At 46.5% G+C, this 122,543-nt stretch overlaps 37 protein-coding genes across 37 annotated transcripts; 18 read left to right on the top strand and 19 right to left on the bottom strand.

Moving 5' to 3' along the window:
• Positions 1-3,661: 3,661 nt before the first annotated feature.
• Positions 3,662-4,286, top strand: KY384_000833 (uncharacterized protein; the record flags this gene model as incomplete). Its single annotated transcript, XM_044809367.1, has 3 exons — positions 3,662-3,744; positions 3,796-4,073; positions 4,108-4,286. The coding sequence occupies 3 exons, from the start codon at positions 3,662-3,664 to the stop codon at positions 4,284-4,286; spliced, it is 540 nt and encodes a 179-aa protein (XP_044665354.1).
• Positions 4,287-7,920: 3,634 nt separating this feature from the next.
• On the bottom strand, positions 7,921-8,895 carry KY384_000832 (uncharacterized protein; the record flags this gene model as incomplete). Its single annotated transcript, XM_044809366.1, has 1 exon — positions 7,921-8,895. The coding sequence occupies one exon, from the start codon at positions 8,893-8,895 to the stop codon at positions 7,921-7,923; it is 975 nt and encodes a 324-aa protein (XP_044665353.1).
• Positions 8,896-10,019: 1,124 nt separating this feature from the next.
• KY384_000831 (uncharacterized protein) lies at positions 10,020-10,447 on the bottom strand (the record flags this gene model as incomplete). Its single annotated transcript, XM_044809365.1, has 2 exons — positions 10,020-10,313; positions 10,370-10,447. The coding sequence occupies 2 exons, from the start codon at positions 10,445-10,447 to the stop codon at positions 10,020-10,022; spliced, it is 372 nt and encodes a 123-aa protein (XP_044665352.1).
• Positions 10,448-11,638: 1,191 nt separating this feature from the next.
• On the top strand, positions 11,639-14,803 carry KY384_000830 (uncharacterized protein; the record flags this gene model as incomplete). The annotated part of the gene is made up of 7 exons (XM_044809364.1): positions 11,639-12,111; positions 12,158-12,307; positions 12,358-12,379; positions 12,436-12,972; positions 13,024-13,379; positions 13,426-13,671; positions 13,858-14,803. The coding sequence occupies 7 exons, from the start codon at positions 11,639-11,641 to the stop codon at positions 14,801-14,803; spliced, it is 2,730 nt and encodes a 909-aa protein (XP_044665351.1).
• A 3,436-nt stretch (positions 14,804-18,239) lies between these two features.
• On the top strand, positions 18,240-19,112 carry KY384_000829 (uncharacterized protein; the record flags this gene model as incomplete). The annotated part of the gene is made up of 1 exon (XM_044809363.1): positions 18,240-19,112. One exon carries the CDS (start codon positions 18,240-18,242, stop codon positions 19,110-19,112), a length of 873 nt encoding a protein of 290 aa, XP_044665350.1.
• A 114-nt stretch (positions 19,113-19,226) lies between these two features.
• On the bottom strand, positions 19,227-19,766 carry KY384_000828 (uncharacterized protein; the record flags this gene model as incomplete). Its single annotated transcript, XM_044809362.1, has 1 exon — positions 19,227-19,766. One exon carries the CDS (start codon positions 19,764-19,766, stop codon positions 19,227-19,229), a length of 540 nt encoding a protein of 179 aa, XP_044665349.1.
• Positions 19,767-23,560: 3,794 nt separating this feature from the next.
• KY384_000827 (uncharacterized protein) lies at positions 23,561-24,439 on the bottom strand (the record flags this gene model as incomplete). The annotated part of the gene is made up of 3 exons (XM_044809361.1): positions 23,561-24,066; positions 24,146-24,242; positions 24,317-24,439. The coding sequence occupies 3 exons, from the start codon at positions 24,437-24,439 to the stop codon at positions 23,561-23,563; spliced, it is 726 nt and encodes a 241-aa protein (XP_044665348.1).
• Positions 24,440-27,839: 3,400 nt separating this feature from the next.
• On the top strand, positions 27,840-29,213 carry KY384_000826 (uncharacterized protein; the record flags this gene model as incomplete). Its single annotated transcript, XM_044809360.1, has 2 exons — positions 27,840-28,005; positions 28,057-29,213. The coding sequence occupies 2 exons, from the start codon at positions 27,840-27,842 to the stop codon at positions 29,211-29,213; spliced, it is 1,323 nt and encodes a 440-aa protein (XP_044665347.1).
• A 548-nt stretch (positions 29,214-29,761) lies between these two features.
• On the top strand, positions 29,762-30,272 carry KY384_000825 (uncharacterized protein; the record flags this gene model as incomplete). Its single annotated transcript, XM_044809359.1, has 2 exons — positions 29,762-29,849; positions 29,887-30,272. The coding sequence occupies 2 exons, from the start codon at positions 29,762-29,764 to the stop codon at positions 30,270-30,272; spliced, it is 474 nt and encodes a 157-aa protein (XP_044665346.1).
• An 8,639-nt stretch (positions 30,273-38,911) lies between these two features.
• Positions 38,912-41,344, bottom strand: KY384_000824 (uncharacterized protein; the record flags this gene model as incomplete). Its single annotated transcript, XM_044809358.1, has 3 exons — positions 38,912-39,264; positions 39,982-41,127; positions 41,179-41,344. The coding sequence occupies 3 exons, from the start codon at positions 41,342-41,344 to the stop codon at positions 38,912-38,914; spliced, it is 1,665 nt and encodes a 554-aa protein (XP_044665345.1).
• A 3,399-nt stretch (positions 41,345-44,743) lies between these two features.
• Positions 44,744-45,622, top strand: KY384_000823 (uncharacterized protein; the record flags this gene model as incomplete). Its single annotated transcript, XM_044809357.1, has 3 exons — positions 44,744-44,866; positions 44,941-45,037; positions 45,117-45,622. 3 exons carry the CDS (start codon positions 44,744-44,746, stop codon positions 45,620-45,622), a joined length of 726 nt encoding a protein of 241 aa, XP_044665344.1.
• Positions 45,623-49,417: 3,795 nt separating this feature from the next.
• On the top strand, positions 49,418-49,957 carry KY384_000822 (uncharacterized protein; the record flags this gene model as incomplete). Its single annotated transcript, XM_044809356.1, has 1 exon — positions 49,418-49,957. One exon carries the CDS (start codon positions 49,418-49,420, stop codon positions 49,955-49,957), a length of 540 nt encoding a protein of 179 aa, XP_044665343.1.
• A 114-nt stretch (positions 49,958-50,071) lies between these two features.
• On the bottom strand, positions 50,072-50,944 carry KY384_000821 (uncharacterized protein; the record flags this gene model as incomplete). Its single annotated transcript, XM_044809355.1, has 1 exon — positions 50,072-50,944. The coding sequence occupies one exon, from the start codon at positions 50,942-50,944 to the stop codon at positions 50,072-50,074; it is 873 nt and encodes a 290-aa protein (XP_044665342.1).
• A 3,400-nt stretch (positions 50,945-54,344) lies between these two features.
• On the bottom strand, positions 54,345-57,547 carry KY384_000820 (uncharacterized protein; the record flags this gene model as incomplete). Its single annotated transcript, XM_044809354.1, has 8 exons — positions 54,345-54,584; positions 54,632-55,328; positions 55,515-55,760; positions 55,807-56,162; positions 56,214-56,750; positions 56,807-56,828; positions 56,879-57,028; positions 57,075-57,547. 8 exons carry the CDS (start codon positions 57,545-57,547, stop codon positions 54,345-54,347), a joined length of 2,721 nt encoding a protein of 906 aa, XP_044665341.1.
• Positions 57,548-58,738: 1,191 nt separating this feature from the next.
• Positions 58,739-59,427, top strand: KY384_000819 (uncharacterized protein; the record flags this gene model as incomplete). Its single annotated transcript, XM_044809353.1, has 2 exons — positions 58,739-58,816; positions 58,873-59,427. The coding sequence occupies 2 exons, from the start codon at positions 58,739-58,741 to the stop codon at positions 59,425-59,427; spliced, it is 633 nt and encodes a 210-aa protein (XP_044665340.1).
• An 862-nt stretch (positions 59,428-60,289) lies between these two features.
• Positions 60,290-61,264, top strand: KY384_000818 (uncharacterized protein; the record flags this gene model as incomplete). The annotated part of the gene is made up of 1 exon (XM_044809352.1): positions 60,290-61,264. The coding sequence occupies one exon, from the start codon at positions 60,290-60,292 to the stop codon at positions 61,262-61,264; it is 975 nt and encodes a 324-aa protein (XP_044665339.1).
• A 3,636-nt stretch (positions 61,265-64,900) lies between these two features.
• On the bottom strand, positions 64,901-65,525 carry KY384_000817 (uncharacterized protein; the record flags this gene model as incomplete). Its single annotated transcript, XM_044809351.1, has 3 exons — positions 64,901-65,058; positions 65,114-65,391; positions 65,443-65,525. 3 exons carry the CDS (start codon positions 65,523-65,525, stop codon positions 64,901-64,903), a joined length of 519 nt encoding a protein of 172 aa, XP_044665338.1.
• Positions 65,526-71,112: 5,587 nt separating this feature from the next.
• On the bottom strand, positions 71,113-72,995 carry KY384_000816 (uncharacterized protein; the record flags this gene model as incomplete). The annotated part of the gene is made up of 3 exons (XM_044809350.1): positions 71,113-71,964; positions 72,017-72,642; positions 72,695-72,995. The coding sequence occupies 3 exons, from the start codon at positions 72,993-72,995 to the stop codon at positions 71,113-71,115; spliced, it is 1,779 nt and encodes a 592-aa protein (XP_044665337.1).
• A 2,350-nt stretch (positions 72,996-75,345) lies between these two features.
• Positions 75,346-77,463, top strand: KY384_000815 (uncharacterized protein; the record flags this gene model as incomplete). The annotated part of the gene is made up of 4 exons (XM_044809349.1): positions 75,346-75,803; positions 75,860-76,845; positions 76,894-77,021; positions 77,077-77,463. 4 exons carry the CDS (start codon positions 75,346-75,348, stop codon positions 77,461-77,463), a joined length of 1,959 nt encoding a protein of 652 aa, XP_044665336.1.
• A 1,583-nt stretch (positions 77,464-79,046) lies between these two features.
• Positions 79,047-81,151, top strand: KY384_000814 (uncharacterized protein; the record flags this gene model as incomplete). Its single annotated transcript, XM_044809348.1, has 6 exons — positions 79,047-79,260; positions 79,318-79,366; positions 79,419-79,911; positions 79,963-80,129; positions 80,161-80,421; positions 80,986-81,151. 6 exons carry the CDS (start codon positions 79,047-79,049, stop codon positions 81,149-81,151), a joined length of 1,350 nt encoding a protein of 449 aa, XP_044665335.1.
• A 728-nt stretch (positions 81,152-81,879) lies between these two features.
• On the top strand, positions 81,880-82,317 carry KY384_000813 (uncharacterized protein; the record flags this gene model as incomplete). The annotated part of the gene is made up of 2 exons (XM_044809347.1): positions 81,880-81,907; positions 82,067-82,317. The coding sequence occupies 2 exons, from the start codon at positions 81,880-81,882 to the stop codon at positions 82,315-82,317; spliced, it is 279 nt and encodes a 92-aa protein (XP_044665334.1).
• Positions 82,318-83,034: 717 nt separating this feature from the next.
• Positions 83,035-83,889, bottom strand: KY384_000812 (uncharacterized protein; the record flags this gene model as incomplete). Its single annotated transcript, XM_044809346.1, has 1 exon — positions 83,035-83,889. One exon carries the CDS (start codon positions 83,887-83,889, stop codon positions 83,035-83,037), a length of 855 nt encoding a protein of 284 aa, XP_044665333.1.
• A 2,792-nt stretch (positions 83,890-86,681) lies between these two features.
• On the top strand, positions 86,682-87,433 carry KY384_000811 (uncharacterized protein; the record flags this gene model as incomplete). The annotated part of the gene is made up of 3 exons (XM_044809345.1): positions 86,682-86,926; positions 86,972-86,997; positions 87,066-87,433. The coding sequence occupies 3 exons, from the start codon at positions 86,682-86,684 to the stop codon at positions 87,431-87,433; spliced, it is 639 nt and encodes a 212-aa protein (XP_044665332.1).
• Positions 87,434-88,290: 857 nt separating this feature from the next.
• KY384_000810 (uncharacterized protein) lies at positions 88,291-89,763 on the top strand (the record flags this gene model as incomplete). The annotated part of the gene is made up of 1 exon (XM_044809344.1): positions 88,291-89,763. One exon carries the CDS (start codon positions 88,291-88,293, stop codon positions 89,761-89,763), a length of 1,473 nt encoding a protein of 490 aa, XP_044665331.1.
• Positions 89,764-91,397: 1,634 nt separating this feature from the next.
• On the top strand, positions 91,398-93,611 carry KY384_000809 (uncharacterized protein; the record flags this gene model as incomplete). Its single annotated transcript, XM_044809343.1, has 8 exons — positions 91,398-91,588; positions 91,707-91,866; positions 92,019-92,037; positions 92,072-92,221; positions 92,278-92,430; positions 92,477-92,557; positions 92,615-92,846; positions 92,906-93,611. 8 exons carry the CDS (start codon positions 91,398-91,400, stop codon positions 93,609-93,611), a joined length of 1,692 nt encoding a protein of 563 aa, XP_044665330.1.
• Positions 93,612-93,896: 285 nt separating this feature from the next.
• KY384_000808 (uncharacterized protein) lies at positions 93,897-94,835 on the top strand (the record flags this gene model as incomplete). Its single annotated transcript, XM_044809342.1, has 1 exon — positions 93,897-94,835. One exon carries the CDS (start codon positions 93,897-93,899, stop codon positions 94,833-94,835), a length of 939 nt encoding a protein of 312 aa, XP_044665329.1.
• Positions 94,836-95,459: 624 nt separating this feature from the next.
• Positions 95,460-99,483, top strand: KY384_000807 (uncharacterized protein; the record flags this gene model as incomplete). Its single annotated transcript, XM_044809341.1, has 6 exons — positions 95,460-95,648; positions 95,710-96,117; positions 96,173-96,580; positions 96,638-96,989; positions 98,397-99,067; positions 99,169-99,483. The coding sequence occupies 6 exons, from the start codon at positions 95,460-95,462 to the stop codon at positions 99,481-99,483; spliced, it is 2,343 nt and encodes a 780-aa protein (XP_044665328.1).
• Positions 99,484-101,718: 2,235 nt separating this feature from the next.
• On the bottom strand, positions 101,719-102,445 carry KY384_000806 (uncharacterized protein; the record flags this gene model as incomplete). Its single annotated transcript, XM_044809340.1, has 2 exons — positions 101,719-102,022; positions 102,132-102,445. The coding sequence occupies 2 exons, from the start codon at positions 102,443-102,445 to the stop codon at positions 101,719-101,721; spliced, it is 618 nt and encodes a 205-aa protein (XP_044665327.1).
• An 885-nt stretch (positions 102,446-103,330) lies between these two features.
• On the bottom strand, positions 103,331-106,938 carry KY384_000805 (uncharacterized protein; the record flags this gene model as incomplete). Its single annotated transcript, XM_044809339.1, has 7 exons — positions 103,331-103,597; positions 104,381-104,703; positions 104,758-104,765; positions 106,002-106,079; positions 106,223-106,553; positions 106,620-106,850; positions 106,914-106,938. The coding sequence occupies 7 exons, from the start codon at positions 106,936-106,938 to the stop codon at positions 103,331-103,333; spliced, it is 1,263 nt and encodes a 420-aa protein (XP_044665326.1).
• Positions 106,939-107,578: 640 nt separating this feature from the next.
• On the bottom strand, positions 107,579-109,641 carry KY384_000804 (uncharacterized protein; the record flags this gene model as incomplete). Its single annotated transcript, XM_044809338.1, has 4 exons — positions 107,579-107,997; positions 108,070-108,444; positions 109,258-109,470; positions 109,536-109,641. 4 exons carry the CDS (start codon positions 109,639-109,641, stop codon positions 107,579-107,581), a joined length of 1,113 nt encoding a protein of 370 aa, XP_044665325.1.
• Positions 109,642-110,175: 534 nt separating this feature from the next.
• On the bottom strand, positions 110,176-110,616 carry KY384_000803 (uncharacterized protein; the record flags this gene model as incomplete). The annotated part of the gene is made up of 2 exons (XM_044809337.1): positions 110,176-110,456; positions 110,514-110,616. 2 exons carry the CDS (start codon positions 110,614-110,616, stop codon positions 110,176-110,178), a joined length of 384 nt encoding a protein of 127 aa, XP_044665324.1.
• A 562-nt stretch (positions 110,617-111,178) lies between these two features.
• On the bottom strand, positions 111,179-111,899 carry KY384_000802 (uncharacterized protein; the record flags this gene model as incomplete). The annotated part of the gene is made up of 3 exons (XM_044809336.1): positions 111,179-111,308; positions 111,457-111,739; positions 111,794-111,899. The coding sequence occupies 3 exons, from the start codon at positions 111,897-111,899 to the stop codon at positions 111,179-111,181; spliced, it is 519 nt and encodes a 172-aa protein (XP_044665323.1).
• Positions 111,900-113,005: 1,106 nt separating this feature from the next.
• On the top strand, positions 113,006-113,704 carry KY384_000801 (uncharacterized protein; the record flags this gene model as incomplete). Its single annotated transcript, XM_044809335.1, has 1 exon — positions 113,006-113,704. One exon carries the CDS (start codon positions 113,006-113,008, stop codon positions 113,702-113,704), a length of 699 nt encoding a protein of 232 aa, XP_044665322.1.
• A 132-nt stretch (positions 113,705-113,836) lies between these two features.
• On the bottom strand, positions 113,837-114,441 carry KY384_000800 (uncharacterized protein; the record flags this gene model as incomplete). The annotated part of the gene is made up of 2 exons (XM_044809334.1): positions 113,837-114,264; positions 114,324-114,441. 2 exons carry the CDS (start codon positions 114,439-114,441, stop codon positions 113,837-113,839), a joined length of 546 nt encoding a protein of 181 aa, XP_044665321.1.
• A 489-nt stretch (positions 114,442-114,930) lies between these two features.
• KY384_000799 (uncharacterized protein) lies at positions 114,931-115,515 on the bottom strand (the record flags this gene model as incomplete). Its single annotated transcript, XM_044809333.1, has 2 exons — positions 114,931-115,340; positions 115,398-115,515. 2 exons carry the CDS (start codon positions 115,513-115,515, stop codon positions 114,931-114,933), a joined length of 528 nt encoding a protein of 175 aa, XP_044665320.1.
• An 871-nt stretch (positions 115,516-116,386) lies between these two features.
• KY384_000798 (uncharacterized protein) lies at positions 116,387-116,694 on the bottom strand (the record flags this gene model as incomplete). The annotated part of the gene is made up of 2 exons (XM_044809332.1): positions 116,387-116,547; positions 116,610-116,694. The coding sequence occupies 2 exons, from the start codon at positions 116,692-116,694 to the stop codon at positions 116,387-116,389; spliced, it is 246 nt and encodes an 81-aa protein (XP_044665319.1).
• Positions 116,695-118,162: 1,468 nt separating this feature from the next.
• KY384_000797 (uncharacterized protein) lies at positions 118,163-118,684 on the bottom strand (the record flags this gene model as incomplete). The annotated part of the gene is made up of 1 exon (XM_044809331.1): positions 118,163-118,684. The coding sequence occupies one exon, from the start codon at positions 118,682-118,684 to the stop codon at positions 118,163-118,165; it is 522 nt and encodes a 173-aa protein (XP_044665318.1).
• Between the last annotated feature and the right edge of the window lie 3,859 nt (positions 118,685-122,543).

Below are 122,543 nucleotides of genomic sequence, written 5' to 3'. Positions count from 1 at the left end.
CTTCCACAGCGCGCAAACTCTTCTGCAGCCTAGTCCTAGCTGCGTCCCTCGTTGCCATTGCCAGGGTCTCGCGGTGCTGGTCCATCACTGTCTGTGCTTCTTGCTACAGGCGTAGGGTATGAGGGTGATTGTGGGTCCCTGGGGGGGGGTTTGGGTACCATCTCTAGGGATAAGAGGCGGTGAGGTGAGAGGATGCTTGATTAGGGGAGGAGGTAGAAGGGAAATGTCCTGCAGCGCCCGTCGAGTTGGCGATGAGGATTTCTGTTCGGACGTCGTTATTACAGTCGGAATAGTGGCACGAAAGATTGATGGACGGATTCAGACGTAGGACTAGTGGGGATGCCCATCACCACGACAGTCTTATGCTTCTCTTTTGAGCTTGTAGGTCTGTGGCTGCTTTTGTCATGGACCCAATATCCGAAGCGTTGGAGGGAGAGGCATTGAGGAGCCTGGTAGGCGCCTCGGGTGATTTTGCGCGTGATGGAGAGTTTCTGTTTCGTTAGTTGATTGCGCGCTATCGCAGTTCTAGAGATATAGGTATGATGGGATTCTATGAGAGGAAGGAGGAGGGGCTGCAAGATGCTTGCGAGATCACCAGGCCCCTTGGTGCTACTAGAATCCCATGTTTCTGGTTCTAGCAAAATCTAGTCTGCTCTATCTTCTCACTTTCAAGATGAAATGAAACTCGTTCGCAGCTGCAAGGGACTGAAAGAAGATAAGTAAATACTTTCAAGTAAAAATTTGCATTGGAGAGAGGCGTGTTAGCTATCTGCAGACTTTGAAACAGGCAAGTTTAGTAGCACGAGCCAAGCCAGGGAAGAGGCTTTGGATTAGTACCCTCATAACCGTAAGATGTGCGAATGACGATGGTAAGTATTGGACGTAGTCCGAAGAGGAATATCAGCGAAATCGCTACTACGACTGGCATGAGGATTGACATTTCTTACCAGGTGCTTCGAGTCCACCATTAAGGGATGACCTATCGAATGATCAGAGGGTCCTGAAACACCGGCAACTTCGCTATATGATATACCGGAACCACACTTAATGACTCGGTCCTCGGGAACTCAGTGAATCAACCAGTGGTCGGAGAGATAATTGGATGATCGTGTTATGCTGCCGATCATCTATCATGATTCGTCGCACAGACGAAGTGTTCCCGTGTCTTGGCCTAAGTTTGCATCACCGTGCAGGAAGGCTTGCTCAATAAGGGTATGACCGCCTGTCGAGTGGTGTCCAACAGTCACTAGCATCTTCAGCATCGACGCTGAGTATGAGATGGTAGGGCAGAAAGGTCGATGTGGGAACAGGGCTTGATCCTTTATGCCCGTCATGGTTGTGGGATCACCATGCATACGGCCCGTTGCCCCCGGACAACCCTTCCCCCTTCGTCATCTTTGCATACGTGGTAGGTATTTCAACTATCGTGCCGCCTCTTTTGAAACATTTTCCACTTTCCAATCAACTTTGAATTCTCGTGAATGAGGCTTTAGATCCTGTCCGTCTGTGGTAGGTCTCATCTCGAAATGGCGGCACAAACCTACGTAGTTGTTGCTCCCACCGATGCTGCTCTACCCCCGCCGCCTGGAATCGTGCCCGACTTTCAAGACCCCTTCAGCCTGAGGCCGTATAGCAATGTCGCGGTCTCCCTGGGAATGATCTTTTCAGGCACATTTCTGGCCGCGAGACTGTACACAAAAGCCTGTATCATCAAAAGTTTCAGATGGGAAGATTGTAAGTATGGAATTTCCATCTTCAGTTACATTGCTAACACGATCGTGAGACATGTGCATCCTTGGTTTCGTGCGCAGTCATGAAATCCACCAAAGGAAGTGTTCTGACAAAAACAGCTGTTCTATTGTGTATGGGCAGCCATTATAGTCAAGGTCGTGAACGCAGGAGGGGGCACTCACCAATGGAACATCACATCTCAAGACCTCTCTGAGCAACTAAGAGTACGTTGATTGATGGTCCAAACCTAGATGCTGATACCAACGATGAATAGTACACCAACTACGAAGACATCATTTACAGCCCATCAGCATTGTTCACTAAACTCTCCATCATTCTTCTCGTACAACGTGTCTTCTGCCCCCAGGCCCGCGATCCATGTTACTGGACGCTACAAACCCTAAACGCCGTCAACATAGTTTACTACACCATCTACCTGATCATACCGATAGTGTCATGTAGTCCGCGACGGAAAATATGGCACATGGAGCTGCCTGGGAAATGTATGAACATCTACGTTCTCTATACAAGCTCTGCGACTTTCAATGCGCTCTCGGACATGGCAATGCTCTTTGTGCCAATGTGGCGAATCTGGCACTTGAATATTTCGCGATCGCGCAAGTTGGGGATATCGGGTATCTTCTTCTGTGGAGCCATGTAGGTGTTGATCTCCTGCTGCTTGGAACGTGCCCACTTGACTGACCTACCGTAAAGTGCCATAGCCGCCAGCATCTTCCGGCTCTTCTACATCATCATGCTCTTCCATGCTGTAGACTACTCCTATGTCAAGGAACAATCAGTGATGTGGTCACATGCAGAACTTGGATTCGGAATCATTTGCTCCTGCTTGTTCGTCTTACCTCGACTGTACCGCCACCTAGCATCGATTCCACCCTACGGTAGCGACGACTACGATGAATACCAGCGCAAGAAATCTGGAACCTGGGTAGCACATCAGTCGCAAAGCAGGGGAAGGAAAGTTTCAGCCAAGTCTCCTCATCTAGGTGGACTCGACAGTGATATTGAGAGACCGCCTGTACCGCCCAAGACGTGGCTTGGAGAAGAGACAAGAAGTCCTACCCGGGAATATATGCGCATGCTTTAGATCGCGTTATTCACTCAGGGCAAAGAAGAATGATCCCAACGCTCCGTCCGGTCAGGTGACGCTTATAACAGTCAAATCTACGCTGCTCCAGGCCAGAGAAGGAACCGTACCATGTTCTGCTCGATCGGATCATGCCAGCATTAGTGGCATCAAAGAGTACTTTCGAACGTCCTTCAGCCAGCAACTAGCGACTAACTTCAAAGATCGCGCAAGGCACCCCTGCTGCGAGGTCAAGGAGAGGCGAGCGCTCTCAAAGTGCCGCTGCTCATGAATAGCCCTTCTATCTTGGGCATCTAATCAGATGCCCAATCCTATCTTAGCACGTCGATCGATTAAGAGACTCTTGCTACTCGGCAAGAGGTCAAATACTGGGAGAAATGGTGGTGCTTTATGTCCATCAATGCATAATTGACCGATTCCACAACCTCGATGAGAGCACTAGTCTTCCCACCCAAATATCCCCAACTGTGGACTTTGTTAAGGCAACAAATCAGGAGTCCGCATGCGCTAGTCATGTCTTGTGCTCACCACTTTTTCATATCTCAGTAGCATCACTCCGCCAAATACCTCATTCTATCACAATTCCATCGAGCGACACCGGCTGGTCAGCTGCTTTGTAGAAACGGCCCAGGAGCTCTACCTCGGGCGTTGGGGGGCACGGTCTCCGGGTATACTGATATCCGAGCGGGCTTGGCACGGATCGGTTCCGTCGCACGAGACTCCAGTATTGTCCTCCATCACCTCAGCAACTTTGTGCATCTTTTATCATCTCTAAGTAGGACTCCAGCAATGAGAATATGGAGAAGGGCCTATTCAAGTGTATCGATGCAGATGGGTAGTAGTGTTGAAGGGGCCTATGGTCAGTATGTCATTCGTGAGGAATTAAAAGAAAACATGTGGCGGGCTCAGTGAGATGCTCCACCTTCATTACGCTCTGCGTTGCTCATTGCCTCTTGCAGAAGTTGCCTTACTCAGCAGAACGTCGTTGTCAAAAGCGCAGAAGACCATCTCCTCAACAAGGAGCGCAGGACACTCAGGCGTTTTGGTCACGTGCCATCTCTCCGTCGCTTGATCGACGAAGTCGCAGAGCCTCCGATGCTGGTGCTGGAGTATCTCGAGACAAATCTGCTCACTGAGTCTGGAGAGAAGAAGCTTCAGCCATCAGATGTCAAAATCGTTGCAAAAACTGTTCTCCAAGCTTTAGCTGCACTGCATGAAGAGGGGATTGTTCACACCGGTAAGTGGCATGCTGATGTTGCAGAGTTCGTCAGTTCTGAGACGAACTATCCCAGATATCAAACCTGACAATATACTCGTCAATCGTGGCGATCACAATCATCGTTTCAGCGACATTAAGTTGGCAGACTGCGGCGATAGCACACACATCGATGACGTCGTTGAAGACCACATCATCTGGACTGGGGGACTCCTACTGCCATCTGATCATTAGGAGCTACGGTATGGTTCCCTTTGACAATGATACATTGTTCTGCTAAAGACAAGTAGCTTATCAGTTTTATCTGGGGGGAGCATTTCCATATTTTCAAGCCGCGAAATGTCAAGGCGACAGAGCCGACATATGCAGCAGAGGTGATGCGAAATCAACACAAATTCTTCGGACCATTTCCCTTGAGCTATCAGAGTCTTTTGGATAGCGAACGAATCGAGATACTTTTCATGATCATGGAATTAGTGGAAGAATTACCTCTCGAGGGATGACAGAGAGTCTATTTGCAAGCTCATGAAGCTAGATCTAAAAGACAGACCCTCCGCCAAAGTGCTACTTCAGGATCCTTGGATTGCTGAATCAAAGCGTGAGAAGAGCGCAAATATGCACCACGCAAGAGCATGGCAGCAAGATAGCATCTCCACCCGCGCCAAACTATGTTACAGAGGCTGCCTCCACTTTTATCGTATATTCAATAATATGCCAATCACACCCTTTCACTAAAAGCCAAGCTTCCACTGCGCGCGAACACAACTGTGCTACAGACTTGAATCTTAGGATGTGAACCAGCGATCAGCCAAACGAAGAACGAAGGTGACGATTCAGAGTCACTAATGCAGGGTTTTGTCACTGCAGAAGCCGATTTTGGGCGACCACCAAAACGCCTTACCCTGTAATCCTGCACTTGGACTGAAGACTATGGAGAAAGTCTAGACGTCTGTGATGTGGTGTAACCAGAAATGCTTCAAGTGAGTACCAAAGAATGACACTTGGGCGCAGTTTTGATCTTGTGCAGAGCCTTTCGCGGCCACCTGAACTGTGAACACAGGCACAAATTGTTGGATTGATGGATGCTATTACCTATTGATTAGCATTTATTGGTCACGGGAAGAACATGGAAAATCTCCGGCAATGTGATGCACAGAGTCAGCGGTGTCTCTAGGAATAAAACCGAAGTCCCATCGGTGTAGTGCATTTTCAACAACCTGTAGCGTCGCAATTCAACCCTTGAGACGGCTTTGCGTTAAGAGCTTCCCCTTAAAGCGAGACCGAAAAACCACGATTGATAAAATAAAGATGCCTATGCCGTCGCAAGTTTTGTTTTTTGCCTTAAGCGAAAGCACATGCTGGGCTGCATCGATTGCGCCGTCATCTTTGTCTTAAGGCGATCGGGGGCCCTGTCCACACCTAAGTCGTTTCAGCTGATGTGCGATGATTCAAACGCCGAGAATATTGGCACATGTGGGGAGGCACTAGGGCCTACATCATGGATTCTGAAGAACGCTGGAGCATTTCTCATGCAGGGCGAGCCACATCGGGTGATCGGTGGAATTGTCAATACATCCGGTAAGTGACTGACTCAGGCTCGAGATCTAGGCCTTGGACTGCAGGGTGCACTTACCTGAAGACGCTACTGCACGCTCAGCATCTAAGTCAAGGGTGGTCGCGAAGCGAGCCGTGGTTTTCGTAAGGAGCCAGGTTTGCGAAGCTTACCTGGCAATTTCCGTCTGCAATCAATCTATTAGCAGTTAACGTGATTAGATACTGCAAGAAACTGAGAATCAAGAAACGTGGAAGGAGGGGATCCGGAGTTAGAATAATCATTGCTTCTAGGGGTCTTTTTCATCTACCGCATGCACATTTTCGACTCTAGCCTTGAGATTCCCACCGGCTGGCTGACAGAAGATCTGAGAGCATTGCTCATACCCTTTTCGTGTCGTGCGAGGCACAAAGCCATCGGCCATTGCGGAGCTGAACCACGTGCATGAATGGGTCTGGGTCGAGCGCCGCCCTGCATATATGCGCCAAGCCATTGCTCATCTCGTACCTTGGGTCATCTTTGCTGGCTCGGAGTAGGATTTCAGCTGATATTTTTTGTTCTTTAGCGCTCGACGATGCAAGATGCAAGCCACAACGCCATACTTTACCGTGAGAAAGGCAGATCAAGGCATCCATGTCAGCTGAATATGCCCTGCAACTGACTTACTTCGCCTGAGCTCGGTCTCTTCAGTCGTTGTAGCCTGATTATTTTGTCCACCAGATGCATTTACATCGCCCTGCAGGTAGTATATCAAAGACTTGGTCTTTCTCTCGCAAGCCTAGCGACTCTGCAAGCTCAAGGATCAAGTGCATGATTCATAAGCAGACCAAGATTGTGATCTCTCTCAGCTGGTTGCACCTATTCACCGGGCCCAGACAAAGCACCAAACTTCGCAAGAAGACCTCAATTTAACTATGATTCTGCTCATCTCGTTAAGTTTGAAGGAACGTGGCTGCAGATCGACCACGTACGAGATCAATAGTCTCAGTCCACCCTAAGATCCGACCGTAGTGAGTTTGGGTCTGCCCACAATGCTCGCAGCGTGATAACTCCGAGTCAAGAAGCGGCGTCATGACAAATCAGCATCCCACCCATATTGTTCTCGACCAACATATAAACTCTCTCAACTCCCATATCGCCCCACAAAACACCAGCACCCAAAACCCCGACCCCCCAAATTCGCACCAGCAAACCACAGCTCCCTCTATCCCCTTCACCATCTCAATAGCACCCAGCAGGCTCACTCTTCCCATCCATACCCAGCTAAAATGCAACTCTCCCTCCTCAACCTCCTCGCCCTATCAACCGTCCTCACAGTGTCGACCGCCACCCCTATCATCGAAGGCACCCCCGCCCTCGCTTCCCCGCTCAAAAAACGCGCCTGTCCCGCCGACTGCAACAACCAATACCCTCTCGCGCGCAAACTGGGCCAGCCATGCGGTGGCTCCTGCGACACCACATACCGTGCCGGGCCGGAGACTTGCTCGTGCAATTTGGGCGCTATTGTGAGTCCCCTCCCCCTCCCCTCCCCCCCTGCCTCCGTCCAGGAGAGTTGTGAGAATTGCCACGGACAGGGAAGGATTGGGAAGGCAAGGCTGATGTATCGTGTGTGTGTGTGACGTAGTTGTTGTGTAAAGACGGGTCCTGGCAACTAGTCGCCGATTGCGGCAAGACGGGCCAGGTCTGCTTTAATAACCAGCCTGGTAATCCTGCTGGAGGGAGGACTTGTAATCCGAAGTGAGGGGAGTTGGGTGGATTGCAGTGTTAGATGATCGGAGGGGGGGGGAGGGGATGCTAGTGGTCTGGTCTGGCTTGAGCGGGGTGGATTAGGTGTGGGAGGTTGGGTCAGCGTTAGTGATTGTTGGGGGTGTAGGCGGAAAGTTTAGGTGAGTTGAGAAGATGGTAGACTCAGTTGTCGGGGTGACATCGAGGTGTAAAAGTGTTACGAATGCATCGAAAATCTTGCCAGTTCTGTTTACTCATACCCGTCCTTGAGCCGAGTTTCTGATCCTGCTTCTCGAACACTGGCAAGAGGACTGCGAGCTGTCTGCATTGCTTCGGAGGCGTGATCGCAGGACCCATGCAGTTTAGGTCAGGAAAATTGATTGGAGACGCTCCCTGCGCCTCAAATTTGCTGATTCGGAGGAATTAAGCAGACAGAAGTAATAAAATTATCTGTGGTGCTGCTGGGGACATCTGTATTTTTCAATCCCATTAGAGACGCAAGCGAGGAAGCTAGTACGTCCCAATCCGTTAAATTAAATCACTATAATCCCTCAATCTATGTACGAATCTCCTCCACATCTCACAAAACTCTCAAAACTGATACCCATGCGCAGCCATCGGATCCTGCACCTTCTTCACCGCACTCCCCCTATCCCACCAGAACACGCAAATCAACGGCTTACCCATCACAGCAGCCGTAACGTCCTTGCCCTTCGGATCCGCCTGAAAGTCCGTCAAGCGCAACGCCCCGCTCTCTATCTTGCCCGTAACACAATGATTCGGCGTCGCCGCGTACCCCAGCCCGAACACCACACCAGTGGGCACTTTCGCCTTCGTCGTCAACGTCTTCACATCCACCACCGCATCGTCGTCGCCAACGAAATCTGCGTAGTGCTGCCGATCCCACACTTTGACCAGCGTCTCGATTTCTTCGGGGTTTACGCCTTTGGCCAAAGATTCCCCTACGGCTTGTGTGTTGCTGAGGTTCCAGTGCAGTCCCATCGCTACCACGGGGTTCTCGGCGAGCTGCGAAATTATGGTGGTGCGCGGGGATGGAGTGCCGGAAACGACGTTGCGGACGCGCCAGATGCTGGTTATGACGCAGTCGGTTTTGACGACTGCCTTGACCTTGCTGGGTTTGGTGGTAGATGTGGGCTTTGATGCGGGAGGAGGTTGAGTGGCTTGTGTTGGCTTTTGGGCGGGGGCTGGCTGGGAAGAGCTCGTGCTGTTTTTGGTAGTAGACGCGGGGTTAGTTGGGGGAGGAGGATTAGCTTGCGTTGGCTTCTGTGCGGGGGCTGGTTGGGAAGAGCTAGCTTGTGGTAGGGGAGTAGGAGCTTTAGACGGGCTTGGTTTTTGCGCTGGTGCTGCTGCGCTGGAGGACCCGGCTTGTCCAGGGGGCGGAGGAGGGGGAAGGCCAGACGGTGCGGGTTTTATCGGAGGAATGGGCTTGGAGGAGCTGGGCTTGGCCGCTGCAACGGTGGATGAGATGACTCCGTGCGCTATTGTTGTCCCTACTTGTGCTATGAGGCCTGCCCCAGTGGCCGGCTTTGATGGCTTCTGTGACATGATGATTAGACTTGAAGAATTGTTGTAGTTTTAATTCAACGGGTACGGCAGATGTAACTGGCGAGATACTTCGAAAATTCTTGGCTCAGAGGTCAAGAGATGTATTTGAGGCCGCTATATATCCCCAACCACAACGCAGGGCGGCTTTAGTCAGCTCGACGCATGAATGGAATCGCCCCTCGGCAAAGCCTTAGTCATGAGATATTTCCGCTGACAGGACTTCGATTGAAGCTTAAAGTAAGGCTTTATTTGCCAATCCGACGTCAGCATGCTCTACATTGCCTCCATTGTCAAGGAGAGCGAGTTAATTTACTTCCCTAGTGCAACCAGGGAGGACAGGTGACTCGATTTGTGCAGCATTTCCAGAGCAATGTCTCTCTCCAGCTCTCACTTATTAATAAAAACCGTGTAAGAGTCTTAGTGTTGTGGATATGACCCTGTAATTCAGAAAGTGGAAGGATAGCAAGCCAATTCCGCTAAGGCTAGCATTGACTTGAAGCTGACGTGCTGCATCTATTGAAGTCGTCGAGCTAGGAAAAGGATAAGATTCGAACCTTTGGTTATGTATTGTAGACGATTGAACATTTGAAATGGCAGACTAATTGATGAGATCTTACGTTTGGGACATAAATTATGTCGACCGGATGATTTGGCCGTCTAGGAACAAGCGCTGATATAATCTCGGAACTTTCTAGGATAACATTCTTCTTTGACAAATACTTTCCGAATATCCACTATCAGTGCTGTCCGTATTCTCCAACAATTCATTGCCATCCGGGTTCCGACTATGCTCAAATGCCGTCAAGTCGACCCCTCAGCAACATTCGCACCCGACTAATAGTCCATTATATTTCCGCACAGCTTATGACGACGGATAGTAAGGTCTATTGTCAAGAATGGCCTGTGAATTTCCATCACAAGAAGAGCATTGGTACATCTTTGTATTTGTCAGGGTTTCCACTTGGCGTGCCAGATCTTTGACCAGGGAAGCTCCGAATTCTGGTATTTCGCCGAGCACGCGGTTGAAGTCGGGGCACTTGAGGAAGTCGCTGATGTGTCGAACTGCAAGTTCCGTCATCATGTTCCGTAAGTCCCGTACTGCTGGATCTGAAGGAGGAGTATTATTATAAAATAACTTCGACCGCCTCCGAGAAATAGGCGATCTTGGAGGTGAACCTAGTCTCGCCCGGTTCGTAGGTCTGTTGAGATGAAAACTTTTCTTGGGCACGTTGTTTCAGATCCGGCAAGCCATATTTCTCAGCTATGACATAAACTTGGGCGTCGAACAGGAACTCAAATTCATAATCGTACGACTCAATGGCTGGCCGCTCGTAGTCCGCATAGTACATAAATTGTATCATGGCTTCAACTACGAATGAAACGTCCTCTTTAAGCTCGACCTCGCCTTGAGCGTTCTCCTATCGTGGTGTCAGCGGTCAGTAGGTAAGATCTCCAGAACTGTCGACGGACTTACCTTCCAATCACGCTGAAACATGCTGTTGAAGTAATCAGATTGCGAGGAGAGCACCGCTTTGTGTACTGGAAAGCGCATGTCTTGACAGCATATCACGAAGTCGCCTGACGTCTTGCTGGAGGCATACCATCTGCGAAGATCAGTATCTGGATTGACCTTGACTGATGGTCTGACTTACATTTTCATTCGAGCGCAGTGCGCTTCCGCCGGTGATGACATGTTATGGCAATGAATTGAGGCAAGAGACATTTAGTTGAAGATCAGGGTGGGAGAAGTTCAGCAAGGCCAGTGAATTGAATTTAAAGGGAGTGCATTGTAGTGGGCCCTGAGAGTATCGGATAACAATGCCTTTGATGAACAATAAGCCCCTGCGTACCCGGGGTCCAGGAGAACAAAGCGTATTTGACTCAATGATTGAGCCCCCGGAAAGCATTGACGAAACAGTATTGAGGTAGGTTGTACTGAGATTTGAGGTTTCGCGTCTGATTGTGCGATGTTCACTCGACACCATAGGCTTGAATATCTAAGACTGGCTTTACGAGCTGACGAAATCCGCCATCAAGAGACATAGGAGAAAGTGAGAGAGGAGAAAAGACATCTCAAATCAATACAAGGCAATGAGACTCAGAGGAAAATGCGTCTCGAATAAACATCATCGCGCAAGGAGACTCAGACTTCTTCACTTGTCTGCCCTCGAGGCTAGGAAGGCTTGCTACTAACGCAATTGAGTCGAGGAGCTTCCCATCTCCTAGGTGATACGTTGGGTAGAAAGAGCCTTGACATAGAGAAAGCGCGGCTTCCTCAAAGCTTTTCGTAGTCGCAACCTAGAGATAATCGTTCTGCCACTTAATTCACCGCATTACACCTAGACACGAGAGTCTCCTCTGAAACCTACTCCATTGGTTCGTCAGATCTTTAGAGCAGGTTCTCAGCTGAAAGAGTGCGAGAATGGATGCTGGATGATTTTCGGTCGCGTCACATTTTGTACGCGACGTGACAGTGACGTCATCCGTCACCAATAAAAGAGATCTTATCGATAAGATCTTTGTTTTGTCAACACTCGAGTAGCACAACGCAATCATCTTAGTCGAAATCAGCAAGCTGGTGATCATGTTCTGATGATGAAAAGTATCTGTACGGATAGTAAGACCTTACCGTATCTTTATACCCAGAGTCAAGTGGCTCGAGTGAGAAACTTGCGCTGCGCAATAAGACGGCGTCAATTGCTGTGTCCCACGAATTGCTAGCTGGAGAACCTGCTCCCCAAGGATGGCCCACTTCTATGATTCGTCATCCGATGAGAAAAGCGATGATGAACGTACGCCGCGAGACATCGTGAAAGACAACTTGCGCTATTGCATCAATAACGTTCATTCGACAGGGTCATTCGCGACCTTCGGTGTTGTAGAACGCTTTGCTAACCCTGGTATTTCTATCGATCCACTTGGCCTCATCAGGCTCCCGCTTTCAGAAGAAGATGCAAAGGCTATTGTCAGGGCGAGCAACAAGGCCCCGTTCGGTAAAGGTAACAAGACGCTGGTGGATGAGTCAATCAGGAAAACATGGCAGATAGATGCTGACAAAATACAACTTCTCAACGATGGCTGGCAGGAATGTCTGAACCGCATCGTTGAGCACGTATTGGGCGAACTCGGCGTCGCTTGTGCATTGACCAATGTCCGTGCAGATTTGTACAAGATGCTGCTCTATGAGGAAGGCGCAATGTTCAAGGAGCATAAAGAGTGAGTGACTTTTAATGCATCAAGATCTTTAGCTGACTGTCAAAAGCACTGAGAAAATCCCTGGAATGTTTGCAACTCTCGTCATCTGTCTTCCGTCGCAGCACACGGGCGGGGCTGTTCGACTGCGTCATGGGCAGAAATCGCTTCAGTTTGCCACAAGCGAGCGTTCAGCGTTTGACGCCACCTTCATTGCTTGGTATGTCTCTTATTTGTATGTCTCTGATTCATCGCTGAGTTCATGCACAGGTACAATGATGTAACTCATGAGGTATGCCGGCTCACACAAATTTAGCGTTCAGATGTAACTGACAGGTACTCTGGAAGATCGAGCCAGTTCAAGGAGGTCGTCGCTGGGTCTTGACATACAATCTTATCAAAATTAACCACCAGATCGATCAATCCGCTTCCATGCTCGATGCGCAGATTCAGCAAACGGAGTCGGTCTTGAGGCAGTGGTCAAGCTTAGACGATGCCCCTCAAGCCCTTGTTTATGCCCTAGAACACAACTACACAAACAGAGGACTGACTTTGGCTGGACTCAAAGGTGCCGACTATCACCGTGCCCGCCATATGACACAAAGCTGCGCTTTGCATGGCGACTTCTTCACCCTACTCGCTAACCTGGAGATGCATGTCACGGACATGAACGGAGAAGACTGCGAAGAGACCCAGTCTGAATATCTGCTTCCTCACATCGTGGACGTCAATGGAAATAATCTCTCAGTCCATAGATCTTTCAGGATACCAGACTCGCTCTTTCTAGATTTGCCGGCTTATAAAGACAGAGACCCAGACGTCCAACATGGTGGAAATTACACCGGGAACCAGTACGCGGAGATAGAGCAGTATTTCAAAGACAGTGTAAGTCTGTCCTCATAGACTATGCAACAGTATGACTAACGTTGCCCATAGGTGATGATTATTGTGCCAGCGCGTTTCATTGCCAGATTCTTGCTGACAAGCAAATATGGTCCTGGACCATTAGCCAACCTTGTAAAATCGCTTGTGTATAAGCTGAAACAGAACGATGACCAAGACCTGCGCAAAATGCTGCATCAAGTTTGTGAATGGCAATTATCCCGCAAATACAAAGGCAAAGGAGCCAACGATCAGTACCTTGGTACCATCGCTGTCGCTGCCGTCTCTCTTGAAGATCCAACACTTTTCACCAAAGTCGTGAACGAACTTACCGACAGCTTCTCTGAAAGCCTCTATGATCAATTGGGTGGTCTTCTTTGGCTTGATGACATGGTTGTGCCAGAAAAGGAGTGAGCTTCCCCAATTCGAACGTCTTACTGCCACTGATCCAGACAGCGTCATTGAATGTCTCACAAAATCTGGCAAGCTCTCTCAGATCAGCAAAAATATCGAAAGATTTCGTTTAGGGTATCTCCGAACAGATCCTGCCCCCTTAGACGAGCTTGAAAAGTCACGTCTACGGAGATGGGTGGACACAGTAGTGTTTGGTTGCTTGCACAAGATTGAGGATGTTCACGATGAAGATGCTACCACTTTGGTCGATATGATCGTAGGGCGCGAGGAGGAGCCCTTCAGTCAATTGTAAGAGCCCTTCCCTTTTATGGTAGCCCTGGCGGAACGTCCGCCCTTCGATTGCAGAGAACGTTGTATGAAGTATGAAGGAAACGGCAGCAACAACCCGTGGCTAAACCTCGAGGCTACAACGCCCTTCCGTGTTGCCAAATCATTTTCATTAGAAATTTGAGACATCGCTGACTCTAAACATAGTGTTCTCTATCAAGGCGCCAGAGTCTTCGCGGCATACTTTGCAAAGGACCTAACTTTCATGAACGCTTTGCTAGTAGAACTCTTGTATCGCCTAGCACAACCGTCCCAGTCCAACATCTATCTCGAAAGCCTTCTCCAGCGAATCTTGAGTCCAGCCTTTTCAACCTTCAATCTCAGCTACTATGCCTTATCAGTGAAAGCTCGCGATTCCCGTCTCAAAACACTTCAAATGGAAATCGCTGGTCCAGCCCAACAGCTCTACCAGCGCGCGACCGCCCATGAAGGGAAGTTGCCGTCACGATTCCTCAACAAAATCGAGGATCAAGTCCCCAAGCTCACCAACGAGCAAGTGAAAGAATTCCTCACCCCATTTCTGCACAAGATGATCAACGTCATAGACTCGTCTGCTCCACAGGCGCAAAAGACCGCCCAAATACTCGCCGCCACCTACATCCAGCGCTTTGTAGGAATAGAGCCCGCTAAGCCAACGGACTGGGCTCGACCCGAAGAGATCATGGACCCCACCAAATGCGACACCAAGAAACAGTGCAAAGAGTGCGCAGAAATGAACGCCTTCTTGAAGGACCCCGAGCAGCAAACTTTTCAGATCCCCACCAAGCCGTCCGGCGAAATCAGCAGCCACTTGCGATACCGATACGACTACTTCAAGAACTTCGAGCAAGAGAAGGGGGGTGGGGGTGGCTGGGAGGTTCGCTCTATTACGAAAACTCTGAAATGGTGGGAGAAGCGGCATACACAGTGGGAGGAGCGCGCGGCACAGGCTGTGAGTGCGCTGCAGAAGCTTCCGCAGCCGGGGCTTAAGGAGTGTTTGGGGAAACGGTATGATGAGATTGTGGAGTTGAGGGCGGTGAAAGTGGGCGCGATGGAGGATGTTGGTGAAGGGGGGGGGAAGGGGAAGGGGAAGGGGAGGGGGAAGGGGGCGTAAGCTTCGCTCGGGAGGGAATGTGGAGAGTGGTCAATAGAGGGTCTGCGTGGGGGCTGTGATTGGAGGCAAGGTGCTGCTGCTCTGTTCACGGTTTAGCGAGGGAGTTCTTGGTGGAGGAGCACAGTCTCTGGAGGTCCCGTCTTGAGTTTCTTGCTCATAAGATTAGAGCGTGCGGGTGCTTGTCGATGAGTGCCTGCATGGCATGCAGAATCAACTCCTTGATGCGAGTATTAGTAATAGAACTCGTAATATTGATGTTAGATATACATGGTGACTGCATCCCGTGTGCGACCCTTGGCCGTGGAATTCGTGTAATCTATTCATTCACGTGACCGGCTCTGAACGGCGTCGTGGTGGCTGCTGCGACTGAGGGCTCCGCCCGCTTGATATGGGGGTGGTAGGAGGAGTGGAGAAGAATCGTAAATTTCATGTGATTTGATAGTGCTACAGAAGGTGCGCTTTGGGCTCTTGAGCCTGTGTGGTATCTTCACTAACTTTCATCCATAGGTGATGTGGTGGCGATTCTGATATTTCCAGACGACAACTCAGGCCTTGATCTAGTTCTTCTGTGGCTATGGAGCATGTGCAGACAATGATACCACGAGCCAATCTCTTTGTGTGAAAAGTGCACGATGGCACTGGATATGCGGGAAGGAGTGTGACTATTCCTGCTCTGCGATCGGCTGTCGTTGATGGTGCACTTGGTGCCGGTATCGAAATCAGTAGTGCTCGTTTTTTGCGGATTTCAACGAATCGATTGGTGCATATCCCAATCACGACGATCTTGCTGTAGGAAATGTCATGTATCATGAAATATGTCCGGCCGTGCGTTGAGTCTGGCTGTCATTTCTGCCTAGTTCGAGATGGTCAATGGTGCCACGTTTGTTGCAAATCCTCGTGGTCTGGATCGATAGTGATTCAAAACGATTTCATGATCCCGGTGTTTAGGAAGACATTGTTGGAAGAGGTTGCAAAATGGTAAGATTACGTTTCGCGGCGTTCATACTCGGGGTCAAAAGAAGAAGGGAACGAGTGATTTTCGTTTCTCTATCATTGAATGAATCTTAAAATCACATGCCTTCCCTCCTAAGTGCATCAAGTTCCCGCCGACAGTGATTGGATTAATGTGAATGTCTGGATTATCGTCTCATCCTATGCTTCTCGATCCATGATGCCGAGGACGCACGCTGCGCAGACGTTTCTGTAGTGATCAAGATTCAGCTGGGTCTGATGATAAATGGCGTTCGGCCGCCAGCGAAGACGCATATCACATCGCCAGATTGAACTCGCTCGTCTGCTATTCCTATTTGCATTGTAATCGAAATAAAAAGCGCTCGGAGTCGCAAAAAGGCCGGTTTCAAGAAAATTTCGTCTTGATGTTCCTCCGAATATGACTCCCTTTTTTCTCCCAAGAAGGCGCCTGTGGTTCAACATTTGAAATCTTTTGCGTCGACTTTCGGCGGTTGCGTCTGCATAAATAAATCACCAAAAAGTCTCGAGATCGAGGTGCTTGCCCAAGCAAGCATATATACTCGCGAGTAGTCTGTTTATGAAGTCCGTTCTGCTGTCTGACATAGAATATTTGACGGGCTGTACGTGTTTCAATCTGGCAATTTCAATTCCAGACAGTATTAATGTATTTTCGTGTTCAAGCGAGGTCAAAGAAGTTTTACAGAGATTTCCAACGTCTTGAAGTTGTTCACTATGTGATCTATTTTTTAACGAAGGTAGAAAAACTTTCGAAGAACTGCTGGCATCGTAGAGCTGATCTTCAAACAAGACTCGTTTCTCAGGCTGCTTGCGCCAATCAATGCACCAGCTCGGGAAACTATTGTCAGCTTCGCGAGCTTCCTTGGTTTGTAACAGAGAGAGATTCTTATCAAGTTTGATGGTTAGTCTCATTGCGTCTAAAAACACTTCCTCTAAGCTTTTACTGTAGTCGATTGGGTTTTCAGATTCCTTGATTTGACTACAGAGCCCTGTCATTGCATATACCAAGTCTCGGGGATTACGTGCCTGTGTAGATTGATTAAGAATATGGAGACAGTGGCACATATTGGGATCCATTCTCATGAACGCCATGTCATGTAATCGTGTCGCAATTCTTGAGCCATGCAGGAGTTCCCCATGGTATTGAACGAGATATTCTACCCTACTACCCTCATAGTGTTCCATCTCAATGATCTTTGCAGCGCTTCATTGAAGTATTTGAGCGGAAAAGTAAGGCCACCACATCTCAAGGTGCAAGCGCCTCTAGAAGCAAACACTTCTTGCCAAACCCACACGCGGTAAAACCAAGACCGCTGGAAGAAAGCTCCGACTGCCGTTATAGCATGTTCAGGCTTAATATCTGTATGACATACCCAGGATAATCCGGACGATCTGGAGGCGGTATGATATGGATTAGATCTCCAATCAGTGAGCCTCTGGATGATCTTTATAGCCATTTCGGAGTCATCATATGCTGGACCCAGCCACGCAAGAACATAACATGCTGCATCGTAAATGTCTCTCATAATACGAACTTGACTGTTTCTCTCCGCAACGTTCGTTCTGGTCAATACAAATTGCATCAATCCACAGAAGGGTCGACTCGTGCACCTTGCGAATGTGATCAATTGCGCAGTGTAGGTTTTTTGTAACTGGAAGTGACCGATATATGACATTTCCATCGCTTTCATCTTTCGCAAAGACATCCTTGGGATCTTCTTCCGAGCCCCAGACGTAGGAGAGAGCAATATATGTTCCCTGGGCTTCGTCAAGGGGAAGCTGAGAAATGTTGTAGTTTACTGGGGTGCCTCTAGTACCCGATTGGATCTCCACCAAACGTATTTCATCGCGGCTTGCGTCAAGTGCGGCATAGGTGTATTGTGGCATCTTGTCGTCATGATATGGATGCTATTCAGACACTCATCGCCCCGCTTCACCGTCACCAAACACCCGGACATAAAGTGGTGTTAAGAATATAGTCTAGTACAGAAGAGGCAAGATCATTTTTACTAGCGTCCGTAACCTAAAATAAAAAACGCCTTTCGATTGTTGTCATGCTCCCTACACTCGCTCAGCTACAGCATTCATGATCTCCACATCGACTAGCACGAAAGAACCGAAGAACGAATCATACGACGCGCTCAGTCTAAAAGCCATTGAATTCTCAAGGATCAAAGTCAGCGCTTTGCCTTTGGCCACAACACTAAGCAGAAGTGCCAGAGTAATCAGAGCGACCTATGAAGAAGAAGCCATGGATGAAGTGGGTGCCGAGCATTCTACGGCCTGATTACACATGGCCTAGACCTACCGCCTTTGTAATCGCGACGTCAGTACCGCGGGATGCCTGGGTCGAAGGGCCGAGGGTACGAAGATTCTGGGGGTAAGTGCTGTTCCGTTCAGCCATCAGCACACTTTCATGACCACAATATATGCGTTTTCTCTCATTATGGCCGCTCAAAACAACAAGTATTCTTTGCTGACGATTCGCAATGCTCACAGTTATGTGCATCGATTCCTAGCCTGGTTCTCGAAGCACTATCAATCTTGGTTCGGCCTTGTCCCTGACACTGGCATCAGTCCACTACCATTTGGCCTCCTGCTGAAATGGCACGAGCACGTACGAGTCGAAGAGGCGTTCACAATGCGCTTGACTCGCGCCGCTGGTATGCCTGTACCTTACGTGCTTTGCTGTGGGGAACAACCACCACCACATTGGTATCCAGTCTCGATACTCATGACACGCCTGCCTGGCTTTGATCTAGCGAACTGCGGCGATCCTTTTATACCGGAAGATGAGGAGCCATGGATCAGCGAAGTTCAGCGCTGCGTCGACGCGATGCGCGCCTGGAGCAACCCATTTGGTCAGCGCATTTGCTCTGCGATGGGAAGCGCGATCGCGAGCCATCGTGTTCCATTTCACAAGATGGGTCCTTTGGAAAACGAAGCTGAGCTCAACAAAGTTCTTCTCGGCCCAGCTTCGAAGGAGACTTACATGTCAAAGGGAAACTACGAGGACGAGCTTGCTTTGGCACAGGAGATGGAGGATATCCCGCACGACATCGTTTTCACCCACGGGGATTTCAAAGCGCACAACCTTTTGCTTGATGAAATCCACGGGAAATGGCACCTCACCGGCTTCTTGGACTGGGAATGCGCTGGATGGTGTCCGGCGTATTGGGAATTCACAACGGTCCTGACGATGCATCGACGAACATGGTGGGGCGAAGCTGTACGTTATCTCGGTGGCGACCGCTATCAAAGAGAATACAGATGTGAGGAGGCACTACGGAGTCTGACAGTCGACTCTTATGTCGGTTGAATGCTATTGCTACGTTTGATCTGCCTTGCAAATTTACTCCGCTTTCAACTAAGAGATACATCCTTTCACCTCTCCTGCATGTAATCCCTTGCACTCGATGATAGTGTGAAGATTTCAGGTAATCTCGCAGGTGGTAGAGACTACCACCGGTCGTGGCTGCTCATTTTTCAGCGCGCTTGAGAAGTGATGGGCTCCAATAGTGCGACATTCTTCCTCCAGAGCATCGATACTCTTGCACCGGACCAACCCTGCTTCGACAAGTCGCTTCAGCACTGCCAGTAACCATATCCGACAACTCATGTTTGGTATTGTCGTGTGGGACTCGTCATACGATCGCATCACTGCGTCGAGCTGTGCCTCTTTACTGACCGGCACATGCGCAATCTGTATCACGGCGGTGAGGGCGAATGATCTGAAGACACCGTGTGTGCTTGCATGACCAGGGAGCCAGCCTTGTCCACCCGGTCCAGGATTTTGAAAGTGATACTTGCTGCCCAGTGCGTTCTTTCTATGATAGTAATAACCCCAATGGAAGTTAGATGGATCGTCCTGCTTTCGAAAGTGCATGATTATGTAGAGTGCACGGTCCGGGAGACTTGCAAGAGCAGCATCTTGAGCGGCTTTGATTTCTGCGCCCCTGTTCTTGGGTGGCATTTTGGATTTCGCGCGAGGATTTGTTTGGGCTTTAGCAATGTCAGCAGCGATCAAATGGGTCAGAAAGCTCCTTACATGCTTCAAATTCGTGGGATGTTATCAAGCAAAGAGAATAAGGGCCGTCACGAAAGTCTTATAGCCAAGTGCTCGGCGGGCAACGCGTGAAGGAAGAAGGCAATTGTTGCCAGCGTGGAAGTGATGTTCAAGTGAATTATTCTGGTTCAAATTCACTGTCGTCTGGTTCACTACCATTAGCGCACTCGGAAGCCTCGTCCAAGAGCCACTGGATCAGTCTGGGTCTCACTTTAGCGCTGTTGCCTAGAGACCTGGTCGAATAAGGCGGGTGCCAACCATGAACTCAACTGACATGCAACGGCGCTTAGCAAAGGGTATCGATTGACAGTGGGGTTCTTCAACCACATCCATCCATAATATAAGCCTTTCCCGTCCTCAGTCGAAGACCAAATGGTCAGAGTTGCGAGCTCCGCAACGATCGTGAGGCAGACGCACGTGCTGGCTCGGGAGCCAGTGGTGAATGAACTACACCGGATAATTCACTTTTGGCGTGACTGATGACAAGATTCACGCTCACAGCCTTGAATTGCTGCCTCGTCTTCTGAGATCGACCGAAAGCCACGTCACCGACGATGCAAATGACATGGTGCATTGTCGATCAACCGAGTCAAGTTTGGAGAGTCGAGCAGAAGGCCGCAGTTTGATATGAGAGAGAGAGCTCGTGTGGGAGCATTGTATTTAGGGAAAGCCATTTGCGAGAAATGCGTCAGGCTTGGCCGGGATTGTCGTCAATGGGTACTAGGTAACATTGTGCTTGGAATTGACAACTAGGCTTCCTGAGAGGGACGCTGCTCTCCTATGTGTTTAAATCTGAACTAACCACGCAGCAGACATACCTGTGAAGAATACCATGGCTCTGAAAGACGAATTACGAGAAAAACAGCCATTTCATGGTGACCGCAAATGATGATGCGGTGGCTGAACTGGAAGGCTGCTAGGAAGTACTCTGGTAGCGAAAGTACACAATGTATCCATTACCGTCTGTCAACGGCTTGATCGTAATAACCAGGACTACTGTCAATCCTGAAAGGTTACGAAAAGAGAAAGAAAAGACTGCAGTACCCTGCATATATGCTTGGTCAGGACATTCAAACATATTTGTCATCATAGAAATGCACACTGAGGACATGTCTAAGGTTCTGACCATGATGTTGGTTTACAGAATCACTGGATGACAATGGCATTTCGGCCTTAGCCCGTCACGGTCATTTAGACAATTTTCGTTAAGGCCGAGCCTAAATTTGCTCCTCATTTTTATTGATGACTGTAGCCTAAACTTATTCTATGCGTGTAAACCATGGGAGCTAAGGTTGGTGGTACCTGACCGTAGTACAATCCGGGGCACGCCACCACCTCCTTTAGCAACCCAGAGCCCCAATGAGGCGTCCAATGAGATGTTTTCATCTATCTGAGGTTCAAAAAGAGCAGAGATTTTTTGACACTGAAAGCGAGGCACCAACTCTTCGACCAGCCCGTTGGTCGTTGCGGTTTCCAACCTGATCATAAAGACTCGCAGCACAAATTCGTCTTGAACAATATGAATGTGAGGATGCACATTTCGAAGACATCGACTGCGTACGATCGCTGCGCCACAATCCAATCCAGCGCGCCGCATCAGGCCTCCGACCTTAAGATACTAGTGCTGCCTTAGGCGCCCTGTGTAATTTGAGCTACTCTACGAAAAATCTCATTTGGACTCGAATAGAATGACGATGATGATCGTCTTTAGTCTAGCTTAGACCTAGGGCTCGAGGCTGCTTACTCCAGGCGGCGCCGTACTCAAATAAGGCAACCTTAATATCGATGAAACAACATCTATACCAGAACTTGACTAGATCATCATAGATCATGCATCCATTCCAATCCCTCGTGGCCTACACGCTTGGGACACTGATGCTGTTGTACCTGACTGAGGATGTATATATTCAGAGTCAGAGAACTTGCAATGTACCATCTCCAAGTCTTCCTTCGGTGATAACAGCCAAGCATTCACTCCTCGACTTGAATTAGGCAGCCTCAACCTACGCGAGAATACATCAGGATGTCTTCCATTAGGGTTACATGCACATTGCTCTTAGCTCTCTGTACCACTCTGGCGAGGGCTGGATTGATTCAGAACATCCAAGATCCTAATGCCGTAGGGCCAAAGAGCAATCCTAACCCGATAGCGCCACAAACCAACAGTGCCTGCTCTCCCGGTCTAGTCGTCAAAATGGACGAGTCCTACGGTGCAGATAAATGTCCGCCTGTGAACAAGTTCGATGATGCCACACAATCGTGTCCAGCTTATCAGCAGGCAGATGATTGCGAGGCTTATTGTGAGATCAGACAGAGATTTTTCTATGATCAGGAGAAGCCGATTGCAAACTCGATCTGTCATGGGTCAGTCTGTTTGATACACTTCCCCGGTAACGTAGACTAATAAATTGTAGGCCGCTCACATGTACGGTGACTGAGATGCAGTCTGAGACATACACATACGATGTAGGATTCAACGCAGGGTTTTCCAATGGTCTCAGCCTCGGCATCACGGGCGGTCTTCACGCTGCCTACGCTACGACCAATATGCGACAAACATCAATTCCACTCGCAGATGGTGTCTGCGGATACTTCACGTTCCTCCCCGTCCTCCACGAGTCATGGTAGGACCGTTCTCTACGTCTTTGAAGCGACGTGAAAGCTAACATTGATGGGACGCAGCGGTACAGTAACCTATTCTGCAGGGAGTACGGATCATAATTGCAGGCCCGACACAGCCAAAAACGTAGGGAATGTTTGCGTCACGCAGCCTCACCGCACGGTAGACCTTAAGCAGGTCATGGGCACCATCGTTTTCGTGAAGATAAACTGCGCCGATCATTCGCGTCTCCCTATGGACCAGCAAGACCCGGCTTACCAAAAACCAGGCGTCGCGGCGCCCCAATCCGTCTACATGAGCTTCATCAATACTATTTCTGCCGGTATCCAGGCTGCTGCGGCCGCGGCCGATAAGTGCACACCGAGCCCCGAGTGCCAGCAACCAAGTGGTCCTTTTGTGAACAAGGCTTGCACATGTACTTGCAATGGTCAGAACGCTGATCTAAAAGATGACAGATGCAAGGGTTTTCAGGGTGCGCTACCCCCTAGGCCGCCCCGCGTCTGAAGGGAGCAAGAAGACTAGGGTAATGAGGGAGTGCCGATGCGGAGTACATATATGGAGGTCAATACTTGTCGACACAAGGTTCTTTAGTCTTTTTAATACATCAATTTACGTGGATTCTGGCTTTCTTTCTTCGCTTCCATAGTAACACAGGTGCCTCTCGGAAGTGCTTTGTATTGATAGCTGGTAACAAATTGAAGAATTGACTTCAAAAGACGGCTGAATCGTGGCCGCTCTTTGAATACGACGCACTACTCAAAAATCTTTGGCTATCGCGACAATTTCATAAGACTCTCAATATAGACCTTGTCACCAGAGATGTGGCTGCCGTGAAACCCTGCTGCCAGACTTGATACAGGTACTTGAATATGTCAATTAATTGAATAGACAGATCAGGAAACTGAGACATGTGCTCGAGTTGCCTCGAAAGAGTTTTTTCTTCCGAAAATGATGTCGCGTACCGGTACAAAAACACATACAAAACCTTTCACATCTCCACATTCCAAAATATGTAGCATCTAAACCCTTCATCCCACCAGGACCCCTTAACTTCGACTTCCATCAAACATCAAGCATCACCCTAAAACATCATGTCACCCGAACCACTCATTCCACTAGCCTTATCCGACAACGGACTCATAACCCCCGCCAAATGTTTCGCAAACCTGCCATGCGTATAATCAATCGGCTGCCCAACCACATGCCAGCATCCCTTCGCATCATACAACACCGTACTAATACTCCCATCCGTGCCCATCGGCACAAAGAACGCCTTCCGCATCCACGCATCCATCATCGTCCCAATTTCCACATCCCGCTGAAACCACACCGCCACTCGCGGCAACGGCACTATCGGCTCCTTCGAGCTTTGTCCCATCACACCGTGCGGCGTGATGTATACGGGTCGGTTCTTGCCGTTCACGGATTGGATCAGCACGGCGGCGGCCGCGGGGGTGGTGTCGAAGAGGAACCCATCGCGCGGGGCGGAGTCGGAGTCGGATTTCGTGAGGCCCGCGTCCCAGGAGGGGAGAGTGGCGGATTGCCCCTTGTCTACGCGGCGGTGGGGTGTGGCGAGCGCTATTTTGGCTATGTTAAGGCAGAATTAGTGACGTTTCGTGGAGAAGGACGAGTGAGTGGGCTGTGAGAGAAGACTGTGGGGTCTTACTTCCACTCGAAAAGCCTTGCGATGAAGCAGCCATTGCAAAGTCGTCTTTCAGTGTCACTTGGATGGAAGGCATGACGATATCGGAATGGGCGATGACCTAAGAATTGAGTGAAACAATCAGCCATTACACTGTGAGTGAGTGACAAGTGAGGATGGAGACCAGGCGCCTACGTTTGAGATGTGTTCGCCCGAGGCGCCTCGGATGACTCTGGCAAAGCAGAAGTGGTACTCATGTTGGGTGAAGTAGTCGACCCAGGTGTCGTCGATCTCTACGTTCAACGTGTACTGACCCATTCTTCCAGGGAATGGGAAGAGATCGTGAAGTCTCACACGTCGCGGTGAGATTTGTCTTCCTTGCCCAGATTCGGGCAGCTGAGAGGTAGATATGCTTGGGGATTTGCAGGCAAGAATCGGGATGGGGGATCCTGACTCTTGTGTCTCGGATGCTGTGAGAATGAGGAGTCAAGCTCGTGCCGAGTGATTGATGTCGTAAGCCTTTGTACTCGAGAAGAATATGTCGTAGCGTAAGAGTAGGAAGAAATCACGGTGGATGAGATGCCTGGCGAGGAGCAAATAAGCGAGGAGGAATCACTCTGGGTCTTGTTATCGAGCAGAAACACGCCCGCGACGTGGCCTCGTGAGTGTTTGATATATGATTGTTTCGGCAAGCAGCGCGCTTCTATTGCTTCCTTGAAACAACATGTTTCATATGTGTGGAAGCAGCTAGGCGCCATCCGCAGAGCCACCATTGGAGAGACGCCCATAGGCTGTAAGCGAAGCCTCGTCATGCGATGATGCGCAAGATGCGATAGCATTTTACTCGAAATCCAGGGTTGGGGAAGATCGAAACGGAGCCTAGAACGTTTGGTCTTAGATCGTTCCCTGCTGCTAGATCGGTCCCAGAGACGAGGTGCTGGAATTGAGGATGATATGCAGCATTCTTGAGATAGTTGCCGCTTGCGAAGCGATGATAGTGCATTGTTGCCTTCCCAGACTGAAACACATATGGTGCTGCCTCAAAGTCTCATCGACATATCAGACCACCATTTGATCTTCACTTCCACCTCAAGATCAACTTGGATCCTGTTGCCGACTGTTTGTGCGTTTTTGTGGTCGTTGTGGTTCAAATAACCAAAGGATCACGTCTTCGCCCTCCAAACAAAGAAAACACGCGACCACGAGCGGCTAAGGTCGGCCAACGAGACGCACTGGATCCCATGTCCCGGAATCCCAGGATTATTGATTACCCCTAGCGTGCTAGAGGATGCTTGAGGAGAGATGCGAGATCGAGTTGCGTAAGAGACTGCCATACAATTTCATGATGTCGTGTCCATTGGGCTGCAAATGGCACGATCTTCATCGCGCGGTCCATGGAAAGTCCATCCCCAGAGGTTCAGCACTACTCATGACGAGGCAACGATGAAATAGAAACTCGCGAAATTCATGTTGATATAAGATCCTGCTGTGGAGATACTAATAGCTTTATAGTAGCGTTTAAAAGAGCGCTTACGGGGGAGCATGGCCTCAATGAACTGGTAGATTCCCGTTGCACCCATAAAAAAAAGCATAAAGGTGAAAGCATGGTTCTCGTATGTATTGAGATATTCAATGCTTCCTGGACACAATTGAGATTGAATATCGTACCACGAGCTCTTGAGTGCAAAGTAGAGGAATTTGGGTACCTGATATGCGAGGGAGTCAATTGGTCCGTGCATGATTACCTCACGATTGATACTAAGACCGGGCATTCCATGTGGCGCAAAATTTTTCATGCAGATGAGCGCACGCACTCCGTGAGTAAGGTATGTTTCTTTTGCTGTTTCTTCCACTTTTATGATGTCTTATTTCACGCCTTCAGTACGATTGTTCCCAGGACATGCGTCCAGAGCTGCTTCCTCAGCTGTTATGGAGTCTCTAGTTTTGAGGGTATCTCTCGCAATGTAGTCTTATATTTGAACAAAGACTTCTGTCGCTCTCCTCGTTAGAGGCTTAGTCGTGCAAAAGCATCACCAGACTCGATAGACACAGATAGAGCACATTGAATGGTTGTTGGCCCAACAATCCACGCAGTGAGCGATAAAAGCTGTGTACGCTGAAACCTCAAAAGATCAGTAGCGCATGCGCTAGGTACATTGCATGCTCTGCGACGATTCCTGCTTTGTTGCACTATTAAGAAGCCTTCGAATGGAGTAGCCTAAATATCGACTTGGAGAAAAACCTTCGTGTTCGTTTCAAAACCATCGAAGCTCAGTGCTGAAATTGCAGGACCCATTTTGTAATCCTAAGGGGCGCTAGCCGCAGCACGCATCTCTTCTCCACTCCTTTCTAATCTTGCAAAATCGGCCTTGAAATCACTCGTTTGAATGATCTTATCGTCAGAAATCTTTTCGGGCGTATGTAGCCCCAGGTACTAGTCTCACATGTTTGGAAGTCAAGGATGTCCTTCGCAGGGGCCAAGTGTTGCACAAGCGTGCTGGACAGATTTCAGCTAATCTGTAGGACAGCCACCGCTGAAGTGATGAACGAGAATGGATCTCCATTGGCTCGTGTATGAATTCTTTACTTCTGCAAGTCATCGAAATCGACGTCGGGCTCATTGGCGGAAAGAATTAAATAGCAATCTCCGCGGAGGCAGATCCTGCGAGCCATGACAAGCTGGTTGCCTCAAGAAGTCTTACCCCGCTGGTGAAAATATGATAGCCAGTTAGGTGATATTCGTATTTAGCCCTGGCCAAGAATACTTTGACAGGCGAAATGGGTGGCAGGAGCTCCCTGATGACCATCGCAGCGATAAGCGTGATTAGGGTCGTCTCTTTAATTGGATCATGCCTCGCGGAGGTACATGCCAAGCAATCAGCTCCGATGAGAATCTTTGGTCTGCCTTGTGGGGTCATATGCAATAGAGCTGATCATTGAAGGTGAAGGGAGCTTGTAGCTTGGTCTTCATCATATCCTAGGAGAGATATGAGTGCCAACATTTTCTAACATGCATAGAGGCTGGGTGACTCGTCTTCAGAGGGTTCCTAGCGGAGTACAGTCCCTATCAATTTCCCTTGTTTGCTTTGAACTAAGTTCATCATCCATGTCTTTCAGCATTTCTTGACACCATCTTCCACCACTATAGCCAGCAGAATGCTTAAAATGACCTCGCAGTAGCATTAAAGTGGCGGACTATACATACACACTCGCAGCGTGCTGGGACAGTAAGTACTTATAAGTAACGCGAGGCCCACATGGATCAATAGTGAGAACTCCCAAATCATAGAATGGTGAAATCAAGGGGCAGATCCTGATCCATGACACCACCCTTCTCGTATTGCTGCAGTCAGCACACCCTTCCTGTTGAGCCAGCCATCGGGCCTACCTGCCAAGATTTTGGCTATGCAAGGATCGCTTGTCCAATCAGTATCCACACAACGAACTTCAGATTCCCCCGCACGCTCATTGTCGTAATTTCGACTTGTATCCTATCGCACAAACCGGTTTTTGAGTCGATAAGGAGCGCAGCGGTATTCGTCTTGTCACTTCGACTCACATCTCTGAACTCAGCCTTGCACACGTTCTGGCAGATAAAAAGTCCACTCCTTTCCTCTTTTGCGGAAGTAGCTCCGACACTCTAATTGCAGTCAAGAAGATCTACTCTCTTTCATTGAAGTCCGGAGCTTGAAACTGGACACTGACAAGGCCCACAAGTATGAATAAAACTCGCAAACTTCAAAAAACCATTGGAGGAGGTCAAGACCATGAAAAGCTATATATCCTCGTCATGGGTCTGACTGGAGCCGGAAAAAGCACATTCATTTCTATACTCACCGGGAATACAGATATTCCAATTGGCACAGCCGCGGAAATGGATGGAGGTTTGTTATGGCAACCCTGCAACCCTACCCTAAGCCGCTGACATGTCACAGTAACTCAAGAGGTCCAGGATTACATACTCTTCTACCGCCATAGAGGGCTGCTATATGAAATCCACCTTATCGACTCACCAGGCTTTGATGATGGGACCCTGGTAGATGCAGAAGTCCTGTCTCGGATCGCAGAGTATGTGAATATGAATTACCTGTTGAAAGAACGACTCGCAGGAGTTCTTTACTTACACGACATCACCAAAGGAAAAGTTGGAGGTGTTGGCCAGCGCAATCTCCGAATGCTAGAGGAAATGATTGGAGTCAAGGAATTCAAAAACGTCACACTCGTTACCACCAAGTGGGGCTGCACAAAGAGTCCAGACGATGAGCGACAAAGGGAACTTACTCTGAGCACCAACAAAAAGCACTTCGGTACCATGTTAGACAACGATGTAAATCAGTCGAACGCCACAATGGTACAATTCGATCCAAAGTCTAGAACCAAGGCGCACGAGATTATCGAGCCATTCTTAGGAAAGAGATTCACGACCCAGATCTCGAAGGAAATGGTAGACCCCAGAGGACCTAAACTACCACTTGGCGAAACACATGCTGGCAAGGTGGTTGTTGACAACCTTAAGCAATTGGAAGAGACGAAGGAACAGCTTCAAATGGTCCAGAAGGCACAGCATCTTCTCTCACTGAGATACGACGAAACCTTGTTTGATGAGTTCAAACGGAAGCGCAAATATCTCCGCCGCAAACATGGGATGCAGCGCTCCGGCCGATGGGTCATGCGCACATCTATTATTGGAGGTACTATCGCGGCAACGGTACTGACTTTGGGACCAGGCGCTGCGGGTTTTGCATTAGAGCCGGTCTATGAGCAGTCGGTTCGTGGACAGAGAAGGATGGAGAAGAGAGAGAAGGAAGATCTAGAGAAAGAGTTCAAGGAAAAGAGCAAGGATGCCAATCATCTGAAGCCTGTGGACCCACAATGGCTCTGGGACTCAAAAGTTCAGAAGATCGGCGATCTTGAGAGTCACAGCGTTAGGAGTGTCAGCTCCGAGGACGTGCTGGAAGTGGCCAGAAAGGGTGAGATGGTAGGATTCGCGGCTGATGGGGAGGATGATGAAAAGGCGCAGGAGGTTATCTTGAGCGAGTTGGTCACGGAAGCAGAGTCTGAATCAGATTGGGATAATTTAAGTAATATATAGGTCCGAATGCTACACGATCTCTAGCCAGTTTTAGTAGATATGGAAGGCAAAAAGAATAAACACATTTTAAAATAAAACTCTAACCCCTGGATTCCCTGCAATTAGCTTCAAATACGGCTGACTCTACTCAGGAAAGCATAAAGACCTTGAACTAGGGGCTATTCTTTAGCCTTTTACTTCACCCGTGACTAAGCGATCTGGGTGATCGAAGTGTCCCGATGATCCTTCACAGAAGTGAGAGAATGTTGCCTTGTCCCTCTGATTGAATCATATTGAAAGAGCCGCGAACCCCACGTGACTGCGTCGATCATAAAGCGGGGAAAGACAAGGCTGAGCGCAGATCTCTTCTCTCGACTCAATCATCGCTATTTTTATTCAAACATAAACAATATCTGAACGGCCGGTCACAGTTTTCGTGTATCTCTCCCGTCGCGAAGCGCTTCGTCAATACTCATATCCTCGCCATAAAGCATGTCGTGCGTGGGGACGAACAAAGATATGCGATTCTCTCGCATAGATGGGGTAATGAAGAAGTGACACTCCGTGATATGCAGGATCTGTCAAGACCTTCGCAGAAAAAGGGCTACAGCAAACTTCGAGATGCCTGTACTCAGGCTGCAAACGATGGTTATGAACGTTTGTGGGTAGATACATGCTGCATTGATAGGAGCAGCTGCGCGGAGGAAACTCAAATTATCAGCTCAAGGTATCGTTAGTACGGCTCTTCTGCTATCTGCTATACTTATCTCGCAGATGTTCAGGCCAAAGAGAATGGGCAAAATGCTGCGGCTGGGGATTACACAACTGAGAAAACGGATCTTAGACAGCGAGTGGTTCACTCGTGGCCGGACGCTGCAGGAGCTAGTTGCTTCCAAGAAGGTCATCTTTTACGATCAGCAGTGGCACTACTTAGGTACCAAGCAGAGTCTTAGCTCTGCTTTGACTGCTGGAACTGGTGTGCCAGACTTCATACTTCAGGGGGCGTCGCTTGCGAACTGTTCAATTGCGCAACGAATGTCGTGGGCAGGCAATAGGGAAACGAGTGTCCCCGAGATATAGTATATTGCCTCATCGGCATTTTTGACGTCAACATGCCTCTCATGTATGGTGAAGGTGTTGGGTGTCACGTAAGTCACATAGATGAGTGACATATTGCAAACGTGATACTTGCTCCTTTAAAAGTATAAGGAATTATAAAACTATATAATAATTGTCCTCCTATATATAGAATAATTCTTTAATTTAATAATAATAAAAATATAATTATTAAATTATTTTAAATCTATTAAATTATAAAGCTTAATTAATATTAATATATAGGCTAATATTATATTTATTATTATTATAATTAATAATAACTATATTACTACTTTAACCTTATTATTACTTAACTTATATTAATTATAAAAAACTTTTATTTAATAAGTTTAAAAATTTTAGAATAGGAAACTATAATATATAGTCTATTAATATAAAAACCTTATTAATTAAAAAAAAGGTATAGGGTATTATTTATAATAGGTATTAAAGTAAGAAACTTAAACTTTTAATATTATAAAATAGCTTATTATTATTAGTTAAAGCTTTTAATAATTTAATAAATAATAAATAAATTAATAATATTAAATAAGAAAATATAAATAATCTAACTTAAACTTTACTTATATAAAAGATTTATAATACTATTTGCTATTTCTTTAACTATAAAATTAGCTTTTTAATAATATAGTAGAAAGCTTAAAAGAAATATAATATTAAAAATAAAATTATATTAGTTAATAATAAGCTTATTACTATATAAATTATTAATATCTTTAGATATAAAAATATCTAAGAATATTAATTAAAAATTAAAAAGTATATATTTAAATTATATAACCTAAGAAAGATAATATTAGAAACTTAAATATTTATAGCTTTTTAAAAAGAATTAATAGTAACTTAATATCTTTATTTAATCAATATAATTAAAGGGGCTAAGCTAGGCAAATATATTCTTATTATAAATAAAATAATAAATACTTTTATAAATTAAAAGTATTATAATAAAAAAGGTATTTCCTATATAAAGGCTTTACTAATAAAAGTTAAAGGATATAGTAAATAAAATAAGCTAATAAATAATTAAAAAAACTAGAAGAAATACTATAGGTATAATCTTCTAAGTTATTTTATAAAAGATTATCTTTATTTATATATTCTATGCGGCTCAGGGTTAGGATTAGGTAGTGGTCCCGCAGGCAAAAAGGGCAGGCTTGGCGTGTGCGCTTTTCTCCCCCGCTAATTAACTGCTAGCGGGGAGTATAAATTACGCTACATCTTAACTACTAGGGCTCTAATTAATATAATTAAAAGCTTGTTTTAAAGCCTTAATTAAGCGCATTTTAATAATACTTTAATTATATTAATTAGACTATTATTAAGCTTAGAAACTAATATACTATTTTGTTATAAAGTAAGGCCTTTGCAGCTTGGCATACAACCTCTGCGGCTTAGCGTATATGCTTTTAGCTATTTATTAATTAGCTACTATAGGGAGGTTAAAAAACTATTAATATTTTATTTAATAATACTTTATTTTTTATAAAAAGTAGCTTATTTTAAAGCCCTTTTTAAGAGTAACTTAATAAGCTAAAAATTAAAGTAATTAGACTAATATTAAGCTCTAGAATAGGGATACTAGTTTCTTACGATTATAAGCTCTACTTATAATAATATTATAAAACTAATAGAATAAATATTTTAATAAATATTAAAAATAAAAGAATAATTAAAGTTTTATTAAAAAGCCTTTTCTTAGAGTTATAAAATAAGCTCTTTTTTTTAAATTAAAGTAATATTAAGCTTAGAATTTAAAGTGCTAGATTCTTAGTATTATATACTTTAAAAGTTATATTATTTAGATATTATATATTAAATATCTTAACTAATAAAAGATAAAAAACTTTAATTAAAACTTTATTTAAAAGCTCTAAACTAGGGCTTTTAAAAGAAGTTTAAGAAAAGTTTATAACTTTAATATTAGTTAAAATATTTAAGTTAGAAACTTTTTTAAAATAGTAAATAAAAGCTTAGTATATTACTTTATTGCAAGTACTTAAAAATCTTAATAACTTATTTAATATTTAAGCTTTTTAAAAATTTAAAAAAATTTATAGAACCTTAGAGACTAAAGATTAAATAGAAAATTTAAAATTTTTAAATATTTAACTAAATAGTATTAAGTTTTAATATTTTAATATTTTATTATTTATATATATTATTATATATATTATTATATATATAATTATTTTTATTTATTAATATATTATTATTATTATTATTATTATTATTATTATTATTATTATTATTATTATTATTATTATTATTATTATTATTATTATTATTATTATTATTTTAATAATTTAATTATATTTATATATTATTATTATTATTATTAATAATTTAAAAATAATAATAATAAAATTTTTTAAAAATTTAAAATAAAACTAATAATATTTTATATATTAATTTAATAAAAAGATTTTATATATTATTTTTATAAATAAATTTAATTTTTTTTTAATAGTCTTTATTTTATTTTATAAATAATAAATTAATTTTTATATATTAATTTTTTTAAATAAATTTTTAAATATTAATTTTTAACTATTAATTTTTAATTATATATAAATTTTTTAATAATATTTATAATTTTAAATATAAAATTTTTAAAATAATAAAATTATATATATAAATATATTAAATAAAATTAAAATTTAAATTTAAATATTATTTTTATATTTTTATAATAAATTATTTAAAATTAAAAATAATAATTTATAAAATAATTAAAAAAAAAAAATAATATATTTAAATTATTAAATTTAATTATAATAAAAGATTTATTAAAATTTAATTAAAATATTTTTATAAATTTTAATTATATAAATTAAATTATTATTAAATTTATAAATTAATAATTAATTTTATATAAATAAAATCTTATATAACTTATACATATAAATATAAATATTATAAAATATTAATTATTTAAAATTAAATTATAAATTATTTATAAATATATTTTAAAATTATAATAATAAAAATATTTAAAATATAAAAAATTTATATAAAATAAAATAAAAGAAAAATAAATAAAATAATTAAAATAATAAATAAATAACTTAAGATTAAAAAAAAATAAATATTAATTTATAAAAAATAAATAAAATATAAATTTAAATTAATAAATTTTAATAATTAATATAATAACTTAATAAAGAAATTAAAAAATAATCTTATTAATATAACTAATATATTTATTAATAATAATTAATATATAATTTTATTAATATTAATTATATAAATAAAATTATATAATAAATTAATAAAAAACTAAATAAATAATATAATTATATAATAAAGATTTTATATAAAAAATATAATTAAAATATATAATTATTAATAATAAACTTATTAAATAATTATAAAAAATTTAAAAATTAAATTATATTTTAATATTAATTTAAATAATATAATATAAAAAAAATTAATAAAATTATATTAAATATATTTTAAATTTTAATTATATAAATTAAATTAATTAAAATATAAAATTTATAAAAATTTAAATATTTATAAATAAAATTAAAATAATAAATATATATATTAAATATTATAATATATATTTTATATTATATTAAATATTAATATTTAATAATTTTATTATTTAATTATAAATAATATATTATTATTAATATTTAAATAAAATATATAATTTTATAATATTAAATATTTAATTATAAAATTTATATTTACATTAAATATATTAATAATATATAATAAATAATTAAAATAATATTAATATATTTAATTAATAATAATTATTAAATTATAAATTATATTATTATTTTAATAATATTTAATTTTAATTATTTAATATTTAATTTAATTTAATAAAAATTATTTAAATTATATATAAAAATTTAATTTTATTTAGTATATTTTTATTATTTAAATATTTATATTATTTATTATTATTTAATTTATAATATTTATATAAAAATATATTTAAAAAAAATATTTAAAATTTTTTAATATTTATAATTTTTATATAATAAAAATTTTTAAATTATATTATATTATATTTTTTTTATTAATATTTAATTAAACTTAATATTATTAATTAATATATAATTTTTAATAAAGAAATAATTATTAAATTTAATAATAAAAAAGCTATAAATCTTTTTAAATTATTTATTAAAAATAATAAAATAATATTTATATATATAGTTTTTATTAATATAGTTAATAGTTTTATTTTTAAAAAGAATTAAACTATTATTATTAATAAAAAATTAAAAATATTATTTTAAAAAACTAATAATATATTATTAATTTTAAAATATATATTAATATATTTATATATTAATTATTATAGTTTTATTTTTTCTAATTATATATATTTTTTATTTTTAATAAGTTGTTTTTTAATTATTAATTTTATTCTTTTTAAAATTAATTTAAAAGTATAATAATAATAAATAAAATATATATAAATTAGCTAAATAATAAAAATTATATTAAAAAATAAAAAAACTTTAATTTTATTTTTATAAATAATTATAAATAATTTTTATTAAATTAAAATTAAATAATAGCTATAGCTATTAAAATTTATAAGTTATTATTATTTAATAAAAAATATAATTTCTATAATTTATATAATTATTATTAAGTTAACAAAATATTAATATTTAATTTTAATTTATTTTATTATATTATTATTAATAAAAATAATAAAAAAATAAAATAAAATCTTTTATAATTAAATAATAAATAATATAAAATTATATATTTATATTTAAACTATTAATAAATAATATAATAATTATTAATTAAATAATAAAATTATTAAATATTATTATATTTAATGTAATATTTTAAAACTATATATTTTATAAAATTATTTAATTATATATATTTATTATTTAAATAAAATATTTATTTATAAAATATTTAAAAATATTTTAATAAATATTTATAAGAAATAAAATTTTTAATTAATTTAATTTTATATAATTTTTAAAAAATGAAAAATAAAGTATATAAATAATTTTATTTAATTTTTTTTATATATATAATATTTAAATTAATATAAAAATATAATTAATTTTTAAAATTTTAATAATTATTAAAAAAAGTTTATTATTAATAAAGTTATTATTTTAATTATAATTTATAAAATAAAATATTTATATATAATAAAAAAAATTATTTATTTAGTTTTTTATTAACGTATTATATAATTTTATTAAAATAAACTTAATATTAATAAAATTAATATATTAATTATTATTAATAAAATAAAATACTTATATATAATAAAAAAGAAATTATTTTTTTAATTTCTTTATTAAGTTATTATATATAATTATTAAAAAAAATTTATTAATAATAAATTTAATATTTTAATTATTTTTTATAAAATAAAATATTTATATAAATATAATAGAAAAAAAGCTATTTATTTAATTATTTTAACTTTAATTAATTATTTATTTTTCTTTTTGTATTATTATTTTATTATAAAATTTATTTTATACTATAAATATTTTTATTATTATAATTTTAAAATTAAATATTTTTAAATTAATTTATTATTTTAATTTTAAATAATAATAATATTTTTTAATAATAATTCTTATATTTATATATAATAAAAGTTAATAAAAATATTTTTAATTTTTAAAAAAAAGAACTTTTAATTATTATAGTTTATATATTTAATAAAATTTAAATAATATAAACTTTTAATTTTATAAAAAAATATAATTTATACTTTTATATATAATCTGTTATTAAAATAAAATAAAAATTTAAATATTAAGAAAAATTTTTATTAAAAGAAAGAATAATTATATATAGTTTTATAATAAATTAGTTATTATTTTTATATTTTATTCTATATTAAAAAAAGCTTTTATTAAAATAAAAAAATATAAAAATAATATTTAAATTTAAAATTACTAATATTATTATTATTTTTATTATATAATTTAATATATAAATATTTTATTATTTTTAAGATTATTATAATAAAAATTATTAATATTATTAAAAAAGTTTATATATAATTAAAGATTAATAAATAAAAATTAATATTTAAAAACTTATTTAAGAAAAATTAATATATAGAAATTAATATATTATTAATAAAATTAAAATAAAAAGACTATTAATAAAAAAAATTAACTTAAAAATAAAAAGACTATTAAAACTATTTATAAAGAAACTTAATATATAAAATCTTTTATTATTAAATTAAAATATAAAAAATTTTATTATTTTTATTTTAAATTTTATTAAAAAAATTATTATATAAATATATTTAAATTATTAAATAATAATAATAATAATAATAATAATAATAATAATAATAATAATAATAATAATAATAATAATAATAATAATAATAATAATAATAGAAATTATAATAATAATAATAATATATATAAATAATAAAATATTAAAATAACCTTAACTTAATATTATTTAGCTAAAAATTTAAGAATTTTAAACTTTTGATTTAATCTTTAGTTTCTAAAGTTTTATAAATTTTTTTAAATTTTTAAAAAGCTTTAATATTAAATAAGTTATTAAGATTTTTAAGTATTTGCAATAAAGTAATATACTAAGCTTTTATTTACTATTTTAAATAAAGTTTCTATTTTAAATATTTTAACTAATATTAAAGCTATAAACTTTTTTTAAACTTCTTTTAAAAGCCCTAGTTTAGAGCTTTTAAATAAAGCTTTAATTAAAGTTAACTATCTTTTATTAGTTAAAATATTCAATATACAATATCTAAATAATAAAATTTTTATAGCTTATAATATTAAGAATCTAGCACTTTAAATTCTAAGCTTAATATTACTTTAATTTAAAAAATAAAAATCTTATTTTATAGCTCTAAGTAAGGGCTTTTTAATAAAACTTTAATTATTCTTTTAGTCTTAATATTTACTAAGATTTCTATTCTATTAGTTTTATAATATTATAGTAAGTAAAGCCTATAATAGTAAGAAACTAGTATCCTTATTTTAAAGCTTAATATTAGTTTAATTACTTTAATTTTTAGTTTATTGGGTTACTCTTAGTAAGGGCTTTAAAATAAGCTACTTTTTATAAAAAATAGAGTATTATTAAATAAAATATAAATAGTTGTTTAACCTCCCTACGGCAGCTAATCAGTAGATAGTTAAAAGCGCACGCGCCAAGCCGCAGAGGTTGTACGCCAAGCTGCAGAGGCCCTGCCAAACAACAAAATAGCACATTGATTTTTGAGCTTAATAATAGTCCAATCAATATGATCAAAGTATCGTTGGAATGCGCTTGATTAGGGCTTCAGAACGAGCCTTTGATCATATTGATTGGAGCCCTGGTGGTCAAGATGCAGCGTGATTCATACTCCCCCGCTGGCGGCCAATTAGCGGGGGAGAAAAGCGCACACGCCAAGCCTGCCCTTTTTGCCTGCGGGACCACTACCTAATCCTAACCCTGAGCCGCATAGAATATATAAATAAAGATAATCTTTTATAAAATAACTTAGAAGATTATACCTATAGTATTTCTTCTAGTTTTTTTAATTATTTATTAGCTTATTTTATTTACTATATCCTTTAACTTTTATTAGTAAAGCCTTTATATAGGAAATACCTTTTTTATTATAATACTTTTAATTTATAAAAGTATTTATTATTTTATTTATAATAAGAATATATTTGCCTAGCTTAGCCCCTTTAATTATATTGATTAAATAAAGATATTAAGTTACTATTAATTCTTTTTAAAAAGCTATAAATATTTAAGTTTCTAATATTATCTTTCTTAGGTTATATAATTTAAATATATACTTTTTAATTTTTAATTAATATTCTTAGATATTTTTATATCTAAAGATATTAATAATTTATATAGTAATAAGCTTATTATTAACTAATATAATTTTATTTTTAATATTATATTTCTTTTAAGCTTTCTACTATATTATTAAAAAGCTAATTTTATAGTTAAAGAAATAGCAAATAGTATTATAAATCTTTTATATAAGTAAAGTTTAAGTTAGATTATTTATATTTTCTTATTTAATATTATTAATTTATTTATTATTTATTAAATTATTAAAAGCTTTAACTAATAATAATAAGCTATTTTATAATATTAAAAGTTTAAGTTTCTTACTTTAATACCTATTATAAATAATACCCTATACCTTTTTTTTAATTAATAAGGTTTTTATATTAATAGACTATATATTATAGTTTCCTATTCTAAAATTTTTAAACTTATTAAATAAAAGTTTTTTATAATTAATATAAGTTAAGTAATAATAAGGTTAAAGTAGTAATATAGTTATTATTAATTATAATAATAATAAATATAATATTAGCCTATATATTAATATTAATTAAGCTTTATAATTTAATAGATTTAAAATAATTTAATAATTATATTTTTATTATTATTAAATTAAAGAATTATTCTATATATAGGAGGACAATTATTATATAGTTTTATAATTCCTTATACTTTTAAAGGAGCAAGTATCACGTTTGCAATATGTCACTCATCTATGTGACTTACGTGACACCCAACACCTTCACCATACATGAGAGGCATGTTGACGTCAAAAATGCCGATGAGGCAATATACTATATCTCGGGGACACTCGTTTCCCTATTGCCTGCCCACGACATTCGTTGCGCAATTGAACAGTTCGCAAGCGACGCCCCCTGAAGTATGAAGTCTGGCACACCAGTTCCAGCAGTCAAAGCAGAGCTAAGACTCTGCTTGGTACCTAAGTAGTGCCACTGCTGATCGTAAAAGATGACCTTCTTGGAAGCAACTAGCTCCTGCAGCGTCCGGCCACGAGTGAACCACTCGCTGTCTAAGATCCGTTTTCTCAGTTGTGTAATCCCCAGCCGCAGCATTTTGCCCATTCTCTTTGGCCTGAACATCTGCGAGATAAGTATAGCAGATAGCAGAAGAGCCGTACTAACGATACCTTGAGCTGATAATTTGAGTTTCCTCCGCGCAGCTGCTCCTATCAATGCAGCATGTATCTACCCACAAACGTTCATAACCATCGTTTGCAGCCTGAGTACAGGCATCTCGAAGTTTGCTGTAGCCCTTTTTCTGCGAAGGTCTTGACAGATCCTGCATATCACGGAGTGTCACTTCTTCATTACCCCATCTATGCGAGAGAATCGCATATCTTTGTTCGTCCCCACGCACGACATGCTTTATGGCGAGGATATGAGTATTGACGAAGCGCTTCGCGACGGGAGAGATACACGAAAACTGTGACCGGCCGTTCAGATATTGTTTATGTTTGAATAAAAATAGCGATGATTGAGTCGAGAGAAGAGATCTGCGCTCAGCCTTGTCTTTCCCCGCTTTATGATCGACGCAGTCACGTGGGGTTCGCGGCTCTTTCAATATGATTCAATCAGAGGGACAAGGCAACATTCTCTCACTTCTGTGAAGGATCATCGGGACACTTCGATCACCCAGATCGCTTAGTCACGGGTGAAGTAAAAGGCTAAAGAATAGCCCCTAGTTCAAGGTCTTTATGCTTTCCTGAGTAGAGTCAGCCGTATTTGAAGCTAATTGCAGGGAATCCAGGGGTTAGAGTTTTATTTTAAAATGTGTTTATTCTTTTTGCCTTCCATATCTACTAAAACTGGCTAGAGATCGTGTAGCATTCGGACCTATATATTACTTAAATTATCCCAATCTGATTCAGACTCTGCTTCCGTGACCAACTCGCTCAAGATAACCTCCTGCGCCTTTTCATCATCCTCCCCATCAGCCGCGAATCCTACCATCTCACCCTTTCTGGCCACTTCCAGCACGTCCTCGGAGCTGACACTCCTAACGCTGTGACTCTCAAGATCGCCGATCTTCTGAACTTTTGAGTCCCAGAGCCATTGTGGGTCCACAGGCTTCAGATGATTGGCATCCTTGCTCTTTTCCTTGAACTCTTTCTCTAGATCTTCCTTCTCTCTCTTCTCCATCCTTCTCTGTCCACGAACCGACTGCTCATAGACCGGCTCTAATGCAAAACCCGCAGCGCCTGGTCCCAAAGTCAGTACCGTTGCCGCGATAGTACCTCCAATAATAGATGTGCGCATGACCCATCGGCCGGAGCGCTGCATCCCATGTTTGCGGCGGAGATATTTGCGCTTCCGTTTGAACTCATCAAACAAGGTTTCGTCGTATCTCAGTGAGAGAAGATGCTGTGCCTTCTGGACCATTTGAAGCTGTTCCTTCGTCTCTTCCAATTGCTTAAGGTTGTCAACAACCACCTTGCCAGCATGTGTTTCGCCAAGTGGTAGTTTAGGTCCTCTGGGGTCTACCATTTCCTTCGAGATCTGGGTCGTGAATCTCTTTCCTAAGAATGGCTCGATAATCTCGTGCGCCTTGGTTCTAGACTTTGGATCGAATTGTACCATTGTGGCGTTCGACTGATTTACATCGTTGTCTAACATGGTACCGAAGTGCTTTTTGTTGGTGCTCAGAGTAAGTTCCCTTTGTCGCTCATCGTCTGGACTCTTTGTGCAGCCCCACTTGGTGGTAACGAGTGTGACGTTTTTGAATTCCTTGACTCCAATCATTTCCTCTAGCATTCGGAGATTGCGCTGGCCAACACCTCCAACTTTTCCTTTGGTGATGTCGTGTAAGTAAAGAACTCCTGCGAGTCGTTCTTTCAACAGGTAATTCATATTCACATACTCTGCGATCCGAGACAGGACTTCTGCATCTACCAGGGTCCCATCATCAAAGCCTGGTGAGTCGATAAGGTGGATTTCATATAGCAGCCCTCTATGGCGGTAGAAGAGTATGTAATCCTGGACCTCTTGAGTTACTGTGACATGTCAGCGGCTTAGGGTAGGGTTGCAGGGTTGCCATAACAAACCTCCATCCATTTCCGCGGCTGTGCCAATTGGAATATCTGTATTCCCGGTGAGTATAGAAATGAATGTGCTTTTTCCGGCTCCAGTCAGACCCATGACGAGGATATATAGCTTTTCATGGTCTTGACCTCCTCCAATGGTTTTTTGAAGTTTGCGAGTTTTATTCATACTTGTGGGCCTTGTCAGTGTCCAGTTTCAAGCTCCGGACTTCAATGAAAGAGAGTAGATCTTCTTGACTGCAATTAGAGTGTCGGAGCTACTTCCGCAAAAGAGGAAAGGAGTGGACTTTTTATCTGCCAGAACGTGTGCAAGGCTGAGTTCAGAGATGTGAGTCGAAGTGACAAGACGAATACCGCTGCGCTCCTTATCGACTCAAAAACCGGTTTGTGCGATAGGATACAAGTCGAAATTACGACAATGAGCGTGCGGGGGAATCTGAAGTTCGTTGTGTGGATACTGATTGGACAAGCGATCCTTGCATAGCCAAAATCTTGGCAGGTAGGCCCGATGGCTGGCTCAACAGGAAGGGTGTGCTGACTGCAGCAATACGAGAAGGGTGGTGTCATGGATCAGGATCTGCCCCTTGATTTCACCATTCTATGATTTGGGAGTTCTCACTATTGATCCATGTGGGCCTCGCGTTACTTATAAGTACTTACTGTCCCAGCACGCTGCGAGTGTGTATGTATAGTCCGCCACTTTAATGCTACTGCGAGGTCATTTTAAGCATTCTGCTGGCTATAGTGGTGGAAGATGGTGTCAAGAAATGCTGAAAGACATGGATGATGAACTTAGTTCAAAGCAAACAAGGGAAATTGATAGGGACTGTACTCCGCTAGGAACCCTCTGAAGACGAGTCACCCAGCCTCTATGCATGTTAGAAAATGTTGGCACTCATATCTCTCCTAGGATATGATGAAGACCAAGCTACAAGCTCCCTTCACCTTCAATGATCAGCTCTATTGCATATGACCCCACAAGGCAGACCAAAGATTCTCATCGGAGCTGATTGCTTGGCATGTACCTCCGCGAGGCATGATCCAATTAAAGAGACGACCCTAATCACGCTTATCGCTGCGATGGTCATCAGGGAGCTCCTGCCACCCATTTCGCCTGTCAAAGTATTCTTGGCCAGGGCTAAATACGAATATCACCTAACTGGCTATCATATTTTCACCAGCGGGGTAAGACTTCTTGAGGCAACCAGCTTGTCATGGCTCGCAGGATCTGCCTCCGCGGAGATTGCTATTTAATTCTTTCCGCCAATGAGCCCGACGTCGATTTCGATGACTTGCAGAAGTAAAGAATTCATACACGAGCCAATGGAGATCCATTCTCGTTCATCACTTCAGCGGTGGCTGTCCTACAGATTAGCTGAAATCTGTCCAGCACGCTTGTGCAACACTTGGCCCCTGCGAAGGACATCCTTGACTTCCAAACATGTGAGACTAGTACCTGGGGCTACATACGCCCGAAAAGATTTCTGACGATAAGATCATTCAAACGAGTGATTTCAAGGCCGATTTTGCAAGATTAGAAAGGAGTGGAGAAGAGATGCGTGCTGCGGCTAGCGCCCCTTAGGATTACAAAATGGGTCCTGCAATTTCAGCACTGAGCTTCGATGGTTTTGAAACGAACACGAAGGTTTTTCTCCAAGTCGATATTTAGGCTACTCCATTCGAAGGCTTCTTAATAGTGCAACAAAGCAGGAATCGTCGCAGAGCATGCAATGTACCTAGCGCATGCGCTACTGATCTTTTGAGGTTTCAGCGTACACAGCTTTTATCGCTCACTGCGTGGATTGTTGGGCCAACAACCATTCAATGTGCTCTATCTGTGTCTATCGAGTCTGGTGATGCTTTTGCACGACTAAGCCTCTAACGAGGAGAGCGACAGAAGTCTTTGTTCAAATATAAGACTACATTGCGAGAGATACCCTCAAAACTAGAGACTCCATAACAGCTGAGGAAGCAGCTCTGGACGCATGTCCTGGGAACAATCGTACTGAAGGCGTGAAATAAGACATCATAAAAGTGGAAGAAACAGCAAAAGAAACATACCTTACTCACGGAGTGCGTGCGCTCATCTGCATGAAAAATTTTGCGCCACATGGAATGCCCGGTCTTAGTATCAATCGTGAGGTAATCATGCACGGACCAATTGACTCCCTCGCATATCAGGTACCCAAATTCCTCTACTTTGCACTCAAGAGCTCGTGGTACGATATTCAATCTCAATTGTGTCCAGGAAGCATTGAATATCTCAATACATACGAGAACCATGCTTTCACCTTTATGCTTTTTTTATGGGTGCAACGGGAATCTACCAGTTCATTGAGGCCATGCTCCCCCGTAAGCGCTCTTTTAAACGCTACTATAAAGCTATTAGTATCTCCACAGCAGGATCTTATATCAACATGAATTTCGCGAGTTTCTATTTCATCGTTGCCTCGTCATGAGTAGTGCTGAACCTCTGGGGATGGACTTTCCATGGACCGCGCGATGAAGATCGTGCCATTTGCAGCCCAATGGACACGACATCATGAAATTGTATGGCAGTCTCTTACGCAACTCGATCTCGCATCTCTCCTCAAGCATCCTCTAGCACGCTAGGGGTAATCAATAATCCTGGGATTCCGGGACATGGGATCCAGTGCGTCTCGTTGGCCGACCTTAGCCGCTCGTGGTCGCGTGTTTTCTTTGTTTGGAGGGCGAAGACGTGATCCTTTGGTTATTTGAACCACAACGACCACAAAAACGCACAAACAGTCGGCAACAGGATCCAAGTTGATCTTGAGGTGGAAGTGAAGATCAAATGGTGGTCTGATATGTCGATGAGACTTTGAGGCAGCACCATATGTGTTTCAGTCTGGGAAGGCAACAATGCACTATCATCGCTTCGCAAGCGGCAACTATCTCAAGAATGCTGCATATCATCCTCAATTCCAGCACCTCGTCTCTGGGACCGATCTAGCAGCAGGGAACGATCTAAGACCAAACGTTCTAGGCTCCGTTTCGATCTTCCCCAACCCTGGATTTCGAGTAAAATGCTATCGCATCTTGCGCATCATCGCATGACGAGGCTTCGCTTACAGCCTATGGGCGTCTCTCCAATGGTGGCTCTGCGGATGGCGCCTAGCTGCTTCCACACATATGAAACATGTTGTTTCAAGGAAGCAATAGAAGCGCGCTGCTTGCCGAAACAATCATATATCAAACACTCACGAGGCCACGTCGCGGGCGTGTTTCTGCTCGATAACAAGACCCAGAGTGATTCCTCCTCGCTTATTTGCTCCTCGCCAGGCATCTCATCCACCGTGATTTCTTCCTACTCTTACGCTACGACATATTCTTCTCGAGTACAAAGGCTTACGACATCAATCACTCGGCACGAGCTTGACTCCTCATTCTCACAGCATCCGAGACACAAGAGTCAGGATCCCCCATCCCGATTCTTGCCTGCAAATCCCCAAGCATATCTACCTCTCAGCTGCCCGAATCTGGGCAAGGAAGACAAATCTCACCGCGACGTGTGAGACTTCACGATCTCTTCCCATTCCCTGGAAGAATGGGTCAGTACACGTTGAACGTAGAGATCGACGACACCTGGGTCGACTACTTCACCCAACATGAGTACCACTTCTGCTTTGCCAGAGTCATCCGAGGCGCCTCGGGCGAACACATCTCAAACGTAGGCGCCTGGTCTCCATCCTCACTTGTCACTCACTCACAGTGTAATGGCTGATTGTTTCACTCAATTCTTAGGTCATCGCCCATTCCGATATCGTCATGCCTTCCATCCAAGTGACACTGAAAGACGACTTTGCAATGGCTGCTTCATCGCAAGGCTTTTCGAGTGGAAGTAAGACCCCACAGTCTTCTCTCACAGCCCACTCACTCGTCCTTCTCCACGAAACGTCACTAATTCTGCCTTAACATAGCCAAAATAGCGCTCGCCACACCCCACCGCCGCGTAGACAAGGGGCAATCCGCCACTCTCCCCTCCTGGGACGCGGGCCTCACGAAATCCGACTCCGACTCCGCCCCGCGCGATGGGTTCCTCTTCGACACCACCCCCGCGGCCGCCGCCGTGCTGATCCAATCCGTGAACGGCAAGAACCGACCCGTATACATCACGCCGCACGGTGTGATGGGACAAAGCTCGAAGGAGCCGATAGTGCCGTTGCCGCGAGTGGCGGTGTGGTTTCAGCGGGATGTGGAAATTGGGACGATGATGGATGCGTGGATGCGGAAGGCGTTCTTTGTGCCGATGGGCACGGATGGGAGTATTAGTACGGTGTTGTATGATGCGAAGGGATGCTGGCATGTGGTTGGGCAGCCGATTGATTATACGCATGGCAGGTTTGCGAAACATTTGGCGGGGGTTATGAGTCCGTTGTCGGATAAGGCTAGTGGAATGAGTGGTTCGGGTGACATGATGTTTTAGGGTGATGCTTGATGTTTGATGGAAGTCGAAGTTAAGGGGTCCTGGTGGGATGAAGGGTTTAGATGCTACATATTTTGGAATGTGGAGATGTGAAAGGTTTTGTATGTGTTTTTGTACCGGTACGCGACATCATTTTCGGAAGAAAAAACTCTTTCGAGGCAACTCGAGCACATGTCTCAGTTTCCTGATCTGTCTATTCAATTAATTGACATATTCAAGTACCTGTATCAAGTCTGGCAGCAGGGTTTCACGGCAGCCACATCTCTGGTGACAAGGTCTATATTGAGAGTCTTATGAAATTGTCGCGATAGCCAAAGATTTTTGAGTAGTGCGTCGTATTCAAAGAGCGGCCACGATTCAGCCGTCTTTTGAAGTCAATTCTTCAATTTGTTACCAGCTATCAATACAAAGCACTTCCGAGAGGCACCTGTGTTACTATGGAAGCGAAGAAAGAAAGCCAGAATCCACGTAAATTGATGTATTAAAAAGACTAAAGAACCTTGTGTCGACAAGTATTGACCTCCATATATGTACTCCGCATCGGCACTCCCTCATTACCCTAGTCTTCTTGCTCCCTTCAGACGCGGGGCGGCCTAGGGGGTAGCGCACCCTGAAAACCCTTGCATCTGTCATCTTTTAGATCAGCGTTCTGACCATTGCAAGTACATGTGCAAGCCTTGTTCACAAAAGGACCACTTGGTTGCTGGCACTCGGGGCTCGGTGTGCACTTATCGGCCGCGGCCGCAGCAGCCTGGATACCGGCAGAAATAGTATTGATGAAGCTCATGTAGACGGATTGGGGCGCCGCGACGCCTGGTTTTTGGTAAGCCGGGTCTTGCTGGTCCATAGGGAGACGCGAATGATCGGCGCAGTTTATCTTCACGAAAACGATGGTGCCCATGACCTGCTTAAGGTCTACCGTGCGGTGAGGCTGCGTGACGCAAACATTCCCTACGTTTTTGGCTGTGTCGGGCCTGCAATTATGATCCGTACTCCCTGCAGAATAGGTTACTGTACCGCTGCGTCCCATCAATGTTAGCTTTCACGTCGCTTCAAAGACGTAGAGAACGGTCCTACCATGACTCGTGGAGGACGGGGAGGAACGTGAAGTATCCGCAGACACCATCTGCGAGTGGAATTGATGTTTGTCGCATATTGGTCGTAGCGTAGGCAGCGTGAAGACCGCCCGTGATGCCGAGGCTGAGACCATTGGAAAACCCTGCGTTGAATCCTACATCGTATGTGTATGTCTCAGACTGCATCTCAGTCACCGTACATGTGAGCGGCCTACAATTTATTAGTCTACGTTACCGGGGAAGTGTATCAAACAGACTGACCCATGACAGATCGAGTTTGCAATCGGCTTCTCCTGATCATAGAAAAATCTCTGTCTGATCTCACAATAAGCCTCGCAATCATCTGCCTGCTGATAAGCTGGACACGATTGTGTGGCATCATCGAACTTGTTCACAGGCGGACATTTATCTGCACCGTAGGACTCGTCCATTTTGACGACTAGACCGGGAGAGCAGGCACTGTTGGTTTGTGGCGCTATCGGGTTAGGATTGCTCTTTGGCCCTACGGCATTAGGATCTTGGATGTTCTGAATCAATCCAGCCCTCGCCAGAGTGGTACAGAGAGCTAAGAGCAATGTGCATGTAACCCTAATGGAAGACATCCTGATGTATTCTCGCGTAGGTTGAGGCTGCCTAATTCAAGTCGAGGAGTGAATGCTTGGCTGTTATCACCGAAGGAAGACTTGGAGATGGTACATTGCAAGTTCTCTGACTCTGAATATATACATCCTCAGTCAGGTACAACAGCATCAGTGTCCCAAGCGTGTAGGCCACGAGGGATTGGAATGGATGCATGATCTATGATGATCTAGTCAAGTTCTGGTATAGATGTTGTTTCATCGATATTAAGGTTGCCTTATTTGAGTACGGCGCCGCCTGGAGTAAGCAGCCTCGAGCCCTAGGTCTAAGCTAGACTAAAGACGATCATCATCGTCATTCTATTCGAGTCCAAATGAGATTTTTCGTAGAGTAGCTCAAATTACACAGGGCGCCTAAGGCAGCACTAGTATCTTAAGGTCGGAGGCCTGATGCGGCGCGCTGGATTGGATTGTGGCGCAGCGATCGTACGCAGTCGATGTCTTCGAAATGTGCATCCTCACATTCATATTGTTCAAGACGAATTTGTGCTGCGAGTCTTTATGATCAGGTTGGAAACCGCAACGACCAACGGGCTGGTCGAAGAGTTGGTGCCTCGCTTTCAGTGTCAAAAAATCTCTGCTCTTTTTGAACCTCAGATAGATGAAAACATCTCATTGGACGCCTCATTGGGGCTCTGGGTTGCTAAAGGAGGTGGTGGCGTGCCCCGGATTGTACTACGGTCAGGTACCACCAACCTTAGCTCCCATGGTTTACACGCATAGAATAAGTTTAGGCTACAGTCATCAATAAAAATGAGGAGCAAATTTAGGCTCGGCCTTAACGAAAATTGTCTAAATGACCGTGACGGGCTAAGGCCGAAATGCCATTGTCATCCAGTGATTCTGTAAACCAACATCATGGTCAGAACCTTAGACATGTCCTCAGTGTGCATTTCTATGATGACAAATATGTTTGAATGTCCTGACCAAGCATATATGCAGGGTACTGCAGTCTTTTCTTTCTCTTTTCGTAACCTTTCAGGATTGACAGTAGTCCTGGTTATTACGATCAAGCCGTTGACAGACGGTAATGGATACATTGTGTACTTTCGCTACCAGAGTACTTCCTAGCAGCCTTCCAGTTCAGCCACCGCATCATCATTTGCGGTCACCATGAAATGGCTGTTTTTCTCGTAATTCGTCTTTCAGAGCCATGGTATTCTTCACAGGTATGTCTGCTGCGTGGTTAGTTCAGATTTAAACACATAGGAGAGCAGCGTCCCTCTCAGGAAGCCTAGTTGTCAATTCCAAGCACAATGTTACCTAGTACCCATTGACGACAATCCCGGCCAAGCCTGACGCATTTCTCGCAAAATGGCTTTCCCTAAATACAATGCTCCCACACGAGCTCTCTCTCTCATATCAAACTGCGGCCTTCTGCTCGACTCTCCAAACTTGACTCGGTTGATCGACAATGCACCATGTCATTTGCATCGTCGGTGACGTGGCTTTCGGTCGATCTCAGAAGACGAGGCAGCAATTCAAGGCTGTGAGCGTGAATCTTGTCATCAGTCACGCCAAAAGTGAATTATCCGGTGTAGTTCATTCACCACTGGCTCCCGAGCCAGCACGTGCGTCTGCCTCACGATCGTTGCGGAGCTCGCAACTCTGACCATTTGGTCTTCGACTGAGGACGGGAAAGGCTTATATTATGGATGGATGTGGTTGAAGAACCCCACTGTCAATCGATACCCTTTGCTAAGCGCCGTTGCATGTCAGTTGAGTTCATGGTTGGCACCCGCCTTATTCGACCAGGTCTCTAGGCAACAGCGCTAAAGTGAGACCCAGACTGATCCAGTGGCTCTTGGACGAGGCTTCCGAGTGCGCTAATGGTAGTGAACCAGACGACAGTGAATTTGAACCAGAATAATTCACTTGAACATCACTTCCACGCTGGCAACAATTGCCTTCTTCCTTCACGCGTTGCCCGCCGAGCACTTGGCTATAAGACTTTCGTGACGGCCCTTATTCTCTTTGCTTGATAACATCCCACGAATTTGAAGCATGTAAGGAGCTTTCTGACCCATTTGATCGCTGCTGACATTGCTAAAGCCCAAACAAATCCTCGCGCGAAATCCAAAATGCCACCCAAGAACAGGGGCGCAGAAATCAAAGCCGCTCAAGATGCTGCTCTTGCAAGTCTCCCGGACCGTGCACTCTACATAATCATGCACTTTCGAAAGCAGGACGATCCATCTAACTTCCATTGGGGTTATTACTATCATAGAAAGAACGCACTGGGCAGCAAGTATCACTTTCAAAATCCTGGACCGGGTGGACAAGGCTGGCTCCCTGGTCATGCAAGCACACACGGTGTCTTCAGATCATTCGCCCTCACCGCCGTGATACAGATTGCGCATGTGCCGGTCAGTAAAGAGGCACAGCTCGACGCAGTGATGCGATCGTATGACGAGTCCCACACGACAATACCAAACATGAGTTGTCGGATATGGTTACTGGCAGTGCTGAAGCGACTTGTCGAAGCAGGGTTGGTCCGGTGCAAGAGTATCGATGCTCTGGAGGAAGAATGTCGCACTATTGGAGCCCATCACTTCTCAAGCGCGCTGAAAAATGAGCAGCCACGACCGGTGGTAGTCTCTACCACCTGCGAGATTGCCTGAAATCTTCACACTATCATCGAGTGCAAGGGATTACATGCAGGAGAGGTGAAAGGATGTATCTCTTAGTTGAAAGCGGAGTAAATTTGCAAGGCAGATCAAACGTAGCAATAGCATTCAACCGACATAAGAGTCGACTGTCAGACTCCGTAGTGCCTCCTCACATCTGTATTCTCTTTGATAGCGGTCGCCACCGAGATAACGTACAGCTTCGCCCCACCATGTTCGTCGATGCATCGTCAGGACCGTTGTGAATTCCCAATACGCCGGACACCATCCAGCGCATTCCCAGTCCAAGAAGCCGGTGAGGTGCCATTTCCCGTGGATTTCATCAAGCAAAAGGTTGTGCGCTTTGAAATCCCCGTGGGTGAAAACGATGTCGTGCGGGATATCCTCCATCTCCTGTGCCAAAGCAAGCTCGTCCTCGTAGTTTCCCTTTGACATGTAAGTCTCCTTCGAAGCTGGGCCGAGAAGAACTTTGTTGAGCTCAGCTTCGTTTTCCAAAGGACCCATCTTGTGAAATGGAACACGATGGCTCGCGATCGCGCTTCCCATCGCAGAGCAAATGCGCTGACCAAATGGGTTGCTCCAGGCGCGCATCGCGTCGACGCAGCGCTGAACTTCGCTGATCCATGGCTCCTCATCTTCCGGTATAAAAGGATCGCCGCAGTTCGCTAGATCAAAGCCAGGCAGGCGTGTCATGAGTATCGAGACTGGATACCAATGTGGTGGTGGTTGTTCCCCACAGCAAAGCACGTAAGGTACAGGCATACCAGCGGCGCGAGTCAAGCGCATTGTGAACGCCTCTTCGACTCGTACGTGCTCGTGCCATTTCAGCAGGAGGCCAAATGGTAGTGGACTGATGCCAGTGTCAGGGACAAGGCCGAACCAAGATTGATAGTGCTTCGAGAACCAGGCTAGGAATCGATGCACATAACTGTGAGCATTGCGAATCGTCAGCAAAGAATACTTGTTGTTTTGAGCGGCCATAATGAGAGAAAACGCATATATTGTGGTCATGAAAGTGTGCTGATGGCTGAACGGAACAGCACTTACCCCCAGAATCTTCGTACCCTCGGCCCTTCGACCCAGGCATCCCGCGGTACTGACGTCGCGATTACAAAGGCGGTAGGTCTAGGCCATGTGTAATCAGGCCGTAGAATGCTCGGCACCCACTTCATCCATGGCTTCTTCTTCATAGGTCGCTCTGATTACTCTGGCACTTCTGCTTAGTGTTGTGGCCAAAGGCAAAGCGCTGACTTTGATCCTTGAGAATTCAATGGCTTTTAGACTGAGCGCGTCGTATGATTCGTTCTTCGGTTCTTTCGTGCTAGTCGATGTGGAGATCATGAATGCTGTAGCTGAGCGAGTGTAGGGAGCATGACAACAATCGAAAGGCGTTTTTTATTTTAGGTTACGGACGCTAGTAAAAATGATCTTGCCTCTTCTGTACTAGACTATATTCTTAACACCACTTTATGTCCGGGTGTTTGGTGACGGTGAAGCGGGGCGATGAGTGTCTGAATAGCATCCATATCATGACGACAAGATGCCACAATACACCTATGCCGCACTTGACGCAAGCCGCGATGAAATACGTTTGGTGGAGATCCAATCGGGTACTAGAGGCACCCCAGTAAACTACAACATTTCTCAGCTTCCCTTGACGAAGCCCAGGGAACATATATTGCTCTCTCCTACGTCTGGGGCTCGGAAGAAGATCCCAAGGATGTCTTTGCGAAAGATGAAAGCGATGGAAATGTCATATATCGGTCACTTCCAGTTACAAAAAACCTACACTGCGCAATTGATCACATTCGCAAGGTGCACGAGTCGACCCTTCTGTGGATTGATGCAATTTGTATTGACCAGAACGAACGTTGCGGAGAGAAACAGTCAAGTTCGTATTATGAGAGACATTTACGATGCAGCATGTTATGTTCTTGCGTGGCTGGGTCCAGCATATGATGACTCCGAAATGGCTATAAAGATCATCCAGAGGCTCACTGATTGGAGATCTAATCCATATCATACCGCCTCCAGATCGTCCGGATTATCCTGGGTATGTCATACAGATATTAAGCCTGAACATGCTATAACGGCAGTCGGAGCTTTCTTCCAGCGGTCTTGGTTTTACCGCGTGTGGGTTTGGCAAGAAGTGTTTGCTTCTAGAGGCGCTTGCACCTTGAGATGTGGTGGCCTTACTTTTCCGCTCAAATACTTCAATGAAGCGCTGCAAAGATCATTGAGATGGAACACTATGAGGGTAGTAGGGTAGAATATCTCGTTCAATACCATGGGGAACTCCTGCATGGCTCAAGAATTGCGACACGATTACATGACATGGCGTTCATGAGAATGGATCCCAATATGTGCCACTGTCTCCATATTCTTAATCAATCTACACAGGCACGTAATCCCCGAGACTTGGTATATGCAATGACAGGGCTCTGTAGTCAAATCAAGGAATCTGAAAACCCAATCGACTACAGTAAAAGCTTAGAGGAAGTGTTTTTAGACGCAATGAGACTAACCATCAAACTTGATAAGAATCTCTCTCTGTTACAAACCAAGGAAGCTCGCGAAGCTGACAATAGTTTCCCGAGCTGGTGCATTGATTGGCGCAAGCAGCCTGAGAAACGAGTCTTGTTTGAAGATCAGCTCTACGATGCCAGCAGTTCTTCGAAAGTTTTTCTACCTTCGTTAAAAAATAGATCACATAGTGAACAACTTCAAGACGTTGGAAATCTCTGTAAAACTTCTTTGACCTCGCTTGAACACGAAAATACATTAATACTGTCTGGAATTGAAATTGCCAGATTGAAACACGTACAGCCCGTCAAATATTCTATGTCAGACAGCAGAACGGACTTCATAAACAGACTACTCGCGAGTATATATGCTTGCTTGGGCAAGCACCTCGATCTCGAGACTTTTTGGTGATTTATTTATGCAGACGCAACCGCCGAAAGTCGACGCAAAAGATTTCAAATGTTGAACCACAGGCGCCTTCTTGGGAGAAAAAAGGGGAGTCATATTCGGAGGAACATCAAGACGAAATTTTCTTGAAACCGGCCTTTTTGCGACTCCGAGCGCTTTTTATTTCGATTACAATGCAAATAGGAATAGCAGACGAGCGAGTTCAATCTGGCGATGTGATATGCGTCTTCGCTGGCGGCCGAACGCCATTTATCATCAGACCCCAGCTGAATCTTGATCACTACAGAAACGTCTGCGCAGCGTGCGTCCTCGGCATCATGGATCGAGAAGCATAGGATGAGACGATAATCCAGACATTCACATTAATCCAATCACTGTCGGCGGGAACTTGATGCACTTAGGAGGGAAGGCATGTGATTTTAAGATTCATTCAATGATAGAGAAACGAAAATCACTCGTTCCCTTCTTCTTTTGACCCCGAGTATGAACGCCGCGAAACGTAATCTTACCATTTTGCAACCTCTTCCAACAATGTCTTCCTAAACACCGGGATCATGAAATCGTTTTGAATCACTATCGATCCAGACCACGAGGATTTGCAACAAACGTGGCACCATTGACCATCTCGAACTAGGCAGAAATGACAGCCAGACTCAACGCACGGCCGGACATATTTCATGATACATGACATTTCCTACAGCAAGATCGTCGTGATTGGGATATGCACCAATCGATTCGTTGAAATCCGCAAAAAACGAGCACTACTGATTTCGATACCGGCACCAAGTGCACCATCAACGACAGCCGATCGCAGAGCAGGAATAGTCACACTCCTTCCCGCATATCCAGTGCCATCGTGCACTTTTCACACAAAGAGATTGGCTCGTGGTATCATTGTCTGCACATGCTCCATAGCCACAGAAGAACTAGATCAAGGCCTGAGTTGTCGTCTGGAAATATCAGAATCGCCACCACATCACCTATGGATGAAAGTTAGTGAAGATACCACACAGGCTCAAGAGCCCAAAGCGCACCTTCTGTAGCACTATCAAATCACATGAAATTTACGATTCTTCTCCACTCCTCCTACCACCCCCATATCAAGCGGGCGGAGCCCTCAGTCGCAGCAGCCACCACGACGCCGTTCAGAGCCGGTCACGTGAATGAATAGATTACACGAATTCCACGGCCAAGGGTCGCACACGGGATGCAGTCACCATGTATATCTAACATCAATATTACGAGTTCTATTACTAATACTCGCATCAAGGAGTTGATTCTGCATGCCATGCAGGCACTCATCGACAAGCACCCGCACGCTCTAATCTTATGAGCAAGAAACTCAAGACGGGACCTCCAGAGACTGTGCTCCTCCACCAAGAACTCCCTCGCTAAACCGTGAACAGAGCAGCAGCACCTTGCCTCCAATCACAGCCCCCACGCAGACCCTCTATTGACCACTCTCCACATTCCCTCCCGAGCGAAGCTTACGCCCCCCTTCCCCCTCCCCTTCCCCTTCCCCTTCCCCTCCCCCTTCACCAACATCCTCCATCGCGCCCACTTTCACCGCCCTCAACTCCACAATCTCATCATACCGTTTCCCCAAACACTCCTTAAGCCCCGGCTGCGGAAGCTTCTGCAGCGCACTCACAGCCTGTGCCGCGCGCTCCTCCCACTGTGTATGCCGCTTCTCCCACCATTTCAGAGTTTTCGTAATAGAGCGAACCTCCCAGCCACCCCCACCCCCTTCTCTTGCTCGAAGTTCTTGAAGTAGTCGTATCGGTATCGCAAGTGGCTGCTGATTTCGCCGGACGGCTTGGTGGGGATCTGAAAAGTTTGCTGCTCGGGGTCCTTCAAGAAGGCGTTCATTTCTGCGCACTCTTTGCACTGTTTCTTGGTGTCGCATTTGGTGGGGTCCATGATCTCTTCGGGTCGAGCCCAGTCCGTTGGCTTAGCGGGCTCTATTCCTACAAAGCGCTGGATGTAGGTGGCGGCGAGTATTTGGGCGGTCTTTTGCGCCTGTGGAGCAGACGAGTCTATGACGTTGATCATCTTGTGCAGAAATGGGGTGAGGAATTCTTTCACTTGCTCGTTGGTGAGCTTGGGGACTTGATCCTCGATTTTGTTGAGGAATCGTGACGGCAACTTCCCTTCATGGGCGGTCGCGCGCTGGTAGAGCTGTTGGGCTGGACCAGCGATTTCCATTTGAAGTGTTTTGAGACGGGAATCGCGAGCTTTCACTGATAAGGCATAGTAGCTGAGATTGAAGGTTGAAAAGGCTGGACTCAAGATTCGCTGGAGAAGGCTTTCGAGATAGATGTTGGACTGGGACGGTTGTGCTAGGCGATACAAGAGTTCTACTAGCAAAGCGTTCATGAAAGTTAGGTCCTTTGCAAAGTATGCCGCGAAGACTCTGGCGCCTTGATAGAGAACACTATGTTTAGAGTCAGCGATGTCTCAAATTTCTAATGAAAATGATTTGGCAACACGGAAGGGCGTTGTAGCCTCGAGGTTTAGCCACGGGTTGTTGCTGCCGTTTCCTTCATACTTCATACAACGTTCTCTGCAATCGAAGGGCGGACGTTCCGCCAGGGCTACCATAAAAGGGAAGGGCTCTTACAATTGACTGAAGGGCTCCTCCTCGCGCCCTACGATCATATCGACCAAAGTGGTAGCATCTTCATCGTGAACATCCTCAATCTTGTGCAAGCAACCAAACACTACTGTGTCCACCCATCTCCGTAGACGTGACTTTTCAAGCTCGTCTAAGGGGGCAGGATCTGTTCGGAGATACCCTAAACGAAATCTTTCGATATTTTTGCTGATCTGAGAGAGCTTGCCAGATTTTGTGAGACATTCAATGACGCTGTCTGGATCAGTGGCAGTAAGACGTTCGAATTGGGGAAGCTCACTCCTTTTCTGGCACAACCATGTCATCAAGCCAAAGAAGACCACCCAATTGATCATAGAGGCTTTCAGAGAAGCTGTCGGTAAGTTCGTTCACGACTTTGGTGAAAAGTGTTGGATCTTCAAGAGAGACGGCAGCGACAGCGATGGTACCAAGGTACTGATCGTTGGCTCCTTTGCCTTTGTATTTGCGGGATAATTGCCATTCACAAACTTGATGCAGCATTTTGCGCAGGTCTTGGTCATCGTTCTGTTTCAGCTTATACACAAGCGATTTTACAAGGTTGGCTAATGGTCCAGGACCATATTTGCTTGTCAGCAAGAATCTGGCAATGAAACGCGCTGGCACAATAATCATCACCTATGGGCAACGTTAGTCATACTGTTGCATAGTCTATGAGGACAGACTTACACTGTCTTTGAAATACTGCTCTATCTCCGCGTACTGGTTCCCGGTGTAATTTCCACCATGTTGGACGTCTGGGTCTCTGTCTTTATAAGCCGGCAAATCTAGAAAGAGCGAGTCTGGTATCCTGAAAGATCTATGGACTGAGAGATTATTTCCATTGACGTCCACGATGTGAGGAAGCAGATATTCAGACTGGGTCTCTTCGCAGTCTTCTCCGTTCATGTCCGTGACATGCATCTCCAGGTTAGCGAGTAGGGTGAAGAAGTCGCCATGCAAAGCGCAGCTTTGTGTCATATGGCGGGCACGGTGATAGTCGGCACCTTTGAGTCCAGCCAAAGTCAGTCCTCTGTTTGTGTAGTTGTGTTCTAGGGCATAAACAAGGGCTTGAGGGGCATCGTCTAAGCTTGACCACTGCCTCAAGACCGACTCCGTTTGCTGAATCTGCGCATCGAGCATGGAAGCGGATTGATCGATCTGGTGGTTAATTTTGATAAGATTGTATGTCAAGACCCAGCGACGACCTCCTTGAACTGGCTCGATCTTCCAGAGTACCTGTCAGTTACATCTGAACGCTAAATTTGTGTGAGCCGGCATACCTCATGAGTTACATCATTGTACCTGTGCATGAACTCAGCGATGAATCAGAGACATACAAATAAGAGACATACCAAGCAATGAAGGTGGCGTCAAACGCTGAACGCTCGCTTGTGGCAAACTGAAGCGATTTCTGCCCATGACGCAGTCGAACAGCCCCGCCCGTGTGCTGCGACGGAAGACAGATGACGAGAGTTGCAAACATTCCAGGGATTTTCTCAGTGCTTTTGACAGTCAGCTAAAGATCTTGATGCATTAAAAGTCACTCACTCTTTATGCTCCTTGAACATTGCGCCTTCCTCATAGAGCAGCATCTTGTACAAATCTGCACGGACATTGGTCAATGCACAAGCGACGCCGAGTTCGCCCAATACGTGCTCAACGATGCGGTTCAGACATTCCTGCCAGCCATCGTTGAGAAGTTGTATTTTGTCAGCATCTATCTGCCATGTTTTCCTGATTGACTCATCCACCAGCGTCTTGTTACCTTTACCGAACGGGGCCTTGTTGCTCGCCCTGACAATAGCCTTTGCATCTTCTTCTGAAAGCGGGAGCCTGATGAGGCCAAGTGGATCGATAGAAATACCAGGGTTAGCAAAGCGTTCTACAACACCGAAGGTCGCGAATGACCCTGTCGAATGAACGTTATTGATGCAATAGCGCAAGTTGTCTTTCACGATGTCTCGCGGCGTACGTTCATCATCGCTTTTCTCATCGGATGACGAATCATAGAAGTGGGCCATCCTTGGGGAGCAGGTTCTCCAGCTAGCAATTCGTGGGACACAGCAATTGACGCCGTCTTATTGCGCAGCGCAAGTTTCTCACTCGAGCCACTTGACTCTGGGTATAAAGATACGGTAAGGTCTTACTATCCGTACAGATACTTTTCATCATCAGAACATGATCACCAGCTTGCTGATTTCGACTAAGATGATTGCGTTGTGCTACTCGAGTGTTGACAAAACAAAGATCTTATCGATAAGATCTCTTTTATTGGTGACGGATGACGTCACTGTCACGTCGCGTACAAAATGTGACGCGACCGAAAATCATCCAGCATCCATTCTCGCACTCTTTCAGCTGAGAACCTGCTCTAAAGATCTGACGAACCAATGGAGTAGGTTTCAGAGGAGACTCTCGTGTCTAGGTGTAATGCGGTGAATTAAGTGGCAGAACGATTATCTCTAGGTTGCGACTACGAAAAGCTTTGAGGAAGCCGCGCTTTCTCTATGTCAAGGCTCTTTCTACCCAACGTATCACCTAGGAGATGGGAAGCTCCTCGACTCAATTGCGTTAGTAGCAAGCCTTCCTAGCCTCGAGGGCAGACAAGTGAAGAAGTCTGAGTCTCCTTGCGCGATGATGTTTATTCGAGACGCATTTTCCTCTGAGTCTCATTGCCTTGTATTGATTTGAGATGTCTTTTCTCCTCTCTCACTTTCTCCTATGTCTCTTGATGGCGGATTTCGTCAGCTCGTAAAGCCAGTCTTAGATATTCAAGCCTATGGTGTCGAGTGAACATCGCACAATCAGACGCGAAACCTCAAATCTCAGTACAACCTACCTCAATACTGTTTCGTCAATGCTTTCCGGGGGCTCAATCATTGAGTCAAATACGCTTTGTTCTCCTGGACCCCGGGTACGCAGGGGCTTATTGTTCATCAAAGGCATTGTTATCCGATACTCTCAGGGCCCACTACAATGCACTCCCTTTAAATTCAATTCACTGGCCTTGCTGAACTTCTCCCACCCTGATCTTCAACTAAATGTCTCTTGCCTCAATTCATTGCCATAACATGTCATCACCGGCGGAAGCGCACTGCGCTCGAATGAAAATGTAAGTCAGACCATCAGTCAAGGTCAATCCAGATACTGATCTTCGCAGATGGTATGCCTCCAGCAAGACGTCAGGCGACTTCGTGATATGCTGTCAAGACATGCGCTTTCCAGTACACAAAGCGGTGCTCTCCTCGCAATCTGATTACTTCAACAGCATGTTTCAGCGTGATTGGAAGGTAAGTCCGTCGACAGTTCTGGAGATCTTACCTACTGACCGCTGACACCACGATAGGAGAACGCTCAAGGCGAGGTCGAGCTTAAAGAGGACGTTTCATTCGTAGTTGAAGCCATGATACAATTTATGTACTATGCGGACTACGAGCGGCCAGCCATTGAGTCGTACGATTATGAATTTGAGTTCCTGTTCGACGCCCAAGTTTATGTCATAGCTGAGAAATATGGCTTGCCGGATCTGAAACAACGTGCCCAAGAAAAGTTTTCATCTCAACAGACCTACGAACCGGGCGAGACTAGGTTCACCTCCAAGATCGCCTATTTCTCGGAGGCGGTCGAAGTTATTTTTAATAATACTCCTCCTTCAGATCCAGCAGTACGGGACTTACGGAACATGATGACGGAACTTGCAGTTCGACACATCAGCGACTTCCTCAAGTGCCCCGACTTCAACCGCGTGCTCGGCGAAATACCAGAATTCGGAGCTTCCCTGGTCAAAGATCTGGCACGCCAAGTGGAAACCCTGACAAATACAAAGATGTACCAATGCTCTTCTTGTGATGGAAATTCACAGGCCATTCTTGACAATAGACCTTACTATCCGTCGTCATAAGCTGTGCGGAAATATAATGGACTATTAGTCGGGTGCGAATGTTGCTGAGGGGTCGACTTGACGGCATTTGAGCATAGTCGGAACCCGGATGGCAATGAATTGTTGGAGAATACGGACAGCACTGATAGTGGATATTCGGAAAGTATTTGTCAAAGAAGAATGTTATCCTAGAAAGTTCCGAGATTATATCAGCGCTTGTTCCTAGACGGCCAAATCATCCGGTCGACATAATTTATGTCCCAAACGTAAGATCTCATCAATTAGTCTGCCATTTCAAATGTTCAATCGTCTACAATACATAACCAAAGGTTCGAATCTTATCCTTTTCCTAGCTCGACGACTTCAATAGATGCAGCACGTCAGCTTCAAGTCAATGCTAGCCTTAGCGGAATTGGCTTGCTATCCTTCCACTTTCTGAATTACAGGGTCATATCCACAACACTAAGACTCTTACACGGTTTTTATTAATAAGTGAGAGCTGGAGAGAGACATTGCTCTGGAAATGCTGCACAAATCGAGTCACCTGTCCTCCCTGGTTGCACTAGGGAAGTAAATTAACTCGCTCTCCTTGACAATGGAGGCAATGTAGAGCATGCTGACGTCGGATTGGCAAATAAAGCCTTACTTTAAGCTTCAATCGAAGTCCTGTCAGCGGAAATATCTCATGACTAAGGCTTTGCCGAGGGGCGATTCCATTCATGCGTCGAGCTGACTAAAGCCGCCCTGCGTTGTGGTTGGGGATATATAGCGGCCTCAAATACATCTCTTGACCTCTGAGCCAAGAATTTTCGAAGTATCTCGCCAGTTACATCTGCCGTACCCGTTGAATTAAAACTACAACAATTCTTCAAGTCTAATCATCATGTCACAGAAGCCATCAAAGCCGGCCACTGGGGCAGGCCTCATAGCACAAGTAGGGACAACAATAGCGCACGGAGTCATCTCATCCACCGTTGCAGCGGCCAAGCCCAGCTCCTCCAAGCCCATTCCTCCGATAAAACCCGCACCGTCTGGCCTTCCCCCTCCTCCGCCCCCTGGACAAGCCGGGTCCTCCAGCGCAGCAGCACCAGCGCAAAAACCAAGCCCGTCTAAAGCTCCTACTCCCCTACCACAAGCTAGCTCTTCCCAACCAGCCCCCGCACAGAAGCCAACGCAAGCTAATCCTCCTCCCCCAACTAACCCCGCGTCTACTACCAAAAACAGCACGAGCTCTTCCCAGCCAGCCCCCGCCCAAAAGCCAACACAAGCCACTCAACCTCCTCCCGCATCAAAGCCCACATCTACCACCAAACCCAGCAAGGTCAAGGCAGTCGTCAAAACCGACTGCGTCATAACCAGCATCTGGCGCGTCCGCAACGTCGTTTCCGGCACTCCATCCCCGCGCACCACCATAATTTCGCAGCTCGCCGAGAACCCCGTGGTAGCGATGGGACTGCACTGGAACCTCAGCAACACACAAGCCGTAGGGGAATCTTTGGCCAAAGGCGTAAACCCCGAAGAAATCGAGACGCTGGTCAAAGTGTGGGATCGGCAGCACTACGCAGATTTCGTTGGCGACGACGATGCGGTGGTGGATGTGAAGACGTTGACGACGAAGGCGAAAGTGCCCACTGGTGTGGTGTTCGGGCTGGGGTACGCGGCGACGCCGAATCATTGTGTTACGGGCAAGATAGAGAGCGGGGCGTTGCGCTTGACGGACTTTCAGGCGGATCCGAAGGGCAAGGACGTTACGGCTGCTGTGATGGGTAAGCCGTTGATTTGCGTGTTCTGGTGGGATAGGGGGAGTGCGGTGAAGAAGGTGCAGGATCCGATGGCTGCGCATGGGTATCAGTTTTGAGAGTTTTGTGAGATGTGGAGGAGATTCGTACATAGATTGAGGGATTATAGTGATTTAATTTAACGGATTGGGACGTACTAGCTTCCTCGCTTGCGTCTCTAATGGGATTGAAAAATACAGATGTCCCCAGCAGCACCACAGATAATTTTATTACTTCTGTCTGCTTAATTCCTCCGAATCAGCAAATTTGAGGCGCAGGGAGCGTCTCCAATCAATTTTCCTGACCTAAACTGCATGGGTCCTGCGATCACGCCTCCGAAGCAATGCAGACAGCTCGCAGTCCTCTTGCCAGTGTTCGAGAAGCAGGATCAGAAACTCGGCTCAAGGACGGGTATGAGTAAACAGAACTGGCAAGATTTTCGATGCATTCGTAACACTTTTACACCTCGATGTCACCCCGACAACTGAGTCTACCATCTTCTCAACTCACCTAAACTTTCCGCCTACACCCCCAACAATCACTAACGCTGACCCAACCTCCCACACCTAATCCACCCCGCTCAAGCCAGACCAGACCACTAGCATCCCCCTCCCCCCCCCCCTCCGATCATCTAACACTGCAATCCACCCAACTCCCCTCACTTCGGATTACAAGTCCTCCCTCCAGCAGGATTACCAGGCTGGTTATTAAAGCAGACCTGGCCCGTCTTGCCGCAATCGGCGACTAGTTGCCAGGACCCGTCTTTACACAACAACTACGTCACACACACACACGATACATCAGCCTTGCCTTCCCAATCCTTCCCTGTCCGTGGCAATTCTCACAACTCTCCTGGACGGAGGCAGGGGGGGGGGGGAGGGGGAGGGGACTCACAATAGCGCCCAAATTGCACGAGCAAGTCTCCGGCCCGGCACGGTATGTGGTGTCGCAGGAGCCACCGCATGGCTGGCCCAGTTTGCGCGCGAGAGGGTATTGGTTGTTGCAGTCGGCGGGACAGGCGCGTTTTTTGAGCGGGGAAGCGAGGGCGGGGGTGCCTTCGATGATAGGGGTGGCGGTCGACACTGTGAGGACGGTTGATAGGGCGAGGAGGTTGAGGAGGGAGAGTTGCATTTTAGCTGGGTATGGATGGGAAGAGTGAGCCTGCTGGGTGCTATTGAGATGGTGAAGGGGATAGAGGGAGCTGTGGTTTGCTGGTGCGAATTTGGGGGGTCGGGGTTTTGGGTGCTGGTGTTTTGTGGGGCGATATGGGAGTTGAGAGAGTTTATATGTTGGTCGAGAACAATATGGGTGGGATGCTGATTTGTCATGACGCCGCTTCTTGACTCGGAGTTATCACGCTGCGAGCATTGTGGGCAGACCCAAACTCACTACGGTCGGATCTTAGGGTGGACTGAGACTATTGATCTCGTACGTGGTCGATCTGCAGCCACGTTCCTTCAAACTTAACGAGATGAGCAGAATCATAGTTAAATTGAGGTCTTCTTGCGAAGTTTGGTGCTTTGTCTGGGCCCGGTGAATAGGTGCAACCAGCTGAGAGAGATCACAATCTTGGTCTGCTTATGAATCATGCACTTGATCCTTGAGCTTGCAGAGTCGCTAGGCTTGCGAGAGAAAGACCAAGTCTTTGATATACTACCTGCAGGGCGATGTAAATGCATCTGGTGGACAAAATAATCAGGCTACAACGACTGAAGAGACCGAGCTCAGGCGAAGTAAGTCAGTTGCAGGGCATATTCAGCTGACATGGATGCCTTGATCTGCCTTTCTCACGGTAAAGTATGGCGTTGTGGCTTGCATCTTGCATCGTCGAGCGCTAAAGAACAAAAATATCAGCTGAAATCCTACTCCGAGCCAGCAAAGATGACCCAAGGTACGAGATGAGCAATGGCTTGGCGCATATATGCAGGGCGGCGCTCGACCCAGACCCATTCATGCACGTGGTTCAGCTCCGCAATGGCCGATGGCTTTGTGCCTCGCACGACACGAAAAGGGTATGAGCAATGCTCTCAGATCTTCTGTCAGCCAGCCGGTGGGAATCTCAAGGCTAGAGTCGAAAATGTGCATGCGGTAGATGAAAAAGACCCCTAGAAGCAATGATTATTCTAACTCCGGATCCCCTCCTTCCACGTTTCTTGATTCTCAGTTTCTTGCAGTATCTAATCACGTTAACTGCTAATAGATTGATTGCAGACGGAAATTGCCAGGTAAGCTTCGCAAACCTGGCTCCTTACGAAAACCACGGCTCGCTTCGCGACCACCCTTGACTTAGATGCTGAGCGTGCAGTAGCGTCTTCAGGTAAGTGCACCCTGCAGTCCAAGGCCTAGATCTCGAGCCTGAGTCAGTCACTTACCGGATGTATTGACAATTCCACCGATCACCCGATGTGGCTCGCCCTGCATGAGAAATGCTCCAGCGTTCTTCAGAATCCATGATGTAGGCCCTAGTGCCTCCCCACATGTGCCAATATTCTCGGCGTTTGAATCATCGCACATCAGCTGAAACGACTTAGGTGTGGACAGGGCCCCCGATCGCCTTAAGACAAAGATGACGGCGCAATCGATGCAGCCCAGCATGTGCTTTCGCTTAAGGCAAAAAACAAAACTTGCGACGGCATAGGCATCTTTATTTTATCAATCGTGGTTTTTCGGTCTCGCTTTAAGGGGAAGCTCTTAACGCAAAGCCGTCTCAAGGGTTGAATTGCGACGCTACAGGTTGTTGAAAATGCACTACACCGATGGGACTTCGGTTTTATTCCTAGAGACACCGCTGACTCTGTGCATCACATTGCCGGAGATTTTCCATGTTCTTCCCGTGACCAATAAATGCTAATCAATAGGTAATAGCATCCATCAATCCAACAATTTGTGCCTGTGTTCACAGTTCAGGTGGCCGCGAAAGGCTCTGCACAAGATCAAAACTGCGCCCAAGTGTCATTCTTTGGTACTCACTTGAAGCATTTCTGGTTACACCACATCACAGACGTCTAGACTTTCTCCATAGTCTTCAGTCCAAGTGCAGGATTACAGGGTAAGGCGTTTTGGTGGTCGCCCAAAATCGGCTTCTGCAGTGACAAAACCCTGCATTAGTGACTCTGAATCGTCACCTTCGTTCTTCGTTTGGCTGATCGCTGGTTCACATCCTAAGATTCAAGTCTGTAGCACAGTTGTGTTCGCGCGCAGTGGAAGCTTGGCTTTTAGTGAAAGGGTGTGATTGGCATATTATTGAATATACGATAAAAGTGGAGGCAGCCTCTGTAACATAGTTTGGCGCGGGTGGAGATGCTATCTTGCTGCCATGCTCTTGCGTGGTGCATATTTGCGCTCTTCTCACGCTTTGATTCAGCAATCCAAGGATCCTGAAGTAGCACTTTGGCGGAGGGTCTGTCTTTTAGATCTAGCTTCATGAGCTTGCAAATAGACTCTCTGTCATCCCTCGAGAGGTAATTCTTCCACTAATTCCATGATCATGAAAAGTATCTCGATTCGTTCGCTATCCAAAAGACTCTGATAGCTCAAGGGAAATGGTCCGAAGAATTTGTGTTGATTTCGCATCACCTCTGCTGCATATGTCGGCTCTGTCGCCTTGACATTTCGCGGCTTGAAAATATGGAAATGCTCCCCCCAGATAAAACTGATAAGCTACTTGTCTTTAGCAGAACAATGTATCATTGTCAAAGGGAACCATACCGTAGCTCCTAATGATCAGATGGCAGTAGGAGTCCCCCAGTCCAGATGATGTGGTCTTCAACGACGTCATCGATGTGTGTGCTATCGCCGCAGTCTGCCAACTTAATGTCGCTGAAACGATGATTGTGATCGCCACGATTGACGAGTATATTGTCAGGTTTGATATCTGGGATAGTTCGTCTCAGAACTGACGAACTCTGCAACATCAGCATGCCACTTACCGGTGTGAACAATCCCCTCTTCATGCAGTGCAGCTAAAGCTTGGAGAACAGTTTTTGCAACGATTTTGACATCTGATGGCTGAAGCTTCTTCTCTCCAGACTCAGTGAGCAGATTTGTCTCGAGATACTCCAGCACCAGCATCGGAGGCTCTGCGACTTCGTCGATCAAGCGACGGAGAGATGGCACGTGACCAAAACGCCTGAGTGTCCTGCGCTCCTTGTTGAGGAGATGGTCTTCTGCGCTTTTGACAACGACGTTCTGCTGAGTAAGGCAACTTCTGCAAGAGGCAATGAGCAACGCAGAGCGTAATGAAGGTGGAGCATCTCACTGAGCCCGCCACATGTTTTCTTTTAATTCCTCACGAATGACATACTGACCATAGGCCCCTTCAACACTACTACCCATCTGCATCGATACACTTGAATAGGCCCTTCTCCATATTCTCATTGCTGGAGTCCTACTTAGAGATGATAAAAGATGCACAAAGTTGCTGAGGTGATGGAGGACAATACTGGAGTCTCGTGCGACGGAACCGATCCGTGCCAAGCCCGCTCGGATATCAGTATACCCGGAGACCGTGCCCCCCAACGCCCGAGGTAGAGCTCCTGGGCCGTTTCTACAAAGCAGCTGACCAGCCGGTGTCGCTCGATGGAATTGTGATAGAATGAGGTATTTGGCGGAGTGATGCTACTGAGATATGAAAAAGTGGTGAGCACAAGACATGACTAGCGCATGCGGACTCCTGATTTGTTGCCTTAACAAAGTCCACAGTTGGGGATATTTGGGTGGGAAGACTAGTGCTCTCATCGAGGTTGTGGAATCGGTCAATTATGCATTGATGGACATAAAGCACCACCATTTCTCCCAGTATTTGACCTCTTGCCGAGTAGCAAGAGTCTCTTAATCGATCGACGTGCTAAGATAGGATTGGGCATCTGATTAGATGCCCAAGATAGAAGGGCTATTCATGAGCAGCGGCACTTTGAGAGCGCTCGCCTCTCCTTGACCTCGCAGCAGGGGTGCCTTGCGCGATCTTTGAAGTTAGTCGCTAGTTGCTGGCTGAAGGACGTTCGAAAGTACTCTTTGATGCCACTAATGCTGGCATGATCCGATCGAGCAGAACATGGTACGGTTCCTTCTCTGGCCTGGAGCAGCGTAGATTTGACTGTTATAAGCGTCACCTGACCGGACGGAGCGTTGGGATCATTCTTCTTTGCCCTGAGTGAATAACGCGATCTAAAGCATGCGCATATATTCCCGGGTAGGACTTCTTGTCTCTTCTCCAAGCCACGTCTTGGGCGGTACAGGCGGTCTCTCAATATCACTGTCGAGTCCACCTAGATGAGGAGACTTGGCTGAAACTTTCCTTCCCCTGCTTTGCGACTGATGTGCTACCCAGGTTCCAGATTTCTTGCGCTGGTATTCATCGTAGTCGTCGCTACCGTAGGGTGGAATCGATGCTAGGTGGCGGTACAGTCGAGGTAAGACGAACAAGCAGGAGCAAATGATTCCGAATCCAAGTTCTGCATGTGACCACATCACTGATTGTTCCTTGACATAGGAGTAGTCTACAGCATGGAAGAGCATGATGATGTAGAAGAGCCGGAAGATGCTGGCGGCTATGGCACTTTACGGTAGGTCAGTCAAGTGGGCACGTTCCAAGCAGCAGGAGATCAACACCTACATGGCTCCACAGAAGAAGATACCCGATATCCCCAACTTGCGCGATCGCGAAATATTCAAGTGCCAGATTCGCCACATTGGCACAAAGAGCATTGCCATGTCCGAGAGCGCATTGAAAGTCGCAGAGCTTGTATAGAGAACGTAGATGTTCATACATTTCCCAGGCAGCTCCATGTGCCATATTTTCCGTCGCGGACTACATGACACTATCGGTATGATCAGGTAGATGGTGTAGTAAACTATGTTGACGGCGTTTAGGGTTTGTAGCGTCCAGTAACATGGATCGCGGGCCTGGGGGCAGAAGACACGTTGTACGAGAAGAATGATGGAGAGTTTAGTGAACAATGCTGATGGGCTGTAAATGATGTCTTCGTAGTTGGTGTACTATTCATCGTTGGTATCAGCATCTAGGTTTGGACCATCAATCAACGTACTCTTAGTTGCTCAGAGAGGTCTTGAGATGTGATGTTCCATTGGTGAGTGCCCCCTCCTGCGTTCACGACCTTGACTATAATGGCTGCCCATACACAATAGAACAGCTGTTTTTGTCAGAACACTTCCTTTGGTGGATTTCATGACTGCGCACGAAACCAAGGATGCACATGTCTCACGATCGTGTTAGCAATGTAACTGAAGATGGAAATTCCATACTTACAATCTTCCCATCTGAAACTTTTGATGATACAGGCTTTTGTGTACAGTCTCGCGGCCAGAAATGTGCCTGAAAAGATCATTCCCAGGGAGACCGCGACATTGCTATACGGCCTCAGGCTGAAGGGGTCTTGAAAGTCGGGCACGATTCCAGGCGGCGGGGGTAGAGCAGCATCGGTGGGAGCAACAACTACGTAGGTTTGTGCCGCCATTTCGAGATGAGACCTACCACAGACGGACAGGATCTAAAGCCTCATTCACGAGAATTCAAAGTTGATTGGAAAGTGGAAAATGTTTCAAAAGAGGCGGCACGATAGTTGAAATACCTACCACGTATGCAAAGATGACGAAGGGGGAAGGGTTGTCCGGGGGCAACGGGCCGTATGCATGGTGATCCCACAACCATGACGGGCATAAAGGATCAAGCCCTGTTCCCACATCGACCTTTCTGCCCTACCATCTCATACTCAGCGTCGATGCTGAAGATGCTAGTGACTGTTGGACACCACTCGACAGGCGGTCATACCCTTATTGAGCAAGCCTTCCTGCACGGTGATGCAAACTTAGGCCAAGACACGGGAACACTTCGTCTGTGCGACGAATCATGATAGATGATCGGCAGCATAACACGATCATCCAATTATCTCTCCGACCACTGGTTGATTCACTGAGTTCCCGAGGACCGAGTCATTAAGTGTGGTTCCGGTATATCATATAGCGAAGTTGCCGGTGTTTCAGGACCCTCTGATCATTCGATAGGTCATCCCTTAATGGTGGACTCGAAGCACCTGGTAAGAAATGTCAATCCTCATGCCAGTCGTAGTAGCGATTTCGCTGATATTCCTCTTCGGACTACGTCCAATACTTACCATCGTCATTCGCACATCTTACGGTTATGAGGGTACTAATCCAAAGCCTCTTCCCTGGCTTGGCTCGTGCTACTAAACTTGCCTGTTTCAAAGTCTGCAGATAGCTAACACGCCTCTCTCCAATGCAAATTTTTACTTGAAAGTATTTACTTATCTTCTTTCAGTCCCTTGCAGCTGCGAACGAGTTTCATTTCATCTTGAAAGTGAGAAGATAGAGCAGACTAGATTTTGCTAGAACCAGAAACATGGGATTCTAGTAGCACCAAGGGGCCTGGTGATCTCGCAAGCATCTTGCAGCCCCTCCTCCTTCCTCTCATAGAATCCCATCATACCTATATCTCTAGAACTGCGATAGCGCGCAATCAACTAACGAAACAGAAACTCTCCATCACGCGCAAAATCACCCGAGGCGCCTACCAGGCTCCTCAATGCCTCTCCCTCCAACGCTTCGGATATTGGGTCCATGACAAAAGCAGCCACAGACCTACAAGCTCAAAAGAGAAGCATAAGACTGTCGTGGTGATGGGCATCCCCACTAGTCCTACGTCTGAATCCGTCCATCAATCTTTCGTGCCACTATTCCGACTGTAATAACGACGTCCGAACAGAAATCCTCATCGCCAACTCGACGGGCGCTGCAGGACATTTCCCTTCTACCTCCTCCCCTAATCAAGCATCCTCTCACCTCACCGCTCTTATCCCTAGAGATGGTACCCAAACCCCCCAGGGACCCACAATCACCCTCATACCCTACGCCTGTAGCAAGAAGCACAGACAGTGATGGACCAGCACCGCGAGACCCTGGCAATGGCAACGAGGGACGCAAAGAGCTATAGGACTATCGGGGAGCTGCAGAAGAGTTTGCGCGCTGTGGAAGATGTGGAAGACAAGGCGCGGTTGGAAGCGGTTTGAGGATATTCACTATGGAGATCGCCTGCGTCGTGAAAGAAGGCGCGACTTGCTTCGTGAGATGCGTGGCAGATGATGTGGGGCTGGGTTTGGGTTCTGCGATGCAGGTGAGTAGTGGTGGAAGGCGCTGGTAGGAGGAAGGGGCGAATGCCAGAGCGACTGCGAAGACGGCAATCTTTCGCTCTGTTAATCTTTTGCCCATCTGACTTACACTCGGAATTCTTGTTTGCTGATCGTGCTAAGATGTTGAGTTCACGATGATGACGCGGCAACTATCTGTGTGTAGCCTATATTTGGCGTAGTGTCTCAAGCCTTGAACCACGAGCCTGCGAGCGCTGCTGAGGATTCCGAAGAAGCCCCCGCAGGAATAAAATCTCGTCTTTAAGGGTGACCTAGGTTTGCTACAAGCACAGAAACACTACCTCTGCTACACCGTGGGATACTGGGAAGTTACACAGTCTCATACTGAGGATATACAACTTACATCGTGGACAACTCGGACCATATGACTGAGTTCAGCACCCTATATATTTATGTCGGTATATCGCTTCTCTCTCAACTGAGCTAAGGTCCCATCCTTCCCCTTTCCCATCCTTCCCTTTTTCCCTCCCTAAAATTCCCACAGACAGCAGCCCTCGCCAAACAAACGAACACACATCAACCCCCCTTTTTTCATCATATGCAAAAGCACCAAAGAACATCTTCCTCGCACCCGAACGTCTCGCGCTTCGCTGCGTGGGCTACCACACCCACGCTGTCTGCGCCCGTAACCAGATCCTCGGTAAACAGGCGTGAGAGTGCGCCCTCGTGATGGAAAGCCTAGCTAGGCATGAATCTCGCCCTCCCTTCCCTCCCTTCCCCGTCCCCACCCCCTTCTCCTGCTTCACTCTCCTTTAAATCAAAGCAACCCCACCACCCGGCATTAACAACTCCGACGAAAAAAAGCGTGCAGAGACCGCAGTAACCCTCCTCCACGCCCCTTCCTCCCCCCTATCCCGCTAATGAATTCGTCCACTAGGCGAACACGACCATGAACAAACGTCAAAAGCGTACCCCCAAAGCCACAAGGAAGCCGAAACGACCCCAACCGCCACGTCGACCATCTCTCGACCGCGAAGAGAGCCGGACGATGAAGAAAGCTTATGGCGGACTTGTGCATCCTGGGTGCGGTGGAGGACGAGAGGCATCTGAGGGCGTTTGGAAAGATTTTGTGAGGATGGGGACAGAGGAGGGGGGAAGGGGAGAGGGATTGTACAGACTGCTGGACAGGGCATTGTCGGCGCGGACGTCGAGACATGTGAGGCACGTCGGGCGAGGAGGGGGGAGCTTCATCAGCCACACCGAGTAGCAAGGAGGGGTGGGGAGGGTGCAGGCGGCTTCGCAAACACAGGCCTGGCAAACGCCTTATAGTGGGAGACACCACGGGAGTAGATGGGGATGGGGGTGGAGATGAGGAAAGGAGGGGGCTGCTAAGGAACAGACTGGTACGAGCACGTCGCTCAAGCCAGGCAGCTCAACTTGTGTCATACTTGAAAGTTCTTTTGTGCTTACTGGAGTGGTGTTGCTGTGCGACCTTGCTAGTCGATTGGGGATGGATGAGGGAAAGCGTTACAGACACGCCACCGTGTCAGCAGGCGTGCAGGCGAAGGTGGAAGATAAGACCACGCCAGCCGAAGTGGTGCAGATTTAGCAGAATGGACTCATGCATGAGAACAGCACAGAAGGAAGGGGAGAGCGGCTTCTTGCTCAAGTGAATAGATTAGAAGATATCATAAAGTCATCGATGAACCTTGCCAACGATCTCGACAAACCACTTTCGCTAATTCAAGACGAAACAAGTCAGTCCTGACGCCAGCCGTACCTTCTCGCACCCAAGTAATGGCTTTCTACACACTATGCTCATGCGCACCTCCATGTCCATGTCCATGGGCCTCCACAGCCTTCGGCGCCGGCAACAGGTACCCAAACACTGCATCCACGATAACCACGATGAGAATGGCAAACAGCACCGTCGGCAGCATCCACGGTGTATACAGGAAATTATCCCTAGCAGTGTAGTTCGTGCTCACGAGGGCCACCAACGCCAATCCCGCCCCAATAACTGCCCGGATGGAGATGACGGCGTAGTCGCCCGCCACTTTCCCCTTCTTGGAGAGCGCGACCATGATGGCCATCATGACGAGGGTGCAGCCGGCGGCGGCGAAGAAGTACTGGAATACGAGATCGTAGACGGAGAGGATGGTGGTGAGGTCGGAGAAGGGGTCTTTGTCTCCGGAAGCTTTTTTGGCCATGGATTTGGGCGCTTCGATCTTGAAGTACTTGAAGATGGCGGTTGTGATGGTGTTGAGGATCTGGTCGGCGTCATTGAAAGCTTCGTCGCTGGTTGCGTTGCCGGATGCCACGAGCGCGTCGACGTAGGGCGTGATGTTGTATTTTGTGAGATCGGCTTGGAGGTTGTCCTTGAGGTAGGTGTTGGCGATCTTGGTGAGATTGGCGCCTAGGTCGGGGAGAGAAACATTGTCTTGGTCTACGAACGACCCGTAGGCGTCGACGAAGTAGGTTTGGACGGTTAGCACGACTTCGATGGCGTTGCGGAAGGATATGAAGCGAGAGCAGCCTTCGAGGAGGAGGACGAGGGAGATGTGGAAGGGGAAATGGGCCAGGGCCCAAAACTGTTGACGGATTGTGCCGAAGCGTTTGGCGTCGACTTGGTCGAAGTAGAGCATGTAGATGAAGTACTGCGGGGTGTTAGTGAGGGTATAAAGAGGTGGAGGCTAGGGGCGAACGTACGATGATGAGGACGGCGGAAATGATTTGCCCAACCATGGCTGCGGTGTAGCCTTCGCCTTTCGTTACATTGGTCATGGCTTTTGTAAGCACAATCACGCCTTCGCCCAGAATGATCAGGGTGAGAAGACCGCAGCGCTCATTGAGGTTGGTGTGCTTGAAGCTGATGCTCCGCCATCTACTCGTGCTGGTGAAGACCACCAGCGCCTCCATGGCTGCAATGACGTACCAGCCCAGGTATGAAACGCTGGTTGTGGTACTGTTGAAGGAAAAGGTGAGACCGAGGCAGATAATCGCGCCAATTACGAAGGCAGCGATGTGGGCAAGGATGGGAAGCATGACATTCTTGTGTCCTCGGACCCAGAGGAGGATGTAGCTGTATTGAACGATGAGGACGAGCCTGCTGATCAAGAGAATCACACTGAATTGGCGGAATGTAGAGACGTTTGTGGCGGTGTCGGTAGGTGTGAAGTTCGTGCCGACAACGGCGAAGGCAATCATGACGCCGAGATGGAGGGCTTTACACGCACGTTCGAATATTGAGTCGACGCCGAAGCGTACGTCGTAAAGAGTGACTTGGAGCCAATTGAACCACAGGAGGGCGAAGAACCCGATGTACGATTTGATAGCTGGGAGGCGTCAGTTGGCCTTGCAGAGGTGCGCGAATTGGGTTAGACTCACATGTCTCATTGTCAATGGTATGAGCACCAGTGAAGGTGGACAAATTGGCAACGAAGAACAGGTCGTAGAATAGCTCGATGGAGCTGGCTTCCTCTCGCTCCCGAAATGCAATCGATTCATGCGGTGCCTGGAGTTCGCTGGCTTCTGCTCTCAACTGCTTGTCGGGTACAAACAACTCCGACTCGGAGTGCTTGAGCGGCCCTGGAGGTGGGGGGTGTCCATGGTGATGAGAGTGCTCCTCCTCCTCAAGGGGACTTGCAAAGAGAGGCAAGGCTCGGTAGCGGCTCTTCAGACCCTGCATGGCTTGTTGATGACTCGACGTGACGAGATGAAAAGACGGCGAAAGAACGACTTACAAACGAGAATGCTGGGCAACAGAAGAAATTCTGCGTGGAGGGCCATCTTGCTACATATACAAAAGACGCAGTGGTCCAGACGCAAACACTGACCTGAGGCTGACAAGATGAAACAAATCAATTTGGGGCCTTACGCGAGTCCGCCAATTGGCGACGACTCCTATTATGGCCCAGGCACGTTGTATCTGCACTACTCAGGGCGGGACTGGCTTGGCTGGTGGCCTTAAAGCCCAGGGAGGTTCGATCACCGCCGTTCATGCGGTGGAGCGGAAATACCCACCAGTCAAATGCTTGTTTAGGAAATGCAAATTTCGTGAGAGTGAGAGGCGTCCTGCCAAGAGTCCCCTAATTAGAATCCGCCACCCAGAAGCGTTGCAACAGTAGACAAGCTCGAGTTGTGATTGCTGGCGGTATCAGGCCTCCTGCAGAATGCAGTATGCAGGATGAGTAAGGCCACCATCAGTGCCACCACATAGGGCGGAGACCGAGAACCTATCTGTTGGTAGGCATGCTTGCCAACGCAGACAGGGCCAAAACGATTTCCACACCGCCCAAGAATACTACCTTAGGGTTCTCCACTAAGCTTTTACCCGGGGGCTCCACAGGAACATAAGGCTTAGGCTTTGAGCCTAGTGGTCCCTAGGCGAACTGCCCAGGCCTTAAGGCGTCACGGTTCCCTCGGATATTCAAATTTCGGGTTCGAGAGACTTCTGTAATTACCTGATGGGGATCGTATTATTGGGCTCGCTTGCCGCTGGTGTATCTGGACGTTGAGGACATATCAGGATGTTGGCGAAGGGTTCTCGACTCGCCTAGACAGTCTGTCATGGTCTCCCAACGTTTCGTGCCACAAAGCCAAGCCTGCAGTCAGCATTGCAAATCCAACATGCCTCAATCTTACGTGCTTGCTGATCGCTTTAATTAATTGAGGTGGCGCTGTTTTCCTTGAAGATATCGTGTAACCTAATCTTCCATGTGATAGTTTCGTTCGTCGATCAATATGCAATGATCTAAAATCTGGTGGTTGTGATACCTTGATCTCAGGAAATTTCCATGCCATCTGTTAGGCGGGTAGGGTGACTTGACTTGACTTGACAGGCTGACTGTGCCTGTCATGCATAAAAGTGTTACTCGAATTTGCGATCATTGTATGAGACCTTGATCGTGCTCTCATCGGGGCACTCATCCTCTTCCTCCCATCGAAAGGGCAAGCTTCGAGCTCAGTATTGCGACATCAACATCGCCTTGGCTAGCGAGTAGCCTACATGCATGTGGCCACACAGGACTCTCCGACCACACAGCAGAAGCTGTCGAGCGCACCACAAACGCAGTCTTACAGAGCATGTGTATGAAGAAAACTTGGGAAGATTTGAAGGAAATTCGGTCTTGGCAATCTCGGGGAAATGTTAGCCCGCTCCGAGAGCTCTCAATTTCCTCGGCGGCAGCGCGCGAGGCATCTTATGTTCCATCTTCAAACAGCCACATCTCCAATTCCACAAGCCGCGTTTCAATTTGCATACTCAGAAGCATAAGGCTGACCAACAGGCTGCTTGATCGACGGCACCATTTCTCTCTTTCGCGCCGTATCAGCATGAGATGACAACCCTGGAGAGAAATTACTAGGCGCCTTCGGTCCACCAATGGGGCCAACATCGCTACCGTACATGATCAGCCGGGAATGACAGCATGGAATAGTAACACAATCGCCACGAGATTCTATCTGATAATATGTGGACGCAGAGAATCAGCAGGGTCCGTTCCTGGACGAAGGAGCGTCACCCGAGAATGAGTAAGGACATTCCATGAACACAAAAGAATCGCAACGGTAGTTTTCCGATACGATACGGTCTTGATGCAAGAAAGAAGGGATTACTATTCTCCTGCAATTTGATCTACCCGGGATGAGCCTTACCTCGACTGCCGCAAGAGCGGTTAAACCACTAGTATCGCCAGGCTGATCGACTCATAGTCTACAGTCGAGGCGCTGATGATATCGATTTCTCTATCATGCACGTGGCAAACACGATCAGTATCTTCGCCCGACTAGGAAGTTCGTCTTCCAAATTAGCCTTCCCACCACTGACGGGACCAGAAAGCCTGCCAGGATAGCCGCACTCCTAGAAGCATCGAACACAACCCCATGAAACTATAGGGGGGCAGAAACATGGCAAAGTGTGATAAAAGCATTCGTGACATATTCTGATCTCTGATCAATTCATTTCTTGTTTTCTTGTCAATCCCTTCGTTGTGCTCTTTCACCAAATTTCGTTCATTCCTCATTCGCTTGCAATCGCTATGTTCTGTTTAAGGCCCATCAGTAGCTGGACTACCCTTTTCATTCTTTCCTTTACAGTATCAGTACTAGCGGACTGCAAGAACAAGCCTGGTTCAGCTGGCTGGCCCAGCCCCGAGCAATGGACATCCCTAAATTCCACTCTGCAGGGCAAGCTACTCAAGGCGCTACCTCCAGGAGGTGTTTGTCATCAGGACCAGCCAAACTACAATGAGGGTGCATGCAAAGCCACTCTTGGTGCTTGGCTCACGGAAGACTTCCACGCTCAAAATCCCTTCTCATTTGATTACAACGACGATACTTGCTTTCCAGACGCCAGAGCCAACTGCTCCTTGGAGGGCTATCCCAACTACGTCGTCGACGCTCGAACATCGTCAGATATCGAGGCGACCGTCAAGTTCGCGCAGGAATACAACATTCGGGTGGTCGTGAAAGCGACCGGACATGATTACAATTTCAGGTAGGGGTTCTCCTGCCTTGAGAGATGCAACATCAGCTAATCTATCACGCGCAAAGATCCAACGCTCCCAACTCCCTGCGCATCTGGACTCACAACATGAAAAGCACCGTCTTCCACCAATCATTCACACCCGCCGGTTCTACCGGCGCCTCAAACTCGTCCTCCGGCTCCTCCGCCATGACCCTCTCCGCCGGCACACAATGGGGCGAAGCCTACAAAGCCGCGTCAGAAAACAACGTGGAGGTAGTAGGCGGCTCCAACCCATCCGTGGGCATCGGCGGGCTCATCCTCGGCGGCGGCCACGGACCGCTCACGGCGCAGAAAGGGCTCGCTGCGGACCAAGCCCTCGAGTTCAATGTCGTGACCCCGGACGGCACGCCGCGAGTCTGCAACGAATTCCAGAACACGGATCTCTTCTGGGCGCTCCGCGGCGGCGGCGGATCCACCTTCGCAGTCGTCGTTGATGTGACGGTGCGCGCGTACCCAATGGAGCCCGTCACGACGTGGGGGTTCCAGACGAATAGCACGAATAACAGCGCGCTGTGGGACGCGAGCACTTACTTCCACACGCAGCTCGTGCAGCTGAATGAGGCGGGTTTGACATGCTACTATTACATCAAGCCCAGCGTTGGGGGGGACATCGGCTCGCTTTACGGCATCTTCGTCTCCTTTGGCGCTGTCAATGCCACTGAGCTGGTGCAGCCGTTGCAGGCTGGCATGCGGAATGGCTCGTGGAGCGCGCAGAATCTCACCACGCCTTTTGGTGGTATTCCCAACCAATACCCGAACCTCTACGCCTACACGGTTGGTGCCAATACCGCAGAAGCCGTCGGCAACGATGGCAGACTAGGTTCCCGACTACTCACGGAAGAAGCTCTGACCTCCGACCCAGCTAAGCTGCGCATAGCGCTAGAGCAGAGCACGCCGCCGGGGAATGTGCTGTTTGGGCATTTGACGGCTGGGAAGGGCGTGCGAGAGGCAAGGCCCGCTGGGGGCGGTAATGCCGTTCTGCCGGCGTGGAGATTCAGCTATGTGCATGCCGGTTCGTCTTCCCTCGTCGCCTGAATTGCATTTTGCTAAGTATCGCCAGCCATGTCCGCGCCGTGGAGCCTCCTCAACAGCACCGCCGCAACCGCAGCCATCCAATCGAATCTCCGCGACACGCGCGTGGCAGGGCTGCGCGAGCTCGCGCCAAACACCGGAGCATACATGAGCGAGGTATCTTTCCCCAATCACACATATTACCTGAGCCACATACTTATTCACTCCACAGGGCGATCCCACAGAAGCGAACTGGCAGCAAGTCTTCTGGGGCGACAACTACCCCACTCTCCTCAACCTGAAGAAAAAGTACGATCCCAACGCTCTGTTTTACTGCGTCCCGTGTGTGGGGTCGGAGCTGTACGTCGAACAGGACGGCGTGGTGTGTACGAAAGACGGGTCGAGATTTGCTGCTGGAAACGGGACGGTGAGCGTGGGGAATGGAACGATGAGTGCCGGTAACAATGAGACCGTGTCAGCTGCAGGAGATGGAGTTGGTGCAAGCGCGGCGAATGATACGGCGTTGTTGTCTGGAAGTGCAAGGGCTAGTTCTAGTCAGAGTGGAGTGCCTAAGTCTTCAACTCGGGGTTGGGAGCAGGCGCAGAGATTGTTTGAATGAGATGGGTTTTTAGCCGCAGATACGTCGAGTCTCGAGATTTATTAAAGAAGTCTCATAGCTTATAGAAGTGTTTACGCATTGAGAGTGAGAAAATACAATATGAAGGCTTCACAAGCATGCCCGAAAGATTTCTTCGCCGTACCTTCCTCCTTCGCCGGGCACCTCTCGTGCAAAACCCACCAGACACTTTCCCAGAGCGTGCACCCAAAAGAATTTCAATCTTCCCCACTCCCACCAGTCCCCACTTTGAGCACGCTTCAGGCAGCGTCGACGGCCATGTAGCGCTGCTCCATCCCTAACGCTACTTTCGCGGATTTTCTGCGTCATTGCTGCAGCCCTCGCCCCTCCCCACTCCCCCTCGGCTTTGTTGACCGCTTGCTCACAGCCTCCACCTTACCTTCTGGCCTCGATTTGGCTGCCTCTGACCTGAACCCCTTCCTTCCTTCCTTCTCTCGTGCCTCATTATGGATGCCCTGGTGCTAGTGGAGACGGGGGGGAGATGGCTGGGGCTAAGGAGGATCCGATGCGCATGGCGTTTTACAAGAGCTGGGCAGAGGCTGGATCAATAAGACGGTTGGAATCGCGAAAGAGGCTGCAGAGAGGATTATTTCTGCTGTGCGCCTTGATGGCTGCGCAGATGTGCACATGCTGAGCTGTGCTCTCCTGCCTGTTGGTAAAGGGGTTTGGGGAAGGGGGGTTGTGCGGTTGGTTAAGAGCTAGGACATATATGTGGGGAGAACATGTGCACTTGAAATGGTGATGAAGTCACTTGGCCTGCGATCTATGCGTTGGCTGTCCGCTGTGTGCTGTGGAAGCCTCGCCGATGACCGGTTGTTCCACATGCCATGTTCGTCCGAGTTCGTCGTGTACGATTATCTTGCGTGCCGCATGGATGTCGTTATTGTGTGAGGCTTGAGCTGTTGTCCTCATTTTTTGGAAGTACCGGCGTCGTACGCATTTACGGTCATCTTTGCAGCCTCCAAATATGCCCTGCACCAAATCGTGGTCATCACTGATTGAAGCTGACTGGGTAGAAAATTGAATGAACGATCCCATAGCGACGGCTGGTAGTGAACATTTGGAAAATAGCTCTAGGTTGGCGAAGCAGAGGGTTGCCAATATGGATTACAAGAGCAAAGGATCTACACTCCTTCTGGAATGAGGCCTGGTCTCAGCATACACCATACCTGAAGGCATATTAAGCCAAGTCAAGTCTATGTTGAAAGAATGATCCTAACAGCTCAGCCAACAGTCTTAGGGATGTCTTACCGTTGAAGCAATCGGACGGTCAAAAGAAGCTTCTTGGCAACTCCGTTGCGATTCGGGTCTCGTCGCCTCTTGTGTCTGGACTACTCCCTAACGGTTGTTAGTGTGGCGATCACAGTGCCTTAACCGAGCCGTTTATAGGCCGCAGATATGACGTTCAGCCCCAATGAATGATCCTCCTGCCCAAATGAGGGTAGCTCGATGTAGGTAAGATGCAACTGCCCCGCGTTTGGCTGCTTGTTTTCCTCGTACATAGACAGCACCCATGCCTCAAGAGGCTCGATAATCTCATACTTCCTGACTGACGATCCAAGACCATGGCAATCACAACTCTGGATCAATTGGGCATCCTGCTTGTTACTGGAGCCGCCTACCTACTCGGATTGGTCGTCTACCGTCTCTATTTCAGCCCGCTTGCCAAATTTCCAGGTCCCAAGATAGCTGCTGCAACTTTGTGGTACGAATTCATCTATGATGTCCGCAAGCAGGGAAGGTATCTTTGGAAGATTGCTGAGATGCACGAGAAGTACGGTGCGTAGAGAAGAAGCAGCATTGTACCACACGACGGCAATTGACACCAGCATGTAGGCCCAATTGTGCGGATCAATCCTTACGAGCTGCACATCAATGATCCTGAGTCCAACACCTGTTGCTCCTGCACCTCTTCATTTCACTCATCTTATCCCTAGCTACTACGACGAGCTCTACATTCACGGCCCTCGGCGGACAGACAAGTACGAATGGCAAATGAAGGCCTTCGGACCCCAAACCTCCACATTCCAAACCCTCAACCACGACCTCCACCGCGCCCGCCGCAACGCCGTAGCCCCCTTCTTCTCCACCGCCTCTGTCGCCCGCATTGAACCCCTGATCCAGACCGATATCGAAAAACTCAACGCACGCTTCCGCGACGCGCGAAAGACCGGCGTTGTGATTGACCTCTTCCACGCATTCCTTGCACTGACAAACGACATCATCTGCGAATACGCATTTGGTTCGCCGCAGGGCTGGCTGGAGCAGCCGGAGCTGGGGCGCGATTGGGCGGAGGCGATGTTCAATGCGCTGAAGATGTCGCCTGTGTTCAAGCAGTTCGGGTGGCTGTCGAAGCTGATGAGGAGTATGCCGCGGTCGGTAGCTAACAAGATGAATCCGAGACTCGCTACCTTTATGAGTATTTCGACGGTGCGTATGACACCTTGAGATTGAATTAGATCGAGGGACTAACAGAGACAGATCTGCCAGAAGAGAGTCGAAGACTTGCGCGCTGAGACAAAGGACGGCAAAGAGAGCCCGAATCAGCGCACTATCTTCTCTGAGCTGATGACGAATAAGCAGCTCTCAGAGATGGACAAGTCAGACATGCGACTAGTGGGAGAAGGCAGGTCTGTTATGACGGCGGGGTGAGCAGAAAACATCCTACGGCAGATGCAGTGCTCATTTCAGTTACCAGGTCGAATACAACAGGCCACACCCTAGCCATCATAGCCTACCACCTGATCAAAGACCAAAAGTTGCGCGAGAACCTGCAAGCAGAGCTGGGAGCTACCCTCGAGATGTCGAAACCACCGCTCAGGTGGTCAGAGCTAGAGAAACTGCCGTATCTGGTGCGCTGACGATCCAACATATCTCCCTACCGTACATCCTGCAAATCACTGACGATGTCCAGAACGCGATCATCACCGAAGGCCTCAGGTAAATCGAGATATGTACTCGTCACGTTCCCTAGATCTGACATCAGCAAGGTGGTCCTGCGGCGTAACATCCCACCTCGCGCGCATCTCGCCCGACGCGGATTTGCAGTTCAAAGAGTGGAGCATACCCGCTGGTGTAAGCCCTCCCTCCCTCCTTCCCCCCTTCCCCTTCCTCCCTACCTCCCCTTTCTCTTTCCCCATCACCATCACCATTACTCTACTAACAAAAACAAACAAACAAAGACACCAGTATCAATGTCCGCGCCCCTGATCCACTGGAACCCGACCCTCTTCCCGGACCCGCGCGCCTTCAAGCCCGAGCGCTGGCTCAAGCCCGACGCCGGCCGTCTCCGGAAGTATCTCGTCGCGTTTAGTAAGGGGAGTCGGTCGTGTTTGGGTATGAAGTACGTTTCCCCTTCTTCCTTTATCCCGTCTGTGACTCTCCCTACCACCTCTTTTCCCGACCTTCCCGTTATTCCCGCCCAGAGTGAAGGGGCCCTTCTCATGGAGAAAAGGTAAATGAAGACGCGGAGAAAAACGCATTGCTGACGCATGTTTGATATAGTCTCGCATACTGCGAACTCTACCTAACCATCGCGTCCGTGTTCGCGCCGGGGAAGTTCAACTTCGAGCTGTACGAGACGGACGATAGCGATGTCGAGATCGTGCATGACCTTTTCGCGCCGTTCGCGAGGCTGGATTCGAAGGGGATAAGGGTCAAGGTCCTCTAGATGGTGGAATTGTTGATGCACTCGGAGGCGGAGTGACGAAGGATGATGGAAGAGGAGCGGTTTATCTGTTCGTTTGGCACTGTGCATTGGTAAATTGGCTGACTGGTACGTGGCGTTGTTGGAGTTGGGTTGACTGTAGGTCAGCTGTATTCTTTTATTGGTGGCCTTAGAGGACTGATGCGAGAGCTGCATTGGCATGAAACACGTCGGGGTGAGACGTTTTCGATCAATCTACGAACCAAGTCCGTCAAGCCTTAGCTCGATTTGCTTTGCAATACAAGTCTCACTTCTTCTCATCGGACTCCATTGTCAGGTTCGAGCCAAGATGCCTCTGTGCTTGGTCCCAATAGCGGGCAAGAGTTGCACACTGACATCTTCAGGATGCTACACAGAGTTGCAAGATGCCTCTGTATCTGGTCCAATGACAGGTAAGAGCTGCACACTGACATCTTCAAGATGCTACACAGAGGTATATGTATGATGCAGGGGTGTTTGAGCATTGAGTTCTCGTGCTATAAAGCTTTCCTTTTTCTTTCAAATCCCGTTCTTTTCTACCATCACAATTCGATCAAGCACAAATTTTGAATACAGTAAAAAACAGTTCAACATGTGTCGAGTAAAAACAGAAGTATATTCTGAGGAGCTATGCAAGGGCCGGTGTATTATTTACCTGGTTCAAGAAAGATGTGGCTACAACCCGACGACCGGTGCCGCAGCACTTAAATGCCATGGCCCAGCCTACGAACCCAGATTTGCGTAAGCCTCAAAGCTTTCCACACAACCATGAAGCTTTATTGAGCTCTCCCTCCAGGCCGGAAAATCAAGATCCTCCCGTAAAAATTGAAGGAAACTGCAGTATATCGCCAAACAACCCCCATTCCAAGAAATTTCAGCATCTCTAACTTTTTTCGGCAGAATTACATGCTCCCGAGCACAAGAAAAAGGAGTGTGACAATGCAAGAAAGGCTAGAGACAATGCTAGCGACGTTCTCATAGCATTCGACCAAGGACAGAGGAGCTACCTCCCAAGACCAGCACTCATCAAAAATGTGCAAGACGCCGCGGAGCACGTGAAGCAGGTCGACGAGGAGTGGGATACTGCGAAACAAAGACGCGATGACCCTAATATTCGTGCTCCTGGAGCGTATTGGCCTCAATTCGAATGAGCTGTATTCTTTGGCCAGATGAAGAGGATTAGGACATGCAGCATGCACTTGCAGTGAAAGAAGACTTGATGATTTTGGAGCCTAGTGTTCAATGAACCCGATAATGATGGGACGTCTTTCGGCTTACCGTCATAGATAGCACGCTTGTTGATAGATGTAAGAACATATCATGCGATGGCCAATCAGAATCCGAGATCTAGAGCCGCGATTACTTGAGTCAACATGCATCCATGCTCCATCGTTCTATTCGCGCATCGGATTCAATATTGCCGTTATTTCCCTTGGTGATTGAATGAAGGAGAAGACAAAGACCGTGCGAGGTCCCGATTGAGAGCCCAGTTGATTGGAGACGCGATTCGATTTTGATAAAGACGACGTTGACGGATTGTATGATACGTATTAAAATCGTGAAGGGTCCGTATAAGTGTCATAGATTCTGCTGAAGGAGTGGGTGGGATTGTCTCTTTGAGATGACCTCCAGACCAGCATAGCCATTGCTGTTGGTGGCTGTGATTATGTATCTTGATTCGCTGCACTGTTATTCGTTCATTCATTCAATAACATGTCTTTTGAATCATAGGCCCCCATTTTACCGACTCGGGCCTCATCTTTTACCCATATGATGAGGTTCATGGCTGAAATACTCTACTCGCTAGCTATATCAAATGTGATAAATGAGCCGAGTCACTATCGCACACCCAGGTGGTTCAATCTGCCTCAGTAGATCTTGATATCGACAATTTCCGCGTTGGCAAAGCACGATCTTATCATCCAGCGGCAGAGTCCTATCCGCTTGCACGCACCAATACGTTCATCATCCTTCACCAGTGCCAATCCCATTACCATCGCTCTTGAAGATTCCTCGTCTTCTAGCTCAATATTTCGACCGAACAGTTCGTAAGGCATGATGTCTTTAGATGCATAGTGCTCTTTTCGTATTTCTAGGCAAAAGAATCCCTGGTAGGGCTTCAATTCAGTGGGTATGTCAGGGTGGACGAGTCCTATCCTTTGCTCTTTGCGATCCATTGCTGTAAAAATTGTGTCCGTACGGTCGCCTTCAAAAAGGGGTGAAGGGGCAGCTTGACATGAGATAAAGCGGCCACGAAGCTGGATAAAACTCTTTCGATCCGGCGTAAGGCTCTCGGCTTCTGGAGTATTAGTGAACACTTGTAGCAATGTGAAATCACCAAAATCATCAGGACTATGTTCATAATTGAGACCTTCTCCGATATTGAAGAGTCTTTGGCTGTCAAAAGAGACTGGTCCCTCTACTGCGGCCCAGGAGCAGCTAGGGGCGCTGTATTGAAAGGGCCTTCTTAGCACAGTGCCCTCATCCAAGAACTCAATTGTGGTCCTCCAGAGAAGTGATGATGGTATTTGGCTGGTGAATAATCCTGCGCAGTAAGTGTCATACTCCGCTGTCATAGCTTGTGCAAGTCCCAGTATTGCTGGCACCTTGTCCTTTTCATGAGTCAGATTCCGTCGTGAGTATTCCTCTACAAGCTTGAACCAATTTTCTCTTTTGATCAATGACGGTGAGTATTCAGATTTCTCATCAGTCGAATTGGGCATTAGGAATGGCGGTGGATCCTGGATATCCATCTGCAACCACGGTAGCTCGCTCGAAGCCTTCGACGTTTTACATTCTCATAGCAATATACCGTCGGCGAAGTAGAGACTCCGTCGTGATAGATGGCGCTCTTATAAAGTCTATGCTTTTCTATAAAGCGGTTTTTGGCCCCAGGTATCGTTCTAATCCACTAGAGATTTAGTGAAGATGCGAATTCTCTTCGAAGCTTTTACAATATCAATTAGGGGGTTGACCCTTACCTTTGTGCTTCTCTCTACGCGATAGCCCCTACTGTTGTTGCTCGATATTGATGCTGCAAGTGTTATTATTGACCGCTCGTATATTTTGCTTATAATTCTGATTTCTTGGGCCCATTCTTCTTTAAAGTCCTGGACAATATAGAAACAGTTAATCCAAAGGTAGTGAATTCCTAGCTTTACTGTAATTTGCACAGCGTCTTGGAATGTCAATAGCAAGGTTTCAAATTCAATGTGCCCTATTCTCTCTGTGAGATTCAAAGTCGTAGTTATAACCCAAGACTCGAGGTCGGGGCCTCAGCAATGACTTAATATCGCGTATACCGGTCTTTGAAGCTTAACATCCTGGGAACTAATTAGCTTGATGCGTAATTTATTAAGCCTTTTTTCAAGGAATAATACTCTCTTCGGTGTAAATAGCTCATCGATTGCATTGCACAGGATGTGCTTGTCTTGACACTCTTTCAGCCAAGATCTCATCAATAGAACGTCGTCTTTCGATTCGGATAATTGCGCCAATGGGAGCTGCCTATCTTGGTGGAGTTAGCAGGTGCACAGCAATGACCTTCATTCTGATGAGGCGAGTCTTACTGAACGAGTCTGGCATATGATAGTTGAACACATGATTGTGATCATCGATGCCAATGCAGAGAACGAAGCCTTGGTGAGGTTTTATCATAGCCAAGCGAAGGTTTGTAGGACGGTTGGACATTTCTCCAGGAAGTCCTCTAACACATTGACTAGAGACCAGAATCTTGCGAAGACGACATCCCCATTGTGATCTTCGCAAGACGAAAACCGAGGGAACCGGAATTTTAGTCTCCAAAATAGTTCTCACACGATGTTCCGCATTATCAGGAGCTGAGTGGAAAAAGCTCACGGGGATATATTGGCAAAAAATGCAGGGTGACATTGTTTCGTCGTAATAGCTTAACAACTTGAGTAGCAGACAATCGGAAGCATAATAGGCCTCAATGATTGCCCATGATAAAGGTGATTCGCAGACACAAAGGATCGAAATATCGAGCATCTAGAGTCTAGGGCTATCAATAACCATCAAATAATGAAGTGCAAATGCAGTTCCCACCGAATTTAGAGCAAAATTCGTATGTACATCTAAGATGGGTAGATGAAGCGAGGGTGACTAAAGATGGAACTTGGGCAGCAGTGAGCGCCAAGCTTCAGCCTGACCCCGGACGCTTTGGGGTGGGAAAGTTTGGGCCTAGTGCAGGATGATGGTTAGCGATGGTCAGGAATGGAGAGACTGCGATGGAATTGGAGTAATAAAGAGGGGAGGTACTGCTACCATACTATAGGGTTCTGTATGATAGAGATAGCCTACTCATACTTTGCAGTTTTCGAGGTTTTACACATGCTTTGAGACATGTAGGCCCTGCCCTATACGACGTGCCATTGATAACGCGTTTATGACGCAGTTTGAGACCGCGTGAATAATATCTTCGTCTCTTTCGCTTGCTTTCATATGCTAGAGGACTTGTCTACCCCCAGAATATTGTCGGTTTCCTACCCCAATCGGAAACACTTTGAAAACTAATTAGGCTTTACAGCAACGTCTGAGTGTCAATGACTAAATAAAACCTCTCACTCTGTAACGCCTGTGCAAGACTAGACACATAGATCTGCTCCGATTCAGCTCATATCTCATATGGAGGTTGTGAAAGCTTCACGCATCGCCTTCACCACAAGGTCCTCCATTTAGATACCAAAAGACTTAATCAAGAATACAATAAATGGGAGGGTCGGTATCAAGAATCGACAGATGCACTGGAAGCGATGCAGAAGGCCTGCGAGCAAGACAAAGTGTCAAAACCCTGGCTGAAATAGGACCAGTCTGTCCACTGGGTCGTTAAGCAGGAGTGTGAGAGAGCTCAACGATCCTACAAAGATTGCGGGAAACAGTCGTGGAAGGAAGATAGGGGGAGATATAATTGGTGGCTTTGTCGTTCTGATCAGACCAATCAGGAACTGAGGCGATTTGTAATTCTTTCGAGGGACAAGGGTTGCCTGAATGCGCCCATAGAGATAGACCACGTGTTGGAGAATGTTGAGGGAAAACCCTTGCTGAGTACTTGACTAAGACGTCATTGTAGCTGTCGTTAGTATGTTCTAATCTTCAACGCCTCTCATACATGTCAGCGTATTACGTATTCTACAGGCATTTCTAGTCATTAGCTCGCTTCAGTTCCATCCAATAACCATTGTTTACAGAACCATCGAGTCGGACAGGGAGCCGAGAATGCATGTGCGACGTTTCGAGCTCGACGACTTCTCCCAGTCGTACAATGCATAGCTCGTGACATCGTTTTCGAGAGTGACATACGGGGGTCAAGGAAGTCTGCCTTGTGGGACGTTGTACAAGATTCTTCCGCCGAAAGTGTACGACTCTGAAGCGTACTACCCCTTGGGCGTATAAGTATAAACCCTCTACTGCCTTTTTCCACAAGCTTCAAAACTTGTTCACAGCTTTTTGGCACCACAGTATCTCACCCTCAGGCAGACTTGACCTTACCCTAATTATGGAGCTCATCATGGTCGTTCTAGGCCGTTGGCGATATCGATTTGGTGTGAAGAAAATGAAGATTGGGGATATGTTCCCACGCTGGCGAACTCAGTTGAAGGACTTGGAGTCGAAGGAAATGGAGATTTGCGACAAATGGCGAGCTGAACTAGGAGAACTGGAAGAGAAACAATTAGCGCTGTCAGAACCTTGGCGATACAATTTGGATACCTCGACAATGGAATCCATCGAAAACGAGAATGTGTAAGTAAGCGTCGTTAAACTTCTTCTGGAACTAACGAGAGACAGCCGAGGTCACTCGAACTGTGGTGAAGGTGAGAAGCATTCCCGCCTGAGAAGTTCATGTGAAGGTTTCTCTGTGGCTGTACTGATTCATGTCCAGGCTGCGATGACCGACTCAAGTGTTTCGTGCATAACGTTGCAAGGATAAACATCCAACACTATCACCAAATGATAGAAGAGTGGGAAGACAAGTTGAGCCAGGAAGGGTTGACACTAGCAGCGGCCAGGCTCGTTCGCGGACCACTTGAGCCATTCACCATCATAGCCGAGGGTATTGATGATCTTAAGACAAGAAGGGATATGATGAGGGAAAAGCTGGCAGAGGATTACAACGAGAAATTTGTACCACCTTGTTCGTTCCGAAGCCTGAAAGACGGGAGGTTTTCGATCGCCAGTGACAGCACTTCCCTGCGCTCCTTTGGGGGGATTCTCAGTAAGATAAGGTTCATTGAGGAAGAAGGGAGCTGAACACAGGATACGCTTATGTACGTAGCTCAATTTGACTTGTGTGCATCCAGCTGTCTCGTGGGGATAATCAAAGGCAAGTTTGCCCACAATTCCCTCTCCTTCGGATGGCACTGCACTCCATAGCCATCTGATGAATCGCAACAAGTCACCTGTGCATGATCTGACATGACAAACAGTGCAAGCAAGTTGCCCATTACTGAGCAGATTTCCAGCTTAGTGATTCTAGTCGCTTCCTTTCTTTTGGAAAGGACATGTTGGTGGCTTGGCGCCCATTAGGTAATCAGACCATACTGTGTCGTTGACGTTGGGTGAAGTATGGAAAAAAGATCTTTTGACTATTTTTGGTATCGTGATAGATATATTGAAGATTGCTGTTAGAAGTTGTCCTGGGTTGAGGCATTACCGCCAATTATAAGCGAGGAAATGAGAGGTTGGTGTTTTGAGTGTACTATTCCCCTTTCGGGGTAGCCCGATATTGATACTTTTAAAAATCTTCCTAAGAACAGAATCCTATTGTCAGACGGGTAGGGACATCTATTGTCAGCGAACTCGGGTCACAGTAGAGCTGGAGGGAGCTGTGCGACGATTGTAGTGATCCTGACGCATAGAACGCTCCAGACTATCTTGGAGAATTTCGCTCACTCTGACACCGTCATCGTCATACACTGCTCATCTTTGACGCCGACAGAACTTGGACCACTTCGATCCAATCGAGCTCTTCGCACACCTAGTATCAGTTTCAGCATTCGTCAACCATCAGACGCGTCTCTGAACTTGCTCAGTTGCTCCCAACAGGATTGCTGGACTGTCCGCTCCCCGCACAGAACGCGTAGCCTCAGACGGAAAAATTCTAAGCCATGTCGAATGACAACAATAGCACCAATTTGCAATCTAAAACCGCTCTTAACATCTGCACGTGCAATGGTAAAGGAGATGGTGAGATCGTTGCGTGTGCCAGCACTTCGTGCACAATAAAGTCGTATCACGTCGAATGCGTGGGCTTAAAATCAGCACCCCAGGAGCAATGGTATTGCGACTCATGTGCATCAAAATGGCATGGTTGGCTTCAGCAGACAGAAGAAGAAAGCGACAAATACAAAGCCAGTGTCAAGGCTCAGTGGGATCCTCAGGTCCTCGGATCGCGAACTCGCGGCCAAAAACTCAAAAACACAACAGACAAGCGTTATGACACGCAGGTCATGGCAAATGCGAAACCCATAATCCCCGATGAATCAACCATGAAGCGCCAAAAAGCAAAGGCAGCGAGGGCAGAGAAAGCAGAAGCAGTAAGGGCAAAGAAAGCACAGGCAACCGGTCCGAAGTTAACCATAGCTACTAATCCGCCGGTCAACAACCATACCCCGCGAAGCAGAGGAACTAACGGCATCGAAATCGAGCTGTCTCATATCATGAAAGGAATTCTTTCTCCCATAGATGCGAGACAACTCGCGAAGAACGCTAACCCAAATGAGAACAATGGGCAAGATAGCCCTCTCGCTAGCTACAGCCAGGGAAACTCACCAGCTCCAATGGCTGGTCGCGCCCAAGAAGACACCCACAAAGAACCAGATCCTCGTGATGACGCCAGTGACAATTCAGACTATCACGAAGCACCACAGACGCGTGACCAGACCGTTGCACAGACCAATGGCGATCACAGCGACGGACCGGCGGAGGAACCCTCCACCTCGGCAGCGACCAGGGAGAACTCTCTTGCAGCTTCGCAGCCGGGCTCCGCGCCCTCTCCAACCCCAGCGACATCTAGGGAAGGTAGCGTACAAGCTTCCTCCTCGGCGCCCCTCCCCGCCAACCCCACCTCACCCTCCAACGCAACCTCCCCCTCCCCAACAGACGAGCAGACAGACCCCAACCCCGACGACGACGCGGAGTGGGAAGGATTCTCCGCCCAAGAGCTAGACATCACGAAGCATCCGCTCTTCCCGCAACTCTGCGCCCGTACGCGCAAACGTGACCGCCTGGTCATTTTCGACTCCTCCTCCTCCGACGACGACGCCAGCACCGCTGCCGGATCATCTCGTACTGCTGATGAGGCTTTGGAGATCCAGGAGGATATTGAAGGCATGTTGGCGTGGCCGCCGGCAAACACGCACTTCTGGTACCGTAACGCGGGGAACGGGGTGAAGAATAAGAATGATAAGGGCTCGAAGAGAGCGTGCTATATGTTTGGGTTGACTGCTCTGAAGAGGGAGCAGCGGGAGTGGGAGGCTAGGGAGGCGGCTAAGCCGATTGAGCGGCGGGTTTGTCAGCCCAGTCGGATGGTGGTGAAGCCGAAGAAGAGGAAGAGGAGGGGGAGGAGGGATGTTTACTAGGGATTGTTGAGATGGACGGTTGGAGGAGTTTGGGGGGTGATACATAGGTTGTGCGGTGGGTGGGGGTGAAAGAGGGGTTGAAAGAGTGACTGAGATATCTTGCATAGCCTGCGGTGTTTGTTGGAATTTAGGAGGATGCATAGCGTGTGCGGTGGGTGAGGGGGTCAATGAGTTGGAAGCACTTAGAAATGCTTTTATACATAGTTTGCGTTCGTTTGCTTAGTTATGGGAGAAGGTGGTGAGCTTGTACCGCTCATGGACGAGAAAGACTTGTTGTATATCATGATTCAATTTCGACAAGACTGGAAGTGGAAATCTCAATTTCAAATACCGCGAGGATGTTTGCCATTTATGCAAGTCGCCGTCGCTGAAATTAGGCTTCCCTGCACCGCCTTGTTGTCAAGGCAGCCTATCTACACTGCAATCTGACTGAGAACACGATTGTAACCTCCAGCAGGCGCCATCACTGTCGCTCAAAGGAAACTAGCGCGCATGCAAGCTGCGTCAATGGACAAACTAGGAAATACTTCGGTTTCGCTCGACCTGGTTTTAGTACCAAGAAACCCTCTTGATTTGACTTGACCTTCTAAAGACATCTCCAAGAAGCCCGTAAGCGAGCAATCCTCATCCAAACGTATTTGCATTTTGTTCTATACTAGAGTAGACACAGACCACTGATAGCATACCATCAAGAGCAACGAACGAGCGCCAATGAAAGATTTTGGCCCAGGACTTCGCTGCTCCTAAAACGACACCATTGATGGCGTAAGTCATTAACCATTGCATATGAACAAATTGCTAATATACCGTGAGGAGACGAACTGCCCCTAAGGTAGCCTCGGAAGCATTGTTAAGCCGCCGGGGGAACTTAGGCGGTGCTCTAGGGTAGCCGCCCCTGGGTCCCAAGGTCTGGCGCCCTGGACAAAACCACCCCCAGCGCCCCATGACCACAGTGGGGCCACTACCTCTCATCACGACCCTAAACGCACCTCACTCTCACACACCCTTTCATGTCTCACTCACAGATAAGCAAGATCCTCCCCCCCAAAAACATCTTGGCAAAAGCATTCGGACCTACCTTACCTTACAAGAGAACGCGGATATCCCAGTTCGCCAAGTCCTGGGCAAGGCTGGGCGTACGCAAATGGCGTGATCGCATAACGACGATCCCCACATAAATTCTCTTTTTTCACGAGACATGTGACTGCAACTGCTGGGGGGTGCTTGGCAACAACTCTGACCATTATCTGCCAGGTTGTTGGGGGGAGCGAGTTCGCTATCAGTCAAAACGGGGCGGTGGGACGTAGGTAGAAGCGCTATCTACAAAATCTTTCTCACTGTCTAGTCGTCTGGGAGGTGAAGTGATAAGACGCACGTTACGATAACAAGAGAGGATCTTACTGTGGGAACTTGCTGTGATACGATCGATACGGTAGTTCGGTCTGTGTATATAAATATATACTTCAGCCCCAGCCAGCGCCTCAACCACCACATCCTGACCCAGCGCTCTGGTTACAGGTACCCCACCCCCAATCGCTCCGCGAGCCTAAGTCAACATCATCCTGACCCGCCATCATCTTCCTCGACACCTCTCCCGACTCCTTGGCCCAAAACATCCCCGCCCATCAACAAAAATGGGCCTCATCAGCCGCAAATCCGGCAGCGAGAAAAAGGTCCACGCTTTCTCCAGCAGCGATTCCTCCAGCCCCACCCCCGGTCGTCCCGCAGAGACGATGGAATTGGACGATATGAAAGACCCCAAGACGCGTCTAAAGCGGGGGTTGAAGAGTAGGCAGATCACTATGATTGCGATTGGGGGTGCTATGTATGTCTCTTCCCCCTCGTCCCATTCCCTTTTTCATTTTCTTTCCCACAATGAGTTGATTTGCTTGACTTGGCGGTTGGATGGGGGAAGGGTTGCTGACAGGGAAGGGAAAATATAGTGGGACAGGTCTCATCATCGGCACGGGCGCCGCGCTCGCGAAAGCGGGGCCTGCGAGTATTTTGATCGCCTATACCATTGTGGGGTTTGTCGTTTATATGGTGATGTGCGCTTTGGGGGAGATGGCGGCGTGGTTGCCGTTGGAGAGTGGGTTTACTGGGGTACGTCGCACCCCTTTTTTTTCCATGTCGGGGAATGGTGGTGGATAGTGTGGGGTGGAGGATTGCTGACGAAAAGGTTCGTAGTATGCGGCTAGGTTCTGCGATCCGGCGCTGGGGTTTTCGCTGGGATATACTTATTTGTTTAAATGTAGGCTGGTGATGGACCTGGAGGTATTGGGATGAAGGAAGCTGACTTCATGGGCAGATCTCATCACAACGCCTAATCAGTTGACAGCTGGAGCGTTGGTCATCCAATACTGGGTTGATAGGGACAGAGTAAATCCGGGGGTCTTCATAGCGGTCTTCCTGGTCGCGATCGTTCTCATCAATTTTTTGGGTATCAGATTCTTCGGAGGTCAGTCAACGCCAACCTACCCACCCTCTTGTGAAATGAAGATTGACATGTATCAGAGTTCGAATTCTGGCTCTCATCAATCAAAGTCCTAACGATCGTGGGATTGCTCTTGCTCTCCTTGATCCTCATGCTTGGTGGTGGACCAGACCACGATCGCAAAGGCTTTCGATACTGGAATGATCCTGGTGCTTTCAAGCCGCTGTATAAAAGTAGGCCACGCCGAACTTGTAAATTCCACGGCTGACGTGCCATCAGAGGGATCAGCAGGCAATTTCATTGGCTTGTGGTCCACCATGGTCACCGCCGTCTTTGCTTATCTGGGTACTGAACTTGTTGGTAAGCTTTCAACGACACTCAATGACAATGGACGTTCATTACTTACACGTACCCAAGGCGTAACCGTTGGCGAGGCGCAGAACCCGCGTAAAGTCATCCCACGAGCGATCAAGCTGACCTTCTGGCGTATCGTCGTCTTTTACGTCCTTTCAGTCCTCCTCATCGGCACCCTCGTGCCGTATAACTCGCCCCGCCTCTCCTTTGCAAATAAGCAGAGCACAGGTGCCTCCGCTTCTCCGTTCGTAGTTGCAATCGCGTCGAGCGGTATCAAGGCTCTCCCTGGTTTTGTGTAAGTCTCTGTTTTTCCTGACTCACTTTCATCCACTGGCACTGCTCCTTCTCACAAAGCATCAGTAATGCTTGCATTCTCATTTTCGTCTTCTCCGCCTCAAATTCCGATCTTTATATCGGCACTCGAACCCTCTACGGCATCGCCAAAGAAGGTAAAGCCCACCGCATCTTTGCCCGCACCAACAGACGCGGTCTCCCTATGTATTCTCTGGGGCTCTGCTCGCTCATCGCCTGCATCGCTTTCCTAAACGTCTCGGATGACTCGCGAAAGGTGTTCGGCTATTTCGTCAATCTTGTCACCATCTTTGGTCTCTTGACCTGGATCTCGATATTGGTGACTCACATATACTTTGTCAAAGCTCGACGCGCGCAAGGTATTACAAAGGATCAGATGGCCTACACAGCGCCATTTGGACTGTATGGCACGTACTTTGCCCTGGTGTTTTGCATCTTGATTGCCATCTTCAAGAACTTCGACGCATTTGTGCATGTATCGACACGAGACCCGCCAGGTTTTGATTACAAGAATTTCATCACTGGATATTTGGGTATTCCATTGTATTTGTTTATGATCTTCGGTTGGAAGTTTAGGATGAAGACTAAGACATGGGGACCGCTGGAGGCCGATTTCTATACTGGGAAAGATGTGATTGATGCGGAAGAAGAAGAGTTTCTGGCAAACAAGGACAGAGAGATGGATGAAAAGGGTGGGAAAGGGAAGGGAGGATCGTTTTACAGGAAATTTGTTGCTTGGCTGTTCTGAAGGTTGGGGGGGGGATGAGCATGTGGTCGCGCGAGCGAGATTGGTTACAACATCTTAATCGTAGTCTTGAGCTGAATTGGAACATCTTGGTGGGAGTGTGTCTTAAGCGTTGTGGTCTATCGATGTATAGGATGCTAAGGATTACGGCAGGCTTTTTGTCTCTTTACTCAAAACCAGCGCCATAGTTCTACAAAGTCTTCTGTCGCCCAACGTAGTGGGGTAGACTTAGTCTCGGCCACGACAATGATTGCTCTCCACTCCGGAGAGACTTCACTCCTACCAGCAATGGCGTCTCTCATTCGTAACTCGCAGACTCAGTCTACACCCATCCGTTACCGATCCTCCTGCCTCCCTCAATCGGCCAAATCCCACATGTTGCCCTCCAGATCTATCATACCTGCCTACTGCCAATGCCAACGGAGCTTCTACACTAGCAATCGTCTCAATGCCACCTTCGACAATCTCGCTCGCCTCTCCCAGTCCCGCGAGACAGGCTACTACTCAAAAGCCACCGGGCGTTCTCGGACGGCGTTCTCCTCGAACCTACAGCTCATGAAGGCAGAGGCCGAGGCCGTCCCAGATGCCGTCGGCTTTTCCAAGACGCCTAAGGCCTCTGTATCCTCCAACAAGTCCACAATTCCGACACCTCCTCCAGCGTCTACACCTGAGCAGCTAATCCAGCCTGTCATCGACGCCCAGAATGATGCTATGGCAGAAGAGACCACGGTGGTGAAAGAGCTCAGAGAAGCCCATAAGATGGTCAAACGCCAACATGAGACCCTATCAAAGAGTAATCAGGAGCTGAGAGTTGCCAATCAGAGGCTTAGGATTCTCGAGAGGAGAGAAACGGGGAGTTGGTACGAAAGAGCGAGGGCCTTGACATTTGGGTTGGTATTTGGCACTCTGGGGTTCGTGGTTGTCGGCAATGTCTTGATTCTTATCGTGGGTGTTCTGCTCAATAACGAATTGAGTCAGCGGATAAGGGTCTTGGAAGACAAGGAGAGGACTGGGCAGGAAGTTGCGGCTGAGGGGATGGTGGAATTTGAAGAAGATGAACTGGCACAGCTGGCGGCACAGCTGGCAGTAGAAGATGACTTTGAGGAGCTTGGAGTCGCTGGCGAGACTGAAGAGACGCTATCGCAGGCAGAGCTACCATCGCCAGGGGAAGAGAGGAAACCGCGGAGTCTACGGTCGAGATTGTTTTGGGCTACACCAAAGCAGTAACACAGTATCTATGATTTGATGAATAAGAGCACCCCGCAGCCATTGTTCATGTCTGTCTGCTGTTGTTCAGAACACAAGCATAACGAACGACTGATGGTTCGAAACGCAGCCCAGGAGCAGACACTTCAAGTGTGGAAGGACGCCGGTGGGTATTTTAAGCTACTTCACCTCCGCGTAGCTCCTTACCTCCTATTAACGATGGAAAACTATCCGCCTGATGGTCACGGCTCACACAAATGAGCTTGCATTCTCGACTGAGCCACGACCGCGGATCTTCGCGTCTGGACAGCTGCGGACAACTTCGGTCTGTCCGAATTTACTGTGGCTACGCGTTTGACTTGGAGTCATAGGGGCTTCTATAAACTTTCAGAGCTTGTTCTGCACCCACGAGAAGACAATTGGTCAAGTCTTGACTAATGAGACCTTCCTGCCCTGAGTCAAGTCAACCTAGATGCGACGCTTGTATTGCGCATCCAACCTGCATGAGACATGTCCTGTGGAAAGCCCGCACTCCGCTTTCACCATGATCATCGATGAGAAATCCCATTCGATATTTTTATCTTCATCTTGTTGACCGCGGATCTGTCCGTGCACCCGTCTTGTTTGATGCTATTGAATGGCAAAATGACATGGCCGTGGCGTCTTTGGGCTTTGCTCGTGCCCTTCATCCCAATCACAGCTGCCCTACCTACGGTCCTGAAACCTCTCTCATTCTCAAACGACACATTACATCGGCAAGCTCATGACCACTGCGGTCTATCAACCAGCGCATACAGATTCACTGTTTACTTACTCGACCAGGCAGGCTTTGATGTGAGGACAGGCTGACCTCCAGTCCAGTATACGGTAATGCTGATTGTTATGGAATATAAAGGCCGCTGGTTACTATGCCGACGATACGAGCTCCTTTTGCATAAGTCTGTACGATTCGCGCGCCGAGCATGTACTCACTTGTGCTGGCCTTCTGCAATTCGCAGCGCCATGGACGCGATTTTGGTGCACGCTTACCGTTGAGCCATATCGTGTACAAATCAGTTTCTACTTTCCCATGCACAACGATCGTCGAATCATTTTCATGGACGCTACTGGAATCTATAGGAACCGTCAAGTGGCGGTCCAAGGCTACAAGATTCGCGGTGCCAGCCAGATATCCGCTTTGGCTACGGAAAAGAGGGATGATGCCATGATTGCGCCGCGAAGCAATGAGCTCGAAATTCATTGCCTAACGCCGCCTGGCGCCTACGAGTTTACTGCTCTCTTTCTCTTTGAGGCAGGTTTCTGGGTGAGTTCACCAAGTGGTCCTCTAACGAAAATTCTTCTGAGCATATGCCCACTAGATGAGCGGTTATTATACAGACTCAAGCGGAGACCTATGTGTGGACATATATGCGCTTGACTCAGCCTATCTCGAGACGTGCGAAGGTTCCTTAATTTTCCAGGATCCTTGGGAGCCTATGGTCTGTCTCCTCTATCGTGACGTGTATCACCTTCAACTTGATTTCAGATTCCCAAATCACCTGGATCAGCACGACATTGACGTGGACGTAACAGGAAGCTACTTGGGTCGCCAGGTTGAGTTTCTAGATTATCCGATTAGAAATGATGGAATTTCGAAGACTGTAGTGGAGAAAAGAGACTCGGATGCAGATTCTGCTTCTACTCACTTAGCAGCTCGAGGTAATTGCAACCCCTCATTCGGTGATTACATCATCGAGAAGACTCCGGTACCTGTAGCCCAAATATCTGTAAGAGTGTCATAAACGTTTGAAAATCCATGAACGTATTAAGCTGACAGCTTCAAGGTCTCTGGATACTACGATGATACACTGAGTCTCATCTGCCTCGACGTGTTCAACCCAGGCGAGCATCTCCTAGCTTCTAGATCTGGCCCATTGACATTCAGACCACCATTCACACCATTTGCAATAGAAGTGACAACCTCTCGACCTTCATATTACAGACTTTATTTAGCGGTATATTTCCCTTCTGCCGTCGACAAAACCCCAATCTGGATGAGTGTCTCTGGGAGCATTGACGACGAGCCTGTCACAGACTATGGAGTAGTCTTGAGAAAGCAGAGTGAGGTTGCTGCCACCCAGGTTGAGCGAAGAGACGATGCTGCTCCCGTGGCCGCACCGATCGGGGTACCTGGAGGTAACTGTCACAGGCCCAACCACGCTTCTCCCCTCAATTATGTGCGGGTTCGCAACGCACATCTAGCTGTAAGCCTTTGCATCCCTTTATCCTCCTGCATTTTCCATGTCGAGCTGATATCATCTATTGTTACAGGTGCAAGGCTTCTACCACGAATTCACCAGCTTGATCTGCATCGATGTCTTTGGACCATCGAACCAGGTGATGGTCACGTGTGAAGGCTACCTTAAATTCACGCAGCCATGGAACTTCTTCTGGTGCCCGGTTAAGCCGCCTTCACTCCCGGCGTACGATTTGGCGTTGTGTGTATTTTTTCCGGACTGGAATGACCGTGATAAGATTTCGATGACTGTGACGGGTAATTATGGAGGTAGCAGGGTTGCTGTAATGGGGGTTGTGTTGATGAATCGGGAGGGTTTGGAGGACGTGGAGGAGAATGTGTTCAGGAGGGAGTACTTGACGATAGCATGACTTATGCTCATGGATGGCAAGCTATGATTGATGATCGCTACCTAGATAGGTGGACATGCAAAACAAGGCTTTCCCAGCGTCCACCGGTACTGAAGCAGCAGCCAGTCTTTTTCCGCTTGTGTGTACGGAGGGTTGGCGGGCATCTTGATCCCAGAGGTCGCAGGGAGGCTGGTCGGGGGCTGGTGTTTGTTAGTATTGATCTGATTTTGTGGTCCTCTGGGGTAAGGTACCTTTTGACGGGATGTAAGGAGAGCTTCTAGGATTTCCTGTTTGGTGAGTGCGCAAGATTGTTGCTTGTGGAGTCACTTAAAAGGCGCGTTGGAGCATTACAAGTTGATGCTCCAGCCATTGTAGGGAAGTGTCTATATATAGCAAAGATCTGTGGCGTTTCTAGTGCGGCGCTAGAACTGCACGCCAAAAGTCTAATTTTTGCCTGGGTTTGTGGGGAAGAAGGTCCCTTGGTCGTCTATGCCTACAATCCTTTCATATTTTCCATAGTAGGGACGACACGATCATCCTGTCCTAATTGTGAGAATTGAATGTAATAGCTGCCTGCATGCACGTCAGTGCATTAGCCACGGAACCAGATGCATGCAAGATGATGACATGCATCCCCTTCTCCGCCGAGGTCAAAACCCTTCCCTCCCCATCCCCCATCACCAACCAACCTCCAATATCTTCCTCTCCTCCACGACACCACACAAAAAGCCTCACAACATCCCTCCAATCGACCAACCAACCTCAATAACAATGCGCGCCCTCCACCTCCCTGGCCTCAAATCCTCCCCCTCCTCCACAGCCCCCTTCTCCTTCCCCTCCAAACTCCCCCCGCCATCCGCGCTCATCTATTCCGCACACCTCCCCTCGCCATCCCCCTCCCCCCCCCCTCCACGACCAGCATCGCAGTCACATATCTGATCCGCGTCACCCACACAGCCCTCACGCACAACGAACTGACCTGGTCCGAAACGCTGCTGCCGTCGCAGTTCTCGGAACTCGCCGGGCCGATCCCGGGACATGATCTTGTTGGCATCGTCAAAGCAACTTTTGCAGCCGCGGGTGAGGTTGATGGCGGGGCGGGGAAACTAGGGACGAAGTTCAAGGTGGGCGATAAAGTGGTGGGCCTGTTGGCTTTTAATCGCGGGGGTGCGGCGGCCGAGGAGGTCGTTGCCCAGGAGGGGGAGATGGCGGGTGTGCCGGTGGGGTTGGTGGGAGATCTTGACGCGGAGGGGAAGGAGGGTGGTGAGGGGAAGGGGTGGGATATGTTGGCCACGGTGCCGCTTAGTGGGTTGAGTGCGTGGCAGGCGCTTTTCGAGCACGCAGGGGTGGACGCGGTGTTTGATGGGCTTGAAAAGGGGAAGAAGAAGGTGCTTGTCACGGGCGCGTCGGGGAGTGTGGGGGTCTTGGTCGTGCAGATGGCGAAAGCGGCCGGGTGTTGGGTCGTGGGCAGCTCGAGTGGGAGGAATGAGGAGTTCGTGAGGGGGTTGGGCGCTGATGAGGTGGTGGATTATACGAAGTGTAAGCACCTGGAGGACGGGTTTGAGAAGAAGGGGCTCGGGGTCGTGGATGTGGTCGTTGATACGGTTGGGAAGGAGACGCTGGTGCAGGTGAGTGGATCTCGTTTCTGTCTTTGATGGTTGGGCATTCTAGTTCAGAGAAAAGAGAGGGCGTGTTCCTGGTCGAGCGATGCTGACTTGAAGACTGTTAGGCGCTAAGCGAGAAAGTGCTTCGGAAGGGAGGCAGAGCTGTCAGTCTCGCTATGGGCTTGGAGGACTGTGGACCAAATGGCGAGAAAGCTGCGCTGGAGGTCAAAGAGCGAGAGATCGAGTTCAAGTTCTTTATTGTGAGGCCGGATGGAGGGCAACTCGCCAAGATCATGGACTTGGTGGCTGCGAAGAAGGTCAGAGGAGTTGTTGCAGGAGTCTATGATCTGGAAAAGGGGAAAGAAGCCATGGAAGTCGTCGAGAGCGGGAGAGTCAGGGGTAAGATTGTTCTGAAAGTTGCGGACATGAATGCGACCTAGAACACGAAACGTGGTGTGGGTGGCTTGACTCATGCGCTGATGATCACTGGTATGTTGGAATTTTGTCCTGCAGCTAAAATTACAAATCTTCTTCCGACAAGAATTCGGGCCAAACTTTTCAGCTGTATCTTTTTCTCATCTACACTATGAGTGTGGAAGACTCATATCGGTCCACTAGGTCTGGAATACTTGTTTCAGATTCAAGCCGCGAATGTTCACGGCAGGGCAAAGGCTACTCATCGTGAATATCGTCTAATTACAATCACAGGATCCGATACCACTGAACAGAGTCGATAGAGATCAAGGTATGCAGGAGGCAACAAATCTCAGCGTGTATCTTCATGTATCACAATAGACTCAGCCTTCTACGCACAGCTTACGCACGTAATATCTTTGAGGGCCATCAGACTCATAGCTTTAGTGCTGTGAGTGTCGTCCAGACCTAGCAGACAAATCCTACAATCTTCAGCAATCGGTACAAATTGAGACTGGTAAACTAATTTTTTTGGAATGAAACTCTGAGGGTGACTAGGGAATTAGTTCAACTGCGCGTTTCTCAGTGACCATACCCAATTTGGACTTCATAGTAGCGCAGAACGATAGATTCCAACTCGGATGCAGATGCGAGATATGACTTTCTTGTCCTTGAAATGATCTTGGGAAATGTTCTTCTCCCTATAAAGACAAGGTCTGTCATGCGAAGCAACACCATTTCCATCTTTCTACCACAACAGTCGGCAATTCATCTAAAAGACGCTTCTACTCTACGACATGGCTTTGCAGACGACCTCATCCTTAGCGATGCTAGTGATATGCCAGCTGAAAAATGTGAAACAAGTGATCGGAGTGGACTTTTGGCGAATATATGCTTATGTCAACCTGGAGGATCTCGCTTAACACCAAGCGAGATTGCCCCTGTTTTTTTCTCTCCACACTCGGGCTTGGGAGAGCGCCCATACGCCTGGACGCTTTCGTTGATATCCAGGTCCCTAGAAAATGCAGATCGAGGGGGTGCTGGGCAGCTGATTCGCCCATATCAATCAGCTCGCGATCTCGAAAGAATCCGTACTGTACGCCGCAAATCTGTCCTAGAAAGAGTAATGTTGACGGCTCACTCAGCGAATGGATGTGACCACAAGAAGATGACACGACCCAAACCGCACGATAGAATTGGGTCAACGAGCGACAGCTGTGACTTCTTACAGAACGTACTTTCATCAGCTATCGTATTCTTTGTGTCCCTATGAAGACAATGTGTCTCCAAGACCACGCCCAACATGGCACAGTCCTGTTTGTAAACAATGGCCCTGTGGTGCGACGACAGTCTAGTGCGCCGCCCGCCACTCCCACCGTGCAAGATTGCTGGCAAAGGCGAGTCCGAGGCCAGTTTCTAAGGCTAAGAGTCAGCTGGCCCCATGTCTGCGGGAGCTGACTGTTCCACTGCCACAGTGATGTGGCCAGCCCTCCAATATCACGGACGGAAGGACAGCAATGCAACGTTTTGACGCTCTGGAACGTCTATCAAGCCGTGTACTCGGGCGAAGGATTGTGCAAGGCGCATGCGCCACTGTCACAAACGACGTCCTCCCACCAACAAGTCAGGATACCGAGATTGTACCTCATCTCGGAATGTGCGTGTTCCTGCAGGACTCCCAGGATAGAGCTATTCGCTAAAGGCTAGCGCTGACCTCGTTGGAGGCTTCGTCAGCGCCCTTGCAGGCGTAGTGCGACCTCGCTTCGTCCTTAGTGCTGACGACCGAGACAGATGATTGGATGGGAGTATTTTTATACAACAACGGCGCGCATGGCTACTTTGGTACAAGATCTGAGAGGCTTGACGGAATCAACGCTCAGGAACAGCCTGCTAGCGGGCTGGGGTATCAATAATAATCATACGCTACATTGCTGACAACAAGCCTGGACGGTCCGGTATGATTATAAAGGTCCTGGAGTCCCACGGAAGTACCTCTGCATCAGTCCGGAAGCTCAACCAAAGAATCATCAGTATTCTGTTGCAAAACCCACTCGCTTTCACCAGGACCACCACAGCCCAAACCACTCAATAACCACCACCTCACACCACCAATCCACACCACCACCACCAAACCCAAACCAACCATGTACCTCACCGCCCTCCTCCTCCCCCTCCTCCCCCTCCTCACCTCCGCCACAAACTTCGACATCACCGTCGGCGCCGCGGCCGCCCTACGCTTCTCTCCCGAAAAAGTCACCGCCTTACCGGGCGACACGCTCACATTCTCCTTCTTCCCGAAAAACCACAGCGTAGTCCAATCCTCCTTCACCGCCCCCTGCAAGGCTCTCGACCCCGGCTTCTTCTCCGGCTTCGTACCCCTCGCCGCCGGGCCCGGCCCCCGCAACTTCGTCGTCACCGTCAAGGATACGAAACCAATCTGGATCTTCTGCGCGCAGACCACGGGAACCCATTGTCAGAAGGGTATGAGTATGGTGGTGAATGAGCCGGCGGGGAAGAATACCCTCGAGGCGTATAAGGCGGCTGCGGTCAATACGACTAGTACGGCTGGGAAGAGTGTGCAGGGGGGCGTGTTTGTGAATGCGGGGAATGGGACCGTGGGGTCGGGATCGGGGACGGGGTCGGGGACGGCGAGTGCGGGGTTGCCGGGGAGTACGGGGGGGCGGGCTCGTCGTCGGGGTCGGGAAGTGGATCGTCCGGGTCCAGCAGTGGGTCGACCACTGGTACTTCTGGCTCTGGCTCGTCGTCGTCTTCGGGGTTGGGATCTTCCGGCAGTGGAAGTGGGTCGTCAGGGTCTGGCAGTGGCTCGTCGAGCTCCGGTGGTTCTACTAGCTCTGGGTCTGGATCTGGGTCTGGGTCTGGGTCTGGTAGCAGTGGCTCGAGCACTACCAGTGGTGCTAGTGGCAGCGAGACTAGCACTGTTGCTTTCACTGGTGCTGGTACTAAGATCACTGCTGTCAATGCTGTCATCATTGCAGCGTTGTCTTCCGTCTGGGCCTTTGCTATGCTTTAGAGAAGTCGACGTGTATGAAAGTGGTGGGCAGCACGGAATAATATGTCGGTATGACTAGCTCTTGGTGTTGATAATCTTAGGTACTGGTGAGAAAATCAGAGTCGAATAATCATAGCATTACCTTATCGAAAATACAGAACTTTTAATGCCATGACATTCTTTGTCATTTTAAACACTGTCTCGATTTGTTCGCAACTATGAGTCTAGCACCGAGGAGAAGTCTGCTCAAGACTGTGTAATCTAATATGTTGCACTTTTTGATGCCCGCCATCAAGCAGAAGCTTGGCGCTTCTGCCTGATTGTACAGCTCCCACACCAATTGGACGAAATGATCGATGACCCGTTCTTTCGACGCATCAGTTACGTTGATCGAGTTTAGTCTGTCAAACCTGACCCTCTAGTCTCAATCAAACGTTATCTCACTCGATCACTGAAAGGGTTGGAGACGTTGGATATGTCGTACACTTGCCATCTTTATCGAAGTAGAACAAGACATCATTTACGCCTTGACGATGCCTAAATCCAAATCTGGATTCTCACTAGGATGAGAAGCGCAACGCCTGTGTCTTGAGTGGTATCTTGACCACCAGACATTCCGTCACCGCTGTGCTGCAGCCCAGGAGTCATTTGCACCGAAAAGACTGTTGTCACTTTATCGAGAGAGCAATGAGATACAAGTCAAACTAATTCACTCCAAAAGCATATCTCATAGCATTTGTAAGACCTCGAATACTTCACAATCGGAGCAGGCTAATTCTATCAACCAGAACCCTATGACATGATAGCAGTGCCTCCACTCTGTACTCCCTTAATCCTATCGTAGGCTTCCCATCCCTTTCTGACTAACGCTGACCATCATCCAGCACTAGGCTTAAACCCTTCCGCTCGAAAGCGCCCGTCTCTTCAACATACACTTCCTGATATTCCTTGCTCAATTCCTCTTTACGGTCATCGTAGGCTTTCTCCGCCTTTCCAAGCCGACCCAAGATCGGTCCAATACGAGGATGGAAAGCCAAATCTGGATCTCGGAAATCCTGCTCCGCACTGACGTCTCTCCAGTAGTGCCAATCGTGCTTTGACATCTCGATTTTGGATTCGTGTGTACATATCTGCCAGTACACGTACGCCTCTTTGACTCTCTCACGAAGGTGCAAGTGGCGAGGATGAAGGGTATACCTCGATGAGTCTTGATCTTGGTCAGTGTTCACTCCGCAAAATCGTAACTGGAACGGTCTTTGAATGCGTCGTGAAGCTTACATGACTCCTTGTACTCTTCTTGAGGCATGCCTTTCTTTTTGCTTCCAGAATACCAACCGGGATTGACGTGTGAAGCCAGACTATATCAGTGATAATTCGAGGAGTCTGAAGAATCCGATGAAGATTGAGTATCTCAGAAAATAGAGAAGCGGAGCAGGTATAGGCAAATCTGAGCTATGATTCCGCACAGACAGCGTTTCATCACCATGTCTCAGACTATAAGGTCAGAACTCCATGATCTCACACAATTGCTCGGTCGCGAGTATCATCCAAAGAACGAGATCGGACGTACACGTCCATTCGAAGATGAGTCCTGACGCTCTAAACATATTAGCTGATGGGAAGCTTGTCTACCGTAGGCGTCTGGTGCGGTGTCATTCGCAAGATTTAACAGACTAGAAACAAAAATTGCCAGTCGATGTGAGATCTTCCCTAATCGCCACGCCATAGCTTTACAACGGCTGCCAGCCTGCGGCGTCTGGAAGTCATCTCGTGCCGTTTCATCACTATGACCATAGGTTGCAAATTGAATTCTTGAGCCCACAGATAGGCAAGGCAGTGGATTTAGCAGATACGTTTCCTGGGCAAGTATTCCACTTCAAATTTATTGATCATCTTCCATATCACCCTCTTACTGGGCCTAAAATTACACTCGAATCAGATCGTTCATGCTCAAAACTTCCTGTCTTCTCAACAAAGACCTCCCCAAACTTCACCCTCAAATCCTCGCGCAATGTATCGAACGGCTTTCGCGCCCATGCAATTCTGTTCTCATCAAAGCTAGAATGATGGTGAACTCTCACAAGCTCGTTGGTATAATCCCTATCCTTCTGATTTTCCAGTTTCTTCTTCTTCCTTCTGTCGCATTCGTCGATGATTGTCTTCAGCTTGCGGTACGCGCGCACGACTTGGAAGTGGAGGAGCAAGCGCTCAGTGAGATGTTGAATGAGATCATGGTCTAGGTGTGAGGTCAGTGTTTGTTAGACAATTTAGGGTAGGTAGTGCGACTGACCTGAAAGTCTGTGCTCAGCTTCGGCCATAGCGAATGCTTGATATGAAGGTATTGGAGACGATGAGAAGACAGATTTAGTTACAGCAACATTGGGATTAGGATCAATTCAATTGAGTGCGACGGGAGAAATATTTCAGAGCATGGAAGAACGAAGAGGACTGAGCCAGTCTTTATGGAATTTCATTAGTAGATTCCAGCTCTGGTCGTACAGGTAATGTCTCACCTTTTTCGTCTCGGGTGATACAACTCACACCTCAATGATTAGTTAGAATTGCTAAACTGCTTGTATCATTCAGGTGTCAAAACAAAACAAGTACGACCTTGTGACATTGGGTTCCTGAGTATCAGGCATACTGCCTTCATGCGAAAACACGCAATAGCTTTCTGACTTCGGCGTTTTGAAACCATCTTCGGCTCGCTTCACCACCAATACTATTGAGGACTCAAACGATCGTCTCTCTGCTCGAGTCCCAGGGATGCTAGCAAGTTTTGTAGGGTTCTCTAAGGCAGGTCTTCCTCCTCAATGCTAATTTACATCATCACATTATCCCATCACCGAGGAAAGCATTACATCTGAGCTGCTTTCCAGCGCCTCAAATCTCTTGGTATCTTCATTGAACTTCTCCCCGAACGTTGTTCTCAATTTCTCTTTAAGGTCATGATATTCCTCACCTCCGTTCTCCGCATATTCTCTCTGAATGCTTGAAGACTTTGAGCCTTCGCAAGCACTATGCCATATCTTTTGGTCTTTTGCTCTTTTACACTTCTCTTCCCTTCCTCGCAAATCTCAATCTTGTCTTTGACAATCGAGTAAGCAATTCTAATCCTCACATGGAGGTACAAGTAGTGAAGATTTAGTTGCAAGCCCCGATAGCCTAGGCAGAAGCTCGATGTCAGCTATCTTGTACACAGTCAGCATGTGGTACGGGGTGTGGCCTATCTGACTGTTTATGTCCAGCTTTCGCCATAGTGACTATTTGTTCTGATATCAGTGGATGACGAAAATAGAGTCAGCCGTAGTAATAGTAGATAATCGCCGGGAAACACAAGAAACTGAAAAGGCAGGGCGGCTTTTCATGCAGCCTGGGACAGCAGATCCCAGTTCTGCTCATACACATATTGTTTCAATCCTTCATCTCAGGAACAGTGCCCAAACATCAAGCAGTCTACATGATTGCTCAAATTTCTCATCCCTAAAATACGAGAGTGGTCCACAAGATGCGAGTGTCTGGACTATGGCGCACCGAATGAAACATACGGCAGCTTTGTCTTCCGCGCCGTCTAGGCTTGTGTTCTCCCTCGGAGATTGATTATTGTATGATCTAGAAGTCTTTCAGTTTTAGTAGAATTGTACTAGGCAGACGTACGGGCATACGTATCATGACACTATGTCGAACACGAATAGCAAGGCGGACCACCACTCCCATTATCCATGGAGCACATCTCGCATCTCCCCGCCACCGACTCTGACGAACCACCTTTGTCCGAGTGCAGATGCTCAAACTCGCCGGTCGCCTTGTTCAGGGCCTCTTTATAGTCCACACGTATTTGCTCCGCTTCCTCATCATACCGCTTCTGCGCCGTTCTTCTATCTTCCACACAGTTCTGATAATGCCAGAGCGCGTTCCACGCCTCGTCCCGATATTCCCCAGCCTCCTTTTGGACCTTCAGCTCCCTTTGAAAGTTCATCCATGCTTCATTATCAGCTACAATCTTCGCCACCAGGTCAGCGCTCGTCTGTTTGATTGACTCTCGCGCCTCGCGATGACTGCGCTGTTGATCTAGACTTTTGCACCCTGCAAGTAACATGAGCGATGAGTGGTTCAAATCATGTGCATATTAGAGTGCGCGTAGTAGCTTACCGCAGTGTTTGTGCCCGACATCTTCTCTAGAAGCGCGCTCTTCGAAGATCAACCCGGTCTCTTCAAATGCGAGCGTTTCCTTGTTCAATTTCTCTCTGTACCGGAATCGCAATTTCTCCTCTGCTACTTCGAGCATTCGACCACCCTCCGTTGCATCTGAACTTTGATAGTATTGCATCACCTCTTTTCGCAGCTTGAGTTGGTCGTCGGTCAATCCCATCGATTCGTTTTCTAGGTAACGCACTAGTTTCAGTTAGGTATATGTACAGATGTTGTACTATGAGTGCGACTCACGGTAGATTTTGTAATCTTGCTCCATTATGAATCTTTTACAGCGAATGTTTTTGGTTTGATGTGTGATGAACGGTATATCTCAAGTGTGGGAAGCTGTGATATTGAGTAACGTCAATTCCTGTCAAATGTTTAGGAAGTATCAAATGTCCAGGACCAAGGTCATACTTATACATCCTCATTCAGAGTAGTCTCCCCTGAATTGTCAACTCAGAGCTGAGCATGACAGATTCCTTCGATAAATTTGAAACGAGTGAAACATCAGTTCCAGCACGTGAAGCCTAGACGCCTTCTCTACCAAGCCCGAGTCTATGGGGACACACTATGAGACTGCCATGCTAAGCAGTGTTTCATTCCATGCGTTTTAAGTTTTACTCCCAAAGTCCAAATAACCTGCTTGATTGCTCAATTACTCCATCATTTAGACAGGGAATTCCACTGCAAGATTCAACACAGGTTCATTTATCTCTGAAGCTGTGAACCAGTTTCATTGACCGGGCATTGGCTTTCGAGCGACTGATTCGCTACCCAGTGAGAACTCAACACAAACGTGCAATGCTTCTTGATGTGCGCCATCCTCCACCAGGAATATGTATTCAATTTCTAGGTCATCAATCATTCATAGGCACGCGCTTTGCACGTTGTACTCGGCAGATATGTACACGACACTATTTCGCACATAAATGACAAGGCGGGCGGTCAATATTGGTGTTCATCATACACGCTTCACATACTCCCAAGGCCGAATATGAAGTCGCACTGTCGTATGTGGGTTGGGGCTCGTTTTTTGAGTCCACGACCTCGTTCTTTAAATCTACGACCTCGTTTTTCGAGTCCACGACCTCGTTCTTTGAATCCAAGGCCTTGCTAGTCGAAGACACAGGCTTATCTTTCGAAGGCAGAGGCTTATCCTTCGAAGGCAGGGGCTCAAAGCGACGGGTCTTGAAGTTGAAATGCTCCCCATATTCCCGGCAGAACATCATTTCGTATTCGCGGCGTGTTTTGGTCCCTGGACAGTATGGAATCAAATACTTGTATGTTTGTCTCTTGAAACCGTGTTCTCTCCGCTGAAAATAATCTTGACAGCCTAAATGGTACGTTGACGTTAGCCTTGGCTAAGTAAATCTTTGATATTTATGGACAGTGTATGGTTACATACCGCAGTGTCCGTGCCCCTTCTCTTCGATGTCAGCTAGCTCCTGCTCACTGTGTTCTTTCCATTCGAACTCCTCCGTCTTCTCATTGAATGCCTCCTTATATCGAAACCTCAATTTGAACTCGTCCATTTCCAACTCTTTCCTCATCGTATTTCTTTCGTCTCGAAGTTTAACCCAAGCAAGCTCCGCCGTCTCCCAAGGTTGCTGGAAAAAATAGGGGCCGTTGAGTTCTGGATCTTTCGCCCTCAATCTCTTCATCAACGCCTTTGCTTCTTCCATTGGTTTGTCCAATTTTGGAAGCTCAGTGCGCTTGCTAATGATCGCTTGACGGAAATATTTCTGCCCATGGCATAACTCGTTGCCTTCACTGTCGAAGTCTTGTGCAAGAGTGAGCCAGCATATTTAGTTTACAATTGAAGATCACTTACCGTAGTATGCAAGATCGTGTTTCATGGTAAGCATTTAGCAAGGAAGGCACTTGATATGAAATTATTTAGATTGTGTGAATTTAATATGAAAGGTTGTGTAAGATTGCGCAGTTTTAAAAGGTCAAGAATTATGGAAAAAGACAAGAAAAGTCCAGGGCAAAGCGCTCATTTATACACCTCAGAGGCAAATTACATATCCGTACATCACGCAACCATTCAACGTATCTCCAGCTCGTATGGCGTAAACAGCGAAACCTCAATTGTTCCATACCAATTCCAAGCTGCCTGGATCACCAGAACAGAAGACCGGGTAGCCTGTCTTGAAACCAGTCTATTTCGCAAAATTACAAAGACACACGGCTCGAGGCTGCTGTGACTGGTGGTTCCGATGCAGTCACGAAATGTGCGTCATGAAGAGCATGAGTCGTCTTTAAGTGTCCACTCGAGTGCATCAAAGTCCTTCGAAAACCTTCAAAGAGAAACTAGATGGTGTTCTTCTGTCATGTTTCGCATGGTCTCATGGGAGGGTAGAATTGAGCTCTCCATTTGCTTTGAATTATAGAAAACCCGTAGTGCCATCTGGCTCTATAGATGCATCAAGGAGTTGGCTCGATACGACTGATACTGCTCAATCAATGATCAGACAGTTCGAATCTGAACTATTGAAAAGCCCCTTTGAGCGGACTAAGACTGCGCTTTAAGTGCCGGCTATGTTCGTTCAGCACCTCATTAGCCGATCATAAAACGCCAACCCTTCCCTACAATCCTCTATCTGTGCCTGCACACCCTTGATACTGCGCTTCACCTCATCCAATTTCCGCTGAGTATCTTCATATTCTTTCCGAACATCCGACGACAGGACTTTCTTGAAAATGGAATATTTCTTCACCTGCTGCTCCAATTCCTCTGCTTGAGCTTGGAGTGGGTCAAGCTCTTTCACATATCTTACTTTCCGGTTGTTGACGGACTCTTTGACTACAATCGAGAATCAGGCTAGTTAGCGGATATTGAAGAAGTCGGATTCTCTATTGAGGACTCACAATCGACTTTCATCCTCTTAGTGTCAACACCTGAATCTGCCCAGAATTCTTGTACTAGAGTGGCGCGAGCATCCTTGAAGTGCTCGCGATTTGTATGTGTCTCCATCTATGGCGGACGTCTATTGAGGATCGTGTAGGGGCCTTTTGGCGGGCCAGCGTCGGTAGAAGGATATTTAAGCTGGAATTTGTGCTTGCGTGGCAGATTCTGAATCTGGCGAAAGACTGCTAATTTTGAGCAAAGAAGATAAGGAACATTCGCTCTTTATGCGAAGTTCGCCTTACGTACGACTTCGTATGCTTTGTCCATGTCGTACGAAGAACCTGAAATTCTACCAAGTGAAACAACGCCTTTAATACCAAGGATAGTGCCTTGAACCTCAGATTTAGACGCTTCCAATGATGAAGGAGCACTTTCGGTTCGCAAGGTCATATGTGAGAACAGCTTTTAGCTCCAAATTTGCTATGACCTAAGCAGACTCTTGATATCATCTGGCTTTAGAGATATTGAGGAAAATAGCTCCATACGAATGATATTGCTTAATTAATGATCAGACAACCCGCATCTGAATCATAGGAACTGTTATTAAGTACGTCACACCTAATGTTGAGGTGCCTGCAATTTTGTCTCACCAACGCATTTCTATTGCCCGATTTGAGTAAAACGCTCTTTACTTTGCCTGAGACCCTCAATCTTTGTCTCCAAATCCTTAATATCGCGTTGCATCCCATCCAGCTCCTGCTGGTCAGCCTCACGCTTCTTCCGAATTTTCAACGACAGCAACTTGTAGAGTCGTAATTCTTCAAGCATCTTGATCCATTTGCAAGGCCCGTCCACTTCCCTCTTTAGTATCTTTGCTTGAGCTTGGAGCCGGTCCTTCTCCTCGAGACGACTTGCCTCTTCAAACTTGGTATAATCTATGACTATGACAGGATATTAGCAGGCAGTACAGACATTCCCATTCTAGACCTCAGACGCACGTTGATTTCTTGTCGCAGCGAGTTTCGCGGTTGACGCTGCTGTGGGTACGCTTGGCGGGGCGGCGCGACGTCTATGAAGGGCCTCAGCAAAGATCTCTGCCATTATGATCTCACGAGAGACTGTTGAAGATCTTCCAAGGATCTTTGCGTAGGGCAGCGTCCGTATTAGGGGGTAGGCCAGCTAGAATAGGGACTGAGTGATTAAGTGAAAATGTGATGTGGTATTGAATGAGCTGCTAGTGACGAAATGAGACAAAGAGAGACTTCATCCTTTATATCCGTTCCCTGAATTCCGTCTCTCACAAATATTCCAAACTAGACGTAAGACCTTCAATCCTTTGTTCATGTCGTACAAAGACTCCGAAGTCCAACCCAATGAAACAACGCCTTCAATGCCAAGGATGGTGCCCTGAAACTCGGCCGTAGACGCTTCTAATGGTGAATGAGAACTTCCGTTCGCAAGGTCTCTTCCATCGCTACGCTTTGGAAGCAGCAAAGCGCGGCTGTTGATTTGCGGTCGTAGTTGGTTTCAACAACATATGCATGATTCAAACATATGCGTGATTCAAAGCGGTGTATCTGATTGCCCGGTCATAATGTGAGAGCCCCTTTGGGTTTCACAGAAGCTATTGGATCAATAATACCGTGGCAAATTGGGCGAAGTTTCACTCGGCCATGTCGTGAAGCTCTTCATTCGTTTTGTTCACAAAGAAGAAAGCTGACATCTTATCATTCCTGAAAACCTCGAAGTTCTTACCTTGTTCACAGAATGTTGGGTCATTGATGTTCCACGTCCTAAATCTTTCATATCAGGCAATTAGGTACAGGGTCGTTTCACTACCGAGACTATGCAGCGTAGTACCGTATTCTTAGTCCTTAATGATCATGCTCAACAGTTTCATGTTCATGTACTGCATTGTCACCCGACCATGGACGCAAAGACTTGGTGTACAATTCTCCACCATCAACTGCAGTTATCTGCTTCAGACTCTCAACGTGCTGCTGCAAAAGTTTGATTTCGCACCTCAGACGGATTGCCTTGCGCATAATGTCGTCTCGTTCTTTCCGAGCTCTAGGCATCAGCCCCTTCAAAAATCCTGCTCGCTCAACATTCCCAATGCTTTCAGTAACGTTGTCCGCTTTCTCCACCAATTTATCCGCATCACATTGTAGCTTTGCGATTTTCTCGAGATCCTCAGCCTGAGATCGCCTAACTTGATCGAGGACTTTCAATGCTCATTAGTGAGTGTTTAATAAGTTTTATCTGAGAAAATGCTCACTTTCTTGTATTACTGCGCCTTCCGTGATGCCCCATTTGGGGGGAGGTGTATCTGGTGAAGTGCTGCGAGATTTCTCCGCCATCTCATTGATAAACGATTTGGGCATGATACTATGATGATCCCAATCGAGACTGTGAAGTAAAGCTCAGGTAAGAGGGCTTTCGAACCAAGAATCCTTTACTCGAGGAAAAAAGTCGAATGTTTTACAGAAAAGACTTGACAGTGCGGTAGATTGCAAGTCACAGGATTGCAGAAACAAAGCGAGGACTTCACGCTTTATATGTTCTTCTTGGAGAAAGATTGTTCGAGGTGCTTCTCCAATGAGCTCAAACCATTTGCTTATGTAGTACAACAAATGTTACGTATTCACAAGTGAAACATCGGCTTCGGCTTCAAGGCCCCCATCCTGCAATTCAGTCAGAGACGCCTCTGCTCGAGACGAGGGATTGGAAACTCATCATTGTGCTACAAGACCCTCTTAATTGCTTTCACTAAAGAAGCAGCTGAGCGCGACTGCAACGCTCTTTCATGGTACATGATGAAGCTCGTGTAGACCACAAGAACGTGATCCCACCGCCACTTCTGATGCAGACCAGGCCTAGTGGTCCACAAGCTTTTAGAGTTCTCGTCCTCAACGAGCAGGCAGCCGATGATGAGACGCAAGGAGGGACAGTCAATGGAGTAACCCCCTTTGTTGGACTCCTCGAGTGATCTCCTGACATAATCTTGGCCGCTGAGACCTAAATAGGTTGCGAGCAACGTACATCGATCTTTGAGAAAGATGAAGCAGATCTTCAACTCTCCAAAGCTGAATCTTTAGGATTTTACGATGATGAGGGGAAATGATCTCCGTGTTCTGCACACATTATTGACATGGAATGGCTTATCAGCGCAGAATCACTTTTGCGCGTTTCACGCAAGCGAGGAGTGACTGCGCAACAAGCCGCCTGAAGAATTGAATTAAATGAGCATTGTCGAGCCGGTGTTGGCTTATAAGCAGCTCGTCCGTGTTCCAACACTAGTTGGTCGTCCTGTTCAACATAAAGCCCGTCATCGTAGTTTCAGCCTCAAAACAGACTTTGCGACATGCGCTCTTCTACCCGAGACAATTGTATATCAACTCCCCAGCTCGTCCATTTGAGGAACGCCCATCGCAAGACAACGAACCAGTCGCAGTACGCAGCCTTGAAGCCTTATTCACGAATATCTATGATGCACCACTTCCTCACCACCACCCCCCTCCTCCCCCTCTTCCTCTCCACCCTCCCCACCCTCGCCCTCGCCCACCCAGGCGTAGCACCCCCACCCCCAGCCATACCCAAAACCTCCACCTCATCCACGGCTTCCTCATCCCAACAAACCAACCCACCCTCAAGCCACATCCCCGCCAACGGGATCACCTGCGCCACAGCCAACGAAACCGCGCACATCCTGGACGCCAACACGATCTCCCTCGTTCAGTCGGGCGCAAGCACGCGGTACCAATACTACCTCACAAACCAGAACACCGAATCCGACATCGCCGACCCAGCGCCAAGCTGGCCGCGCGAATTCGCCCTCTCCATGGTCGCATCCTCCTACACCGTGATACCCGCCCAGGGGTGCCAGTGGGAAGATGGCGTATTACTCTACGCGCCGATATCGTACCCCGGCACCATAGCGCCGACGGAACTTGATGGCAACGGCAAGCCGAATGCCGTGGGGACGATCACGCCGGATATTGTGGTGTTCCAGACGCCGGTGCGGGAGCAGGATGCTGATGGTGTTGCCCAGGGGGCGTGGCTGCCGGGCCCATTTTGTGCGGTGTTGACGAACTCGGATGCGGGGGCGGGGGAGCAGTTGTTTGTGCAGGGTGGGGATGGGAGCGTTAATGAGAAGGTGGGCGGGTATCATCAGTGTAATGCTGCGTGATGCTGCGACGACGGCGGAGTGGAGGGCGTTGAATGGAAATGGGGGGTGTGTGTAGGATGTGCGGGGGGGATCTGGGTGTTTGGAATGAGGGGGGAGGGGGGAAGAAGGAGGGTGTGGAGATTAGGTAGAGTTCTATGGACGAGACTTAAGATTCACCTCTTCTTCTTGCCCTCTCTCAGAAGCCTTTTCTTTGGGTTCCTTCGTCTTAAGCCATCCAAAGAAACACTGCCGAAAACGTTTCCAGCGATACTGGCGACGGGCCTCCTTACGAAATCTCTGCAGCTGCAGCTCATCCCCCAACTGTGTCATCGCCTCGATCCTGTACTTGCAAATAATATCAAACCGATATGACAGAGGGTCTCTCTCCTTCCGGCTGCATTCGCGATCTTGCGCCTCCTTGAGAATCAAAGCTGCCTCCCTGAACTCGTTATCGAGTTTTTCAAAAGAGCGCTGGATCGATGGGACTTCCCTGCTGTGTTGTTTATCGATATGGTCGATGGAGATGGAATCTTCTGTTTCGAGGATTTGTTGGTAAGTTGCTGTGATGTGAGTCATGAGATCTGTGCATGCCAACTGTGTTAATATATCGATTAGCAGGGGAAGTAGGTCCAGGACTCACCTTCGATAGTCTTGTCGTCTTTGTACTCACGTCGCGCCTTTCGCAGATCGTTGCGGGCTCTGCGATACTGTTTCTCGAGCTCTGTCTCGAGCCGAATGACCCCTTCATGGATGTACATGTTGGCAACGCACTCATAAGTGTATAGTGTAGAGATGAGGGGTGAATAGGGACGGCTGATGGTTTCGCTGAAGATACTCCGTGGCTTGCGTGACCTTTCTTTTGTACCACTTCGGACTCCCTACGGACCTAAGATGCAGCGAATTCAATGTCACAAGCGCAATTTTTTGGCTGTAGATGAGACAGGGGTTGTCGCGACATGAATTCTTGGTATATGGCGATAGGAGATCGTGCCAAACTCGAATACTACCGGTCTGATTGAACGATCTAAAATTTATAAGCTCGGGAATGCGCTTCAGAGTTCCGCATTCATGCAGTGATCAAATGAGTTTTCAGCAAACAGACTATCTTGTCATGGAGAACAAAGGATGCCATTTTGTGTTTCGATGACCCGAACCTCTTTGTCCATCTTTCATCAACTAGTGATTCTAAATTGGGGCGTTCGTACAAACATTCTTTGCTTCGAAGAGCGTCAGGAATGTACGGCCTTTCACCGGACAAGATCATTACGTAGACTGTCCACTCGACCTTCCTTCCTCTTCAGGCGCCCTCTTCTTACCCAAAGCCAAAAACGTTTCCAGCCAGAATTCCCATGTCGGGCCTTTGTTCGGAATGACTGTAGGTCCTCCTCGTCTCTTCGCAAATGACACTTCAGTATCACATCTCTCCTGGCATCCAGTAAAATCAATAACAGGGTTTCTTGAACCTCCGCTCCCCACTTCTCCTTCCTCGCCTTCGTGCCGTAATCCGCCGCTTTCGCGAAGTGATGAATCGCATTCTTACTATCCCGCTTGAGGGTTGAAATTTGTCGCTTATATTGCTGCTGGATGTGATCCATGCCAATTGTATCTTTTTCCGTGACCATCTGCTCGTAGATCTTCTTCATTTGATCGATGATGTCTGCGATTGCCTTTTAGTCGAACTGTTAGTAGCTGAAGCTTGGGGTAAGCGGTTAACCTTGAGCAATACGCTCTGCTGCGCCGTGACGTCTAGCTTTTTGCAAATTTGCGTAGACTTTAAAATATTTGTTCTCGAGTTCCGTAGCAAGCTGCGAGTCCATAGAAATGTGGTCCATACTTTCTGAATACTAAAAAGGGAGAATCGAAGGTTGTTTACGGAAGACGCTTTGTTGCAGAGTTCTGGAGGAGGCTGCCTATTTAAGGTCTTACGTCTTCCGTGCTCCTTCATCACCTAGAGCCATAGCTGGTGTTTGCTCACTTGGTCTGAAGCAGGCGTTGTCGCGGAAGCGAATGCAAAGGTATGATGACTGGTCGTCCCGTACCCCTCACGAAACACACGCAGTGAATTGTTACAGCGGGGGACATTTGTTAGCTACGTACCACTCAGGCGTCGTCGCAAGGGAGAGATCAGATATCTCGCAATTCGCAATTGATCTTCGTGTGTGATCCGACCAGACATACTTTGAAGACCTAATCAAGTTGATTTGTTCGTTCCTCGGACGCTGAATCTACGGAGGCTTAGGGCAAACCGCCGGCTTGTGAAGCACTGAAGCATTTTAAGGAGATCATCATATCTTCAGAGTGTCTAACGACGTCTCAACGTTGCTTGATAATGATGATCATACGAGAAGACGGAACGGTCAGAGAACAGCGCTCCTTCTATACCCACCACTAAATTCCCACAGTAACACATGTCTGAAGCTAAGTATCCTACTTTGCCACCGCCACAGCAATCGTGACACAGACACTCATCACAGCCCTTACCAAGTCTTCACCACAGCTCCTCACCCGTCATTGTCTTCTGATCCCAGCAATAGATCTTCACAGCCTCCGTGACACGGCTCTGAAAGATCAGGGTGCGAAAACGCGCCAAGAATAACTCGTAGCGCATACATTTCCTCTTCACATCCATCTTTTCGTAAATTTCTTGCTCTCGATTCGCTAGTTGAAGTGCTTGCTCCGGCGCGCATTCGCGAGCCGTCTCATTTAGCTTTCGACCGCTTTCGTCCACTCGTCACGGCTGTTGTCAAGGTCTTGCTTGATGGTTAAGATCTGTTGTTCGTGCCATTCTCTGATGCGGGCGATGCCGTCGATTTCTCGTTCGTCGAGCATTTGGATGTAGAGTTTTTGGACTTTGTCAATGCGGTCTGTGGATTTTAGTGAGTATGTACACAGTGTGAAGACTCGATCTTGGTTTAGTGTGGCTCACATTTGACACCTATGTCCCCATACGCTTTGCGATATTCTTTTTCTAATTTTGTTAGGCGTGGGGTGGCGTCGGGTGAAGAAGCCATAGCGATGACCGTTTTCTTAGTCAAAGTGTGAATACTAGGAATCCTGCTTCTGGGATGAGTTCTTACACGAGCATACACTCGCTTGGGCTAAACAACAGCGCACTTATCTATGCTCTTTTGAAAGCAGTTGCGCAGACTGTGATCTATGGCTTTCTTAGTGTCTAAAGTGTTGATTAAAAGAGTGTCATTGGGGTGGTCATTTCAGAAGTGGGGTGAATTTTGGAGTGAAGTACCCCGAAGTGAGGCGAATTCCACTCGTGCTCTCGTCTATTGAATGCATGTACTGTTTTCAGAGCTCTCCATGTTCGTTCAGTAACGCCAAGAATCAATGATTGTCCAAATAAGTCCGCTTTATCGTGGAGTTTGTGAGTCAAAGAAGCAATCGGGTTTCTTTGTCTGTCCTTCCACAGGCAATCCTCGAATAGAATGATTGAATTAGAGCATTGTGCTTGGGATTGGCTCACTATTAGCATAACATCCCAGTTATATCAAGACAGAGCCCGCCTTCCCATTTTCTAAAGTCATCCATTCAGTGCTCCTTGTTTCAAATATATTCAAAGACTTTTCAGTGTCCGTAAACTCGGTCATCCTTTCCTCGCGTATCGCAGACATGCAGCTCTCTACCATCATCGTGTCCATAGCAGCGCTATCGCTGACATCAGCTTTCCCCTCCAACCACACGGCCACCCTCGAAAAACGCTGGTCCTTCCCCTGGATTGGCGCTCACATCTACCCCGATTGTACCGCGACTAGTGACCAAGGTCTCACGGGCGATCGCTACCCAAAAGAAGATTCCAGCCGCGGTGGGCGATGTACCGGCGACAGCCCCAATTTAAAGAAAAACTCGTGCACGAATTGGACACCCAACACGGCTTGGGTGGGAGTAGATTTTGGTGAGGATTATGCGGGGCATGCGTGGTTCGATCATGTGAATGTTCACAGGGAGGCAGATTGTAAGGGACCAGTGGTGAGAGTGTTGAAGAAGAAGAATGGGGGGGATCAGGGGAGTTGTGATTTTTGCGATGACAGGATGTATTGGGTTAGTTATATGCCGAGGTAGGGGTGCTGCTGGTTTTTCTTGTATGATCTCTTGCATCTTGTATTCTGGTCAAGAAGTCACTGATCTCTTGCTATATTGTTTTAAATCATGGGCACTCTATTCGTAATGATGATCTTGGTAATTTTCTGTTGATAACTCTTGTGTGTGTCTCGATTCGATACCAACGTTGGGAAACAATCAGCAAACCTAAACTTGGGCTGCATGAAAACTCGATCTGGACTTTTTCCTTGATAGGCCTATCGATCATGAATTTAAACGGGGTCAATAACGTCCCGGGCCTCTCTGTTTCATAGGCATGCATTTTTCACATTAGCTTTCGTAAGCTACTAGTTGACAGGTGCAGCAGTCTAAAGTACAAGACTGATCAATATTTACAATAGTGCGTATGGTCTAATGATTTACTATTTCCTAATCATCCTCGATCTTCCTTGACCAGGGCGTGGCCCTACACCCGTCTGGACCAGCCTTGCCGAACTTTTGGTAGTATTTGGCTGCCCAATTTCGCTTGTATTGTGCAACATAGACAGTCTTCTGAGCCGCTTTCAAATTATCCCGAGCTATCTTTCTTTCCCTTCGAGCCTTATTGAGTTCCTGGTCAGCAGAGTCGAAATTATCCATAACTTTGTTGAGTTTCCGCAGGGCGTTCTTGAAGTCAACTTTAGCCTGTTTGAATTCCAATTTATCGGCCGAATTGAGATGATTCCTCTCAGCCAGCCTTGATTTCCTTCTATCAGCCGAGTCAAACTCTCTCCCTGCGGATCGAAAGTCATGGTCAGCCACCGCAAATTCTCTCTTGGCCAACTCAAGTGCCTTTTCGAATAAATCGAATTCATTCTGGAGTGGGGTCAGATCTCTTTTCGCTTGCCGAAGCTTCTTCTCCTTGTGTTCGAGATAATGCAGATCTAGCTCGATGTAGCTGTTAGACTTCATGATTCCCACGAGCAAACATTGGGAGATCTGGATGTGGGCCTACTGCAGGGGCCTTTATCTGAATCGTGGTTTTTGGGGTGTTTCCTGGGACTATGTCAGCTCAACAAGATGCATAAGGCATTGAGGCTCCACGCACTTCCACTTGGGATCATCGTCAGGGTAACAATGCCACGCCTCTTTACCACTTCCAGGGTAATGGTCGCATCGCTCGACAAGGCATACTCTACAATCGAAGCAACTGGGATATTCCCATGTTACTTTCATGACAATACACATAGTTGATCTTGTAGTTCAAAAAGTCTTTTGTTGTGCTTTGCTCTGCTTAGGAAGAATCCTAGATTTAGTTTTGGAGAAGAGCGAGAATTCATGACGTTTTGTAGTGGAAGCAAGCGCAGCCGGAGGTGCAGCAAATTATTGTCCGATGGCAAGAGGACGATGCATGCTGCATTGCAATGATGATACGGACAACCTCCTTAGACTCTCGGGTCACCCAATAAACATACCAAAGCGGCGGATTGTGTATGGGTTTTGCGGGACAAAGTGGCTGGGTAAGATTATATGTTTCTCTTGGCCGCGTCTCCAAGACCTAGAAGGCATCTACTTGTTCTCATTCGCTCCTGTGGAGGACATGTCACAAGGGATAATCACACAATACGAGCTGAACCCGTAGATAAGCGAATGGGTACCGAGTGCTTCATCAAATGATGCCGCTCAGGTGATGCATGGTCCAAACATGTATGGGAGCAAAGTGTGCATATCACCATTGCCCTCGTACCGAGTCATCTGAAATCGCAAACTTGAAGTCCATATAAGTCAAAGACTTTCTTCCTGTGAAGTCATGACAGGTGCATGACAGATACCTGAAATCTCATAGTACTGCTGCAAACGAACATCAAACGCTAGTGCACTGGATGTATGTACCTGCAGCCAATCCAGCCTCCGAAGGAAATGATCTTGAGACGCTTGAAGTCAATCCCCAAAATTTGTTTCGAACAGAATGCACCCTTTGCCAAGTTCGAGGTTGCAAAGATCTCAACGACTGAAGGCTATGAATGAGGAAGTAGGCGATACATCGAGATAAACCATTCGCATGACCAAAGAGCAATCGAATGAGGGGTGATATGCACATTAAATCACGACAAATTTCCGCACAATAGATGATTACAAGCATGGAATGTGGTAACTGTCGGCTTGAATAGAGTGCCTGCTAACAAGTTTCAGCGTATAGAATTTGAATCTGCTGTAGGGGTGGAGTGATGTCATGTATTCAAAGCTGCCCAGGACTGTCACTTCCAAATAAAATTGCGACTTGTAGTTACTTTAATAATGTGACACCATCTCCTATTCTCGCAGGCAAGTTTCAAGCAAGGCTTCACTAGATAGAGCATGTAAAGTGTAGGTCGAAAGGCATTTCCCTGGTTGATTCAGGATTCCTTCAACGGACGCCTTGATCTAGTGCCCACTCGGAGTGGACTTGCCATATGTCAGGTATGAACGTTTGGCCCGATCGCGTCCTTGTCTCAACTCGCGAAGGCGGTTTCTAGCAGAATCAACCCTATCCTCGAAGGCCCAGCGAGGCTCGTAAGCTGTAGCACGATTCCATTTGCTCAGCGCGCGTTCCGCACTTTCGAGTGCGGATTGGGCATGTGGGAGTGCGAGATCATGGGCTCGCCAGCTATGAAGATCTATCACAAAGAGGTGATTGTTAGATTTGGGCTTTTCGGGTAGGGATTGCTTAGAAAAAAAATGGGAGCATACTGCAACGGCCGTTGTTGTTGATTCGATCTTTTCTGAATTATGGTCAGTTGAGGTTGTGAATCATTAGATTATAGAGTCAACGCACTTCCAGTAAGAATTGTACCCAGGATTGCAATTGAATTTTTCCTTGTCAGTTTGAGGAGCCCTTCCACACTCCTCGTAGACTTGGTAATCCTCACATCCGAAGCAGTCAGGATGCTTCCAGGTGATTTTTGCAACTCTACACATGATGAGCTAGTGAACTTTGATTGTCAAGCTTCTTCGTAATTTCTTCAGCAGTGGTGAAAGTTAAAACACCATCAAAGGGATCCCGCTCAAATTTATCATAACGCAAAGTAGCACAGACCGCAGCCTGTTGTCGTACAACATTGCTCGTTGTACGACTTCGGTGACACAGTCGCGTGGTGTTGGGACTTAGATAGAGCTAATGACAACGGGGTATTGGTCATGATCGCTAGAAGGAGTGGAACGAACATGCTAACCAAACATTCACTTTCCCCCTCACCGAAATACGTTTAGCCAAGTCAGATGTCTCCTCAATTTAAACTCCCCTGTTGCGAACGTTACACAGTCACTGAGCCTCTAGCTGAAGATGCTTTTTTCTTAGATGAAACCATTGAAACCCCCACCTCGACGCTCGTGCAGAGGTAGTACAAAGCCAGTACTGCAGACTTACTTCAAAAATGACATAGGCAAGTGGCCACCCTGGTATCAGGCGGCCTCAATGCACAATGGTCAATGCGAGGATCAGATCATCTGATTCACACATTTTCCGATCTTCTCATCATGAGATAAATCCAGTCGGCAAGCCGATAATGCTATCGTGTTTGAAGCGAATAGGACTTGATAGCATTGAAACGGATGGTACATATCGGCTCAAGGTATGAAATTGAATGTACTATCTGCCAAACAATGTAGAGCGTCTAGCCTGATAATAGGAAACGTGGGGGCGTCCACAAGAAAGTCTTCTGGAAGGACTAAAAATATATGTACAACTTTGTTTCATCGCAAATCATCTTGGAAGTTGAGAATGGTCGCCGCAATTGCAGAACATTTATTCTTCTTGTATGTGAATAACGCATGATTTGCAGACTCAGGGGGTATCGTGTTTCGATGCCCATCGAAAGAAGGGAGGAGGAATATAGGCATGACTTCTCAGAAACATACAGCAATGAGTAGCGGAAGACTGCCGAATGTTTGTCAAAAAGCCCTGAAAAGCTTCAGAAAGCTCATCTATGATAGAATATGTCCCTGTCGATCTTGGCTCCATCGAGAGCGACCGAGGGTCGGTTAGTCTGAACGTGGCCACGCCAAATAGAATTCTAGCGCGTGTGTTTAGGGGTGTGCGCCCCTGGAGGGCTCCTTTAAGCGGGTTTTCGCAGCTCAGCCAACCCCCCGTTTTGCCCCTATAGATTTGGCTTGGCCACGTTCAGACTAACCGACCCTCGGACTACCTTCATGGCTGAGACTGAAATCCGAACCAGCTCTTTTCCAGACCTTCAAAATCACAACACCTAAGTCACCTACCTTGTCCAGAGAGCAGAGGCGTTCGATGTTTGTAGCTCGCGAAAGCTGCGCAGCAGCTTTGTCTTGGCATAAAAGCAGAACGCGGAATTGAAACCGCGCTGCCTTCTGTGGACGAGGGCGCTAAATGGCTTAGCACAGCTGGGATATTTATCTGTAGTAGTAGTTAGATAAAATACTATCCTTTGTCCAATTAAGTTGTCTTACTTTTTTAGTAAACCTATATAGGACTTACTAGCGTTGTAATCGTTTATTATTTATTATTATTTATAACTTTTTCTAATTTTATTAAATATTATTTTTATTACTTTTAGACGCTAGGCCTTTAATATTAGAGGCTATTTTCTTTATTAAAATTTGCTTTATTTTTAAACTATTTTATTATCTAATTTCTAAATATCTAAATTTTAAACTATTACTATTAAATACTAAATACTCCTTTTAATATATTATTTATTCTAGGTTAAAAGTCCCCTTTTTAAAATCTTTTAAACCTGCTATTTAAATATTTTCTACTTTAATATTAAAAGAGTATATAGCTAAAAACCTATAATATTTTTATATTTAGGAAACTAGT

The sequence above is a fragment of the Bacidia gigantensis genome, assembly GCF_019456465.1.
Source record: "Bacidia gigantensis strain McMullin 20006 chromosome Unknown contig_74, whole genome shotgun sequence".
Classification (NCBI taxonomy): domain Eukaryota; kingdom Fungi; phylum Ascomycota; class Lecanoromycetes; order Lecanorales; family Ramalinaceae; genus Bacidia; species Bacidia gigantensis.
This window is presented reverse-complemented; position numbering and strand designations above follow the sequence as displayed.